Below are 120,000 nucleotides of genomic sequence, written 5' to 3'. Positions count from 1 at the left end.
AATTCCTAATTTGCTATTTACACATTAACTTGTGTAGGTCGAACAATGTAAAATGTTAGAGAAAGAAACCTGTTTCTTGCCATACGTCACCAATGCAGACATCCACAGCCAAAATTCGTTCAGGGATTCTTAAAATGCTATTGTGGACCCTCAGTTATTTTGTAGTGTGAACCCGCAGAAATTTTATACGGGACCCTCAGGGGCCATATAGACCCCGGTTGCTAACCAGTGTTTTAAATCTTAAGAGGGTCTTGCAGATTTTTATAGTCCCAGATATCGTGATTATTTGTAGTGTACGAAAAAAGGATTAGCATTATCTTCCCAAGATCCCCAAGTCCAGCCATACTTTGCTCCAGATGGATTTGTATATATCCTGTTGCTCCAGTAACAATGGGTATGAAGCTGAAAGCATTTCTTGGGTACTGGATTTGCAAATTCCTTATCAATGATTTGTAGATGTTCTCTTCTTTTTCTAGCATGTATGTATGTATGTATGTGTGATGTATGTATGTATGATGGTATGTATGTATGTACGTATGTACGTATGTACGTACGTACGTACGTATGTATGTACGTACGTACGTACGTATGTATGTATGTATGTACAAGTCAGCCTAAAGTTTGGAACATAGGTCTGAAAATTAGAATGTTTATCTTAAATGCCCAAATACATACGTTGTATATATTTGAATCGAATTGTACTTGGGCATAACAATTTTAATTTTCAAAGAACTGCCCCAAACTTTTGGCCACGACCATGTATGTGTGTATGTCTGTATATATATATATATGTGTATGTATGTATTAAATACATACCCTGACCCTAGCCTCATACATCTATTAAGTTTGATATATACGTGTGTGTGTGTGTGTGTGTGTGTGCATTCAGCCAGTCAGTTAACCAGACAGACAAGGAGAAAGGAGAGGAAGACAAAATGACAGACTCTAAAACAGTGGGGGGGGGGGGGCTTGCCAAAACGAAGGAAGGTGTTGGCTGTTGGTGGCGATGGCGACGACGACTACGACGATGACAAAGACGGCGTTGGCGGTGGTGAAAGCCACTGAGATAATCCATCACCACCACCATCTGCCCCCCCACCCCTACTCGTCATCGCCACCGCCATCATATAAATAATAGGCAGTCTTTCGTTTGAAATATATATATGTTGTATGAAAGTTCTGTTAGCCTCGCCTGGTTTTGTGTTCAGGAATCTCTTTCGACGAAGTTAGGCTGTGATGTAGAAAGTTTTTGTCATGACATGAATATTTACTGAGTAAAGAAAATACTTTAGCTGTAGTAATAGTAGTGGTAGTAGTAGTAGTAGTAGTAGTAGTTGTAACAGTATTAGTAGTAGCAGCAGTGGTGGTGGTAGTTGTTAAGCCCAAAGTCAGTTTGTGTTCGAGCAAACCTATGGTCAAACGAAGCATACCAGCCATGACCATCCACTCTACTATCTTCTACCAGTACTAATGTAGGCAGCAATACATTCATCCGACTATCGCTTTTATTTCATTTTGGCTTTTAAAGGCGGCGGGGTGTGATTCGATGGGGATTTCGCCGTTATTTCTAGCAGATAAGGCATCTACGTAGAGGCAGGGATCTGGGAACTTTTAAAGCTAATCATATATTCATTTACGCCGACGTCACCTCCTTGATTTGAAAGGAAGAAAATCGTAGATTCTTTGAATTTAAAAAAAAGTTTATTGATTCTATTTATATGGAGATTACGTTTGTAAATATAAAAAGTATAAAACAAAATGCGATAAAATAAATTAATATCCTCATTATGAAAGAAAAAGATTTTTGTAGAAACTTTTTCACTTCAGGTTTTGGAGAATTAATATTGTTGCAGTCTTGTAAAGGACGATGTTATTGTTGTTTTAACCCCAGGAAAATATCTTTTCCAGTTCTCTATCGACACAGTTTGTGCCCGTATAGCATTCGGAAGAGAGGTCATCGCTCCCATCTCTAGCCTTACTTGGTTTCTGGATGTTATCCGTCGTCAGTGTAAGACAACTACAAGCTAGTAACGAAAGCTCTCTCCACTGGCAAATGCTATATATATTTTGAGTGACTCACACATCACTGAACTTGTATAGAGACAAAAACAACTTGTTTTAAATCTCTGAGCCAGAGATATACAGTAGAAGTACCGGATAGTAAGGTTTATATGCCAACAAAATGTGGCAGTCCTATATAGGACGATGTTACTGTCGTTTTAGCCCCAGGAAAACATCTTTTCCAGCTCGCTGTCGACACACAGTTTGTGTCCGTATAGAATTTGCAAGGGAGGACTTAATATTCCTTTAAAAATTCCGACTGGATGTGAATATAATTATATAAGAACAAAACATTATAAAGAATGAAAGGCAAGGTCCACCTTCGGCAGAATTTGAACTCAGAACGTAAGGGCTTGTAATTTCAGTGATTCCCCGGAAAGGAAAGGCAGAGATTTGAACTGAGGACATAAAATTCCGACGCTAGTTCATAGAAACTGAACTTCACCACCACTACTACAGATTGGCCAAGTCTCACGTTTTTGGCTCACAATCTTTCGCTCTCACGTTTTCACAAGCAATTTCTTACGCGTTCTCTCCCAAGAGAAAGTCCAAAAATGTTTCAGAACGTCTGAAGGCTTATCACAGTCACGAGGTGCGTTTTAAAAAGGTTAATCGCAGATCACTCTGCACGTGGAAGCGGTGGCGGCGTCTACAGTTCGCATCATCGTACAGTTGGGAAATTTTTATTACGTGCACGGCCCGCGATCGCGGTGGAGGGAGATTATGCGCTGGCAAGGAGTCTTAGGCCTCGAGCCTACTCTTTCGCGGTATAGAGGACAGAAAGGCGGCGAGCTGGCAGAAACGTTAGCAAGCCGGGCGAATTACTTAGCAGTTGTTCGTCTGTCTTTATGTTCTGAGTTCAAATTCCGCCGAGGTCGATTTTGCCGTTCATCCTTTCGGGGTCGATTAAATAAGTACCAGTTGCGCACTGGGGTCGATATAATCGACTTAATCGGTTTCTCTATCCTTGTTTGTCCCCTCTGTGTTTAGCCCCTTATAGGGTAGTAAAAGAAATAGGTATAGGGGATAGAAATTGCGAGAATTTCATTTCATTGTTTATTGTTCTACAGTGTCAACTGCCATTGCATCCCAACTGCGCTTACACTAAAACCAATTCTGCTAGGGGAATTCGAGGGTGTTTCAACTACCTTTTCTAGCTTCAGATTCGAATTCTCACGACTTTTGTCAAATCAGCCACTATGAACACACGACCACCAACACCTGAGAAGTTGCTTAAGAATCCAGGGGGAGGGTTTTTTTTACAGGACATGCTTTGAGGATGATGTGGCTGCTATTTCTAACAGATGGGCACTACCAAATTCAGGCTCCCCTCTTTGGTTGATGAAGCGATTTGTTTTTGCTGCTTATTTAGCCCCAGGCAAGCCGCCATCGCGTAGACATGATCAAAGACGTTCCAGCCGTGACCATCGTCTTTTCCTAATATATACGATAACGTCTGTGTAATATTTTGTTGTTGTTTATCTTGAAGACAGTAGAATGTGGCTGGGAGGGATTTGGCTGCTATTTTTTTTAGCATATGGCGATTCCTATGTATAGACTTCGTTCGCCGGCTCCAATTATTTATTAAGCCCTGAGTTAGCTACGACAGAGCAAACCCATCAGAGGTAAATCTGCTGGGGTCATAGTACTTTGGTCTATATTAACTAACGTGTCCTTGTCCTTAATTGAGGGAGACATAACTGCTATTTTTAGTGGCCAAGAAGGGGTCTTCCTTGTCAGCTTCCTGTACAATTCCGCATAAGTCACTTCCGGTTTTGCTCAGCAGTTAATGGCAGAATTTTGAAAAGAAATAAAAAAAGAAGAATGAGTGATGCGAAGATGATGAGAGAATAGGAAAGTTCTAGAAGTCGGAAGGAGAGGAAAGGGAAAGTGGTAGAGATTTTAAAGGAGGAATAGAGAGGGAGAAAGACTAAGGGAGAGGTACAGAGAGAGAGAGAGAAAAGAACGTGTTAGAGATTATGAGAGAGAAAGAGAATGGTAGGAGGAAGGGGAGGAATTAATTTATAGAGAGAGAATGAATGGTGAGAAGAGGAGAAAGTCTATGATAAATAAAGAGAGGTACAAGGAAGAGGGAAAGGTAGAGGGATGAGAAGAAAGTGTAAGAGATGAGAGAGAAAGAAAGAGGGAGCGAAGAAATTACTGGAAGCTCCTCTACAAAAATATTAGAAAAGGGCGAAAAAGACAAAAGAACAAAGTGAGAGAAGGAGGAAATGAATGAGGAAAAAAAGGATGTAAATAGGAAATGAAAGTTCGAGGAAAGAGCAGAGATGTGAGATTTGCCAGAAAGATAAAGAGAGGAGGAAGAGGAAATAAGGCGTGAGAGAGGAGGACAAGTGGGGAAGGAGAAAGAGTGTAAGGAAAGAGAGAGGGAGAGGAGAGATAGTGTAATAAGGAGAGAAGGGGAGAGGGAGGAAGAGAACACAATGGAAGGAAGGGGAGAAGAAAATGTGTGAAAAGAGTAAGAGAGGGTGGAGAAGTGGGAAAGACAGAGAGAGAGAGAGAGAGCAGGGTAGAGAAGACAGAACGGAATGAAGAAAAAGATGAGAAAGCGAGGGAGGAGAGATTAAGGAACGAATAAGATAAATGTGAGGGAGGAGAGTGAGGGAGGAGAAAGCGATAAAAACAAGTGTGAGGGAACGGAGTAGGAGGAGGTCTGCTGAGCGAAATGCTGTGGAGGAGGAGGAGGAGGCGTTGAGTCTATCTCGATGGAAGACGCGCAGACGTTTAATGACTGACTCATCTATCTATCTATCAATCACATAAACTACAGCATCCATACTTCCGTTTGTACAGCTTCCTGCTCCGCTATTAGCAGACCAATGAGCCATTCGCGTCCATACCTTTGTTTCTAATAGATCCAGGGGAGAGGCACTGCTACAGCATGCTAGAAATAGCAACTAGGTTCCCTCAAATCATGGCTAGGCCTTTTTTCTTGTCCCATGCTGGGACAAATCGACCCCCAGTACTTTTTCAAAAGCCTGGGATATATACTATATCGGCATCTTTTTGTCTGAATCGCTAAGTTACGGGTAACATAAACAAACCAAAGTCGGTTGTCAAGCATCGGTGGGAGACAAAACTTCACACACACACGATGGGCTGCTTTCAGGTTTTGTCAATCAAATCTACTCACAACGTTTTAGTTGGCTCAGAGCTAAAAATTAAAGACTCTTGCCCAAGGTGTCACGCAGTGGGACTGAACCCAAAACCACGTCATTGGGAAACAAACGCCAAACGTTTTGCACCACGCAGCCACGCTTTCAGTGCTTCCTCAGCTGTTCGAATTGGTCACACATTTATAGAGATTTTGCGACACATTGAGATTTATTAGTAATCAAATGTTATATCGGGTGTTATTAGTCACATCTCAGATATCTTTCACAAGTAGTTTTGAAAATTAATCACATTCGAAGTAGGATGTAACAACGACCTCGAGTACAAACGGAAGGGACTGACCACATAAAATCGACAGGCTAGAATTTAAATCGTGGTGTTTTGTCGTTTATAAAATTTCCTAAAAATCGAAAATTAAGACGGTTTAATTAGTGCAAGTAAGCACAGGTTTTCTCATTGGTTCCTAAAGTTGTATATACTCTATACGCGTGCAAGTGGCACTGCCAAACGTCTACATTCTAAGATGGGCATACCTATTTCTTTACTACCCTCAAGGGGCTAAACACAGAGAGGACAAACAAGGACAGACAAAGGGATTAAGTCGATTATATCGACTCCAGTGGATAACTGGTACTTATTTAATCGACCCCGAAAGGATGAAAGGCAAAGTCGACCTCGGCGGAATTTGAACTCAGAACGTAGCGGCAGACGAAATACTGTTAAGCATTTTACCCGGCGTGCTAACAATTCTGCCAACTCTTCGCCGCCCTAAGATGGCCATATCGACTCACTTGTATTCACTACCAAATTTATTTCCATATAACTTTCAGAGAAATTGATATTTTTTAACGAAATTTTCTGCAAATACTTTTCAGGTGGTGTAGAATAATATTCTATCGGAAAAAATAATGTGGAAAACAAAATGGAAAAAAGCGCGTGGGTGTGCTTTTTTGCTGGCACACCCTCCTCGGCATAAGAAACATCTCAATGCCCTAACATCTCACTCCTTAGTTAAAAGTGCTTTGAGTCATTCGACTGAAATTCTGTCGTTACGCCATCCAACCAGTTAACCACCCATGATCGGTTATAATCATCTGAGAACGACAGAGACAGACAGGCGGGTGGATAGTGGGGCGTGACGATCGCTGTCAAGTATTTATCGTTATGTTGATCAGCCGGGTGTCTTGTTACCTGAAAGGTTCTGTCACTTCACACCTCTGCAATCATTTAGCATTAATAATTTGGGTACACACACACACATATGTGTGTGTGTATGTATGTATATATATATATATATATATATATATATATATATATATATATATACACACACACACAAACACACATATATGTATCTTTGTGTGTTCTTAAATGGTATACAAACATCTTCCACGCTGTAACTGTTTTTGTTTCAGCACATGATCTCAGATCAAGTCACTTGCTATGCATGCACACCTCCGTAATATATATATATATATATATACATACACACACACACACATATTATACACATACACGCACACACATATATATACACACACATATACACGTGTATATATATATATTTATATATACACATACACATATATGTGTGTATACACACAAACGCACACACATATGTATATATAATGTACACACACTACGGGTTTATTTCAGTTTCTGTCTATTAAATCCACTCTCAGAGATTTGGTGGGTCCGAGCCTATAGTAGGGGCCACCAGCTCAATGTGCCACGCAGTGGAACTGAACCCGAAACTATGTGGTTGGCAAAGAGCGGAAAATTTCGTGATTAAGTATCAGCGTACGGAACTGTCGATCTTTTTTTTAATTACTCTGTAACCTTAGGCAATTGTCAATAATTATTTCTAGTGTACGGGGTTAGTTGATTATATCAACCCCTAGCGTTTGACTAGTAATTTTATTTCATTGACCCCCGAAAGGATAAAAGGTCAAGTCGATCTCGGCGAAATTTGAAATCGGAACGTAGAAAGACGAAGTGCCGCTAAGCATTTTGGCTGACGTGCTAAAGATTTCGTCAGCTTGCCGCCTTGCAGACAATTATTGTGTTGAGTTCGCATCACCAAACCTACGCACACACACACATACACATATATTTAGCAGAAGAGTGACTCAAGGGACAAGTGTTTCGCGTGTCAGCACTTACAAAACTTTTGCTAAGTGCCAACGCACAAAACTCTCTGACGCTTCATCTGCTAAATATTAATACATACTCATATTTCGAGTTCTATTTTTCCAGTTTGCATCGCCATATTCTAGAGAGGCCCGAAGCCAACAGGTTTTGGGATCTTATGATACATTGTAAAGCTGGGCGTTTTATGGACGTGAAACCCAGGGTAATCCCATAAACTGGCCCTAAAAAAACTTAAACTTATATATATATATTAAAGTACAAGTGAGGATATATAAACCTCAGAAGGATAGAAATACACTAGATTATAGACTGGTTGAGATTATATATATATATTATATATATATATATATATAGAGAGAGAGAGAGAGAGAGAGAGAAACATTTGTGAGTTGTTCATTGTATATAGTTCAGCTTGGCACTGTATTGATTGTGGAGTTTTATGTTTCAACATACCGCTGCAGTTATGTACTATTAAATCATTTTGAAGAGCAATTAACAGCTTATTAAGATAGAGTGAAAGGTTGAGTATAAGTTAGAGATGACAGAAGCAAGCGAGTATTAGAGGGGGAACGAAAGTACACAACGTCGAATAGGGAGGAGGGCAATGTTTTTTTTTCTTCATATTTTTTGAATGACTATCGTTTTAGTTCATGATTGATGGCCGTTTCGCTTTGTTTATTGAAGATCAAGGCATGAGCACCTCACGATGTCGTTCGCTTTTAATTAAAATTTCTTTTCAAGAAAACAATGTACTTTAAAGTTGTTCTCATTTGTAAAAATAGAAAAATCCATTGCTTTTCGGTAAAGAGCATGTTTAGTTGAAAGTTTATCAAGTTTGAAGGACGATCTTTCGTTATATGAACATATAATGGTAAACAATAACGTGGAAGGAAAGCAAAATAACTGCTGAACTACGCTACAGATGGGGTTTTAAGAATAGCTATCTTTCGAAGTTCTATACCTCACGGGAAAACGAAAAATGTATTGAAATATCTATCCGGGGAAGGAAATATAAAATAAATGGACATATTTGGAGACATTTCTTCCCGGAATCTCAATTTCTGGTTGAAATATAGGGAAACGAAAAAAAAATAAAGGGAAAAATTTTTTAATCTTTTTCTTTCCGACCCATAACATGATAAATTTAGTACAAATCTCTAGTCTCTATGTTTGTGACAATAACGCCAGATAAACTCTTGTGAGTTGAAAAGAGATTTTCTGACGTTCCACGAAGGCGCCATATTTGTTTTTGGATCTAACTTCTTGTCCCTTTCATTGAGTTCGTATGCGACGTTGCATCGTTCGAGATCTACGAAATGGAGACTGTTAGTTCACTGTGTAAACAATTTGGCACTTTCTTTTTCATTATGTTGGCTGCCATTATGTGTACATAATATGAAAGTTTGCTATACGAAATATAGTTACAAAAAAAACTACAAGACATTATTATGCTGAATTGAATCAAATATAAACCAAGGAACAGACTCAGGTAGGTAACTCATCCATCATTGAGTGTAACAAACTAATCGGTGAATATTGTGGTAATTGTTTTAAATATATACAACTATGGAAGTATCTAATATAATATCCTTTCTGCTAACGGGCGCTAGTCCTGAAATTTTAGTGGAAAGAGGTTAGTGGATTACATCGACTCCAGTGCTCAACTGGTACTTAATTCATCGACCTCGAAAAGATGAAAGGCAAAGTTAACCTCGGCGGAATTTGAATATAGAACGTAAAGTCGGACGAAACATTTTTAAGCATTTTGCCTGGTACGCTAACGATTCTATCAGCCCGCCGCCTTAGCATGTTAATGTGTCATTTCACCCATTGACTGCGAAATTAAATTTCAGTTATTCCAGAAATGATGCTAAATATCTCTTTACTCTCTTTTTACTCTTTTACTCGTTTCAGTCATTTGACTGCGGCCATGCTGGAGCACCGCCTTTAGTCGAGCAAATCGACCCCAGGACTTATTCTTTGTAAGTCTGGTACTTATTCTATCGGTCTCTCTTGCCGAGCCGCTAAGTAACGGGGAAGTAAACACACCAGCATCGGTTGTCAAGCGATGTTGGGGTGGGGGACAAACACAGACACACAAACACACACATATATACGACGGGCTTCATTCAGTTTCCGTTTACCAAATCCACTCACAAGGCTTTGGTCGGCCCGAGTCTATTGTAGAAGAGACTTGCCCAAGGTGCCACGTAGTGGGAATGAACCCAGAACCATGTGGTTGGTAAGCAAGCTACTTACCATGCAGCCACTCCTCTACAAATAAATAGAACTGATATTTTCTGCAGGTCACGTTGCCTTGATAAACTTGACATATCTCAACAGAAAAATGTTTCAAACATTATATTCCTCAACAAAAGAACATTTGGAAATAAATCTGCTTTCGGTTAGAGATAATGAAATTTGGAGTGGATAGATCTGGTTTCCATAGTAAAAGGGTTAACAATAAACGTGTGGGGTAGGAAAGTGAAAGTAGTGTGTGTTTTTGCAACTTTGAGACTCGAAAGAAGATAAAAAGTATGGTTACGGGATCTTTTCGGTTTGACCGGCAGTTTTTTAAAATAATTTCCACGTAACTAAACACTTTTAAACTTCGTATCCTGGTAGAATGTGTTTATAAAACATCGTTTTCTCTTGGCTTTATTGAGAAAATTCTATAGTTTGTAAGATATCTGTTGTTTGTTTTTCTTCAATTTCTGCAATTTCAACCAATCAATGACGTCTGTTGAGGTGAAAACATTCTGTGCCGTATGAATATGTCCCTCATTTAAGAATCAGATTGGGTTTATTTACATTTCTGAAGAAGAAAAAGATACTCTTCCTACCCACCCCTAACCCTAAAACAGATTGAAATGCAATAGATCGATACTAGGGTCGTAATTACGGGTGACAATTTCATTTGACACCGCTAGAAAAAACTGTCGTTCAAACCGAAAAGATCCTGGTTATGATATTATAAAGCATAATAACCCTAGTTATTTTAATGAAAGCAGTGAGATTGTGTAACAATAGTTTAGTGAGTTAAAATTAATCATGTGCAGTGATATAGAAAATAAGTTTGAAAGGAGATTCAAGGAAGCACTATAAATAGATAAAATGAATGGCTTAGGTAAAAAAAGAAAAAAGAAGATGGCTTCATATTTGGGGCGAAAGACGGTGGACCGAAACGAAACAGTTTGTTGAATACCAAAAGTAGAGTAAAATATTGTGTTTTATTGGGGCTGAGAAAATGTCATTCACACACGCGTGCGCTCGAGAGGAAACATGTAGCTTAGTGGTTAGGGTGTTGCCCCCACAATCCTTGTCTGGACTGAGCAAAACACTTCATCTCACGTTGCTCGGCAATCCCTTCGGCACCTGTTCAGGCCACATTGATTTGATGGAGGGAGGGAGTTAATTTACAGCACAGCCATTTGATTGCGGTAAACAAATCATCTGTGAAGGTTATTCAGCAAGGAATTAGCAAAACTTCCATTCGTCGCCTTTGACAAGACAGTCCCTAATGCACACTCACACACATCATATATATATATATAGGCGTAGGAGTGGCTGTATGGTAAGTAGCTTGCTTACCAACCACATGGTTCCGGGTTCAGTCCCACTGCATGGCACGTTGGGCAAGTGTCTTCTACTATAGCCCCGGGCCGACCAAAGCCTTGTGAGTGGTATTCAAGGAGGAAAAAGCTGTGTCAATAATGTTTTCAAGGTCTCATGCCTATCCTACAAAGTGTTCACCACCACCACCTCCCATGTGTGACAGCTTAGTGAATACAACCAAAAACACTGGTTTATGTTATAATATGTATTAGTAATTCAACTGCTGATTCACCCTCATTTAATGTCTACTTTTCCAAGCTTGCACAGATCTTATACATTTTGTTGAGACAGATTTTTCTGTGGCTGGATGTTTTTCCTGTCACTTACTTTCACCTGTTTTCATGCAAGGTAATATTTTCCCATAGCTGGACATGTTTTTCACAGAAGACTGGAAAAACAAACAACACTGCTTGGATGACAGCATTGCTTGTTTCCAACCATCGCCTAATGTCAAGACAAGGATACACACAGACACACATGACAGGCTTCTTTCAGTTTCCACTACAAAATTTACTCACAAGGCTTTGATCAACCTGGAGCTATAGTAAAAGCTCTTACCCAAGGTGCCACATTGTGGAATTGAACCTAGGACTACATAGTTGCAATGCAAGCTTCTCAACCACACAGCCATGCTGGTACCTATTCAAATTACTGACATTGATAAAATATTGTTCAATTTCGAGCGAGGTTGTTGCCAGTGCCGCTGGACTGGCTCCTGTGCAGGTAGCACATAAAATCACCTTTTGAGCGTGGCCGTTGCCAGTACCGCCTGACTAGCCCTCGTGCTGGTGGCATGTAAAAGCACCCACTACACTCTTGGAGTGGTTGGCATTAGGAAGGGCATCCAGCTGTAGAAACACTGCCAGATCAGGTTGAAGTCTCGTTCGCCAGACCTCAGTCAAATCGTCCAACCCATGCTAGCATGGAAAGCAGACGTTAAATGATGATGATGATGATGATATCTACACCAGGCCTGGCCGACTCAAATTACATTGTGGGCCTCTTTGATTACAGAAAGGTTTTTGAGGGCCACTTGTATCCTGACAGAATTGAAAGTGTTTTGTTTCCTCATGCTAATTATTACAATAACGAATGAATCATCGTTGATTCAACATGAAATATTATCGTTGCAAAAACAGTCATATCTCTCTTTTTTACTTTTCATTTACAATCTTTAATTTTTGATAAATGTTTGTTTAAATAAACCCATTTCAAGAAAGTATCAAGCGGGCTGCAAAATAAAGGTCTGTTTCTGGCCTCAGCTTGACCAACCCTGATCCACACCAATCGTTTGTTGAGAATATGAAGACTAAGATTAAAGTTTAAAGACTGATACAACTTTTTTTTCTTTGTTTTGAGCTCTTTAAAAACCTTTTTTTTAAATTAGATTCTTTTACCTTTCACTTGTTTCGGTCATTAAACTAGGCCATGCTGGGGCACCACCTTGAAGAATTTGTAGTGGAATGAATTGACCCCTTTACTTATATTTTTATTTAAGCCTGTTATTTATTCCATTGGTCTCTTTTGCTGAACTGCTGGGTTACATGGACGTAAACACACCAAATAGTGGTTGTCAAGCGGTGAGGGGTTTAGGGTTAGACACAAAAACACATACAATATATAAATATTACTTGACAACCGATGTTGGTGTGTTTATGTCCCTGTAACTTAGTGGTTTGGCAAAAGAAACCAATAGAATAAGAACTGGGTTTACCAAGAATAAGTTCTGGGGTCGAATTGTTCAACTAAAGGTGGAGCTCCAGCATGGCCACAGTCAGATGACTGAAACAAGTAAAAGAATATATATTATATATGCGATGAGCTTCTTTCAGTTTCCGTCCACCAAATCCACTCACAAGGTGTTGGTCAACCCAAACTAGGAGATACTTATGCAGAAATTTTAAGAAATTTAATGTAAGAAATTTTGTTCTTAGGGGTTCACAATCTGTGTGGTGCCCCAACATGTTTGCCCAGTGCACAGTGTGACCTCTGGCAGTGTAATTAAATATTAGCTAAGGATACAAGGAATTTCTGTTTGCCATACATATCTTTAACCTTGACCTTACAACATAATTTGACCTGTCATGTCGCCTAATTCCAGTGGAGTTAAGAGGATATCGTCTTCTTTTAATCCCATCACTTGCACTAAATTTTCATTGTTGTTATGGCAGCCCCATTATCTTAATCCTGTAGTATTCAGATTTGTCTATCCCATGCAATGCTTATTTAGTCACAGTTTTCAATTAATCATGCATTGCCTCATAGCTTTAAAGTTTCAGACGTAATTATTTTTAGAGCAGCATTGTAGCCTAGGTGTAAGAGGCAAGATATGGCCAGTTTGAACATAAACCAGAATATTTGAGCTGGATAGGACCAAGGCCTGAAATTTTGGGGTAGGGCGGCCATTCAATTAGATCAATCTCAGTATGCAACTTGTACTTAATTTATCGACCCCGAAAGGATGAAAGGCAAAGTCGACCTCGGCGGAATTTGAACTCAGAAAGTAAAGACGGACGAAAGACTGCTAAGCATTTCGCCTGGCATCCAATTAGATCAACTCCAGTGCGTAACTGGCAATTAATTTATTGACCCCAAAAGGATGGAAGGCAAAGTTGACCTCGGCGGAATTTGAACTCAGAACGTAATGCCAGACGAAATACTGTTAAGCATTTCTCTTGGTAAATATTGCAGTATTTCTGTGTTCTAATGCAAAATCCACTTTTAAGTGGTGACTATATTATCTGGAAGCAAACAACATTGTGTGAATGACATTTTTGTTTACTAAGATCATGCAACCAGTGCCATCTTAAGACATCAGCACACTGGGCAGCTGCCCAGGGGTCTCACAGGATCTAGGGACCCACATCTGATCTATGTACACTGTGGCTGAGTGGCAAGTAGCTTGCTTTCCAACCACATCATTTTGGGTTCAGTCCCATTGCATGGCACCTTGGGCAAGTGTCTTCTACTGTAGCCTTTGGCCGACCAAAGCCTTGCGAGTGGATTTGGTAGATGGAAACTGAAAGAAGCCTGTCGTATATATATATATATATATATATATATACACACCTTTGTGTCTGTGTTTGTCCCCCGCCTCATTGTTTGACAACCAATGTTGGTGTGTTTATGTCCCCATAACTTAGTGGTTGAGCAAAAGGGTCTGATAGAATAATTACTAGGCTTACAAAGAGTAAGTTTTGGGGTCAGTTTCTTTGAGTAAAAACCCTTTAAGGCGGTGCTCCAGCATGGCCGCAGTTAAATGACTGCAACAAGTAAAAGGACAAAAGAATCTGTAGCATATGAATTAGGAATGTGTATTAGTGGCTGTGTGGTAAGTAGCTTGCTTACCAACCACATGGTTCAGGGTTCATTCCTACTGCGTGGCACCTTAAGCAAGTGTCTTCTACTATAGCCTTGCGCTGACCAAACCTTGTGATTGGATTTAGTAGAAGGAAACTGAAAGAAGCGCATCGTATATATGTATATATATGTGCGTGTGTTTGTGTGTATGTGTTTGTCCCCCCAACATCGCTTGACAACCGATGCTGATGTGTTTACGTCCCCGTAACTTAGTTGTTCGGCAAAAGAGACCAATAGAATAAGTACTAGGCTTACAAAAGAATAAGTCCTGGGGTCAATTTGCTTGACTAAAGGCGGTGCTCCAGCATGGCCACAGGCAAATGACTGAAACAAGTAAAAGAGAAATAGTATGCTGGAGGCTGTGTCAATTTGTATTTATCTTAGTTTCATTTGCTGTTTGTTCAATGGCTTCATTAAGTGTCGTTTACTTACAGTCCCCTCTGAAAGCATGTCTTGATATGTTGCACGCAGAGCCATTTTAGCAAAATTATAAGTCCCTAGGCCAATCCTTACACTGGATTCTATAGTATTTACTCATTGACAGCAAGCCACAACATCCATAGATCAGAATATGGGCCCCCTAGACTCGTGAAGTCCCCGGGAAAATTAATGTAGTGGTCCCTATAGTATTTATCTTTTAATTAGTATCCCATGGCATAATCAGAATTTTAACCCCTAAACCTGTGATGGCCCTGGGCAAATCAATGCAATGGGCCCTTTAGTATTTATTCACAGATCAGAATTAGGACCCTAGGCTTGTGTAGCCCCTGGGCAAATCAATGCTCTGGGCTCTATAGTATTTGTTTATTGATAGAAAACCACAGCATGCATAGATTAAAAGTAGATCCTAGACTCTAAGGCCCCTGTGTAAATCAATGATTTGGGCCCTGTAGTAATTTATTGACAGTAAGCCACAGTGTACATAGATCAGATGTGGGCCCCTGAGTAACTGCCCAGTGTGTCAATGTCTCAAGATGGCACTGGTTGCACGATTTTTGTAAGCAAAAAGCTCATTTATACACTGTTGTTCGTTTCCATTTCTCCACCTTAATCGTGCCTGGACAGTTTGTTGTTTGACTGACAGACCGAGAGATTGTTACCCCTCTTGGGAATAGGCGACGGTTGGCAACCGGAAGTGTGTCCAGCCACAGTAAACACTGCCCCAACACACATTCATCAGACCCCCACTGGACCGTGGAGAAGTAAATGGAAAAGTACAACGGCATCGAAAAAGACGATGATACGAACATTACACAGTCTTTCGTTTGATTTGGATGGAGAAGACTTTTGTTGCTGACAATGTATAAGAAATGTTCCAATGTCAGAGCATCGTAATCTACTTAACTACGAAACAATAGCAACAGGAATCAAATAACAATACCAAGGGCAACTTGACGTTAAGTTTTTGTCACTTCAGATTTCCACACAAAGGGATGAATAATGTCAAGTGAAAGAATTAAAGTGGGATGACTTGAGAGACCATTTTAGAAGATGTGTTTGACAAGGGATGGGGCTGGCTTCTCACATTGTGTGGACGTGAAAATGTGCATAGATTTGTTTTTGATTGTGTACGTGTGTGAGTGTATATCTTTGTCTTACCCATGCATGTGTGGTAAAATGGACATTAAAGTGATGTGTGTACCTGTGTGTGAGTGTATATAATGTATGTACATACGCACACACATATATACACATGCACATATACATGCATACACACATATAAATATACAGATATATATATAAATTTATATACACACACATAAATTTAGAGATACACACACACATATATACACATATACACAAAAAAATATATATATATATACACACACACAAACATATATATACATACACATACAAACATATATATATATATATATACATACACACACGCACACAAACAAACATATATATATATATATGATATCCTGGAAGTACTCAAAATTAAAGGAGTAAAATTTCTGTCAAATAATTAAAGCCCAAGTGCTAAACCAGTTTCTGCCAATATTTCAACAACTAAGACAGATATTTAATACTTAACATACTTGACTCAAGGATTATTGAAATAACAGCCTGAGAGGATTGTAGTCATAACAATCTGGAACCCGGACGCTGATTAGAAAACACCACCACCTCAAAACAACAAAGAAAATCTCTTTCTTTCCATTGTTTGCTTTAAAATTCCCTTTAAATATTGACAAAATTTTTTTCAGATTTCCTTGTTTTATAAGCACAGGCTTAGGCGTGGCTGTGTGGTAAGAAGCTTGCTTTCCAATCACAGGTTTCTAAGTTCAGTCCCACTGCGTGGCACCATGGGCAAGTGTTTTTAACTATAAGCTTCAGGCTAGTCAAAGACTTGTGTGTGGATTTGGTAGATGGAAACTGAAAGAAGCCTATCGTCATCATCATCGTTTAATGTCCACTTTCCATGCTGGCATGGGTTGGACAGTTTGACTAAGGTCTGGAGAGCCAGCGGCTGCCCCAGCCGCCATCTGATCTGGCAATGTTTCTACAGCTGGATGCCCTTCCTGATGCCAACCACTCCGGGAGTGTAATGGGTGCTTTTTACGTGCCACCGGCACAATAGCCGGTCGGGCAGGCCTGGCATCGATCACATTTGGATAGTGCTTCTTACGTGCCAGTAATGGGGTACTGGCATCGGCTATGTTCGGTTGGTGCTTTTTACATGCCATCAGCACGTGGGATCCAGTCAGAATGTGTGTATATATATATGTGTGTGTGTGTCTGTTTCTCCTTCCACCTCCACAATACTTGACAACCGGTGTTGGTGTGTTTACAATCCCTGTAACTTAACAGTTCAAAAGATTGAGAGAATAAGTACCAGGTTTAAAAAAAAAAAGTTCTGGGGTTGACTCATTCAACTAAAAATTCTTGATGGCGGTGCCCCAGCCTGGCCACAGTCTAATGGCTGAAACAAGGAATAGCTGAGCGACAAGACCAGCTTTGATTCAGCAGACTTCAACTCAAAGGAATCTGGTGATGGAGTTGTGACTGTCTCAGTCTTTCATTTCAAACATAGTGTATCTTGGACTATATTGGGCAATGTGCTCTGTGATTTTAATGAGGTTTAACCCTTATTCTTAATTTTTAGTAGGGTAACTAATAATACAGATGCTACCCAACCCCACTGGATTGGTTAATTAGCAGTTAAATACTAGGATGAAGGTAGAAACTAAGTTATGGGAGGGATTGACTGGCCCCCGTGCCGGTGGCACCTAAAAAGCACCCACTGCACTCTTGGAGTGGTTGGCGTTAGGAAGGGCATCCATCTGGTTCGCCTGCCCCCCAGTCAAAATCGTCCAACCCATGCTAGCATGGCAAGCGGATGTTAAACGATGATGATGATGATATATACACACACACACACATATACATATATATATATAACTGCTACTTGATAAAGAAAGATAGGGATTATGGATAGCATATAGAAGAGAGGTAACTCAAAGGAACCCGGCAGTGCTTAAGAGCCTTCTACATGAGAAAACAGAGACACACAGCTGTCGCTCAGTCATATTAATACAGTTATTCTACACAATAATTTTAAGTAATGATATAAGAAGGAAAACTCAGCCACATTTAGCTGGTATCAGGCACTGGACCAGATGTAATTTGCAACTAAAACCGTTTTTTCTCCCCATCATCCTGTTATATACAGATATATATAAGGCTTCTTTCAGTTTCTGTTTACCTGTCAGAAATTGGTGGGCGGCTTTATACTGTGTTGCTAACAAGCTCTGTTATAATACAGGACGGTTTACTTCAATGAGGCAGGATGTATGAATTCCATAGAGACGTACAAGCAGGAAGAATTTAATGGCACGGTGGCGTGGGGGTTGTCTTATAATCCAAACATTGCAACAAGGAAACATGTTTGGAGAGAGAGAGAGAGAGAGAGAGTCTAAAGAACAAACAACCAACAACAAGGAAGAAAAAACGAAACATTGCAGTTTTAATACAGGTTAAATATATACACACAGACATACATTTGCCTTTGTATGTATGTGCAAAAACACACACACACACACAGGTGCAACACGGATCTTCTGGAGACTGACAGTTTGGAACCTCTTATAATTTGCATTAATTAACACTAATGTATGGGTACCTGTATTTTAGTTAATTAAGTAAATTTAATATTTATTTAATTTAGAGTGTGTTGATGAAGGTGACCACCCCTGGATTGAAAAAAATTCAGTTTTCAGGAAAAATCAATGCCGTACCTATGTGTGTGTGTGTGTGTGTGTGTATATATATATATATATGCATATATGTGTTTATATATATATATATATATATATATATATATTATATATATATATATATATATATATATGACCAACTTGAAACAGAAAGGAGTATGGAACTACAAAATGGGTTTCTGGGTTTCTCAGGCAGGCATTAGATGCTTGATTTGAAAGCTGTCCCTGGATGTGAGGTCCTTTCTCTTTCAAATTTGTGTTTACAGTGTCTAATTACTGCATATGTGAAAATCCTAACGGTTCGTTCCTAATCTCTGTCCTGATGCTCACTGTTGGTTTACACCTGTGTCACCTGCTTGGTGACTTAATATTCCTCTCACCTGTCGACACCTTTTTAATTGGTGAGCTTTCAAAGAGAAATGGAACAGCAAGGTCAACAATCTGGCACAGATTCTGTGTGATGGTCCAATCTCTTATTGTGTTCACATGCATTTGGGGAGGGAGGAGGGAAAACTGGGGTGAGGGTTAAATCCTGAGGAGAGGCCTGAAGGACTTGGGATGGTAAATGACTAAAAGATGAAGGAAGCCATCGCATGACAATATCTCCTTGCCATTAGCAGATGTTTGACTAACAATAACAATCAATCACAAAGACACAGCTTCTATTAATCAGGCTGACACACAGACAGACTCCAGTCAGTTAACCAGGAATGTTCATCGTCTCCATGGCAACCAAAACCCAACGACAAAGAGGAGAAAGTGTCTTGTAGGATCTTAGGCCAAGGCTTTTTGTTTCTCTGTTGTCTGTTCTAGACTTTGGATGCTGAGGTTGACTCTGTTGTAGTCCAGTTGTAAACCTTGGGCAGCAGGGCCCAGGAGGAGGGGCTTTTGGTGCAGTGAAGTCTTCATTAATTGTCTCAGGCATTCTCTGGAAGCCATCTCTTCAGCAATTGTGACCGTCTCCCCAGGAGCTGCAGAACAAGAAAAGAAAATGTGAGAGAGAGAGAGAGAGAGAGAGAGAGAGAGAGAAAGAAAGAAAGAGAAAAGGGAACCCCCTCCCCCACTGGGTTTGATTTGTCTGACTAAAACACATCAAGGCAGTGCTCCAGCATGACCACAGTCCAATGATTGAAACAAGTAGAAAATTACCACCACCACCACATCCAGTGCCACCCCCAACCACTGCTGTAGTGTCAAAGATGAACTACAGTACACCCGCTTACCACCCAATTCATTTTACATTGGAGTTTACTCTATTGTAAGCCAACCATTGTGTTCTTACAGTCCTCATTGTTTTAACATCTGTTCTTTGTCAGTGGCACCAGGCAACCTGGGTGTCAATGAACCTGGTTTGCTCTTTCGCTCTTTTGTGGGTGTGTACTTGTTTATAACCTGTGTGTACTTATATATATATCCCAAAAACATCAACAGTGTTAACCTTTGTTTTCTAATACAGCTTGAGGAGAGAGCGAGGGCATGTCATAACTGTAACTGTAGCTCTTTGACCTTTGAGTACTTGACTAATCAAATGTAGGCTGTTAGATTCCAGTGAAAAGAACTTGTAACTTGTTTTACTTGGATAAGGGGGGAGGGGGGGAAAGCAAAACTGTTCCGTTAGACAAAAACCTGAGCAAGAAATGCATGCAAGGAAGAGAGATTGGCTTCCAGGGATTCTACAGGGAGAAGCACCTCTTTCACATGCTAAAAAAAAAACTATTGATTGGCTCATCTTTGAGAGAAAAGGGCTGTGTTTGTGTGTGTATGTGTTTATATGTGGTACCCCAGTTTGATCACATCATGTGGTTACTAGTATGAAGATGCAGCTACCTTAAGCTAGGCAGACTTAAAAGAAAACATGATATACAGCAATCCCTTGCCATATCGTGGTTTATTATTTAAGGTGATGCCGATTCCTTTACTCTGTACTCTTTTTACTCTTTTACTTGTTTCAGTCATTTGACTGTGGCCATACTTTGTGGTGTTGTTTTGCATTTATTCTAAAATAATAAATACAAATTATATAAATAATTAGAAAAAATATACAGTACAGTACTGTTTCTATTTCACGGATTTTCATCTATTGCGGGGTGGTTTTGGGATGTAACACCCATGATAGTTGAGGGACTACTATATATATATATATATATATATATATAGGCACAGGAGTGGCTGTGTGGTAAGTAGTTTGCTTACCAACCACATGGTTCCAGGTTCAATCCCACTGCATGACATCTTGGGCAAGTGTCAACCAAGGCCTTGTGAGTGGATCTGGTAGATGGAAACTGAAAGAAGCTGTTGTGTATATATATATATATGACAGGTTTTTCAGTTTCTAGTATACATGCATGGAACTGAGTATATATTTAATTCCTGTGCAGCAAGGGTTAACTGCACCATGAGCCCCTTTGGGACCCTATTCTCATTATGGCTTACCATACTTTCAAGACACCCTCCTCCATTGCTGATTATGTTGCCAATTGTTTCCCCTCTCCCTTGTTTTCATCTTTGGACTGTAGCCATGGCCAGGCTGGGGCACTCCCTTGAGGGGTTTATGGAAATAAATCAAACCCGGTACTTATTTCGTTTCAATAAGTAAGTATGGTGTAAGAAGCTTTCTTCCTAACCACATGGCTCCGGGTTCAGTCCCACTGCGTGGCACCTTGGGCAAGTGTCTTCTTCTATAGCCTTGGGCTGACCAAAGCCTTGTGAGTGGATTTGGTAGACGGAAACTGAAAGAAGCCCATCATATATATGTATATGTGTGTATATATTTGTGTGCGTGTGTGTATCTTTGTGTCTGTGTTTGTCTCCCCACCACTACTTGACAACCGGTGTTGGTGTGTTTATGTCCTTGTAACTTAGTGGTTTGGCAATAGAGACCGATAGAATATGTGCCTGGCTTAAAAATGATAAAATCCTAGGCTCGAACTGTTCGACTGAAATCCTTCAAAGCGGTGCTCCAGCATGGCCACAGTCAAATGACCGAAACAAATAAAAGAATGAGAGGAGAGAGAGAGAAGGAGATGTGGAGAGAAAGAATAAAAATTAAGAAAAAAAAACCACCATGTTCATTACCTGTGCAAGTTGACCTTTGTTTACCATACAAACAGTTTAATGACCTTTCTACACCACCACCACCATAGCCACTGTTGCTTGCCGTTTGGCATCCCCCTGCCTCCACCTGAGCAATTGGGCAACATTTCAATCACTCCCCCCCCCACTGCATTTCACTCACCACCTGCCGCTTGTATGCAGTGATGTATTTGATAAGGCAGTCATTTGCGTTAAATGATGAGGAAGATAACGATGATGATGATGTTGTTGAGGAGGAAGGTAGCATACAGTTGCCATTTAAAAGCAATTTACAGGTATATATATAGATATATAGACACACACACACATATATATGTATGTATGTTTATGTATATATATATATATATATATGTGTGTGTGTGTGTGTATGAATAATAGACTTGGCCTTTATACAAAATTGCCAGCAGCTCAAAAGGCATTTTCAGACAGAGGAAAGGAGGTGGGGCTGGGGGAAGGAAGAGGAGGAGGAGGAGACTGTGGATGAGGAAGTGAGTTATCTAATCACCACCACCACCACCAACATCATCACCCTCTGTTGCTAGCACCAGCACCACCACCACCATCGCCGCTGCTACTTCTACCACAGCCAATCAACCACCACCACCACCACACAAAAGCTGTTATAGTATTTTCTCCCCTCCTCCACCCCCCCCACTGGTTCAATCATCTAAGATTGCATCACATGATGCCCGTGCCCCCACGTCTCTTACACACACCTACGTTAGATCATCATCATTCCAGCATAGACCACTCATGACCAACATGATGATGATGATGATGTAACGCCAACAACAATGACACCATCATCGACCCAACCTGGTAAACGCCACCCTCGCTCGACCTTCCTTCACTCACTGCACCCCAAAGCCCTACCCCAATGCCAAGATGAAACCCTCTGCATCTACAATCATACTCGTTACACCCACTCTTGCTGCCAACCAAATGTTTTACCTTCTGCTCACAAAGGGGAGGGGGGCAACCCAAAAAACTTCCCCAGAAAAGTAAAACAAGAATCAAGATTAAAAAAATTCGCACAAACCATCCTCATCAGAAAAGTACATCACCAATCCTAACCACCATGGCCACCACCAATGAAATACTACTACTGTTGCTGTTGTTACCACCACCACCACCACCATCTTCTTTCTAAAGTTGTCATTTAACCCCAGGTCATGTCAGATCAAGCAGACCTTTTGGTCAAATTACATTCCATCTCGGCTTTTACTCAAACATAATGCAGGTAGAATTACTTCATTCAATGTAGCCTTTTTTTAAAAAAATTTTTTAGATGTTAGGATATGATTTCAGTAATACTTAGCTGCTATTTCTAGCTGGTTGATTGAATAGAAAATGGTTCTTTCGTTGGTTCATTTTCTCTTCAGTTATCATTTCTCTGTCAAATGTAATGCCTATTTATTCGCACTGATTTGAATTTGTCATGCATCACTTTGTAGCTTTGAGAGTTCAATGACGTGTTTGCTTATATTAAGAATAATATTGTAGAGTAAGTGTGACAGGCCAGATCTGGCGAGGTTGAAGATAAACCAGGATGATTACTTAGGCTGGATATGACTAAAATGTTAAGCTGAGGTCAGCTCTGATCAAACAGGGCACCCTTGTCTTAGCATCACATGATGATTGTAAAGAAGCTTCACTGTTATACAAGCAGTGTTGTTTGTTTCCAGTCTTCAGTGAAAAATGTGCCTGACCAAGGAAGGGGGGGGGATATTACTTCGACTGGAAACAAGTGAGGGCAGGTGATAGGGAGGGCATCCGGCTGTCAAAAGTCTGCCTCAACAAATTCTGTATGATGCATGCAAGCATGGAGTGGGGGCGTGTGGTTTAGTGGTTAGGGTGTCAGACTCATTATCGTGAGATTGTGGTTTCAATTCTTGGACGAGGTGATGCATTGTGTTCTTGAGCAAGACACTTCATTTCATTTTTGCTCAAAAACTAAGTAATCCTGCGATGGACTAGTGTCCCCCACCTGCAGTCAAAGTGGGGAATTAAGGGCCATGAAACTGGCCTTTATGAGTCAACATAAGGTAACTTTATTTTTATGCAAGCATGGGAAAGTGGACAATAAAATGATGATGATGGTGATGATGATGATATACAGACAGACAGAGAAACAATCAGATAGGTAGATAACGAGTTGCTTACCTTTGCCAATCATCTCTTTGTCACTATAGATGGCCACCCAGTAGAGAGACATAATTGTCTGTGAGGCTGACTGGTGGATGAGTCTGAAATAGAAATTCATGAGGTTTTATTTTAACTTAACTGCTTAGCATTTAGATTATTCCATCCAATGTAATGCAATGTAATGCTTATTTATCCACATTGGACTGGTTAGCGTTAGGAAAGGCATCCAGCCATAGAAAACCATGCCGAATCAGACTGGAGTCTGGTGCAGCCCCTCAGCTTACCAGCCCTGGTCAAACCATCCAACCCATGCCAGCACGGACAACAGATGTTGAATGATGATGATGATGATGATACATATGTACATACATACAAACATGCATACATATATCTATTATATAAAACCCGTTCCGTCTGTCTGTGTGTCTTCTAGGATCTTGGGCATCCTCCATCTGATTGCGCTCAAATTTGATATGTAGATACCAACGGTGTCAGGGTGTGTATAAGTCTTGAAAAAATTACAAAAATCGATTCCAGGTGAGAATGCGATCGATAAAGCCATGGGAATGTGCATTTGTATGCGCAAGTACATAAAGCTGTTGCGATCGATACCACGCGTACGCGAGAAAAATGCAAGATGTCTCAAATTTAGGTTAAATCAGTGTTTCTCAAAGGGGAGGCCTATGGGACGGTCGGACAAGTTGCTTTGAGAAAATTTGGTTTAAATGTTTGACAACTCAGCACCGTCCATTGGATGGAGGGCGTTTTGCTCGTATATATATATATATAATGTACATGTTCGAGTAACAGTTGATCTCATGTAAAAGTCAAGCCCCTATTTTGGGGCAAAAAATTGGGTATTTTCCATTGACCCCGTATAGAAGTTGACCCTAGTATTTCCCGAACAACAAGACAACATTTGTGAGTCAAGGTACTCTGTTATCCTGTACATAGAAATAACACTGTTACAAAATTGTGTGGCTGCCTTACTGTAGCTTGCTTTATAGGTGGAATGATTGGTGTTTATAGTAAAACACCATTTAATAGTGAGCACTACACATCTGTTGATGGGTTTTACATCATAGCTTAGTGATTTTCTATGCTTAGTGTGACATTGTAGGGTAGGTGTAAGAGGTCAGATCTGGCCTGAATGAATGCTAAAGGGTTAAGGAAGAAATGAATAAGGGCAACCAATTTGTTTTAAGGAACTGAAGCAGGGAGAAGGTATATTCAATCACCAAACTTGACTCTGAGAGCCTATATTCAGTAGCTAGATTTGCTAGAAATAGCAGCCAAATTCCAGGTCGGTAAGTGTTGTTGATCAAACAATTAGAACACTTATGAATGAAACCAATGAGTATAATTCAGCTGAGTACATTGAAATTACTCATCCATTCAATTACTCAGCAATGGAGAATTGAGTATAAAGGTAAACTCTCCATAACAAAGACAGCAAGCAACTTCATTTTGATATCCAGGTGAGTGTCACAATGAAAATGACCAGACTTAAATATAGTGATTAGGCACAGGTATGGCCGTGGGGTTACAGGTTTGCTTCTCAATCACATGGATCTGGGTTCAGTCTCATTGTGCTGCACCTTGGGCAAGTGTTTTCTACTATAGCTCTGAACTGATCACTGAGTAGATTTGGTAGAAGAAAACTGAAAGAAATCTGCCATGTGTGTGTGTGTGTGTGTATATATATATATATATATATGTATGTATACACACATACACACACACACAGTAATCCATCCCTTGACTATTCCAGGTGTTACATTCCAAAACCCTGCCTGCAACAGGTGAAAATCTGTAAAGTAGAAACAGTACTGTATATTTTAAAAATTATTTTTATAATTTGTATATATTTCTTTTATTGTAAATGCAAATGTTTGTGTCCACAGAAGCTCACTCCTGCCATCATATTGACATTACCTGTACAGGTGCCACATGTCAGATGACGAAATGATCACAGAACAACCTGAAATGAAGTGCTTTGCTCCAGAACACAATGCAATACCTGGTCTGGGAATCGAACCCACAATCGTAAGTGCAATACCTTAACTATTGAGCCATGCGCCTTCACACACACAAACACACAAACTTATTGTTCACAAATGTCGGGATGTGTGGCATTCAGTTACTCAATAAATGAAAAATGCATTAAATACTAAAAAACGTACAGATAGGGCAGACAGAAGGGCCCTAATCCTTCTTCAGTTATCAACCCAAATGTTAATACACAGTTTCATTAAGGGCATGAAACTGAGTATTAATTTTTCGGTTGATAACTGAACAAGAATTAGGGTCCTTCTGGGTCTGTCCTCCATGTATGTTTTTTTTAGTATTTAATGCCTCTTTCATTCATACATACATACATACATATATATATTATTCTTATTCTTTGTAAGCCTAGTACTTATTTTATCGGTCTCTTTTGCTGAAGCACAAAGTTATTGGGATGTAAACACACCAACATTCGTCAAGTGAAGGTAGGGGGAAAAACGCAGACACTCAAAAATATACACACACACACACATATATATATACATATGATGGGCTTCTTCCAGTTTCCGTCTGCCAAATCCACTCACAAGGCTTTGGTCAGCTAGAGGCTATAGTAAAAGACACTTGCCCAAGATACCATAGATTGGGACTGAACCCAGAACCATGTGGTTGGTAAGCAAACTACTTACCACATAGCCACTCCTGTGTCTATATATATATGTCTGTATGCATGTATGTACATACCTGTGTGTGTTACTGTCTCTTTACCTTGACGCGATGTGACGGTTGTAACTGAGTGTCACTCATTCTGTAGAAAGGTGTCAGATCTTGGGGGAAATATTCCATTACTTGGAAACAAAGTGAGGGTTGGCAACAGAGATGGCATCTGGTCCCAGGAAATCTACCCCAGCAATTTCCGCCTAACCCATGCATGGGAAAGTGGTCATTAAACAACGATGACAATGATGATGACGCTCTTTGAAGTTTTGAGTTCAGATATGACCAGAATTGATTTTGCCCTTCATGTACTCAGGGCAACAAGAGATCCAACTCCTGTGAAAATACAGACCCCAGAACCTAGTCAAAAGAAACTATATCTTTCCCATGGTACATGTCTACAGTTGAGTGGACTGGGTCTCTGGGATATTTTCTTGAAATGTCTTTATTATTGTGGAGGTGCAATGGCCCAGTGGTTAGGGCAGCAGACTCGCAGTCAGAGGATTGCGGTTTCGATTCTCAGACCGGGCGTTGTGTGTGTTTATTGAGCAAAAACACCTAAAGCTCCACGAGGCTCTGGCAAGGGGTGGTGGCGACCCCTGTTGTACTCTTTTGCCTTAACTTTCCCTCACTCTTTCTTCCTGTTTCTTGAGTAACGTTGCGATGAACTGGCGTCCTGTCCAGCTGGGGGGGAACACATACGTCACAGAAACTGGGAAACTGGGTCCATGAGCCTGGCTAGGCTTGAAAAAGGGCGCATAAATAAATAAAATCTTTATTATTATTATGGTTTGTTTTTAGAGTGACATTGCAGGGGAGGTATGAGAGGCCAAATCTGATCGGTTTGATCGTAAAATAGAATATTTGGGGTGGATATGGCTGGTTTAAATGCTCAAGGGTACTGTAAATGGGTTGTGAACTATTAATCCTTTGGTTGATGACTTGGGAATAGATAATCCATTAATTTTGAGCTAGCAGGCATTTAGCCCAAATACTCTGAATATTTTACGATCAAACCAACCAGATTTGGCTTCTTATACCTACCCTGCAATGTCACTCTAAAAAAAACAATCGCAACACGGAAATCTCAATATTATCTCATGAGATAATACAGGATTAATTCAAAACAACCGGTGTAATGTGAATGACACCTGTACTGGTCGCATGTAAAAAGCACCTATTATGTTTTTGGAGTGGTTGGTTGGCATCAGGAAGGGCATCCAGCTGTAGAAACCATGCCAAATCAAAGTGGAGTCTGGTGCAGCCTCTCAGCCCTGATCAAACCGTCCAACCCATGCCAGCATGGACAAAAGATGTTAAATGATGATGATGATGATGATACACACACACCCATATATATATATATAGATAATTCTCACTAAATGTGACTAGGGTGTTAGATAACACCTATATTGCTAGAAATAAGAGCTAAACCGCTCTAATCTTGTAGTTAACAGGGACAGTTATGGTCCCTGTTAGTGCATATGTTTTCATTCATGTGCATTAACTGCAGTAGTAGAGTGGTTTAGCTCTTCTTTCTAGCAATGTAGGTGTTTCCTAACACCCTGGTCACATTTAATGACAATTATAATTCTCCTTTTTGGTAAAACATTGCAAACCTAGCTAAAACAGACCCTTCCAGTGCTGGTGCCACATAAAAAGCACCCAGGACACTCTGTCAAGTGGTTGGTGTAGGAAGGGCATGCAGCCATAAAAACCATGGCAAAACAGGCAGTGGTGTTGGGTGCACTCCTCTGCTTGACCAACTGGTGTTGGTGTGTTTACATCCCTGTAACCTATTGGTTCAGCAAAAGTGACTGATAGAATAAGTATTGGGCATTGGTTCACTGGACTGAAATTTTTCAAGGCGGTGCCCCAGCATGGCCGCAGTCTAATGATGGAAATGAGTAAAAGATAAAAGGTATAATATGTGTGCACGCATGTACATGTGAATCTGTGAATATTTTATATTCCACTTACACAAGGTGCTGAGCTGAGGGATTGAACCTGAAAGTACAGGATAGACTTTTGATGTTAAATCAATGCTGAGGTTACTTTTCCAGTCCAGTATCTTAGAGCCCTCCTCCTCCTCCTCCTCCACTATCTCTTCATGTTTTCTGGCAATGGGGGTGGTGGGAGGAGGGATTTGTTTGTACATAAAAATATCCCTGAGTCATTTATTTTCAAAACATTTTTTAACGGTAGTTAACGATGTTTCCGTGTGTTAATTAGACTGTGCTTTAAAAAAGAAATTTACTCTCAATGCTCCAATGATAATGAATAATGCTACGTAAATGACTCGTCTAATTAGTGCAGCTACGGCATTGAGGAGCAGTGGAGTCATGTGGCTTAGTGGTTAGGTTGGTGAACTCATGATTGTAAGATTGTGGGTTCAATTCCTGGATGGAGCAACACGTTGTGTTCTTGAGCAAAACATTTCATTTCACACTGCTCCAGTCCATTCAGCCGAGCATCCCTAATCTTGCAGGCTTGTGAGTGCTGGTGCCACATAAAAAGTGCCAACACCTGTGCCCTGAAAATGCTCTGTTGCTGGTGCTGCATCAAAGCACCCGGTACACTCTGTAGAATAGTTGGCATCTGGAAGGGCATCCGGCTGTAGAAACCATGCTAAAACAAACATGGAGCATGAACAGCCATGCTACATGGCAGTGCAACATGGGCTGTGAATGCAGAGGATACATGATGGCTCGAAAGTAATGAAGCTCGTGTGCACCGTTGGATGTGCAGTGTTAGTGTGCACATATGACATTGTAGCTGTGGTCAATGCTAGTGTTGCACAACTGGCCCAGTTAAAAGTACCCTCCACTCGTCGGGCAATATGCTGTGCTTGAGAAGACCTGTTGAGCCAAGTGGAATCGTAGTCATGGCTGATGTCAGTGCTGCCTGACTGGCACCTGTGCCAGTGGCATGTAAAAAGCACCATTCAAGCATAGCTGATACCAGTGCCACCTGACTGGCACCTGTGCCAGTAGCATGTAAAAAGAACCCACTACACTCACAGAGTGGTTGGTCTTAAGAAGGGCATCTGGCTGTAGAAACTGTGCCAGATCAGGTTGGAGCCTGGTGCAGCCTCCTGGCTCACCAGTCCTCAGTCAAACCATTCAATCCATTACAGCATGGAAAACGGATCTTAAACGATGATGACGCAACAGAAATAAGAATGGAGAAAAACGATACGGACAATTGTTTCCGTTGTGTCAACATATTTAGATACATAAAAATATTAGTCAAATTAATATATCTGAAAATGTTAATTCTACTTCCGTTTATTGGTGTCTGATGGTTGGATACAGTTGACCAAGTTTGTTTAACACTGAGTACTTTATAGATAACTGTCTTGATATTTACATTCCTTTGACTTCTTACAATATATATATATCTATCTATATATATATATATATCACCTTCTCAAGCGTTAAACTAACATACCTATTTGTTGTTTACACACTTGTTTTCATCTTGTTTCTTTGTAAATTCCAACTATATATATATATATATATATGGAGGCAATGAGGAATGACCGAGACCTTTGTTATTATGTCGCGCTTGAGAAGAAGACCAATCAAACCAAGTGAAATTGCAGTCGTCACGCAAATGGCACCTGTGCCAGTAGCATGTAAAAAGCACCCATTACACTCTTGGAGTGGTTGGCATTAGGAAGAGCATCCAGCTGTAGAAACCACGCCAAACCAGACTAGAGTCTGGTGCAGATATATATATATATATATATACACACACACACCACACATACACACATTAGCATAGCTAAGGGGCAGGGTGGTAGGGGCAGTCTTAAAGGAGAAGCACTATTGGGTCTGCTGTAGGCAATGTGTTTTTTTGTGGGGTCCAGGGTTGGCAAACAGAAGGGCTGCTCTGTGCAGCACACACTCTATCCACGCTAGTGCATAAACACACACATACATACATGCATAGGTATATATCATTATCCTAATTGCTTTCGCACAGATCAGACAGAATTGGTTGAGGCAGATGTGAAGCACCATTGCCCAGTGAATCCAGACTCTCTGCCATACAAACAATCCTTTGAGAAGCAGAGGCTGTGTAGCAAGAAAGCTGGTTTCCAACCACAGGTTTCCGACTTCTGTCCCACAGCATGGTACCTTGAAAGGCGGAGACAAGGGGAGGAGTTTGAGAGAATAAGACATGGTATGAGCTGGGGTAGGAGGAGAACAATAAAGGAGGGAAGAGGGGAAGAGCAGAATTGGAGAGGGAGAGCTTCAAAGCAAAGCTAAAAGGAAAGGGGAGGAGTTCAAGGGGGAAGGGAAGGTGAAGTGTATGTGTGGTGGTGGTGGTGGTGGTGGGAGAGGACATAAAACCAAGGGCTCAGGAGACACAAGGATAAGCAGGCTTAGAAATAAGGATTGGCAGAGGTGGAAGGTCATCCGATGAGAAAGGAAGATGTTTTGGCTACAATACCTTGGTTCTGGTGGTCCTCTCTTGTTCTGAAGAAGAATGGACTTCAAGAGACCCATAGGATTATCTATCTGCCACAGGTCATTGATGTCTTTGTCGATAAGGTGAGGAAGAATGAAATGGTTCACAAACCGCTCGGCTCGTCTGACACCCTGCAAAAGAACATTACTTTGATCACCATCGTCACTGACCCACAGGAGCAAGAAAAACCAAACTTCAAAATGAAGTTTCAACTGCATCATCATCATCAATATTGCTTAATAAATATATTCAACCCTTTAGCATTCAGATTATTTTGTCAAACCCTAATTTATTCACATAGTTTTGAATTATTCATGGATTATCTTGTAGCTTTGAGATTTCAATGATGTGATTGTTTATAAAGGGTAGGTGTGAGAAGCCAAATCTGGCTGGTTTAAATATAAGGAAGGATCAAATATTTGGATGGGATATGGTTGGTTTAATCCTTTAGCATTCAGGTTACTCTTATCAAATGTAATCCTTATTTATCCACATTGTTTTGAATTAATCATGCATCATCTTGTGGCACCGAGGTTTCAATGATGTGGATTGCCTGCTTTTAGAATGACATTGTAAGGCAGGTGTGAGAAGCCAGATCTAGTCTGTTTGAACATAAAACAGGGAAAATATTTGGGCCAAATATGGTTGATTCAACTCTTTAGCATTTAGATTACTCTGTCAAATATAATACTTATTCATCTATATTGTTTTCAATTAATTAATCATTGTCTTGTAGCTCTGAGATTTCAATGGTATTGTAGGGTAGGTTGGAGATGTAGGATCTGGCTAGTTTTAACATAAAACAGGTAGAATATTTTGGATGGATATAGCTGGTTTAAATGCTAAAGAGTTAACTGGTTGACTAACAATAAAGAAGTGATTCTTAACCAGTGTGTGTTTATTATTGGAGTAATGACCGTCCCAAGACACTACAAAATTTGTTTCCGCACCCGGATTCACATCAAGAATCTTGCAAACCAAATACAAAAACAAAGTTGTTATATTCTTGTTGTTATTGTTCTTCCTATTGATCGCTGTAACCCTACCACATCTTTTGTATGTCACGGGTCATCTTTTGATGTTGCGGTCAATGAAGATAAAACGATGATGGTTATGATGACGATGGTGGTGATGGCAATGATGACGATGACGGCGATGGTCTTGTGTTACATATCCAGGAATAAGACACCCGATGATAATTTGAGACGAAACTGATTGAAACAGTGTGAATAAATTGATGATGATGATTATGATGATGGTGTTATTTAATCTGTAAAGGTGAGATTAATTACCCACAAAACAACAATCTTATTCAGCTATCCAGGTGTAAATAGTGTAGTTGTGTGTCTGTTTTTGTCTGTTTTTGTCCCCCCTAACATCACTTGGCAACCAATGCTGGTGTGTTTAACTTAGCGGTTCGGCAAAAGAGACCGATAGAATAAGTATTAGGCTTACAAAAAATAAGTCCTGGGGTCGATTTGCTTGACTAAAAGGTGATGCTCCAGCATGGCCACAGTCAAATGACTGAAACAAGTAAAAGAGAGAGTATATTCTACAAAGTCATAATAAAAATAAACCACGCCATCATTGAAGTTTTGACATTGTGACACAACACAGAATTAATTCAAAGCTATGTGAAGTAATAAGCATTACATTTGTCAGAGTGAGACAAATGCTGAAGAGTTAAGAGAGTGTAGAGCGAGAGGTTGTCTGTTGAAAAGCCTCCCCAAAATGAAAGGAATACCTTTGACCCTAGAATCAATTGGATCAGGGATAACCTGGAGCAAAACAACAACAACATCGGCATTGAAATGCTTCTAAAATGTTTTACCCATCTTCTCCGTCCTTGTCTTGCATGCCACTTGACGACCCTGTGGGTCACTGGTGTCATTTAAAAGGCACCTGTATTGGTGCCACATAAGAAACACCTGTGCTGGTGCCATGTAGAAAGCACCTGTGCTATGTAGAAAGGATCTGTGTCAGTGCCTTGGAAATTGTAGTTGTGATACCTGTGCCGGTGGCACGTAGAAAGCACCCACTACACTCACGGAGTGGTTAGCGTTAGGAAGGGCATCCAGCCGTAGAAACTCTGCCAGATCAGACTAGAGCCTGGTGCAGCCTCCTGGCTTCCCAGACCCCGGTCGAACTGTCCAACCCGTGCTAGCATGGAAAACGAATGTTAAACGATGATGATGATGTAAAGTGCAACTATTGAGGCACACGTGAAAAGCACCCAGTCCATTCTGTGAAGTGACATTAGGAAGGGCTTCCAGCCATAGAAACCATAACATAATGGACAACTGGAGCCTGGCACAGACTTCCAACTTGCCAGCTCCTGTCAAAGCATCCAACTCATGCCAGCATGGGAGACGCATGTTAAATGATGATGATGACAATGATGATGGTTACTTACCTGGTCTTGGGCAAGACCTCCAATAGTTGCCAAAAATGAAGTGGCCATTGTTGATGAAAGAACTGGAAACTCCTGGAAGAGAATAAATATGTAACAATTAATTAGTCAGAAACATTAATTAAACAAAATTTTTAGGTTCGTTCAAATTTTGGGGATATATTTGAACTGCAAAATGGCCATTGCAGAGATTACACCTGATGCAGTAAATAAGGTTGGAAGAAGTGCAAGAGAAGGAGTTCCTAATGTGGAGGGTGTGCAGGTTGGGTCCACTGAGGGAGGTAGTGTCAGTGATGAAAGGCCAGGCGTAGTAATGGGATCTGGGGCAAGGGAAGGATCCAGGTTGGGTTAGAATGGAGGGAGGAGGGTGCTATGGACCAGTAGATCATGTGGGTTACAGGTGTGTTGAAAGGAGGGTAAAGGTGGGTTGGGGAAAATAAAGAGGGTGGTAGAATCTAGCTGGAGGTGACAGAAGGCCTGTAGGATCCCCTGACAAAGGGGTGGAAAAGGAGGGGAAAGGGATTCAGTTAGGGAAGGAGAGGGCAGTGGTGCCATTGATTAGACAAGTGTGGGTAAGGGCAATTTGGACAAGGGTGGATGGGTATTCATGATGCATGACCAAGCGGGCCAGGTACTGGGACTGGCTCTCAAAATCCTGGTTCCGGCTGCTCAGGCATTGGAGGGAGAGGAACTGGGAGTAGAGGACGGCCCCTTTGGTGTGGAAAGGATGGGAGGAGAAAAAGTGGGGGATCACCGTATACAGGGATTTGATGGTGAAGGTGAAGTGTTCAGAAGTGAAGGAGAAGGAATTGAAGAGATGAAGGGCGTGGTTGGTGTCATGTATATGGGATGGGAGGGCAACAACTAAAAGGGACAGGATGAGGTCAAGCTATTTTGAGATGAGTTCTGTGGGGCAGTTACAGACGGAAACAATGGGGGGGGGGCAGCGTTGCGGAGTTTGTGTATTTTGGGAAGAAAATAGATGGTGGAGGTGCAGGGTGTTTGGGTAATGAGGGGGGAGGGCAGAAGAGGTGATGAGGTCATGGGTGGTGGAGGGAGTGGGGTCGGAGGGGGGAGGTGATAAAAGAGGGGGGTTTCGAAGCTGACTGAGTGCTTCCTCCCTGTATAGGACTGCACATCACACCACCACTGCCCCACCTTTGTTTGAGAAGGTGTGAGCGTAGGTGTAGGTGTGGGTGACAGTGAAGAAAAGGAAAAGGAAGGAGAACGGAAGAAGAATAGAAGATGGGCTAAGGGAAGACAAGTTCAGAAGGAAGAGTCACGGACAAATTGTAAGGATTCACAATTAAGGGGTAGAAATGGTGAACTCCGAATGAATGAAGTGATGTAATCTAGAATTCTGCAAATTAGGTTCTCCAAAGCCAGGTGATTTATTTTTTGTAAGCCTAGTACTTATTCTATCAATCTCTTTTGCTGAACTGTTAAGTTATAGGGATGTAAACATACCAACATCGGTTGTCAAGCGATGGTTGGGGTGGGGGAAGACAAACAGTGACACACAAACACACACACATATATATAAATATACAACAGGTTTCTTTCAGTTTCTGTCTACCAAATCCACTCACAAGGCCCGAGACTATGGTAGAAGAACTTGCCCAAGGTGCTGCACAGCAGGACTGAACCTGCAACCATGTGGTTGGTAAGCAAGCTACTTACCACAGCCATTCCTGTATATATATATATGTATACACATGCATACACATCATACATATACACTATATATATATATATACATACATCTACATATATATATATATATATATATAATATATATATATATATATATACATCTACATATATATATATATATATATATATATATATATATATCAGAGATGGAGGAAGACGGAAGGCTGAAGAGAGTAGAGGGTCTGTAACCTCATCGTTATGTTGACAGAATTTCAACGACCTGTGTTTCTATAATAATTACTATATACTACTTACAGTTTGGTGAATATGTGCAGTGACCGAGGAAAAGTTGTACTGTGTAAAATAGGTTAGTGAAGCAGCACGAAAATGAGGTAACTTTTTAGTCAGCCATGACACGGTTTTAATACCCCCCTCACCACTGTCAACAAGAGCAATATGTTGTATTGTTCACCATCATCGGCATCACCTTTACCTGCCGTAACATTTCACATCTGTACCTTATAATCAACAAAAGAATATCAAAACCGAAATCGATCAACATCAATTGAAATTGTAGCTGTGATACCAGTGCTGGTGGCACGTAAGCGAACCCTCCGAACGTGGCCGTTGCCAGCACTGCCCCGACGGGCCTCTGTGCCGGTGTCATGTAAAAAGCACCATCTGATCGTGGCCGTTTGCCAGCCTCGTCTGGCACCTGTGCCGGTGGCGTGTAAAAAGAACCCACTACACTCACGGAGTGGTTGGCGTTAGGAAGGGCATCCAGCCGTAGAAACATTGCCAGATCAACCTGGGCCTGGTGCAGCCTTCTGGCTTCCCAGACCCCAGTTGAACCGTCCAACCCATGCTAGCATGGAAAGCGGATGCTAAACGATGATGATGATGATATATATATATATATCATCATCATCATCGTTTAACATCCACTTTCCATGCTATCATGGGTTGGACGATTTGACTAAGGACTGGCGAACCAGATGGCAGCACCAGGCTCCAATCTTGATCTGGCAGAGTTTCTACAGCTGGATGCCCTTTCTAACGCCAACCAATCCAAGAGTGTAGTGGGTGCTTTCACATGTCACTTGCATGAGGGCCAGTCAGGCGGTAGGCTAAGGTGGCGAACTGGCAGAAACGTTAGCACGCCGGGCGTAATGCTTAGCGGTATTTCGTCTGCTGCTACGTTCTGAGTTCAAATTCTGCCGAGGTCGACTTTGCCTTTCATCCTTTCGGGGTCGATTAAATAAGTACTAGTTACGCACTGGGGTCGATATAATCGACTTAATCCGTTTGTCTGTCCTTGTTTGTCCCCTTGTGGGTAGTAAAGAAATAGGTACTAGCAACGGCCACGCACAAATGGTGTTTTTTATGTGCCAACTGCACAGGAGACAGTCCAGTGGCACTGGCAATGACCTCGCTCGAATAAATATATATGTATGTATATATGAAGGAAGACATGGGATGAGGTGGTGAAGCACATGACCTTCAGATGTTGGGCCTCACAGAGGCAATCATAAGAGGCTGAGACCTCTGGAGATATGCTGTGATTGAGAAGACCTGGCCTATACCAGTGTCGCATAACCAGCCAACTTCAAAAGTACCTGTGCTTGAGGAAACCTACTGAGTCGAGTAACATTAAATGTCCATTAAAATCAGAATCTCAATCAAATGGAAATTGTAGTTGTGGTCGATGCCAGTGCCACACAATAAGCACCATTCATGCGTGGGTTGCTGCCAGTGCCAACCCAACTGGCTCCTGTGCCGGTGGCACGTAAAAAGCATCTACTACACTCTTGGAGTGGTTGGGGTTAGGAAGGGCATCCAGCTGTAGAAACAATGCCAGATCAGATTGGAGACTGGTGCAGCCTCCTGGTTTGCCAGTTTCCTGTCAAACCGTCCAACCCATGCCAGCATGGAAAACGGACGTTAAACGGTGATGATGATGATGATATAGGTGCAGGTATGGCTGTGTGGTAAGGTAATTGTTTCCTAACCACGTGGTTCCAGGTTCAGTCCCACTGCATGGCACCTTGGGCAAGTGTCTTCTACTATAGCCTGGGGCTGACCAATGCCTTGTGAGTGGATTTGGTAGACGGAAACTGAAAGAAGCCTGTCATATATATGTATTTCTGTGTGTATTAAGAAATAATTACTACCTTTAAGGCAGCGAGCTGGCAGAAATGTTAGCATGCCAGGCCAAATGCCTAGCAGTATTTTGTCTGCCATTACGTTCTGAGTTCAAATTCTGCTGAGGTTGATTTTATCTTTCATCCTTTCGGGGTTGATAAATTAGTACCAGTTGCGTACTGGTGTCGATGTAATTGAGTATCCCCCTCTCCCAAATTTCATGCCCTGTACCTAATATATTATTATTATTGCGAGCAAGACGCTCCTGTCAAACCATCCAAACCATGCCAATTCCTGTCAAACCGTCCAAACCATGCCATCTTGGAAAATGGACATTAAATGATGATGATGATAAATTAACAGGGCATTTGGTGTTTATCCATTTCAAAAAAAGGTTTGCATTTCATCCTTGTCTCCCCCCCCCCTCCTTGTACTTAGTTTAATTAGTCATTGTATGACAAAGCTTATCTCTCCTCATAACGAATATAACCATAATTAAAGTTACGGTGTTCACTACATTAATTATGCTAATGTTTGTATTACTAAGAGGACACGTTACTTCAGGAATGCAATTACAGCAGAGTCACGTGTCCCATCAATCAACCCGCTCGGCTGTCCCCGGTCTCTTTGCCTCTCTCAAATTACAATTAAGAAACTAAAATCCACTCCTCTTAACAACTTAAACAGTTGATTAATATCTATTTCTTTACTACCCACAAGGGGCTAAACACAGAGAGGACAAACAAGGACAGACAAACGGATCAAGTTGATTATATTGATCCCAGTGCGTAACTGGTACTCATTTAATCGACCCCGAAAGGATGAAAGGCAAAGTCGACCTCGGCGGAATTTGAACTCAGAACATAACGGCAGACGAAATACAGCTACGCATTTCGCCCGGCGTGCTAACGATTCTGCCAGTTTACAGTTGATTAATATCATTTGCTTTTTATACTTTTATTTGCTTCAGTCATTGGACTGTGGCCATGCTGGGGCACTGCTTTGAAGGGTTTACCTAAACAAATCAACCCCAAGACTTAATTTTTTAAAATCTTATTTTTTGAAGCTTGCTACTTATTTTATTGGTCTCTTTTTGCTGAACCAGTAAGTTACAGAGACATAAACAAACCTGCACCAATTGTCAAGCAATGGCGAGACAAATACATGTATATACATGCATATATATACACATACACACACATATATACATATACGCACACATATATCTAATATAATGAATGTGAAAACTAATTTCTGTGTGTCAGTGTGTCACACGTTGACCTCCACCCCCTCTCGTCGACGATTCTACTATTCCACATGCTGGGGTGAGAATAATAGCAGGCATAGAGACAGTGAGGGTGGTGGCGAAGACAGACAGAAAGAGAGAAAGGAAAAGAGAGGGAGAGAAAAAAGGACAAAGAAATTTAGGGAGAGTTGATGATGGTGGCAGTGGGAGTAATAATAAAAGAGAGAAAGGGAAATGATGGACAACTTTGTTTAACCATGTCTCTTTGACAGAAATTCCAGTCGCCAACACCCTATCATTTTTGTTTTATTTTTGTTTTCTTTAATACACACACACAACTAAAGTCCTGGGAGCTGTGCTGTTTTCTGACTTTGTAAATATGTCCACGGGTGTTAGACGGGTGGAGTTTGAAAAGGTGCTCAGAGTTATTGTTTGTAAGATGGTTCATTGTGGGTATGGCCAAAAAATGTGTGCCAAATAATTTAAAATACACATGGCTGTGTGGTTAGGAAGCTTGCTTCCCAGCTACATGGTGGTTTCAGGTTCAATCCCACTGCATAGCACCTTGGGCAAGTGTCTTCTGCCAACCAAAGCTTTGTAATTGAATTTGGTAGGTGGAGGTGACCACCGCACGTGTTCCTGTGTGTGAAAGTGCTTGTGCCTCCTAACAGAGAGGGATGAGACAACATAAAGGAACTCGACAGTAATAAAAAGTAAGGTTTAGTGAGTAAGTGACCTGCCCTGCAACAAGGTCAGCCTCAGGCCAAGCGCTGAAGGCTGATGCAATAAAAAAACAGTGAAACCATAGGAAATCCGGTATAATACCCAGTATTTTACCAGGATGTACAGGTGTGGATGACACAGTAACCAGTCACTGTACAATTGTTCTGTTTTGTCAACAAACAATGATATAAGCTATTCAGACCACACCACCCCTGTGACCTCCACCATGCCCCTTAGCATGTCACTAACCCTTATTTCTTTCTCCTAACACTTATTTTGGCTGTTTGCCTAAGCCTTACTTGGGCTAACCTCCTTTGTGATACTCCACATGTCCATCTGCCCTACAGAAAAAAGCCGGAAATTCCTCCTATGTATAAATTACATTTCCCCTCCGCGTATTTCACATTAATTTTAGGGTGCGTCCTATCTGCTGCAAAATACGGTGTCTAGTTTCGGTATCTGATAAATATAAACACACATGTAAGAAGATAGCCAGCAACAAAGTGCATATTTTATTTATAGAAGACAACGATATACTCAACAAGAGATAGCTTTACTGTTGCCTTCTCACTTTCATAATCGCCCAAGCATATCAAATACTCCAAGCATTGTATTTCCTCTCCTCATTCAGTTTTACATTTACATACAAGCTCATGTCACAAATGACAGCAACAATTGCTGCCACCACCACCACCACAACCATTCTTTTTGCTGCCCTTCCTCATTAACGCCAACCCACTTAGCAGTGTGTACTGGGTGCTTTGTTTTTTGTGTATGACACAACAAAGAATTGCGTGCATGCCTGCCCCAGCCTTACCACCTTGTGGTCATCTGTTGCATGCGCTGGTGCGGACATGTCCTCCCTTTCCTGCTCGATCATCCTACCAGGGCTTTACTCTCATTTGATGCAGCAGCTGCAGGCAGGGAGAGGCCTCGAGGCAGGCCCTGCACCAGATGATTGGATGTAATTGGGGAAGATCTCCAGAGGCTTGACATCGTCGTCTTGGGATCGTCAGTGATGGAGAGCACTATTTGGTTCTATGAAAAGATGTCTCCTGCCCCATCAAGCAAGACTGTGAAGCAGAGCGAAGCAGGCACTTGTAAGATCAAGAAAAATAAAAATAAAGAAAAGGAAAAAGCCACCTTGACTGAATTGGAGGAGTGTAATTGAGAAAGAGGAAGTGGTTTCACTCCAGTTGTTGAGAAGGATAGACACAGGTGTGTTGCTGTAGATGAGATATAGTGCAAATGTGAGAAAAAATACACCACAAAGACAGGTAAAAAAATAAATAGTGAATTAGTATTAATTTGATACTCATGAAGTGAGGAAAACAAAAAAGGAAAAATCGTAGATATTTTGAGTGTGTACTCGTATTCTGAAAGACGGAAAAGATATATGGCTGACCGACATTATATAAAAGTGGGTGGTAGTAGCTGGAAAGCAGGAAGAAATGTTGGTGATGAGGTGTCAGAGGGTAATGTCAAGGTGAGAATAAGAGAGAATATGGAAAGAGAATTAGGAAGGCTTGGTGGATAAGTTCATAAGGGTATGAGAGGAAAGTAACAGATGGTTAGAGATGGGGGTATTGGTGGATGGAGAGAGTAATGAACAAGGATGGGGCTGTGGCCAATGGTAAAAGGTATATTTTAAATATTTTTTTTTGTGGGGGAAAGACTGGAAAAGACTTTCTAACTAGAAAGGGTATGGCCTGGTCATCCTGTAATGACATGCATAAGATCTGGTCATCAAATCTAAGTAGAGACTTCAAACTTGAAATCTTCAAAGCCACAGTCGAACCATTCTACTATATGGCTCAGAAACCTGGACATTATCAAAAAGCTTGAGAGGCGGTTGGATGGAACCTACACTCGCCTCCTTATGAGAGCTCAAATCTCTCGTGGAAGCGCCATCCAACCAAAATGCAAATATATGGGAAACTACCACCTGTGTCATCTCTTGTGAAAGGTAGGAGAGTCCAGTTTGCTGGACATTGTTGTAGAGCTGAAAAAGAAGTAATTTCTACTCTTCTCCTCTGGAAGCCATCTACTCGCAACACCAGAGGGCGCACACTCTCCTACCCTGATGTAATCTCCAGGGATACAGGCATCCAGCAACAGGACCTCCGTAATGCTATGATGGACCGTGAAGTCTGGCGTAGCATGGTAAATTCCATTGTCTCGACCACGGTCGAACAATGATGAATGATGAGAGGTAAAAGAAATAGCTTAGGTAGGAGGGGGTGGTGTTTGTACATAGAGAAAAGGTGGGGAGTAGCTGTATAATAAACCAGTAGACAGATGAGAAAATGATGAGGTGATGTGTAGGGTGTGTGTGTGTGTGTTTGTGGAGAGAGAGAGAGAGAGATGTGTACAAGACAAAGAACCCGAACCTGCAGTGTACGTCATAACAAAGTTGAGTTCTGTATCCACACAACCGTAACTCAGTACTCATACCACACACCATTATGCACATCCCCACACACAAACATGCACTGACACACATGCACACACCACTCAGACAGGCACACATCAACTGCTACACACATAATAGCCTCACACACACACACGTCTATATGCACAAATACATGAAACACATCACTCCACCCAATGCATGCACTTGGTTACTTACACATACACACATAAGCTCCCATACTACTCACACACACACACAGGCCCAAGCATTTTCACATACAGACACACACAAAAGCCTCTCACACATACTATATACAGCCTGACACACATACACACGTCCAAAAGCACACGCACACAACTACACGAAGCGCATATCACTCCACAAAAAGCATACACGGGGTTACTTATACACATAGACACACATACTTCCACACACACACACACACAAAGGCGCACATAATTTTAAGCTTGCCCACACATACATTCACATGCACACTCACATGCTTGTGCACCTTAGTTCAGCTGGATCACCATTATTATCCCCCTTTCACTCAGCCTCTTTCCTTTGGTCATTTCATTATGTTAAACCATTAATCCCTACACATTTTTTTCTTTCTGTTTTTTCTTTTTCATTCTCACCCCATTTTGTACCCTCTCAATCCTTTCTGTTTAAGAGCATAGGCTCGAAACATCAAAGACTTTTCTGTTTTTCCTCAAGTGTCAAACTAATACACCTGCTTGCTGTTCCCTCATCTGTCTTCATCTTTTGTTTTCTGTAAATCTGAACTACATATATATATATATATATCTTATTATAAAAGGCAGATTTTATCTGCCTCCCTTTGTCAGTTATAGAAATCTACAATATAGGATTTCTTCAATTACAATTTACCTAGCATTTTTAAGAGTAGAATGCATCGGGTCATGCCAGGTCCAGTTTTTGAAATTTAAACTCCAATTAAGCAAAATTTACAGAAAACTCACATTCTGGTGTGTATGTCAAATGCTTTTCTTAATGTGGTTTACACCACACGCACACACACAGTGTGCAACGAATAAAATGAAAGTAATTCTGTGTGTGTGTGTTGACAGGTAGACAATAGAATGCGATGGCGATGGCGATGTAATATTTGTTTCTGTCTATCACGCTGATAGATACATGAGTAAAATGTATGGCAAGCTAAGAGATAAGAGTGAGTGAAAATGTTCTTGGAAGAGAGTAAATAGCGAGAGTGATTTGAGGAAGACTTTACATTAAATAACCGTAGTGGCTTGTATATATATATATATACATACATAAGACAGTAAGGTGTGATTTGAGGGAGATTTGGCTGCTATTTCTACCATGTCTAGCTGCCATGTAGGGGTCTCCCTCATAGGCTCATACATACATATATACATAGATAAGACAGTAAGGTGTGATTTGGGGGAAATTTGGCTGCTATTTCTACCAGGTCTAGCTACCATGTAGAGGTCCCCCTCATTGGCTCATATATATATACATACATAAGACAGTAAGGTATGATTTGAGAGAGATTTGGCTGCTGTTTCTACCAGGTCAGTTAGGCCTTCTCATGTAAACTCAAGCTTTCTCATGCCTTGAACATAAGACCAAAGCAGAGAATGTATTCTTTTATTCTTCTGCTTTTTCCAGCCATTGGTCTGTGGCCATGCTGGGGCAATGCCTTGAAGAATTGTAGTTTAATGAATCAACTCCAGTTTTATTTTTGTAAGCATTGTACTTATTCTATCTGTTTCCTTTGTCAAACCACTAGGTGACAGGGATGTAAACAAACCAACATTCGTTGTCAAGCAGTGGTGGAGGACAATCACAAGCACAGACACGCACACACACACACACACACATACATGCATACACATATACACACATACATACATACATATATATATATGTGTGTATATATATATTGCAGCGTGGAAGGTGTTTGTAAGCCATTTAAGAAACACACAAAAACCGTTAGATTCACTTCAACATTTAAATTTAATTTGCCAAAATATTTTCCTCGCTTTGAGACCGCGACCTGTTCACTGACAAAAATATCGTGCTAACAGGTCGCTGCAACTGTTTTCGTTCCAGCACACGATCTCAGATCAAGTCACTTGCTATGCAAGTACATCTCTGTAACTATATATATATTTATATATATATATATATATATGTATATTGGTAAAAACAGTAAGATAACAAAAGAAAGAAAGAGACCTCAATATTATGTAAATAGAGGAAATCTTTATATATAAAAGTGAGGTTGTGTGTCTGTCTCCTACGATTTAGATTCCTAACTACTCCCACATTTTGTGGTGCAGTTTAACCAAAACCGGGTATCTTATAGTCGTGATTCATATCGAGACCGTCTGGGTATTAGCGCGCGTCTACGATGAGTCTACGATTTAAAAAAAAATTTACCATCAATTTTTCCCATTTTTAATCCATTTTTGACATATATAAGGGAAGTAACTCTCTAAAATTTATTATTAAATCTCAGAACGTAAAAAGCTACAGTAACACCCCTCCCCCTTTGTGGTTAGCCATATTGAGATGGCTATTATACTTTACATCTCTAAAAATGCTTATATAATTATTTCCCTTACAAACCCGAGCAATACTGCTAGTATACATATATATATATATATATATATAAGGATGCATGGCTTAGTGGTTAGGGTAGTGGATGCAAAGTTGTTAGTTCATGATTTCAGTTCCTAGACTGGGCGGTGCATTGTGTTTTTGAGCAAAACACTTCATCTCACATTGCTTGGCGATCACTTTGACACCTGATGCAAGGTACACTGTGCATCTGTTCAGACAACGTTGATTCGACGGAAGGACTGAGCTAATGTGTGACACGAACAATTAATTACTATAAACCAATCATTTGAGTCGTTAGGCAAAAACTGAACACTCATATGTCATCTTTGATGGGAGAGTCCATCATATGTATATATATATATATATATATATATATATATATATATATATACCATCATCATCATCATTGTTTAACGTCCTCCTTCCATGCTGGCATGGGTTGGATGGTCTGACAGGAGCTGGCCAGGCAGGGGCCTGCGCCATGCTTCTGAGTGTGTTTTGGTATGGTTTTTACAACTGGATGTCCATCCTAACGGCAACAACTCCGTAGAGTGGGCTGAGTGCTTTTTACGCAGCACTCGCACAGGCGAGGTCAGATTTGGGATGGTTTTTACAGCTGGATGCCCTTCAGTAAATTCCATGTTGAGCACTTTGTGGTCGCTTTCCCCACAAAAATATCAGTTCCCCAGTAGATCTGTCTGCTCTGGGCAGTTTTACATCTGAGCTCACAAAACATGGTAGCTTTATACTGCTGACATCCAAGGGATTCAGTCTGTTATATGCTCCCTGATGTCAAGACAAAGAGGCATTAACACACTGGAACTTTATCGGTTAGGATGACGAGGGCTCCAGCTGATCTGATCAACAGAACAGCCTGCTCAGGGAATTAATGTGCAAGTGCTCTTAATGCAGATTACAGAAAGATTCACTGTGACACAGAATGCGACAAGGCTGGGTCTTTGAATTATAAGTACAACTGATCTTCACCAGCTGAGTGGACTGGAGCGACGAGAAGTAAAGTGTCTTGCTCAAGGTCACAACAATCCACCAAGAATTGAATTCACATCATCAGTCGAACACCCTAACCACTAAGTCACACGTCTTTGCAACCAAACACATACACAAAAGGTTTCTTTCTGACTGTGTCTGTCAAATCCATTCACAAGGTTTTTGGTTGTCTCAGGGCTAAAATAGAAGACATTTGCCTGAGGTGCTGTGCAGTGGAAGCGAACTCCAGCACGTGTGGCTGGGAAGCAAGCTTCTTAACCACACAGCCACGTCTGTACCAATAAATCCTGTTGAGTCCAACGGAAAATACATTCTCACCTTGTCAGAATTAAAAAGAAAACAAAAGAAAAGAAAGCGTTGCAGGTGAGGAAATCAACTGCCTCAAAAGAAAGAAGCGAGCAGAAGAGAAGGGAGGTAACTCACGGCTGTCAAAATGAGATCCTTCATTCCTATGTGTAAACCGGTCGAAGCCAGGATATCCTCAGACATCAAGAAGTCATGGACGGCACTGGAAAAGAAATGGAACAATAAACAAATAAAGAAACAGCTCCAGCATGGACGAAAATAAACCAAAGAACTAACAGGACAGAAAGGTTGTTGTTGATGTTGTCGCTGCATTGGACAAAATTGCTTGGCAGTTTTTCTTCCAACTGTTGTGAGTTCAAATTCTGCTTTCACCATTTAGGGGTCAATAAAATAAGTACGAGTTAAACACTGGGGTTGACAGTGCTGACTTAGACCCCCACCCCATAAAATTGCTGGCTTTGGGCAAAAATTTGAAACTACTATTATTATCTTTATCACATGATTTTTCAATGCATTACCAAGCTCAGCTCTGTGTACCTTGGGTATGTGCTGTGGTTTGTTGTGGTGCTCTTATTTTTACTGTATTGAAAGTGTTTTACTTAGGATGTGCACAGTGCCTAGTAGTACTATTTTCTTTATGTTATATATACTTGGAGTTTTTGTTAGGTATTTGTCTGAATATTTATTATAATTATTATTATTATTATTATTCAGAAGTCTTACTTTTATAACATGCTTCCACTGATAAACAAAGTCGAGAGTGCCTTGGGTATGTGCTGTGATGCTCTTATTTTCGCTGTAGTGAAAGTGTTTTACATAGGATGTGTGCAGGGCCTAGTAGTGCTATTTTCTATATATTTGTTAGCCCTGGTGTTTTTGTTATGTGTTTGTCAAAATATTTATTATTATTACTATAGTGGCAAGCTGGCAGAATTGTTAGTATGCTGATCAAAGTGGTTAGCAGCATTTCATTGGTTTTTACGTTCTGAGTTCAAATTCCGCTGAGATCGACTTTGCCTTCCATCCTTTTGGTGTCAATAAAACGAGTACCAGTTGCATACTGGGGTCAGTGTATTTGACTCATCTCACTACCCTGACATTTCTGGCTTTGTGCCAAAATTTGAAACCATTATTATTATTATTATTATTGAGTGAGAGAGCAGTGCATGCCATCAAAGTGACACTGGGGTAAAATATACGAAGCCCAGTATACCCATCTTGACTACCCGTCTGATAAGAGTACACCAGGCACATGCATCACAACCATATGTGCGCAACATGGTGATCTCATATCAAGATAAACAGCACATGAACTTGCAGGTGGGGCCCTGTTAGAATTTTCTTCAGGTTGAGTAGCCCATCCCGCTCAAAAGGTCCCTAAATAAGGATTGTTTAAGGATGTTGAATGAACCACTCATGTTTCCAAAGGTGAATTATCCAAACCTCCAAGAATCCATTTCAACAGATGGCCATGATGCTCCCCCACTTATTATTATTATTATTATTATTTTCACACCAATAGTATCATTATTAATAGTAGTCCATCGTCACAAAACGTCAAGTCTTTAGATTTGTTTGTTCCACTACTGTATTCATGCCTATTGTTTAATCCTAGGTCAGTCAGTCCTGTGTGAGTAGGCTTGACAACAAAAGCATTCCGGTGCTGACTGGCAGGAATTATGATCAAAAGACATTTCAGTGCTGACTGAGCAGACTTATGATCAAAGACAGAGCAAGATTGATTGAGATTTATGATTAAAGGGCTTCCAGCATATCTATCCAGTCTTTCTTATTTCTTTTACTACCCTATAAGGGGCTACACACAGGGGGGAAAAACAAGGACAGACAAATGGATTAAGTCGATTATATCGACCTCAGTGCGTAACTGGTACTTATTTAATCGACCCCGAAAGGATGAAAGGTAAAAGTCGACCTCGGCGGAATTTGAACTCAGAACGTAGCAGCCGACAAAATACCGCCAAGCATTTCGCCCGGCGTGCTGACGCTTCTGCCTATCCAGTCTTTCTGTTTGGGTTAAGTGTATCTGGGACTACATAATACAATGTGTGTTTCTAAAAAAAGTAAAGCTTGACGGTAGGGTAGGATTTGAAGGAGATTGATTTTTCTATCAAATCTTTCAATCTCTCGAACTGTGGCCAGGTCTCTTTTTTTTCTCAGTTGATTATGTTATCCCTGGGCCTTTTATGCACAGTACACTATACAAGCCTATTGACAAACTGCACTGGCTGAGCATGAAACTTGAAGTAGCTCACGTATAACATTTGCAACCATTAAATTACATTCGTCTCTCACCGGACAGTGAATATGTCTTTTGCTGGTCCCACCAACAAATGAACAGTACACTCATGCACTATATATATATCTTATATGTACGTGGCTGTGTGGTAAGAAGCTTGCTTCCCAACCTCATGGCTCTGGGTTCAGTCCCACTGCATGGTACCTTGGGCAAGTGTCTATAGTCTTGGGCCAACCAAAGCCTTGTGAGTGGATTTTGTTGATGGAAACTGAAAGAAGCCTGTCATACATTTATATGTATATATTTACGTATGTCTTTGTGTCTGTGTCTGTCCATGGTTAAGGTTAGGGGTGACAACTGATGTTGGTGTGTTTACATCCTTGTAACTTAGTAGTTTGGTAAAAGAGGCCGATAGAATAGGTACTAGGCTTACAAAGAATAAGTCCTGGAGTCAATTTCTTCAACTAAAAGGCAGTGCTCCAGCATGTCTGCAGTCAAATGATCGATACAAATAAAACAATAAAAGAATATATATATATATATATATATATACATACACATATATATATGTATGTGTATATGCATGTACACACATACAGAACTCGATCTCTGTAAATTACTACACAACTCTATAATCTGTATAAGTTATTACTATATATCCTTTCCATGAGGAATAACCTAGAAGAATAACAAGGTTGCCCTTACCAGATTCCTTCTTCAAACATTGCTGGATATGAGAATCGTAAGAAGGCCTTGATATATCTGCTTGCAATTAAATTACCTGGAAAGGTAAAGAGATAAAGAATCTTTAGAAAGCATCACAACAACCACACCTATCATCATCGTTGTCATCGTCATCATTCAATTTCTCCAACATGTAATAAATGTTATTGTTCATATACATATATATATATTTATCAGGGACGTTATGCCTAGGTAGGCAAGGTAGGCAGTGCCTACTCTGAATAAAATAGATCAATAGCAACATTTCCCTTTTATGGCAAAATATGCACCTAATTCAATAAAATTATGAAGGTTACACTGATTACTATGCATAAAATGCAAAATATTTAATTTTTTTTATAGGTTAGGAAGGCATAATTTGCCACCTGCCTTTCAATCTCAGTATTTAAGCTAGGCATAGCAATGTTGTAGTACACATGCTGCGTACATTCCTACAACAACGTTTTCTTTGCATGCTATAAAGGCAGAAGTAAATCTGCCTTCAACTCAGTCACAAAGCTGTTTTTCATTTATTTTTTTGCATGTTTTACCGCATAAACGTCACCAACTGCCTACCATGAGTAATTACTGATGGCACGTGCCTAATATATATATAGGATGAGCTAAGAAGCCTGCTTCCCAACCACGTTGTTCTGAGTTCAGTCTCACCGTGTGGCACCTAGCGCAAGTGTTTTCTTGTACAGCCCCATGCCAACCAAAGCTTTGTGAGTGGATCTGTTAGGCGGAAAATGAAAGAAGCTTGTGTATGTGTGTGTGTGTGTGTGTGTAGTTCAAATTTACAGAAAGCAAAAGACCAAGACAGGTGAAAGAAGAACAAGCAGGTGTATTAGTCTGATGTTTGGGAAGAATGGAAAAGCCATCTGGTTTCGCCAGACTTCAGTCAAATCGTCCAACCCATGCCAGCATGGAAAGCGGACGTTAAACGATGATGATGATGATATATACATATACACACATATATATATCATTATATATATAAAACTGAGAATGTGTGTGTGTCTGTCTGTGTGTTTCCCTAAAACTTGAGAACTACACAACCAATTTCATTCAAATTTTACACATGCCTTACTTAGGGTCCATGTAGTTTCATGGGTAAAAAAAAAGTTCAACTTCTTGCCTAGAGCGAGCCCATAGCAATATCATATCTTCTCCACTATTTCACGTGTTAAAAGTAAAACAAAAACATTTCTCTATTTTATGTCAGATAGTTTAACAATAAAAATAATAATAACAATTGAATTATATGTAGTAAGTAATAATTAAAATCAAACTAAAGTATCATATAATCGTAACATAAAAGTAAAAATAGTAATTGGTATAAAATTGCATCAATGACTTGAACTTGAATAAGTGGTTTCACATGAATGGGAATAAATTAAAAATAAAATTAGCGTGCAGAAATGGAATAGTCCAGATGGATAATAAAAAATTAAATTAAAGAAAAGACTATTGTCTATAAAGTATACAATGTAGAGAAAAAAGATTTGAACACAAGGAGGAAAGCACGTTCGAAAAGTGTCTTGGTGCAACTATGAAAAATATCTAATCAGAGGCAGTAAATTCGCCACAATAGAAGCAAGGTTCGAGTCAACGGAGCATGCCAGGGAGTACTCGACTCGAACTTGCAAAGTGGAAATATTTTATTTTACCTTTATATCTAGGACGTAGGACGTCCCAGAAAGAAGTTTTAAATGCCCCCCCCCCCCCCCATCAGAAGTAGAGGTAGGCTGGATTGTAGCCACACTTCTATACAAGAGGGAGGACAAGATCCAATTGATCGAAATTACAAGAGACGGGCTAACAATTCCAGTCTGTTATATATTTTGAGTATTATTATCACTAGCGATATCAAGATATAACTTTGTATTTTGTATTTTATGTGTAGATGTATATATATAGATGTACATGTAATATATACACATATATACATGCACTAGTACTATGACCCGGCAACGACGGGTTTTTAATGGTAGTGTATATATATAGTTAATCCAAACATGAAAACTCAAAGAGAAAACACAACGCGAGGACAAGGGAACAAGTATAGTATTATTAGACGCTCAGGGAAGGAAAGGAAGAAGGAGGGTTTAACGTTTTGAGTGGAACTCTTTGTCAGAAACATAGAAAAAGGAAAGATCCAAGGAAGGGAAGATGGAGAAAGAAAATCGCCAACGACACACACGCGGTCAACGCACACACACATATATATAAATACATATATACACACTCACACACACATATATATACACACATATATACATACACACACATATATATATAAACACTCACACACACATATACATACCTATACATGCGTGTACAAGCATGCACACACACCCACAATGCACTAACCTTCTGCTGCCATTTCTCCATTGTCAACCAATTCAAGAGCAACAACATCTTGGTCAACGCCCAGCTCTTGGCGCCGAGCCTTGTCCTTCTCGATGTAGGACCTGGGAAAGAGAAATTTAAAATAAGAATAATAACAGTTTAGACATGGAAGCTATTGATATACATAGAGGTTGTAAGTTCAAACCTAGCTAAAAGCATGGGCCCTCAGATCCAGGTCAGTGTCCAGCATAAGACCACTGGGAGTGAGGCACCCCTCAGATTTTGTTTTAAAGCATGGGTTGGATGGGTTGACTGAAAACTGGTAAGCTGCACAAGGTTCCAATCTGATTTGGTACAGTTTCTCTGGCTGGATGCCCTTTCTAACATCAACCACTCCAAGAGTGTAGTGGGTGCTTTTTACATGGCACCACCACAGGTGCCAATTACGAAATACTGGCATTGGCCACGATATATATATATATATATATATATATATATATATATATATATATATATATATATATATTAATGTTTGTGCGTGTATTGTCTTCGTGTTTGTCCTACCTGTTGCTTGACAACCAATGTTGGTTTGTTTACATCTCTATAACTTAGCAAAAGACTGATTGAATAAGTAATAGGCTTAGTAGTAAGCACTGCTGTCGATTTGCTGGACTAATTCTTTTCAAAGTGATTACTCCAGCTTGACCACAGTCCAACGAAAGAAACAGATAAAAGAACACACATATATGCAAAACTGCATCAGACTTACAGTTCTATATTTAAGAGATGAGGAATTATGTCCATTATTTACATTTGATGGATATTTGTCCTCATCTTGTTTCTTAACACAACGTTTCGGCTGATATACCCTCCAGCCTTCTTCAGGTGTCTTGGGGAAATTTCAGACCTGGGTTCTCATTCCTAAGGTATTTTTCGATGGTATTACTCCTAAGGCATTTTTTGATATGCCCACGGGCATATGGCGTAGTGGTTAAGAGCACGGGCCACTAACCCCCAAATTACGAGTAGTGACCTGAACAACAACAATAATAACAATGATAACATCAAAAACTACCTTAGGAATGAGAACTCAGGTTCGAAATTTCCCCAAAACACCTGAAGAAGGCTGGAGGGTATATCAGCTGAAACGTATTTACAGACAAGATGAGGACAAATATCTGTCGAATGTAAATAATGTAAATCAGACTTACTTATCTGTGAATATAATCCGCAGTGTGTTTTCACTGAACTCTTCTCCCAGTCTTTTGCCAAAAGCATAAATTTCTGCATCATAATTCCTAAAGGAATAAATGGAATTAAAAAAAAAACATGTTACATTCTATGAAAAGCAAAGGTTTGTAAGTTCTAAGGTCAGATGTCCAAAATTGGATATTTAACCCAATTAAAACCCAAATTGTAAATATACTGGGGAAAAACTATTGATTGGTCCTTTTTAGCTGATTAGGAAGATGCTTGATGGGGAAAACAAAACTTTTGTAGAAACACACAGGTGCAGGAGTGGCTGTGTGGTAAGAAGCTTGCTTCTCAACCACATGGTTCCAGGTTCAGTCACATTGTGTGGCACCTTGGGCAAGTGTCTTCTATATCCTTCGTCTGACCAAAGCCTTGTGAGTGGATTTGGTACAGGGAAACTGAAAGAAGCTCATCGTATATATATATATATATGTATGTACATGCGTTTGTATTTGTCCCCCTACCATCACTCGACAATAAATGTTGGGGTGTTTATGTTCCCCATAACATAAACACCCCAAAGGCAGTGCTCCAGCATGGCCACAGTCAAATGACTGAAACCAGTAAAAGAGCAAAATATAAAAGAATGTCCATATGATGAGCTGAAGCAATAGAGTGACTTAAGAGCCAAGAGTTTCATGTGTTAGCACTTATCAAACATACGGAGCTCTTGGTCCCAGCAGCCACTTTTTGGATACTGTTATGATGATGATGATGATGATGTATTCTTTTATTTGTTTCAGTCATTTGACTGCGGCCATAATGGAGCACCACCTTTAGTTGAATACAATGGTTTTGCTATGGAATGGTAAGACTATTACTTCATTTTCTGAAAAAGAAATGTTTTGCACTTGTGATATTTTTTGCATAATAGCAATGATATATATATATATATATATATATACAAATACACACAATGGGATTCTCTCAGTTTCCGTCTGTGAAATACAATCACAAGGCTCTGGTCGGCCCAAGGTGCTACCCAGTAGGACTGAACCCTAAACCGTGTGGTTGGGCAGCAAGCTCCTTACCACATGTATGTGTGTGTGTGTGTCTGTCCCCTTGTAAATGAGTGTTACCATCATGAAAGTGGTGTCCTGTGAAAAACCTATCTGGATCTGGGGAAACATCACTTTACTTGGAAACAGGTGAGCGTTGGCGACAGGAAGGGCATCCGTCAGTAGAAAATTTGCCACAGCAAATTCCTTCTAACCCATGCAAGCATGGAAAAGTGGACGTTAAAAACAACGGTGCTTGTCCATGCGTGTGTGCATCATCAAGGACAGATTGAGAAAGATAGCAAATGTTTCTATAGCTCAAGGGAAGTAAGTCATACTGTACCATTTATAAGAATCCGTAAAAAATGGTTTGGTTACAGGAAGGGAAAATAAGAGGAAAAAATAAAAGCCATATATATATATATATATATATAGGCGCAGGCGTGGTTGTGTAGTAAGAAACTTGCTTCACAACCACATGGCTCTGAGTTCAGTCCCACTGCGTGGCACCTCTAGCAAGTGTCTTACTATAAGTCTCAGGCTGACCAAAACCTTGTGAGTGGATTTGGTAGATGGAAACTGAAAGAAGCCTGTCATATATATATATATATATATATATATATGTATATATATATACACACACACATATATATACATATGTACATATATATGTATATGTTTGTGTGTCTGTGTTTGTCCCCCCCCATTGCTGGCACATAAAAGCACCCACTACACTCTTGGAGTGGTTGGCATTAGGAAGGGCATCCAGCTGTAGAAACCATGCCAAATCAGACTGGAGTCTGGTGCAGCCCCGCAGCTTATCAGCTCCAGTCAAACCATCCAACCCATGCCAGCGTGGACAATGGGCATTAAATGATGATGACATCATCAAAGTCTCAAAGTTATGAGATAATGCATGATTATTACCAAAGCTGTTGAATTCAATAAATTGACTTAAATTAATTTCTTGAAATAAATTTAAATTTAATTAATAAATTAATGAGTTGTCTACTCATTTTACTAACACACAAAGTTGTGAAAATCATTTTAAATTGAAATTTATTCCATCGTCATCATCATCATCATTGTATTAACATCCACTTTTCCATACTTGCATGGGTCAGATGGAATTCGTTGAAGCAGGTTTTTTATACCTGGAGGCCCTTCCTGTTGTTAAACCTCACCTGTTTCCAGGTAAGGTAAATAGTTTTCTCCATGGTCAGACACGTTTCCACAGCAGACCGAAAACGACTGACATCACCTGCACGACAGCGTCACTTGCTCACAACCACCGCCTCATGTCAAAGCAAGGAGATACTAACACACCCACACAAGTTAGGCGTCTTTCAGTGTCTGTTCACCAAATCCACCCACGTGATCTTGGTTGGCTCAGGTCACTGACAGAAGACGTTTACTCAAGGTGCCATGAAGCAGACGTAAACCTGAAAGCATGCATGTGTGTACGTGTGTGGGATGGATATAATCTAGATATATAGGCATGCCTGGGTGATAAGAAGTTTGTGTTTCAACTACATGGTTTGGGGTTCAGTCCCACTGTGCAAAACCTTGGGTAAGAGTCTTCTACCTAAACCTCCGGCTTGTCAGTAGATTTGGTAGATAGAAACCAAAAGAAGCCCGTTGTGTGTGTGTGCATGCGAGTGTTTGTCCACCACTATCACTGCTTGACAACTGGTGTTGGTGCGTTTACATCCCTATCACTTAGTGGTTTGGCAAAAGGGACCAACAATAAGTACTGAGCATGATTCGTTAGACTAAAATTCTTCTAGACGGTACCCCAGCATGGCCACAGCTGATGACCAAAACAAGTAAAAGATGTGTGTGTGTGTTTGAGCACGTGCATGTTTTTTTGTGATTCCTCCTCCTCCTCATCATCATCATTGTTTAACGTCTGCCTTCCATGCTGGCATGGGTTGGAGGGATTGACTGAGGACTGGCGAACCGGATGACTGCACCAGGCTCCATTCATCTATTAATACTGGTAGAGTCATATGTTTGCTGTCAACGGAGAAAACATGTCTGGGATTTTTGAGATGTGAAGTGATTTTTGTAAACAAAAGAAGCTTGTGGTCTGACCATGGGTGTTCATTGTTCAGTCGAATTGAGGGTAATTTCCCTGCTTGGAAACAGGTTCGGGTTGGTACCAGGAAAAGTATTTGCCCCGTTGGAAAATCTACCTCAGTCAATTCTCTCTGGCGAAGACCCATGGCGAAGTGGTTGTGGTGTTGCACTCACAATTACAAGATCGTGGTTTCAATTCCCTGACCAGGCAGTGCTTTGTATTCTTGAGCAAAACACTCCATTTCATGTTGCTGCAGTCCGCTCAGCTGTATATGAGTAACCATGCAACAGACTGGATTCCCTTTTAGGAGGAATGTTGTGACTTCAGTCACGTATACATCATAGAAAAAGGGTTACTGGGCCCTATGAGTCCTAGGACAATAATATACAGCATAAAAAGTGAATGTCAAACAATGAAGATGATGAGGAGCGGACCCAATGATCAAGGGCATGTACCCCACTCGAGAAAAGAAGTGAGCCCTTCTCAATAGTGTTATTACACCCTTTTGCTCCTGGAACTGTATTCCCTTCTGACCATGTGCCCTCCCTTCAAAAAATTCCTGGGACTACATCTGATGATGAACTTGAACTTGGGGAACTTAATATAGTCGAAGACTCCCAGGACTTTCAGATTCAGTCTTAATTACTTTGATAATTTCCATTCTTGATAAGCTTTTTCCAAGTATTTCAACCAAGTGATCTTGCACAGCTTGTATCCTGCATAATTTTACTTGTTTCAGTCATCTGACTGTGGCCATGCTGGGGCACCGCCTTTAGTCGAGCAAATCGACCCCAGGACGTATTCTTTGTAAGCCAAGTACTTATTCTATCAGTCTCTTTTGCCGAACCGCTAAGTGACGGGGACGTAAACACACCAGCATTGGTTGTCAAGTGATGTTGGGGGAACAAACACATATATCCCTCTCCCTCTTTCGGAGAGGCACAAGCACCTACACGCACACATACACACACGGCAGTAACTTCCGCCTACCGAATTCAATCACAAAGCTCCGGTCAGCTCGGGGCTATAGCGGAAGACATCTACCCAAAGTGCCACACAGTGGGACTGAACCCGAAACAATGTAGCTAGGAAGCAAGCTCCCTAACCACACAGCCATCACACATATATACGATGGGCTTCTTTCAGTTTCCGTCTACGAAATCCACTCACAAGGATTTGGTCGGCCCGAGGCTATAGTAGAAGACGCTTGCCCCACGCAGTGGGACTGAACCCAGAACCATGTGGTTCATAAGCAAGCTACTTACCACACAGCCACTCCTACGCCTATGGTACTCGACAATGATTTATTACCTCTTGTTCCATCATGATGTGACGTTACTCAACTCCTTTGATTACATCTGAACTCGTCAGCACCAGTCTTACAGCCTGACCTGCTTCATCTTCATCATCGCTTTCATTGTTATTATCATAACAAACAACCATATCTAACTGGCGTTCCGATCAATGGAACAGCCTGCTCATGAAATTAATGTGCAAGTGGCTGAGTACTCCACAGACACATGTACCCTTAACGTAGTTCAAGGAGGATCAGCATGACACAGAAGGTGAAAAGGCCGGCCCTTTTGAATTACAGGTACAATTCATTTTTGCCAGCTGAGTAGACTGGAGCTGTGTAAAATAAAGTGTCTTGCTCAAGGACACAATACCCTGCTGAGAATTGAACTCATGCCCTTCCAATCATGAGCTGAATACCTTAAGCACGAAGCCATGCTCCTTCACTAACAACCATATCTATAATGTCAGTCAGTACAATGATAAACAGCAAGTGTTACTGGTGGCTAACAGCTAATCAGCCGGATATTATTGCATTAAGCTTACTTGTTGTGGCGTTTGGCACCAGATTCCATCACACATTGGACAACTTCCAGCAACTCATTAATAATTTCTTCCTCCTTTAACCTTTTAGCATTTAAACAAGCCACATCTGACCCAAATAGTTTACTTGTTTTATCTTCTTCTTCAGCACCACCAAAATCATCATCATCTTTATTATTATTTAACCCTTTAGTGTTCTGATTATTCTATCAAACATAATGCCTATTGATTCCCATTGATTTGAATTAATCATGCATTATCTCATATCTTCAAGATCTTGATGGTGTAATTACTTAATGTAGAATAACATTGTAGGGTAGGTGTGAGAGCCTGGATCTGGTCAGTTTGAACATAAAACAGATTAAATATTTTGGCCAGATATGGCCGGTTTAAATACTAAAGGGTTAACATCTTTTTTTCCATACAGGCATGGGTTGGACAGTTTGATAGGAGCTGGCAAGCTGAAGGGCTGCACCAGGCCCCAATTGTCTATTCTGGCATAGTTTCTATAGCCAGATGCCTTTCCTAACATCAACCACTTTACAGAGTGTAATGGGTGCTTTATATGTGGCACCAGCTTAGGTCAGAATGGACTCAAGAAGTAAAGGCAGTCATAGGCGTAGGAGTGGCTTCTTTCAGTTTCCGTCAACCAAATCCACTCACAAGGCTTTGGTCGGCCTGAGGCTATAGCAGAAGACACTTGCCCAAGGTGCCATGTAGTGGGACTGAACCCAGAACCATGTGGTTGGTAAGCAAGCTACTTACCACACAGCCACACCTACGCCTATGCAAAGTCGACCTCAGCAAAATTTGAACTCAAATCATAGACAGACAAAATACTGCTGAGCACTTCGCCCAGTGTGCTAACGTTTCTGCCAGCTCGCTGCCTTACTCTTACTCTTTTCAGTCATTTGATTGCGTCCATGGTGGAGCACCACCTTTAGTCGAGCAAATCGACCCCGGGACTTATTCTTTGTAAGCCCAGTACTTATTCTATCGGTCTCTTTTCCCGAACCGCTAAGTGATGGGGACATAAACACACCAGCATCAGTTGTCAAGCGATGCTAGGGACACACACTCACACAAACACACACACGCATATATATATACAATATATACGACGGGCTTCTTTCAGTTTCCATCTACCAAATCCACTTTGGTTGGCCCGAGGCTATAGTAGAAGACACTTGCCCAAGGTTCCATGCAGTGGGACTGAACCCGGAACCATGTGGTTGGTAAACAAGCTACTTACCACACAGCCACTCCTGCGCCTTATAAAAAAAATTGTTAAAAATATTTTGTGTATTGTAGAATTATAGCCAATTTATTTCATATAAATTTTAACAACAAAATCTTACATGGTACCCCATTCAAGGGCCATGTGGACCCCAGTTGAGAACCACTGATCTAAAGTCATGATAGGAAATATCTGTGGGATCGAACTCAGAACCTTATGACTATGAAGTAAACATGTTAACCACGCAGCCACTACACAACCCCATCCCTTCTATAAACAACAACAGCCAAGTAACAGAATCTCACCAGTTGATCCATTCTGAGCGATGTCTCTCCTTTTCAGGTCCGACTTTCAGTCTTCTGCGGTACAGTTCACTGAGGTAGGGGTACAAGGCCTTGTTATAACTGCGGCAGCCAATCGTTACACTTGAGGGGATTATGGGTAAAACTGCTTAGAAAGAAAAAAAAAAACACGCATGAAACAAAACAACATAAAATCAGGGAGAAACAATTTAGGATTTAGAATTAATTAAAGAAAGTGTTGAACACTTGTAGATAAAAGGGGCCAAATGTAGGAGGCATGACAACTTAGCCACAGAGAAGTTAACCAGTTCAGGGGTTATATATATATATATGTGGAGGCGCAATGGCCCAGTGGTTAGGGCAGTGGACTTACGGTTGTAGGATCGCAGTTTCGATTCTCAGACCGGGCGTTGTGAGTGTTTATTGAGCGAAAACACCTAAAGCTCCGCAGGGCTCCAGTAGGGGGTGGTGGCGATCCCTGCTGTACTCTTTCGCTGCAACTTTCTCTCAGTCTTTCTTCTGTTGGCCTGCTTGCTTAGCCAGCAGGGTGGCATCATTTGAAGGCTAAAACAATGCAAAGTGCATTGTGACCAGCGATGTGTAACAACATCTGATAGCCTGGTTGGTTACGTGATTGCATGATATATATATATATATATATGTGAAGGTGCATGGCTCAATGGTTAGAGCGTCGAGCTTACGATCGCGAGGTTGTGAGTTCGATTCCTGGACCAGGTTGCGTGTTGTGTTCTTGAGCAAAACACTTTATTTCACGTTGCTCCAGTTCACTCAGCTGTAGAAATGAGTTGCGACATCACTGGTGTCAAGCTGTATTGACCTTTGCCTTTCCCTTGGATAACATCAATGGTGTGGAGAGAGGAGGCTGGTATGCATGGGCGACTGCTGGTCTTCCATAAACAACCTTGCCTGGACATGTACCTTGGAGGGTAACTTTCTAGATGCAATCTTACAGTCATTCATAACCGAAGGTGGTCTCCCATATATCCACACACACACACACACACATGCATACATACATAAATCTGCAGGAGACGCACAATCTAAGTTAATATTCTAGTGGAAGGTTGGTGGTTTATGGGGTTACCCTGGGTTTCTCGCTCATAAGGGGTTTAGCCTTACGGTGTATCTTCAGAACTCAAACACTGCTGGTCTAAGACCTCTTCGAAATATGGAGGAGGAAATGCCTTGCTATAAAGGTAAACATTAGGTGATTATCTCTCTTTGCCATTGGCCATCAAGCTTCAGCCGTGCCACCATCTTGTGGTCACCATCTCTGGTGATGGCCAATGGTGAAGGGAGATAATCACCTAATGTTTACCTTTATAGCAAGGCATTTTGAAGAGGTCTTAGGCCAGCAGTGTTTGGGGTCTGAAGATATGCCATAAGGCTAAACCCCTTATGAGCCTCCTCCATTATAATATATATCATCATCATCATCATTATCATATAACATACATGTTCCATGCTAGCATGGGTGGAATGGTACCATAAGTGCAATCCAGGCCAAGGCCTGCACCGGACTTCTGTGACTGTTTTGGCAGGATTTTAACTCCTGGATGCCCTTCCTAACACCAGCCACTCAGCAGAGTGGACTAAGTGCTTTTTTCATGGCACAAGCACAGGTGAGGTAAGTTTTGGCAAGGTTTTTACAGCTGGATGCCCTTCCTAACACCAACCACTTTACAGTGTGGACTGCATGCTTTCAAGTGGTGCCTGCACTGACAGGTTTACCAAGTACTTGCAAGACAAAAACTTTTAAGAAGGGAGGAGGCATTGGAGTTAGTGGTGATGAAAAGGTTATAGGGAGACAGATACAGGTGTTTTGCTGTAGAGGGAGTACAAGGTTACCTGGCTGGAGAGAAAAAGACCAGGAATGAAAACAGAAACAGGTGTGCTTCCACAAAGGAAATACATGGTTGCTCAACCTGAGGGAAGTGCAGGAGAAGGAAAGAGAGAGTGGGAGACTGCAGGATGGAGATGGTGGTAAAATGCCAGGCATACTCACAAGGAATGAGGATCAGAGTATAAATGAGATGGTTGAGTAAAGGAAGAGAGAGAGAGAGAGAGATGGTGGCAAATGCCAGGGCATAGCCTTGAGGTTCATATGCCTTAATATAAGTAACAGGATATTGCGAAGGGAGTGCGATGAAAGAGTGCAAGTAAGTGGTGAAAGATCTGAGTATATATAGAGTTGGAGGGGCTACTGGATAGCAATGATACAGAGAAACAGGGACGTGAGGACAGGATTGGGGAGTGAGAGCTAGGCATAGTGAATGAAGAAGGAAATGCGAGAAAGAGAAGAGATTGGTTTGTTGGGGGACGGATGATGTGTGTGTGTGTGTGTTTCTTTGTGTCTGTGTTTATCTCCCATCATCATTTGGCAACCAGTGTTAGTGGGTTTCCATCCCTGTAACTTAGCGATTCAGCAAAAGAGACCAACAGAATAAGTACTAGGTTTAAAAAAAAATCCTGGGGTTGAATTGTTCACCATACAATGACGACGAGGATGAAAATTTAACACAAACATGCATGCACGTGCGTACACACACACACAGAGAATGTCAAACTGTTTTTATTTATTTGCATATCTCCACAGTGAAGGTGCACAGCTTAGCAGTTGGGGTATTTGGCTCACAATTGCCAGGTCAGGAGTGTATATGTGTTAGTGTATGTTTATTCAGAAAGACACATGCACATTTACACATACATACATACATATATCATCATCATCGTTTAACGTCCGCTTTCCATGCTAGTATGGGTTGGACGATATATATAATATGTGTATATATATATATATATATATATATATATATATATATATATATAATATATATATATATATTACGGAGATGTACTTGCATAGCAAGTGATTTGATTGTGTGCTGAAACGAAAACAATTGCAGCGTGGAAGGTGTTTGTAAGCCATTTAAGAAACACACAAAAGCCATTCGATTCACTTCAACATTTAAGTTTAATTTGTCAAAATATCTTCATTGCTTTAAGACCGCGACCTCTTCACTGACAAAAATCCGTGCTGCATCAGTGAACAGGTCGTGGTCTTAAAGGGACGAAAATATTTTGACAAATTAAACTTAAATGTTGAAGTGAATCAAACGGCTTTTGTGTGTTTCTTAAATGTCTTACAAACACCTTCCACGCTGCAATTGTTTTCATATATATATATATATATATATATATATATATATATATACACACACACACACACACACACACATATTTTTCTCTCCTTGTTTTTTCTGTGTCCCTTTCTGTAGAAGAGCGTAGGCTCGAAACGTAAAAGACTTTTTCTATTCCTGAGCGTTATACTAATACATCTGTTTGTCTTGTACACCACCTGTCTTCGTCTTTTGTTGTTTTCTTCGTAAATTATCTCGATATATATATATATAAACAGACACACTTAAAAAGTAAAGAAGCAGGCTGTGACAAAGTATAGAAAACTGCGTATGCTACAGACTCTGCTATTTATCCATATAAATGTACACACATGCACAAACACATTCTCACACAGATTTGAAGCATCATTTGATTTTTTTTGCCACCTTTTTGTGGCAAAAAAATTAGCCATCATTTTTGATGGCATGGGGCCAGCTAGTTATTAAGGATAAGTCAAGAAAGCAACATGTCAGCAGAATCATTAGCATGCCGGACAAAATGCTGTGCACCATTTTCTCTGGTTCTCCCTTCACAGTTCAAATTCTGCTGAAGTCAACTTTGCTCTTCATCCTGTCAGGGTCAATAAAATAGGTACCAGCTGAATACTGGGGGAGGGGTCGATGTAATTGACTTGCCCCCTCCCCTAAAACTGCTGTACTTGTAACAACATTTGAAACCAGTATTATTAGAATAATGGAAGGCAGCTGCTGGCAGAATCATTAACATACTATGTAAAATGCTTAGTGGCATTTCGTCTGTCTTTATGTTCTGAGTTCAAATCTTGCTGAGGTCGACTTTGGCTTTCATCCCTTTCAGGGTCAATAAAATAAGCACCAGTTGAACACTGAGAGTGATGTAATCAACTAGATCCAGCCCACAAAATTCCAGGCCTTATACCCAAAGCAGGAAGGATAATTAATTACAGCGAGAACAAATTTTATTTCATGTGGGGCTGAATATATGTCAGACATTATAAACGAGAAACAGGTTCTTGGGTTTATATCTTTTTATATCATCATCATCATCATCATTTAACGTCTGCTTTCCATGCTGGCATGGATTGGACGGTTTGACTGAAAACTGGTAAGCTGGGGAGTTGCACCAGGCTCCAGTCTGATTTGGCAGGATTTCTACGGTTGGATGCCCTTCCTAATGCCAACCACTCCAAGAGTGTAATGGGTGCTTTTTATATGCCAGTTACATGACACTGGCATTGGGCCACAACTAGGATTTCACTTGGCTTACTCAGTTCATTAAATATCTGAGATAAAAATAATTATAATTTAAATATCAAACTGAAAGAAATTTGATGGACAGTTGGCTGTTGTTTCTAAAGGCGCAGGAGTGGCTGTGTGGTAAGTAGCTTGCTAACCAACCACATGGTTCCGGGTTCAGTCCCACTGCGTGGCATCTTGGGCAAGCGTCTTTTACTATAGCCCCGGGCCGACCAAAGCCTTGTGAGTGGATTTGGTAGACGGAAACTGAAAGAAGCCTGTCGTATATATATATATGTGTGTGAGTGTATATGTTTGTGTGTCTGTGTTTGTCCCTCTAGCATTGCTTGACAAACCGATGCTGGTGTGTTTACGTCCCTGTCACTTAGCGGTTCGGCAAAAGAGACCGATAGAATAAGTACTGGGCTTACAAAGAATAAGTCCCGGGGTCGATTTGCTCGACTAAAGGTGGTGCTCCAGCATGGCCGCAGTCAAATGACTGAAACAAGTAAGAGTAAAAAGAGTAAATGCTAAGCATTTTGTCTGATGGGCAAATGGTTCTGCTTTTCTGATTCTTTATATTGATTTCAAATTTTGGTGCAAGGCCTGCAATTTCGGGGGAGGGGTAAGTCGAATACACCGCCCTAAGTATTCAACTGGTACTTATTTGATCAACCCTGAAACGATGAAAGGCAAGGTCGACCTCAGTGGAATTTGAACTCAAAACATAAAAACGAATGAAATGCTGATCAGTTCCAGGTCAACTCTAATGATCTGGCAGACCTATGATCAAAGACTTTCCATCCGAGACCACCCCGAGCTTTCTTTTTCCCCCAAAGTTTATCTGGAATTGCGTCAACTAATTTCTCTGTGCTCTTTTAAAGGTAGAATGTGATTTGATGGACAGTTGGCTGTTGTTTCTAAAAGGTTCGAACGACAGCCAGTAGCTCTTAGCACGTTTACAAGTTGTTTTACCCGCTCTGACTTATACTGGTTCTCCGTCAGTCACGACGATGAGTGTTCCAGTCAATTCGATCAACAGTACAGCCTGCTCGTGAAATTAACGAGCAAGTGGCTGAGCATTCCACAGACACGTGTAACCTTAACGTAGTTCTCAGGGAGAATCGGTGTGACACAGAATGTGACAAGGCCGGCCCTTTTGAGTTACAGGGTACCACTCAGTTTTGCCAGTTGAGCGAACTGGAACAACGTGAAATTAAGTGTTCTTGCTCAAAGACACAATACGTTGCCAGGTATTGAACTCACGACCTACGATCGTGATCCGAACACCCTAACGACTTAGCCACGCGCCTTCACCCTCCCTGACTTACAATATGATTAAAGCAATCTGTGACCATCTTGTCTTTTCAGACACAATTTATCATACACTATATCATCCAAATTCGCTCTCCCCGCTTAAAAAAAAAAAAAAAATGTTGCAAGTTGATATTCGAGAGAGATTTTAACTGTTATTTCTAGCAGGTGGAGTCCAGGATGTTTATATCGAAGCACAAGGTCACGAAATGCCGGAGTAGACGAGAGACTTCTCTGCTAATAAAGAGTTTCAAATGGAAGAAATATTATTGACAAGATAACAGTAAAAGAAATAGGAATCGGTAGAGAATGGAATACATTACTCTGTTGAGTCTTGGTCGTTGCTAATCGAAGCAGCGAAGGCGAAATATTTCGGGTCCAAAACAGAAACATGCGATGCGAAGCCATTTTGAAAAAAAGTAACAACTTTAGTTTCGCATTAACCAATACACATTTGGGTTTTATTTAAGCATTTAAAACATGTCTCATTGTTAAAGCTTATTTAAAATATACAAAAATCTACTTTAGTGTTATTCAGACTTTGAAATTATCATTTTTGTTTTATTTGTAAATCCCCGCTGTTTTGCCGAAACTAAAGATGCTAGTTCTTCTCCCGTGAAATGCCGACCTGACGATCCGACATGAGACTCACGCTTGTTTCTTGTTTCTTCAAGAAACTCCAACATATTCCCGGACACTTGACAAAAGGGTAGGTTTATTAATATATTCCAATGAAATGCTGAAATAATGCATTTAACGACTTTGGTTATTATTCAGCTCACACACATTTTTTCACTTGTTGTTTTGGCTAACCCCGACCCAAGCAAACCTATTATCAAAGGCGCTCCAGTTATGACTACCCCGTCCTTTTTATTTTCTTATCCCTTTCATTTACTATATTTCTGTTGAGATGCTCTAATTTTCTTTCAATTGCTTTAAATATAATGAAGAATTTAGTAAAAAAAACTCAGCTTTCATTTAGAAAGTGTTAGGAACATAAATTGTGACAAAAGTTTTGGTGGAAGATTTTAATTCAAAACTTATGAAAACAAGACATTTGTACTCAGAGCCAGTTTCAGCCAGGTTGGTAATGAAAGGGTTATTAAGGCAGTTATATAGGACTGCATTCTCCTTTGTGTTATTTGAAATACAGTAGAGTATTATGGAAGGTAGTCTGCTGTTTCTAGCATTTTGCGTGACCGTATAAAGGCCTCCTTCGTTTTTGTTTATTCCTAGGTCATTCTTGACAGAACAGCCCTAGTATCTAACCTTTAGTTAGACCCTTTAGTTTGACCCTTTGTGAAGGACATTCCAGCCGTGACTACATCTTTTTTTAGTGGCTCGTAGGACTGTATTACCAAATGCAGTGGTTCCCAACATGGCAGAGGTAAAGAATACGCACACCATCCGTTTTCCACGTAATTCGAACCCTTAACACCGCGTGTTGTGCGCATTCTTTACCGTCGCCCTTCGCTCCGACCTTTTTCTAGCTCGTCTCCAATCTTAATTTTTCTGTGGCCCCAAACTAGACATAGGTAACCTTTCTCGAAAAGCGGGTTGCATGAGACATGACTCGTGAGGTGGGTCGCATCGCAACCCCGCCGCCAAATTCAAGTTATTTTTTTGTGAGGTTTACCATTTCAGGAAGTTCCGCGGCCGTCATTTTGCCCCTGGTCGCCCTCCACCCTCAGAAACTGTCCTAAAGTTCACCGAAGAGACGTAGGCAATTTACTCTTTAGGGATGGTCATTTAAATTCTGGTTTAAGCACTTCATATTACCCACCTTATGAACTTCAAAGCATTAACATAGTATTCATACGAGGCATTTTCAATACCCGTTTGATGCTTCATTCATCGATAATAAATTATTATTGAAGTATCAAACAAATCCTTTCTAGGCCAAAATTCTATATTTAAGCACCCCATATAACTCCTCATGGTAGAATTCTGTTTTAAGCACTCTATATAATGCCTCATAACTTTTAGTTTTTTTGAATTCATTCAATTATGCAGAAAAGAAAAAGGGAAAATATGTGATTTAAAAGAGCGATTTAGCTGTTATTTTTAACCCATCCCACGACTACCAGATACCTTTCTCGTTTCTTAGTAACTCTTTTTTTATGACTGAACTTAAGATACAGAAAATGCATTGCTGCTTTTGCATGCAGCATACCACAGTATCTGCAGTCCACACTGTAAAATGACCTGATCTGGGTTAAAGTTAGACTACAAGCTAAAGTGCAAATGGCCAGGTGGATTACACAGTCAAGTGGCACTGAAAACGCATTGTGTATAGGGAATGTATGTATGTTTTTGTGTATAAATATTAAAGAAATAAAAAAGTAATAGAAACTTTCAGGAAGAAACAGCTAGTTGTGTGGATCCCTTCATCAGGCCTGTGTCCCTGCTCCCTAAATCTGAACTTTGCTATGGGACCAGGTTGGGAAACACAGATGTAATGTATCGTTTTCAAATTTTAAACATTAGGATGTGATTTGAAGTAGATTTCATTCTTGAAAAGTCTTAGAGGAGAAAGCTTAAGACACTTGCTCAAGGAGCCATGCTGTGAGATTGAACCTAAAATTCAATTCACTACCATCATTGTTTTAATGTCCACTTTTCCGTGCTTGCATGGGTCAGACGAATGTCTTTGAGCCGGATGTTTCATGGCTTGACGTGCTTCCTGTCACCAACCCTCATCTGTTTCCAAGTGAGATAATGCTTCCCCTTGGCCAGACATGTTTTCGTGGAAGATTGCAAACAACAGACACTGCTTGCATGATGGCAACACTTGTTCACGACTATCATGTCATGTCAAGGCAAGGAAACGCAAAGACACACATGCTGGGCTTCTTCCAGTTTCTATCTACCGAGTCAGATATTAACCCTTAGCCTATCCAAAGCTTTTTCGTAAGTTTGACCTAAACGTCCATGCTTGTTTCCAGAATTTAGTTAACCCTTCTTTCATACATTCTGAGTAATATGAAGCTTTCCTTCCATAAGTCCCAAGTTACTCTGGTGGTTGAAACAAAAATGCTAATGTGTATCTTATGATGTAGGGACTCCAGGGAAACATGTGAGACACAGGACAAAGGATTAAAGATATCTCGCAGAGATGCTTTTTCTTTCTAAAATTACCTTATAATCTCCTGACAATGTCAGACGTTTATTGACAAACACAGAATCATTCGATTCTGGTAGGTTTTGTTGTTGTTAAGGCCAAGTTTAACCTGTGACCATCCCCTTCTTACCTCAAATTTTGGATCCCTTGGGCTATATTAGTCAGTGTGTCCGTTTCCCTTTCAAGACAGTAGGGTATTATTTGTAGGGAAATTTGGTTACTATTTCTAGTAGGTCGAACGACTAGGTTGAGCCACGTTATTTTTTTCTTTTTTAGCCCCAATTTCACCTTCAATAAGCAGCTGTACCCGTTTCATTTTACCAATGCCACAATATTCAATGTACCTTATTCTGAGACAGTAGAATGTGATTCGAGTGAGATTCGACTGCAACTTCTAGCAGATCGAGCTATCACATAGTGATTCTCTCATTTGTATAGATGAGGTTGAAGCACAAATTTCGCGTCCTTTTTAGACCTTTCTATATTGGAGTTTAAATATTCTTCATGTATAGGCTGTACTTTTTTCTGTTATTGTTTAACCCCAGGTCAGTTCTAATGGACTACCACTATGATCAGAATTATTTCATTCTTTTACCTGGTATAGTGTAACTAGGACAACATATAATCGTGTCCATTTTAAAAATCTGATTAGAAGGGAATTCGCCGGCAATTCTTGCCAATCAATTGAGAACGACGGTGACACGCTCTGTCAGGTGATTGAATGCGAGCTGGCAGAACTGTTAGCGTGTCGGATAAAATGCTTAGCGGCATTTTTCCGGCTTTACATGCCTTTGATCTTTTCAGGTCGATAAAATAAGTACTTTTGTCTAGAGTAGGAAGACTTATTAAATTCTCTAGGTTTTGCGAAGTTACCTCCCCTGTTGCAGAGTTATCTGCTCTTCATTGGAAGGACATCTCTCATTGACAAAGATGCAAAAGGTCAAACCAACAAAGTTCTCTCCCTTCATTGAAGAGCGCATTCAATGATTGCTTCATTGATTCGTTAAATTAGAAAAAATAGAAACAGTAATTATTTTTTCTTCTTAAAACTAATTAATCTGAGAAACAGATTATTTTGTTATAAAAGAAAATAAAAAAAAAATCTGTAGGCGCAGGCGTGGCTGTGGGGTTAAGAAGCTTGCTTCCCAACCACTCTGTTTCGCGTTCAGTCCCACTGCCCGGCACATTGAGCAAGTGTCTTTTATTATGATATTCTATCGTTCTTTTGCCGAACTTCTTAGTTGTAGGGACGTAAACAAACCAACACAAATTGTCAAGCGGTGGTTGGGGACAAACACAGGAAAACACACAAACATACACGTTATGTACAACGGGATTCTTTCAGTTTCCGTCTAAAAAAATCCACTCAAAACTTTAGTCGGCCCGAGGTTATAGAAGACGCTTGCCCATGATGCCACGCAGTAGGACTGAACCCAGAACCACAGTCATTGGGAAGCAAGCTTCTTTATTTCATTTAATTTTCCACAAGGGCAGCACACAGAGAGAAGCTTGTGGGCTGGACATGGACAAGATGAGATGAACTGAAACATAATGATAGGGATGTTGGCGCCCACCGACCGACAAACCCTCGAATACAAAGTTTCTTACAACGATTCTCTTTGTCAAGTCTCCCAAGCTAAGTGACTTGCCGCCTGCAGACAACTCTGCATCAACAAGTCGGGGCCTGCAAAGAGGAAAGCAAATTCTTCCTTGTCAAATATGCCATCAAGATATAGGACAAGATACTGTGATAGCCTGGGCTTCAGAGGCCCCACAGCTCTTCAATATCCTGCCAAAGAACCTGAGAGACCTGCATGGGGTGGATGCAGATGTCTTTAAAATAAAACTGGATCTCTTCCTGTCAGGTGTCCCAGATGAACCAAATTCACGGCAGGAGGTGCAGATGAGGGCAGCTGCATCGAACTCTCTCATGCACCAAATGGCAATTGCTAAAAAGCATTTGTGAAGTAAAATCATGTAGCAACACCAAATGGCGGTGCCCCAGCATGGCCACAGCTCGTAAGCTGAAACTAGATAAAATAAAAAATAAAATAAATAAACTAAAAAAATAAAAAAGGTCACTGTGACCCTTGACAAAATTTATTCAGTTACTACCTCCGCAGCCACCTGCGGAGGCCATAGACTACTTGCGCAGTCCGAGTACACACGTTCTTGTTCACCCAAGCCGTCCAAAAATTTACTCACCATCCCTCCCTTGTGGTAAAGGAGGACAAACACCTCCCCTTCACAGAAAGGGACCTCACACTGCTCCGTCAGTGGCATACTTCCCACTGACGGAGCCCTATCCGCAGGTTACACACATCCCACCTGCGGCTCTGTTGGCGGGCCAGGAACATCCGCCGACCATCCTCTGCTCCTCTTTTTCCTCTTTCTTTTTGAGGTTGCGGGAGCAAGGGGCTGCATTGAGAGACGCGGGGGTTGCTACCCTCCTCCGCCGCCTGAACATTCTTTGGTGAGCAACCATTGTTACCTTTCTTTTTCTTTTCGTGGAGGCAACTTCCTCCATGACTTCCACCGTCTCCCTCTCCAATGAGGGGGCGGCGAGCACCTCTTTCTCATGCTCCAGGGCCCCACCATGGCCCCCTGGACAGTTCCTTTTGATATGGCCAGGGTGGGGCGTCCCTCAAGTATCACCGGGTACCTGTACCCGGCCATTTTTAGGAAATCTGGAAACATCAGGTCTCCCACAGCCACCGAGGTCCACAGGGTCAAAGTTGCCTTTGACCCCTCCCAGTCGATTGCGGCAGTAATCTTCACACTCAATAGCCTGGGCCCGCTATCCCCCAGGCCTTGCCGGATGGTCTTCTCGATCCATCCCGCCTCCGTGCCCGGGGCAGCCCGCACACCCAAGCTCTTCTTATCTTCCTCCCACAATAAGTGGGGAGGAACAAAATTTCTTTTCCCTGAAGGGGCTCGCTGGCAAATCTGCCAGCTTCCTCGGGGGTACAAAACAGCAACCACACCGTTGCAAATTTGGTCCCCGGTGAAATAAATTTTATAGTTGGCAGGAAGTCTGCCAACTCTCTCTCTCTATTACGCTCTTGTCGAAGAGGGCGATGGCACCACATGACCTAGAATAGGTCCGTAGTACCACCGCCCTCTTCTCAAGATCTTTAATCCACTGTTTGGGTGGGACCACCTCCCACTCCAAAACAGTTGCACCGTTTGTTTTTGCCATGTGCAAAAAAGAAAGTCTTAAAAGTTCCAGAAAAAAGTTCAAAGAGAATGTAAAAATACTTATCGGTTCGGCAAAAAGAATCGATAAAATGAGTACCAATGCTTAGTTGAAAAAAAAAAATAAAAGCAAAATAATTGATGTTGATTTGTTCGGCTCAACCTTTCATGGCTGTGCCCCAGCATGACCGCAGTCCAGTGACTAAAACGAGTTAAAGAAAGATTAAATATGAAAGTCCCCTGTTTAAATGTCACGTAGTAATCTTTTTTCAAATAGACAACCCTGTATTGCATTTTCGTTTCCTTTTTTTGTCTCCAATTTTAATGTTAAATTCCTGTGTCATTTTCAAGCTTTCCCGTAGAATTTAAATTACTGGTTATTAGAGAGAAATGCTATTCAAATGTAACGCGCAGTTCACATAACCTTAACGGATGTCGTTTAAAGTATCTGAAATTTCTAATTAAATACTTGTACTTCGCCTTGAACATAATTAGATTTTGTGTTTTCCGTTTTTATTATTTCTAATTTATTTCTATAGGAACCAAATAAATTTTAAAACAAAAATAAATATATTTTATCGATTTATTCCGATCAGGCTCTCCTTTCAAAGGAGACAACTCGGATGAACAAGTGCCTTAATGGAAGGTGTTAAGATAATGTGGTAGAAATGGCCGCTTTATATTCCTCATATCCCATGCTTACTGTCTTACAACGGGGAGGAGTTTCTTGTTGGTAGGCATTCAGACTAGTGTCTAAATGAGTAGTTTTCAGGTATTTTTACCCATGGACTTGATGCCATTCAGTGCATATATATATCTTCTATAATATAAACTAGCATTATGACCCGGTGTTGCCGGGTCATAGTGCTAGTGCATGCATATACAGCTGCGTGTGTACATACATACACACGAGTACTGTCCAAATCTCCGACCAGTCACATACACCTAGCTGCCATTCAATTAACGTTTCAAGTTTCAAGCATTTTGATTGGGTTTGGGATAGAAAATTCACAAAAAAGTCACTTCTATAGACTTTTTAATGGCTTTGCGGGGTGACTGGGGAAATGTAAAGTTATGCACAACCACCCTTGGACGGTTTTGAATGGCCATAGAAAGAGTGAACCCTTTAACTGAAAAATTGTGTGAAACACCAGTATAGTTTTGTATATACCCCCCTCCATGCAGGAGATGAACTTGGAAAAAGTCGTATCACTGCCTGCAAAACTTCAAACACCACAAACCTATTTGTGTTTGTCTCTCCTCTTCACTCACTTGACAACCTCTGTTGACTTGTTTCTGTTCCTATACATTAGCAGTTCAGCAAAAGGAGACTGATAAAATAACTACTGATCTTAAAAAAATATTGCAGTCAATTTATTTGAAGCTCATCAAGGCCCCCCAGCATGGCTGCAGTACAGTGAATGAAACAAGGCAAAAGTAGATATCTCTATATAGACAGGTCGTTGTTGACTTATGACCACAATTGGTTCCAACTGATTGGTCGCAAGTCAATTTGGTCATTAGTCTGCCTATAGGCCTATATAACTTTGTTTTATATTTTTACATTCCCAGGTAAATGTCACACACAGCCTTCTGTATTGTATTACAACAGTGCTATTTGTACATAGAAAAGCACCAAAGAATGCAAATACGAGAAATACACAAATTAGTGTAAGAAAATAGTTGCAAAATTTACATAAAAATTTGTTGTTGACTGGAGCTTGGCTGTGGATCTTTGATGTTGTTTGTTAGCTGACATCACCCGGTCGAAGGATTGCGGGTTCGAATCTCAGACCGGGCGATGTGTGTGTTTATGAGCGAAACACCTAAGCTCCACGCGGCTCCGGTAGAAGGTAATGGCGAACTTCTGCTGACTCTTTCGCCACAACTTTCTCTCACTCTTTCCTCCTGCATCTTGCTGCGTCCCGTCCAGGTGGGGAAGCTATACGCCAAGAAACCGGGAAACCGGCCCTTATGAGCCACACATGGCTTGAGAAGGAACATAATATAAATGTATTTATTCTTAAATTATTGTTTAGAAATATCCTCTTCCTCATTGACAAGACGGGTTCCCTGTATACAAATGAATTAAGATACAGAGAAGGAAATAATTTATTCTCAAGTGCTGAAATGCTGATAGAACAGTTGAATAAAATATCCATATTTTGTGGAAAAATTTTTCAGCAACCAGCCATGAGACTCAAACTGAAATCCCTTTGATTACCGGTCAAGTGCTTTACCAATTAAGCTAAACTGCCCACTGCAATTTTTGAACTTCTAAAGCTAGGATATAAGACGCTGTCGGTTAACTTCAAATTATGATAAATGTAAACAAACAATATTTGCTTTGAGAAGCGTTGAGATGTATTGTAAGATACAGATAAGGAAGTAATTTATTCTCAAATGCTGATAAAGCAGCAGGATAAAGTCTCCATATTTTGCGGAAAAATTTGTCAGCACTTGACTGATAAAGGGATGTGGGTTTGAGTCTCATGTCTGGTTGCTCACAAATTTTGCCACAAAATATGGAGACTTTATCCTGCTATATTATCAGCATTTCTGCGTTTGAGAATAAATTAGTTCCTTATCTGAATCTTGTATATCTCAAAGCTCAAAGCTTCTCAAAGCAAGCATTGTTCGTTTACATTTATTGTAATTTGAATTAAAATACTTCATTACTCTCTCTTTTTACTCTTTTACTTGTTTCAGTCATTTGACTGTGGCCATGCTGGAGCACTGCCTCTAGTTGAGCAAATCGATCCCAGGACTTATTCTTTGTAAGCCTAGTACTTATTTTATTGTACTCTTTTGCCGAACCGCTAAGTTACGGGGATGCAAACACACCAGCATTGGTTGTTAAGCGATGTTGGGGGGACAAACACAGACACACAAACATATTTACATATATACGGCAGGCTTCTTTCAGTTTCCATCTACCAAATTCACTCACAAGGTTTTGGTTGGCCCGAGGCTATAGTAGAAGACATTTGCCAAAGGTGCCACGCTGTGGGACTGAACCTGGAACCATGTTGTTGGTAAGCAAGCTACTTACCACACAGCTGCTCATATGCCTATGGAGTTAATGCTTACAGCACCTAGGTTTCCCAAGTGGTCACCCATCTAAGTACTAACTAGGCTCGATGTTGCTTGACTTTGGTTATCATGCGAGAACTGGTGCTTTCAACGTGATATGGCCGTAAGCATTAGTTTAAAAATCTATCAGTGATGTGTTGGGAAATATTTATTTACAGTTTAATACATTTTATTATTGTATCAAATTTATCCATAGTTTATGAGGAGAGGTTCGCTTTGGTCTAAGCTTGCTAGTAAAATGAGACCAGAGTGAACCTGGTTATAAAAATATTGAAGCAGGTTCCCATTCGAAGAATTCAGTCACATGATTATTTATGCAATCTTATTTATTTGTTCTTCAGGAAAGTCCGTCTCTACCCTTACATTACTGAAAGAATGAAGAAAAAAGCTCTAGAAGATCTTCTACGAGAAAAGAACAACCTGGAAATTCTGTCAAAGTCGTTTCTCTCCCAGGTTTGGTGTTGCTTTTATTTTATTGTTTTTGTTGTTGTTAAACCTGACTAACCTGACTTGTGTTTAAAAATGTTACTAACATGCCCATCCTGTCAGTTTTTCAGGCATTGTTTTAGAAATATATCATTCAATATATATTGTTTTCTTTCATATTTTTAACAAAGCCATGTGACTTGAGTGAGATTGGCAATTTTGGTTTGGTGGCCATGTAGATCTATCCAATGTTACACCAGAAGAGAGAGTGTCAGTATTATTATTATTATTAAGGTGGTAAGCTGGCAAAATTGCTAACACACTAGATGAAATGCTTAAGTAATACTTTGCTTGTTGCTACATTCTGAGTTCAAATTCCACTGAGGTCAACTTCACCTCTCATCCTTTCCAGGGTCAATAAATTAAGTACCAGTGAAACACTGGGGTCAGTGTTATCAACTAGTTCCCTCCCACCAAATTTCAGTCCTTGTGCCTATAGTAGAAAGGATTATTATTAAGGGGACAAGCTGGCTGAATTGTTAGTATGCTGGACTAAATGCTTAGCGGTATTTCAGCTGTTGCTATGTCTGAGGTTGACTTTGCCTTTAATCCTTTCGGAGTTGATAAATTAAGTACCAGTGAAACACTGGGGTCGATATAATCAACCAGTCCCTCTGCTCCAGGCCTTGTCTCTTTAGTAGAAAGGATTATTATTATTATTGTAAGGTTGGAAGCTTCACATTGTGAGTTCAGTGCCACTGGTGTCCATATAGTCCCCTTTCGAAGTTAAGTACCAGCTGAGGACTGGGGTCAATGTAATTGACTTACCCTTTCCTCCATAACTGCTGGCCTTGTGCCAAAATTTGAAACTGTTTTCATTATCGTCGTTAAGGTGGTGAGCTGGCACAATCGTTAGCACGCTAGGCCAAACACTTAGCGGCATTTCGTCCGTCTTTACATTCTGGGTTCAAAATCCACAGAGAATTGTGGTTTCAAATTTTGACACAATTTCAGGGAAGTGAGTAAGTTGATTACATTGACCCCCCCCTGGTATCCAGCTGGTACTTATTTTATTACGCTTTTACTCTTTTACTTGTTTCAGTCATTTGACTGTGGCCATGCTGGAGCACTGCCTTTAGTCGAGCAAATTGACCCCAGGACTTATTCTTTGTAAGCCTAGTACTTATTCTATTGGTCTCTTTTGCCGAACTGCTAAGTTACGGGGACATAAACAGACCAGCATCGGTTGTCACGAGAGACAAACACAGATACACAAACATACACACACACACACACACACACACACATATATATATATACACGATGGGCTTCTTTCAGTTTCCGTCTACCAAATCCACTCACAAGGCTTTGGTTGGCCCGAGGCTATAGTAGAAGACACTTGCCCAAAGTGCCATGTAGTGGGACTGAACCCGGAACCATGTGGCTCGTAAGCAAGCTACTTACCACACAGCCACTCCTACGCCATAAAAGGCAAAGTCGACCTCTGCAGAATTTGAACTCAGAACATAAAGACAGACAAAATGCCACCAAGCATTTTGCCCAGCATGCTAACAATTCTGCCAGCTTTCTACCTTAGCATCTACTATAATAATACTCGTGTTTTTCTCTGTCACAACATGAGGAAGGAAGGGGTGATGGCAAACTGGTAGTGGGAGTGTTTCAACTCTGTGTGAGTACATGTGTATGTAAAAAGGAAGTATGTGAATGTGTGTGTGTGCAAATGGGATAGTGAACATTCAATGCTGAAAAGAAAAACCAGTGTTTCAACACTGTGTGTGTGTGTGTGCTTGTACAAGGGAAGTATGTGAATGTATGTGAACATTGACAAGTGTATTAATTTGATTTACCATCCATATTTATTTATTTATTTATAAAATATTACAATTAGTTGAAATTTTTGACCGCATGGGGCCAGCTAGTTCTTAAATATTACATTGTTTTACATGAATTGTTCAAAGTGTCAACCAGAGACCTCCAGACTCCAAAACCTAGACATTTTATACTATGGCTGTTGTTTATGAGTAACAATGGATTATTTCAAGCAAAGGAGACCAAATTTGAAGCATTCTGACTCCATTAAACGATTATTTCTTCTTAGGATTGGCACTGGGTCCATGAGAATTTTTTTAACAGGGCTAATGGGTGTGTAAAAATTTTAAAAAATCCCTTATTGGTACTCATCCAATCATAGAACTGAGTTAATCCATCCCTATTCACTTGTAAAACCTCTTTTGGACATCTTTGACCCTTCAGTATTCAGATTCCTCTGTCAAATGTAATCCTTGGTTCTTCACATTGTTTTCAATTAATCAGGTATCATCTTGTATCTTGGAGATTTCAGTGATGGAATTCTTTTAGAATGACATTGTTGGGTGGATGTGAGAGGCCAGATCTAACCAGTTTGAGCATAAAACAAGAAGAATATTTGGTTAGGTGTGGTTTGATGTTTTAGCAATCGGATTACTCTGTCAAATGGAATCCTTATCTATTCACATTGTTTTCAATTAATCAGGCATTTTTTGAGATTCTGATGATGTAATTGTTTTACTTTTAGAAAGGCAGTGTAGGGTAAGTGTGAGAGGCCAGATCTGGTCAGCTTGAACGTTAAACTGACAATATTAGATTGGATATGGCCGGTTTAAATGCTAAAAGGTTAAAGATAACGGAGTGCCAAGTGAATAGCTCTGCAAAGAAAGCAATACCAATGTCAGGGCTTCATCACCACCATTTAACGTCTGTTGTCCATGCTGGCATGGGTTGGACAGTTTGGCTGGGCTGGCACGCTGGAAGTCTGCACTAGGCCCCTTTCTTGTTGGGCATGGTTTCTATGGCTGGATGCCCTTCTTGACACCAAGCACCCTGAGAGTGTAATGGGTGATTTTATGTGCCACTGGCATAAGTACCATTTATGTGACACCGGGGTGTGTTTACATGCTACCGGCACATGTGCCAGTTTGTGTGACGCTGGTATCCGTCATGACTGTGATTTTGCTTGGCTTCGTAAATCTTCTTTTCGAGCACAACATAATGCCAAAGGTCCTGGTCATTGCCTCTCTGTGAGGCCCAACACTCGAAAGGAACCCAGCCACCTCTCCTCCGTGAGGCCTAATGCTTGAAAGAAACTCATCCGCTTTGCCACTGTCAGGCCCAATGCCCAAAAAGAACCTCCATGAGGCCCAACCAAGTATAAAAAGGCTCAGCAAATAAGGCAACACCAACTCAACCAGTTCTGTAGCCATAAACAAAGAAACCGGCCTAATTTACAGCAGTAAGTGACCAATTCTAAGATTTCAATAATATTGTCTGTTGTAATGTATTGTGTCTGTAAAGGCACATGGCTCAGTGGTTAGAGTGTTCGGCTCACAATCGTGAGGTAGTGAGTTTGATTCCTGGACCAGGCTATATGTTGTGTTCTTGAGCAAGACACTTTATTTCACGTTGCTCCAGTTCACTCAGCTGTAGAAATGAGTTGTGATGTCATTGATACCAAGCTGTATTGGCCCCTTTGCCTTGGATAACATTGGTGGCACAGAGAGTGGGGAGCTGGTATGCATGGGTGATTGCTGGTCTTCCATAAACAACCTTAACCGGACTTGTGATTCAGAGGGTAACGTTCTAGGTGCAATCCCATGGTCATTCATGACCAAAGGGGGTCTTTGTATGTCACACTTCAATATCTGATCAAAGAAGCGGAAAATACTTTCTTTTCATATACAAAACTAGCCTCTGTCAGGTATGATGAGTGACCCAGTTGATTCGATCAATGGAACAGCTTGCTTGTGAAATTAACGTGCAAGGGTTGAGTACTCCACAGACACATACACACACACGCCCTCAAACCATTAAGTTCCACTGTCCTAGGACACCGAGTATTTCCATTTCTATTTGAAGTAAAGGAGTTTTAATAATTATTTTTTTTCATTTTAACCTATTTTCAATAATCTGTAAAAATTTAAAAGTAATATTCAGAAATTTAAGTACTCTGGGGTTTCATGGGTTCATGTAGTTCTCAGGGAGATTCAGTGTGACAATGCTGGCCCCTTTGAATTACAAGTGAAACTCATCTTTGTCAGGTGATTGGACACTGGAGCAAAATGAAATAAAGTGTCTTACTCAAGGACACAACACACCACTGGGAATTGAACCCTTGACCTTATGATCTTGAACCAGATAACCCAACCACTAAGCCATGTTCCTTCATTATATTTTGTGTAACACGATTTACTTATACTTCACTCCAACCTGTTTTTTATTGAAATATATTGACACAGCAGTCTGTTGAACTGTCACCTATGGGGATTTTGAATTCACTTTTGATAGTCTTTCAAGGTGTGGCTGAGAATTTTTCTTCCCAATCACATGGTTTGGGGTTCAGTCCCGCTGTGCTGCACCTTGGAAAAGTGTTTTTTCTTTAACTGTAGCTCCATGAGAACCAGGGTCCTATGAATCAAATTTGTTCACAGAAACTGAAAATAGCATCATGATTGACCACTAACTCCAAAAGATTTTTTTTTTTCTCTGTTTATTTCCTCAAGTTCCTTTCTGTTGAAGAGTGTAGGCTCGAAAACGTAAAAGACTTTCTCATCTTACTGAGCGTCAACCTAATACACACTTGTTGTTTATACTCCTGTCTTCGTCTTTTATTTTTCTGTAAATTTCAACCATCTAAAATAACAAAGGTGGCTGGATGCAACATAATGCCAAAAAGGAAAAATTCATTTGTCACTGATAGTAACTCAGGGTGCAGGGTAGCACCTACATTGCTAGAAACATGAGTCAAAGACCCTTATAGCCACAAAAAGCACTTTCTATGCACTGACAGGGGAGATAACCGACACGTGTGTGTGTGTGTGTATGTGTGTATATTCTTGTTTCAGTTATTTGACTGTGGCCATGGTGGAGCACCGCCTTTAATCGAACAAATCGACCCCAGGACTCATATTGTGTAAGCCTAGTACTTATTCTATTGGTCTCTTTTGCTAAACTGCTAAGTTACAGGGACATAAACACACCATTGGTTGTCAAGCTAAGTAAAAGTGTGGTTGTCCTTGCACACAGGCTTGTCCCCTGCAACCATCTCCAGCTAACCTTGTGAGCTCCTAGGTGCTGGTGCCACATCAAAAGCACCTGTGCAGGTGCTGCGTAACAGCGTCCAGTACACTATTAAGTGGTTGGTGTCAGGAAGGATATCCAGCCATTGAAGCCATGCCAAAATAGACGGATTCTGAACAGCCCTTCTGCTGGTCAGTGTCTATCAAACCATCCAACCCATGCCAGCATGGAAAATGGACATTAAATGATGATATATATATATATAGGAGTGTTTGTGTGATAAGTAGCTTGTTTACCAACCACACATGGATCTGGGTTCAGTCCCACTGCATGGTACCTTGGGCAAGTGTCTTCTACTATAGCCTTGGGTCAACCAAATCCTTGTGAGTGGATTTGGTAGGTGGAAACTGAAAGAAGCCTGTCGTGTGTGTGTATATATATATATATGTGTGTGTGTGTGTCTGTCTGTCCTGACCACCATCGCTTCACAACCGATGTTGGTTTGTTTACATCCCCGTTACTTAGTGGTTCTGCGAAAAAGACCAACAGAATAAGTACTAGGCTTTCAATGTCTTGGTTCGATTTGTTCAACTAAAAGCGGTGCTCCAGCATGGCTGCAGTCTAATTACTGAAACAAAAGAACAAAGAACAATATATATATACACACACACACACACACACACACACACACACACACACACACATACGTGTGTGTGTATGCATGTTTATGAATGTTTACGCTGTGTTTTTTCTTGCCACGATCCTAGCAATCTGTTTATTTTCGCTGTAAACAATGCATTCTGTAGCTCTCTGCTTTTGAAGACCATTGGAATAAATAAATAAAAGTAATACCCCCTTAACTGTTTTGCAAATAAGGTGGCAGAAAGTTGGGAATAGGAAGGGCAACAAACCTTAAAATACTACCCCAATACATCTCCATCTAACCCATGCCAGCATGGAAATACAGATGTAAAGCAACTGAATGAAGTTTTCAATTATTCACACATAACCAAATTGTGGCTTTCACACTCTTTGAATTTGTCAAAGATAATAATTAGGATCACGGCGGTTAAGAAACATTTAATTAGGTTAATTATAGGTTTATGTAAGTGTGTAATGACAGACAAACAAAATAACATTCATTATCCATTTGATTTTAAAAAAGCTTTTTTTTTCTCTTTTTTTTTTTAATACAAATTTTATCCACAACAGAGAAACAGAATTTAGTGATTGAAGAAGAAAATTTATTACACAATTTAAAATAAAATAAAAAAAAAAAAACTCCCCCAGAATCTGGAGTTTGAGAGTTTTTAATTTATTGAAATGGTAAAATAATTTGGCTACATTTAGATGCAGGCATGTTTGTATGGTAAGAAATTTGCTTCCAAACTGCACGATCTTAGGTTCAGTCCCACTGCGTGGCGCCTTAAGCAGGTCTCTTTTGTCATAGCCTTGAGCCAATTAAAGCCTTGTGAGTGGATTTGGTAGATGGAAATTGAAAGAAAGAAGCTGGTCTCATATATATCTCACCATCATTTAATGTCCACTTTCTATGCAGGCAAGGGTTGGACAGCTTGATAGGAGCTGGCAAGGCCAGGGGCCACATCATGTTCCACAGTCTATTTTGGCCTGGTTTCTACAGCTTGATGCCCTTCCTAATGCCAACCACTTTACAGAGTGTACTGAGCCCAAGATTCTAATGGATGCTTTTTACATGCCAGCAGCATGACACCAGCATTGGCCATGACTATGATCTCACTTGGTTTGACAGGTCTACACAAGTACGATATATCACCAAAGATCTCGGTCACCTGTCACTGCCTCTATGAGGCCCAATGCTCAAACGGTGCTTTTTACATGCCACTAGCACAGGTGCCAGTCAGACAGCACTGGCATCGGTCAGGACTACGATTTTACCTGGTTTGACAGGTCTTCACATGTGTAAGTGCCTGTGCCTCCTAATAGAGGAAATCTGCTTCAACAAATTCCATCTGACCCCTATGAACTTAAGGAAAGTGGATGTTAACCCTTTTGTTACTGTTTTTATTTTGAGATGTTCTGTGTTTTTTTCACTTACGTTAAATATAACAAAGAATTTAGTAAAATAACTTCGTTATCATTCAGCTAGTGTTAGGAACATAAATTGTGACTAAGGTTTGGTGGAAGATTTTAATTTAAAACTTATGAAAACAAGACATTTGTACTCAAATCAAGAGCAAGTTTCAACCGAGTTGGTAACAAAAGAGTTAAACAATGTTGGTGAGAAACATTTATTAACTGAAGAAGAAAATTTGTTGTGCAATTAAAAATAGGATTTAAAAAAAAATCAAACAAGCTGGAATTTGAGAGCTTTTAATTCATTGAAATGGTTAAATAATTTGAGAACCCTTTTAAGTGCAAAATTAAATTTCATGGTATTTTCTGCAAGTCACCTTGCTTTGATAACCTCAACATTTCTCAACACAAAATAATTTCAAACATTCCCCAACAAAAGACAGACTGGTATTTATAACCATTTCCCCCTGTTAAGAAATTTTGAGTGGATTTGTCTGATTTCCACAGTAAAAAGGTTAATCAATGATAGTAACAATGATAAGGATGATTACACTAACGAAGTTGATTACGACATTGATGACATCCTTTATTCTCTTTTATGTTGTAATTAACTAATTTTAACCCTTTCATCATCATCGTTTAACGTCCGTTTTCCATGCTAGCATGGGTTGGACAGTTCGACTGGGGTCTTGGAAGCCAGGAGGCTGCACCAGGCTCCAGTCTGATCTGGCAGTGTTTCAACAGCTGGGTGCCCTTCCTAATGCCAACCACTCCGTGAGTGTAGTGGGTGCTTTTTATGTGCCACCGGAACAGGTACCAGGCGAGGCTGGCAACGGCCACGATCAGTTGGTACTTTTTCAGGCACGGAAGCCAGTCAAGGGCATCGGCCATGTTCGGATGGTGCCTTTTACATGCCACTGGCGCAGGTATCACAACTACAATTTCCATTTGATTTTTGATGTTGATGCTTATTCCAGTAATGATGTTAAATATTTTCCAAAAATTAGAATTGGTATTTCCTGCAAGTCTTGTTGCCTCAAAATAATAATAATAATAATGAAATTATTGTATACAGTGCTCAGGTGCACCACAACTTGTCAAAAGTGCATATAAAGCATATGCAGTAATGTACAAATGTCTGGAAAGTGAACAGTGTATGTGTCAGATACATATTTGCGTGTGTATGGAGGGGAGAAAATCAGGTGTAGCGTTGGTGAATCTCAGGAAGCATGGAAGTTTTGAAGAATGCAGTGCTCTGACAACTAACAACTGATGCCGGCAGTTTGTTCCATGCTTCAGCAACTCTCAGCGTGAAAAAATGTTTCCGAAAGTCATGGGAGCTATGCTGTTTTCTGACTTTGTAAATATGTCCATGGGTGTTAGACAGGTGGAGTTTGAAAAGGTGCTCAGAGTTAATAATTTTATGGGTATCTGCCAAGTCAACTGCCAGACGTCAGAGTTTCAATATCTCATTAGAAAATTGTTTCAAACATGATGTTCCTCAACAAAAGATAGATTCGTATATAAAACTGCACAGTTAAAGGGTAGTAAAATTTTGAGTGAATAGATTTGATTTCTGCAGCAAGAGAGTGAAATCTGTTGATGTTAGCAGTTTTCATGTGTGTGATAAAGACATCCATTGCACTTGTAGCATAAAGCAATGTTTGTGCATGTTTATATAACAGGGTCTGTGAGGTGTAACTTTATAGTGACTAGCTTTCCTTAGAGCCACCATCCATGGCCACTCCTCAATACTAGCACAATTGATGACCGCTAAGTGACTGAGGAATTTAACAGAGCAATTTATATGAAGTAACTTTGCACGGAAGAGTGGAACGTACAGTTGTTAAAATTACTCTTGTAAACAGAAGCTTCCAGAATTGTTATTTTTCACTTCCCCCATCAAATCAAATGTTAAATTTTGTTTTCAATTAGGGAAAAAAAAATTCCCTCTGGAGAAATTATCTAGATACAGTGAACCAAAATGGACAAATTTTGCATATATAGGGTCAGGCATGGCTGTGTGGTATGAAGCTTGCTTCCCAACCACATGGTGCTAAGTTCAGTCCCACTGTAAGGCACTTGTGTGACCTTGAGCTGACCAAAGTCCTGTGAGTGGATTTGGTTGACAGAAAGTAAAGGAAGCCTGTTGTATGTATGTATGTGTTTGTCTCCCCACCTCTACCATTGCTTGACAACCAATGTTGGTGTGTTTATGTCCCTGTAACTTAGCTGTCTGGCAAAACAGACTGATAAAATAAGTACTAGGCTTACAAAGAATAAGTCATGGGGGTTGATTTGTTTGGCTGAAATCCTTTAAGGTGGTGTTCCGTAGACACTGCTTGTATGACAGTGATGCTCATTTACAGCTGTCGCACACTGACAAGGCAAGGAGACCCCAACACACACAGATGACTGAAATGAGTAAAAGAAGAATAAAAGAATATATGCAATTAACCAAAATCGACATGTCCTGCATATGCATTTAACTGAACAATTCTGCATGGATTTGATGCTAAGTAAACAGTAAGCAGTCATGCAATTAACCAAGCTATGCAATTAAAAGGAATTTCCTGAATGTGTCTGTCTTAAATGTTCTTTTGAAATATTGTTTTCTTTTTAGGGAGAAGAAATCAATCACATGAGCGAACGCAGGGCTCAGAGAAAGACTGAATTGTTTCGATCTCGGCCACAAAAAACCTGGTATAAGAATGTTGTTGCTGAAGATTGCTTCAAATCTCTGAATGTTAGTAAAAAATGGGAATAAATATTTATAACTACTTTTCAAATGTTGTTGCTGCTGTTGTTGTTATTGTAGTATTCTCTCTGCTTGCCTCTCTCTCTCTCTTTTTTTTCCAGTTGGGGCAGTCATGTATCTCTTCTACAACAAGAATCCTGTTTCTCTCCCTCCCTCTTACTCTCCCTCCGTCTTACTCTCCCTCCGTCATCACCTGGCACAGTGCCACCTTCCTCTCTACGACTCCCCCAATCATTTGAGGTGGGTGAGGGTTTGTCTTTGTCTTGTGGGTTCCTCGGTGACCTTGCTCATGTTGATGCCACATAGAAAGCATCCAGTGCACTCTGTAAAGTGGTTTGCATTGCATCCAACAGAAGAAACCATGCTGAAACACACAGTATAGTTCGGTGCAGTCCTCTGCATCACCATCATCAATACATAACGTCTGTTTTCCCTGCTGGCATGGGTTGGACAGTTGGACAGGCACTAGCAAGGCTGGGAGCTGCATCAGGTTCCCTAGTCTCTGTTTTAACTTGGTTTCTCTGGCTGGATGCCCTTCCTAGTGCCAACCCCTTTACAGAGTGTATCGGGTGCTTTTTAAGTGGCACCATCACCCACACCAATGCTTTTTATGTTGCACCTTGGATTTAGGATCTCAGTTCTGTTGTGGTGGGCATATCTTGATCTCCTTCATAAGGTTCGGCATTTTGAGATTGGCCTTCAATAATGCTTCATCCCGTGTCTTTGCTGGTCTTCCTCTCCCACAGCTTTTATCCACTTCAGGTGGTCAGCATTTCTTTATGCAACTATCCTCATCCATCTGCATCACAACCCATACCAGCATAGGAAGCAAATGTTAAATGAGGACGATGTTATGTATACAATATGGGTGCTTATTTAGAAAGGTTCTGTTATTGTTATTTTGTCGGCTGTTGGGGTGATCATTCTTTTGTTTCATTCCTTCCATTCAGGTCGGACGACTTTCCAAGGACCAATGTAACTCTTTCACACCAGATGCCTCAATCAAAAGATGAAGCATGAATTCCAGGCAAAGTGGCCGAGCTCCTTTCGAGTATTGGGCCTCATGCATGCAATAACTGAGACCTTTGGCAAAATGTCGTGTTTGAGAAGACGACCCATCAAACCAAGCAAAATTGCAGTCGTGGCAGATACTGGTGTCACGCAAATGGCACGTAAAAGTACCCATGACACTCTCAGAGTGGTTGGCGTCAGGAAGGGCATCTGTAGAAAATCATGGCCAAATCAGACTGGAGTCTGGTGCTGCCTTCCAGCTTACCAGCCCCGGTCAAACCATCCAATCCATGCCAGCATGGAAAACGGATGTTAAATGATGATGATGTTTAGTCACATTGGTTTTTCACGAACTAGATATCTCCTCTGTGCATGCCATGTCCACAGGTGGCAGCAGTAGTTTGCTAACTGAACTGGTTGACCCTGGCCATTGACAGTTTCTTGTCTGTTCGTCTGCTCACCATCTTATGATATTTCACCATTGATTTAATAAATTCATTTGCTCAGATCATTTACATCCTCCATCCTTTCAACACGCCCTTGCTCAGGTAGTCACATGCTCTTTAATCCTTAGCTGGGATCCTGACAGGTGTGACTACTCTGGGTCAGTGTAGCACCTGCAAACAACAGTGGCCAAGATGTGGTCCCATATTCCTCAAAGCCCTGGAATTCCCAAACCAGGGCCCCACTACCAGATGCAGTTTAGTGTTATACAGTTTTTTTTTATTTAGTCACCATCAAGTGAGTGAAGGTACGTGGCTTAGTGATTAGGGTATTTGGCTCACGATTGTGAGGTCGTGGCTTTTATTCTTGGCTGTGCATTTTGTCCTTGAGCAAGAATCATATTTCTCTTTGCTCCGGTCCACTCGGTTGACAAAAATGAGTTGCAACTGTAATTCAGAGGGCTAGCCTTGTCACATTCTGTGTCATGCTGAATCTCCCTGAGAACTAGGTTAAGGGTATGCATGTCTGTGGAGTACTCAGTCACTTGCACATTAATTTCACGAGCAGGCTGTTCCGTAGATCGGATCAACTGGAACCCTCGTCGACGTAACCGACGGAGTGTTAGTTCACCATCAAGTAAAAAGAAAAATACAAACTGGCCCCTGTGAGCCCATGGCATATAAATGACTGCAATCTCAACCCCCACATCACTTCAAGGGGGTGCCAGTCCGTTGGAGGCTTACTCATTCACAGCTGATTGGACAGAAGCAACATGAAATGAAGTGTTTTGTCTTAGAACAGTTCACTACCTGGTCTGGTAATCGAACCCATGACCTTGTGGTTGTGAGTGCAACAGCCGAACCACCAGGCCATGTGCCTTCACAGCCACCACCAAGGCTGCTACAAAATTACAGAGAAACCTCTAAGGAAACCTCACTAATATTAACCTCAGTCAAAGCAGTGAGCTGGCAGAACTGTTAGCATGCCAGGTGAAATGCTTAGTGGTATTTTGTCTGTCATTATGTTCTGAGTTCAAATTCCACCGGGGTTGATTAAATAAGTACCAATTACACACTGGGGACGATGTAATCGACTTAATCCCTTTGTCTGTCCTTGTTTGTCCCCTCTATGTTTAGCCTCCTGAGGGCAATAAAGAAATAAATATTGACCTCAGTATTTCACTGGTATTTTGTCGACCCTGGAAGGATGACAAGCAAAGTTGAATGCGGTGAGATTTGAACTTAGAATGTAAGAAGCAACAATTAAATGCTACAATGTATTTTGTTTTGACCCCCTAATGATTCTGATTCTTCCATTTAACAATAAAAAGGGTTTCTGGGACGGAGTAATATGGCAAGTTGCTGTACTCAAGAAGACATGCCCACCACAACAGAACTGAGATCCTAAAACCATGGGGCCATGTAAAAAGCACTCAGAACACTCTGTAAAGTGATTGGTGTCCAGTCATAGAAACGATGCCGAAACAGATTATGGAACCTGGTGTGACTTCTGTCTTGCCAGATCCTATCAAACTGTCCAACCCGTGCCAGCATGCAAAATAGACATTAACCCTTTCGTTACCAAACCGCCCAAAGCCGCCCGAAAAAAATTTTGGTTTATGAGACCAAACCGCCCAAAGCCGCCCGAATTTACCTATTCATATTTAAATGAGAATATCAGAGCGAATCTCTTCAGTACATTCGTGAAAACACGTATTATACTTCGTAAACAGTTCAACTACAGTTTTGTACAATAATCGAAGTGTAATTTTAATTCCGTGAATTTTGGGAGATTTTTTTCCGAAATTTGTTCCTATTGTGTTTTCAAAATTTGTAATTCTGACAAAAAATGGATACGAATTTCATTATATCAAGCAGCGAGTCAGAATTCGAAGGATTTTCTACTGAAGACCTTCATAAATCTAACTCCATGACTGAAAAAAAAAAGCATGTGGTATTTGATAATGAATCTGATGTTTCATTTTCCGAAAGTGAAAACAGTGAATCTGAGATCTCCGACAGCGATAAAGAAAACGAATTGGCACCTGAATGGAGTGAAAATTTAAAAACTGTTTCTTTCGGTGATTTTTCTGAAGAAACTGGACCAAGCCACAGACTTTCCCAGAAGGGTAAAGCCTTCGACTATTTCTTTTTACTTTTTCGAATGAGCCCATTTGAAATCATTACGACGAAAACGAACCGTTACGCTAAACGTAAACAAAACGAAAGAAAGGATAGCTTGTTATTTCCCACAACCTTAAATGAAATTAAGGCCTATTTTGCCATAAATATTATTATGGGTATCAGAAAGTTACCCAGAATAACAAATTCTATCGTAAAATTTTGTTGTATACCCAACTGAATATTAGCTAATAACCCATTTTCTATAGCGATGTTTGAACAAAATTTTAATAATTTTATATTTTGTGGAATTTACCTGTATCTACCTACAATTAGAGTCACTTTGTGACAAAAATTATAGTATAGAATTGGTTGAGAATATTTCATTAAATTATCTTCCAAAAATCAGATTAATATATCGATAAATTAAAAAGTTATAGTTGTTTAATGAAACCAGACTAAATTTATGATTACGTTAGAAATTAATTGAAACACATAAGGGGTGTATTTTGGTCAGAAATATAGTAACGAAAGGGTTAAATGATGATGGTGGCACAAAGCCAGAAAATACCATTGACCCCCACTCTACTCCCCCCCCCAGTACCTACATTTCTAATTTAGTCACAAAGTCTGCAAGTTCAAGTGGTGGAGGCTGGTTTTTACCACTGGCCATAGTACTTGGTTGATAGTCTTGACCTCCTCCAAACTGATGGGATTTGAACTCAAAAATGTAAAGAGCTGGGACAAATTCTTCAAGGCATCTTATCCTTGCACTTTAACAGATCTGCCATTCTGCTGTCCCCTTTTAAGACTAATAATAATTTCAGATTTTAGCCCAAGCAATTTTGTGGGAGGGGACAAGTTGATTGCATTGACTTCAGTGCACAACTGTTACTTTATCGAACCCCCCCCCCCCCCAAGGATGAAGGGCAAAATTGACCTCAGTGGAATTTGAACTCAGAATGCAAAGACACACAAAATGCTGATATGGTTATGATTTTGCCAGCTGACCACTTTCTTTCAGAAAATTATAAGAATTCTTTCTAATTTTGGCACAAGGCCAATAATTTTGAGGGGAGGGGAAGTTGATTACATCAGTTCCAGTGCTCAACCAGTACTTAATTTATTGAGTCTGACAGGATGAAAGGCAGGATTTGTACTCTGAACATAGAGAGTCAGAAGAAAGGATGATGATGCTAACCATATTGATCACCAGCTTTTCAGGGTCATATTTTATTTTTTAATTTACTCTTTTCATCCCTTAGATGTGGCTAGCAGTACCTTTTGAGGGTTTTTCTTTTTGTGTGTTTTAACCCTTTTGCTAAGAACATGCCTGAAACCAACTCTGGCTCTGAAGTACAAATGTCTTGCTTTCAGCTTAATGATAACCAAATTATTGTCCTAAATTCTTTGTTATATTTAAAATGAATTGAAAGAAACATAAAGCATCTCAACAGAAATATGGTAACAAAAGGGTTGACAGTCAGTCAAACGTGTCTTCAATTTGCACAAGATTTGGCTGCTATTTCTAACACCTCAAACAACTATGAACCAAAATCTGCAAATTAAGTTGATTTTCAGTAATTTTATAAATTCAGTAAATTTACAATATGAGAACAAACTTTAAACTCTGCATATACACTGATTAAAGAATAACAATCTTTAATATAATCCTTTCTACTGTAGGTACAGGGCCTGAGATTGGGGTGGGGTGGGGTGGGGAGTTAATCGGTTACATTGACTCCAGTGTGTAATTGGTACTTATTTTATCAACCCTGAAAGGATGAAAGGCAAAGTTGACCTCAGAGGAATTTGAACTCAGAATGTAGCGACGGGTGAAATACCACTAAGCATTTCGTCCAGCGTGCTAACGATTCTGCCAGCTCACCACCTTAATAATAATAATAATAATAATAATAAAATGCTTAGTGTGTCCTAAAACTAGCTTGATGATAATGAAGTTATTTTACTAAATTCTTTGTTATATTTAAAATTAATTGAAAGACACACAGAGCATCTCAACAGAAGTACGGTAATGAAAAGGTTAATAATCTTTTGAATTAACATTGGTTTTAATAAGTTGACAGTGGATGTACCCGGGTGGATTAAAAGAAAAATATTATGGAGGCTGTGGAAAGGAAATGAAATGCATCACTGTTGTCTCCTTGGCCACGTCCAAAGGAAAGCCTTCTGGTTGATGATCAGTGGGACAGTCCATGCTCCAGTCCATCACAAGTGCTGCGTTTCAGCGTGTTTCCTCTTCCACAATTACTACAACTCTCTCTGCTCCTCAGAACCTGCAAATTACATACCAAAGCAAATCAAATTAAAAAGAAATGAACAACAGAAGTCCGAGGGACATTTGCAGTTAATCTTATTAGGTTGTTGCTCAAAGAAGGTAAAAAGTTATAGAGTGAGAGTATAATAGAGTTGTAAATGAATGTCCCTGTCCTGCAAGTGATGTCCTTTATTTCTTATCTTCTGTGGAAACATTTGCTCCTGGGGAATTATGACCTTACTTGGAAATGGGGAGCGTTGGTGACAGAAAGGACATCCACCTCAACAAGTTCTGTCTGACTTGTGTGAACATGGAAAAGTGGACATCAAAACAACCATTTTATCTATCCATCCATCCATCCATCCATCCATCCATCCATCTCTATCTATCTATCCGTGTGTGTATAGTTCTAGGTAAATGTTTTATCGTAACTTTAATTTTTTTCTATATGGAATGATTTAATTATATCATTGTTGAATTGCTACATGGTGGTTCTTCTCTAATTTATATATATATTGTTTGGCGTTAGGAAGGGCATCCAGCTGTAGAAACACTGCCAGATCTGACTGGGCCTGACGAAGCCTTCCAGCTTCACAGACCCCAGTTGAACCGTCCAACCCATGCTAGCATGGAAAGCGGACGCTAAATGAAAATGATGATGATGAATGATATATACATATATATATATATATATATATATATATACACATACATATTATATATATATATGTATATAAACATCTTGATTATTGACCAACTTTCAATCATAAAGCGACAACAAAAGTAAAAAAAATAAAAATTATGGCAGTGTTCAAACATGGTTGCAGTCTGGCGAGTGAAAGAATCAAAGATGATACACAGACGTAGAGGTACTGAAAAGTTCTTGGCTTGGGTAAAAGAAAATACAGGATCAGTTAATGATTTTATTCAACATATTCCCCTTTCAGATTCACACACTTATTGCAGCAGCCCTTCAATTCTTCTAAGCCCTGTAAAAGAACTCAGAGGGTTGGGAGCTTCCAACCAGGCCTTTTGCAATAGCCTTCAAGCCAGGAACTTTTCAGCAAGTGTATGTATACATATATGAATACATACACTTGCACATACATAGATAAATATATTTTATTATATATTAATTTAGAGATAAAACCACTATTAGGCAAATCAAACAATGAAAAACATAAGCCAATGCATAAAATTAATTTAATACATTTGATATATATTTAAAATAATATAAATTAAATTAATTTTATGCATTGGCTTATGTTTTTCATTGTTTGATTTGCCTAATAGTGGTTTTATCTCTAATTTAATATGATATAATATTTTACTATAAAATTGGATTTAATCCTAAATCTGATTTTTCCCTGTAAGTTTGGATTTATTCCTTAATATTTATTATTAATTTATATATATATAATGTGAGTTATGTATTTGTGAATACACAGATGTGTGTGTGTGTGTAATATTTATCTCAATGACTCATGAAGTAGGCCTTAAAAGTTTTTGAGTGGTAAAGATAGCAGTAGAGGAAACAGTGTTTTGATAAATGAAATAATAAAGAAGAGAGGAGGAGGAGGAAGAATGATGATGGTGGCGAAGATGTTGTCACAGTCACTGAAAGACTTTGTTTCAAACTAGGCAACTGACTCAAAACAAAAGAATGTAGACGGCAGACTCTTAAGTCATATATGTGTGTGTGTGTATGTATATATATATATATACATATATATCTATTATATAAAATCTGTCTGTCTGTCTGTGTGTGTGTCTTCTAGGATCTCGGGCATCCTCCATCTGATTGCGCTCAAATTTGATATGTAGATACCGACGGTATCAGGGCGTGTATAAATCTTGAAAAAATTACAAAAATCAATTCCAGGTGAGAATGCGATCGATAAAGCCGTGGGAACGTGCATTTGTACATGCAAGTACATCAGCTGTTGCGATCGATACAATGCGTACGCGAGAAAAATGCATGTGCAGTTTGCGCAAAAAAAGCTGGCTGGCTTGAAATAATGCCACAAAATGGGACGGTTGGGCAAGTTGTTTTGAGAAAATTTGGGTTAAATGTTTGACAACTCAGCACCGTCCATTGGCCGGGGGTGCGTTTTGCTTGTGTGTATATATATATATATATATATATGGAAAACTGTATGGACACTGGTGTCATTATGTGGTAAGAAGCTTGCTTCCCAACCACATGGTTCTGAGTTCAGTGCCACTGCATGGCATCTTGGGCAACTGTCTTCTACAGTAGCCTTAGGACGATCGAAGCCTTATAAGTAGATTTGGTAGGTGGAAACTGAAAGAAGCCCATCGTATATATATATATATATATATCTATATGTAATGAAAAATTAAAGAGGTAAACTGTTCAAGAAACAACAGCAGAGGACTTAGTTTACTGAGCGATTAGACTAAAGAATTAATGAGTAAGACACAAATTTCAAAGTTGATAATCCTCCTCATCAATGCCAAGATATATCCAAACACACACACACACACACATATGCCCTCCGTGTTTGAATACATGTTGGCTTTGATGAGGAGTATTGTTGACTTTGAAATTTGTCTCTTTCTAATTTATTCTTTAGTTATATATATGTGTGTGGAGGCGCATGGCTTAGTGGTTAGGGCGTCAGCATCATGATCGTAAGATTGTGGTTTCGATTCCTGGACCGGGCGACGCATTGTGTTCTTGAGCAAAACACTTCATTCCACATTGCTCCAGTCCACTCAGCTGACAAAAATGAGAAACGTTGCGATGGACTGGCGCTCTGTCCTGCTAGGAACACATATGCCATAGAAACCGGGAAACCGGGCCCATGAGCCTGGCTAGGCTTTGAAAGGGCGCATTTATTTATTATTTTATATATATGTGTGAGTGTGTGTTTGTCACACATTCCCTACTTCTTGACAAGTGGTGTGTTTATGTCTCTGTAACTTAGCAGTTCAGCAAAAAAATGGTTGGTAGAATAAGTACCAGGCTTAACAAATAAATAAGTACTGGGGTCGATTCATTCGACTAAACTAAATTGTTCAAGGTGTTGTCCCAGCATGGCCGAAGTCTAATGACTGAAACAAGTGAAAGAGTAAAGGTGTCTGGTGATATGCTCTGCTTAAGAAGACTCGTCAAGCCAAATGATATCGTAGTCGTGGCCATTACCAGTGTCATGTAAATGGCACTCGTGCCAGTGGCACGTAAAGAACACCTTTTGAACGTTGGGCCTCACGGAGGCAAAGTGGGTGATGTCGGTTGCACGTAAAGAGCACCTTTCAAGTGTTGGGACTCGTGGAGGCAATGATGAATGATCGAGACCTTTGGCATTATGTCGAGCTTGAGAAGAAGACCCATGAAACCAAGTACAATCACAGTCGTGGCAGATACTGGTGTTGTGCAAATGGCACCTGTGCCAGCAGCATATAAAAAGCACCCGTTACACTCTTGGAGTGGGTGCCATTAGGAAGGGCATTCAGCTGTAGAAACTATGCCAAATCAGACTGGAACCTGGAACAGCTTTCTGGTTTACCAGTTCCAGTGAAACTGTCCAACCCATGCCAGCATGGAAAGTGGATGTTAAAAGATGATGGTGACATCTTTTCCTATATCCCAACCCATACTTGCATGGAAGCTGGATGTTAAATGAACCTGGAATCCAGCCATACCTGTACCATGTAGTTCAGAATTCTCTTCAGCCTCTCCATTTCTGCCCCCCACCTCCTAAATTCTAACAAACAATTATTCACTGTTTTTCTTTTTTTTCTCCTTCTTCTGTATTCCTAAATTTCTACCTTCCTTCCTTTTATTTTTTGTCTCAATAATTTGGGGTACAAGTGGCCAGAATGGGGCTCCTCTGGAGTAATGACAAGATGTAGTAACTCATGGAAACCATTAAACGATCATGATGATGATGATGATATGTATGTGTGTGTATATAAAAAGGTATTTTTTATCTTGAGTCATTAGACTGTGGCCATCTGCACACACACACACACCACACACACACATGATGGGCTTCTTTCAGTTTCCGTCTAACAAGGGCTATATAGTAGAAGACACCTGTCCAAGGTGCTGCACAGGACTGAACTTGAAACCCATTGGTTGTGAAGCAAGCTTTTTAACCATGAAGCAGCCATGTCTGCACCTTACATAGTATTCTTATCTTTTTCATGTACTGACATATCTAAGGTATTTGAAGAGTTGGGGATGTTCATCCCTGTTTCTGCTTTTCATGCCTCAGGCCGATCATCATTTTTTTTCAATCTATAAAGAAACAGGAAAAATTGCTATGTTTGTATGCCTGCCGTATTGGTTCACATGTATTCTAAGCTACCTTGACATTGTGAACTGATGTCCTTCCTGAAGGCCTCTTGTGTCAAACTGTTAACCCTTTAGTATTTAAACCGGCCATATCCGGCCAAAATATTTAATCTGTTTTATGTTCAAACTGACCAGATCCAGGCTCTCACACCTACCCTACAATGTTATTCTACGTTAAGTAATTACACCATCAAGATCTTGAAGATATGAGATAATGCATCTTCCTACTTTCCTCAAATTTCTTCAGGTTTTCTCTGCTTTTGCCTCTGTTTCCATTGTTTATTCTCGAGTACATTTTGTTTTGAAATTTTGATACAAGGCTAGCAATTTGAGGGGAGGGGGCAAGCCGATCACATTGACCCCACTGCTCAACTGGTACTTATTTTATCAACCCTGAAAAAATGAAAAGTAAAGTTGACTTCAGTGGAATTTGAACTCTGAACATAAAGGAGACCAAAATGCTGCTCGACATTTTGCTTGGCAAGCTAACAATTTTGCCAGCTCACTGCCTCAGTCTTGCGTATAATTTAGGCACAGGAGTGGCTGTGTGGTAAGTAGCTTGCTTATCAACCACATGGTTCCGGGTTCAGTCCCACTGTGTGGCACCTTGGGCAAGTGTCTTCTACCATAGCCTCAGGCCAACCAAAGCCTTGTGAGTGGATTTGGTAGACAGAAACTGAAAGAAGCCTGTCGTATGTATATTATGTATATATGTATATGATTGTGTGTCTGTGTTTGTCCCCGCAACATCGCTTGACAACTGATGCTGGTGTGTTTACGTCCTCGTAACTTAGCAGTTCTGCAAAAGAGACTGATAGAATAAGTAGTAGGCTTACAAAGAATAGGTCCTGGGGTCAAGTTGTTTGACTAAAGGCGGTGCTCTAGCATGGCTGCAGTCAAATGACTGAAACAAGTAAAAGAGTAAAGAGAGTTAGCATATTTTCTGGCATACAAGTCATCTTGGTACCCATGCAGTATAAGCATTCAACCATTGTCCCTATCTTTCCAATTCTAGTCATTTCATTTTTAATTCTCCAAAGTCATCTCGGTGTAGAGGATGACCTGCCTCTTTCGACTATACATTTTGGTTTGAAAATTTTAACTTGTATACTGGGAAACATGGTACTTGTGTGTATGTGTGTAGTAGTAGTTAATTGTCTAATAGATATTAAATATCACAGAAAACACCATTTTATATTAGAAATGGTAGGTACAGTTTGTGTGTGTGTTGTATTTTCCAGCATGCAAATCTAGATAGCATTTAGTGTAAACATGTATAAATATTCAAACATTGTCTCTATCTTTCCAAATCCTGCTGCATTTCACATGGAATTCTTGCTCCTTTAACCCTTTCGTGACCAACCCAGCTGAAACCACCTCTGGCTCTGAGTACAAATGTCTTGTTTCCATAAGTTTTGAATTAAAATCTTCCACCAAACCTTAGTCACAATTTATGATCCTAACAGTAGCTTAATGATAACGAAGTTATTTTACTAAATTCTTTGTCATTTTACTAAAATTAATTGAAAGACACACAGAGCATCTCAAAATAAATCCAGCAATGAAAGGGTTAAAGTTGTCTTGGTAAATAGATCAACCTCCTTTTTTATGGCTGTTAATTTTTGTCTCCAAAATTTGATTCCTATAGCAGAAAAGACAGCCCCTCTTTATTGCATCCTTCAACTGCTGCTCAACCATCCAATCACGGGTTCCTTCCTCCGATCAGATTCATTTCCTTAAAGCTTTTTATCAGTGTTTTTTCTTTTTCAATCTACAGAGAAATAAGTAAAAAGTGACATATTCTTTTGCTGAGCTGCTAAATTACAGTGATGTAAACAAACCAATACAGGTTGCCAAGTGGTGAGGGTGAGGGACAGACACAAAAGCACACATGCACACACACAAAAATATATGACAGGCTTTCACAAAGTTTCTGTCTGCTAAGTTCCCTCACAAGGCTATATAGTAGAAGATTTACATATATTATTTATTACACCAAGCCTTGATTCTGTGTGGACTGACATCCCTGTTGACAGGCTGATGATGTTAAATAAGGTGTTAAGCACTTGTAATATGCAAATTAGTTTTTCTTTCTGGGATTGATCACGTGATGTAGATACCTCTAATGAAAATCCAGTAACGATTAAAAATCAACAAAGGCCGATCATCATTTTTTTTCAATCTATAAAGAAACAGGAAAAATTGCTATGTTTGTATGCCTGCCGTATTGGTTCACATGTATTCTAAGCTACCTTGACATTGTGAACTGATGTCCTTCCTGAAGGCCTCTTGTGTCAAACTGTTAAACAAGAATGGTATACAAATTAGCAACTTCAGTTCTCTGAAGTTGTTAGATTCCCTGGGATTGGTTAAGTAATCTAGATACCTTTGATGGGATGCCAGTAAGGGTCAAAAACTACTTCAGGTTTTTCCTCATTTTTTTTACTTTTGATATAGAGAGAAATAACTAAAAGTGACATGTATGTCTACTATGTAGGTATTATGTTGTATATCATGTCATACCTTGACACTGTCAGGTATTAAACAAACTGTTAAACACTAATTGTATGTGAATTAGTAGCTCAGGTTCTCTGGGGCCATTAGGTTTTCTGGGATTGGTCAAGTGATGTAGATACTTCTGATGAGGCACCGATAAGGGCTTAAAATCAATGAAGGCTGTTCCTTGTTTTTTTTTCAATCTACAGAGAATTCCAGTTTTTGGTAAAATCCTCAGGTTTATATATTTAAAAGATTATACCAATGATCTCAGACCCTTTGTAGGGCCTCCAACACCGGTGGGAAGTATCGTTATACTGGAAACTTGGCCTGAATGCTTCCTACAGAGTTGGGTTCTCTGAAGGCACTGAAGTTGCTGTGTGGTGGTGTTAAAATGGGCAACTGATTAAGTCCAGCCTGTGCACAGGCCATACTGGGATTTGAAAACAGAATGCAAAGACTGGGGCCTATACCACAAGACATCTGATCCACCCAGTGCAGTCCTAGCAGTATTATTGGTTTCCTGGGAAAAAAATGCAATGGGCCCTATAGTCTTTATTGATGGCAAGCAACAGCATAAATATGACCAGAATGAGGCCCCTAGATCTGCCAGGTCCCCAAACAAATCAGTGCAATGGGCCGTATAATATTCATCTGTTGACAGCAAGCCACAACATACATATGATCAGAACGAGGCCTCTAGATCTGCCAGGTCCTCAGGCAAATCAGTGCAATGGGCCCTATAGTATTCATTTATTTATTGACAGCAAACCCACAACATACATAGATTAGAACTGGGCCCCCAACACCTGTGGGGCCCCAGGCAACAATTACCTAATCTTACTATGCCTGAAGACAGTGTTGGATGTATGCATTGGTACTTGTTTATCAACCCATCACTTCTATCAGCCAAAGGATGAAAGATGAAGTTAACTTCAATGGGATTTGAATTCAGAAGGCAGACAGTTCAGTGTATTATAATTTGAGAAACCAATAGTGATGAAACTTTGAAGTCACTATCAACTTGGAAAAGTGTTTTGACTCTATATATGCATTGAACTCTCTCTCTGAATATTTAAGTGTATTTTTGATATATTCGTGTGTGTGTGTATCATCATTTAACATCCATTTTCCATGTTGGCATGTGTTGGACAGTTTGACAGAAGCTGATCATCTGAAGGACTGCTCAGGCTCCATGTTTGTTTTGGTATGGTATCTATGGTTGGTTGCCTTTCCTAATGCCTACCACTTTACAGAATGTATTGGGTGCTTTTACACAACACTGGCATGGGTGCTTTTTACGTGGCAGCAGTACCTACGATCCCACAAGATTAGGGATGCTCTCAGCTGGAGAAGGTTGCAAGGGCAATCATGCTTTTACTTAGCTTCACATGTCCTTTCAAGCATAGCAAACCACCAGGAGTCACTATCCCCTGTCATCCCCTCTCTGAGTCCCAATATCTGTAGATCCTTTTTCACACTTTGTCCCATGTCTTCCTTGACCTACCCCTTTCACACGTTCCCTCTACAATTAAAAATCAATACACACACACGCACACACACACAAAACTTTGTAGCTATAAGTATTGAATTTTTTTTCTCATTTGTACACCCAAACACAAAACTTTGTTTTCAACCAATATCAGATGTACTTGGAGATTAATGTAATATTTTCCTTGGGGTGGTCTTTCCATATGTTGTTATAGTCTTCTTTTAAATGAACTTTCAGTCAAGCCAATGCAAGACATACTACTACCACTTTTCCTTTGGTCACTTGTTACACAATGCTTTCATTCATTGGTAATCAAGGAGAGAAAGCTGATAGTTTTAACAATTTCAGTTATCTCCTTTTCGCTTTTGTATTATCTGTATTATGTTGAAGAATTCTAGTGTGATATAAACTTGATGGTTTTCCCCAATGCAAGGGGTTTGGAGAGCAGCTCTCTTTTATATTATTCCTGTTGAATAAATTTTGGGGGGAGTAAAATTGTAATGATAGTTTTGCTGGAAAGTGGTTTGAACCAGATCATATTTAATTCGTTAGAGAAGGTGGGGCAGCACCTATGGCTTTTGTAGGCTTCTCCAAATCAATGAGATTGCTTTCTTTTTTAAGTCAGCCTTGATTGAGCAGACTTAAGATCAAAAGTGATCCAGCTATGACCATCCTGTCTATATCAAGAAATACTACTCTCCAATCTACCCTTCTTTTTTTAGGACAGTAAAGTGTGATGGAGATTTGGTTGTTTTTTCTAGCACGTTGAATGGTCACTACAGATTATGTTAAATTGAAACTTCAGTAGGTCAGTAGTTGGAAGAAGTAGATAGAATAGAGAGGGAATTCCAGGGGATTGTTATTTGTGGGGAGAAAGGATTAGAAGAAGTGTCTAGTTTGGGATTGAGGCTGGTGTTCATCAGATAGGGTACAGGTAACAAGAAGTGGATAAACCTCTTGGGTGGGCTGGGGTAGAAATGGAATGACAGGATCCGATAAGTTGGTGGACTGCTTAATGTCTATGTCTTTGGCTTGGTTTCTATGGCTGGATGCCTTTCCTGACACCAACCATTCCACAGAGTGTATTGGGCACTTTTTTGTTGCATCTGTATTGATATTGTCTTGCAATATGCCGGACTAAGGACCTGAAGTGACCCCTATAACTAAAGGAGGGTGCAGTAATTTTGAGTGGCTTGATGAAGGAAAGTAAAGTAAGGTGAGAGGGATAGATTTGTAGTTGTGAGGGGTAAAAGTAAGCCTTTTGGGGAAAGGAGTATGACTGAGAACAGGGGACAGAAAGGGCATTGTGCTAGGATCTACTAAGAAGGGGAGAGACAAAAAAACAAGGTCATAAGGAGGGTTGTGTGTGGGGGAAGTTTCAGGGCTATCATGTATTATAAGTGTGTGTATAGATGGGAGGTGTGACTGGAAAGGGGTCAAGAAAGGGAGAAATAATTCTTGCTAGTTTTGGGAAAATGCCAGCAGTTTTGAGGGGAGGGGGAAATCCATTCCATTGGTACTGAATTTTATCGATCTCAGAGGGATGAAAGACAAAGTTGACCCTGGTAGAATTAAATGGAGAAATACTGAGAGAGGTGAGGAACCCAGAAAGTCATAGATAGAAAAATACATGTGCATGTGGGCGGTTATGGGGGGGGGCAGGTCAGAGGAAGAGATGAGAGAAGGGTGTCATAGGGGTGGGGATTAAGACACTTCTTTTTGGTCTTTTTCAAGATAGTAAGGTGTGATTTGAGGGAGAGTTGGCTGTTATTTTTAACAGGTTTTTTAGAGGCTGTCACATGGAGGCTCCCCACAAATGACCTCGTGTGATGCTACATGGTCTGTGGCATTTTACAGTTTTATTCAGTGCCACTCTTTTTACATTCGTTAGTGAATTGATCAATTAGGGGCCGGGGGAAAAAACGTGATTAAAGTTAACAAACAGTATAGTCTTATTTCTTTTTATTTTGCGTTTTTTAATTTTTTTTTTTAATTTTTGACTTTATTTTATTATCACAGATTGAGAATTTTCAAGCTATGAAGAGTGGGCAATAATAAAAATAAATAAATAATTAAATTAATAAATGAATAAATACGACCCCCCCCACCTCTCCCCAGCAAAAAAAAACAGCAACAAAACAAACACAAAAAACATCCCCCCTCCACCAATAACCCAGTGCTTGTAGCTATTACATTATACATACACATACATGTATATATATATATATATATATATATATATACACACACACATGCATATATACACACACGTTTTACTACATGACAAAAGCTAGAGAGCAAAAGAAAAATAGTTTGATGTTAATAACAAATTTTGGTGTAGGCGCAGGGGCCACAAATAGGTTTCTGGGGGGTGGGGGATGGGTTGGAGGTAACAGTTGATTATGAATTGACCCACCCTGGAAAGATGAACGGCAAAGTCGACCTTTGTAGGATTTGAACTCGGAACGTAACTAAATACCACGAGGCATTGTCTGATGCTCTACTGATTCTGCCAGTCAACAGCCCTCTAATACTAATAATAATGATTTCAAATTTTGGCACAAGGCCAGCAAGTCTGGGGGAGGTGGGGGCAGTTGATTAAATCGGACCCCAGTGCATAACTGGTACTTATTTTATCAACCCTGAAAGGATGAAAGGCAAAGTCAACCTCAGTAGAATAATAATATAATAATAATAATAATAATAATCCTCTCTGTTATAAGCACAAGGCTTGTTATTTTGGGGGAGGGGGCCAGTCAATCATATCACCCTGCAGTACTTGACTGGTTCTTGTCGACCCTGAAAGGATGAAAGCAGAGTCGACCTTGGCAAAATTTGAACTCAGAATGTAAACAACTGGAAGAGATGCCTCTAAGCATTTTCTCCAGTTCAGTAATAACTGTGCCAGCTCCACTGCCCTTATGGTAATAATAATAATAATAATAATCCTTTCTACTGAAAGCATAAAGCCTTGAAATTTGGGGGGAGGGGACTAGTTGATTACATTGACCCCAATACATAATTGGTACTTAGGATCTTTTCCGTTTGAAGGCCAGATTTCAACACAATTTCTAGTTAACTAAACACTTTTAAACTTCGTATACTGGTAGAATGTGTCAAAATAAAGCATTTTTTTCTCTTGGCTTTCTTGAGAAAATTGTAATTTGTAAGTTTAACGTAGTTTAATTTTTCGAATTTTAACCAATCGATAGCCTCTATTGAGCTAAAATCATTTGCTGTGTCTAGAACTGAGACAACATCCTGTCACTAACCCTAACACTAACCCTAACCCTAAATTTTAGCCTTTCGTTTTTTTTTCTTCTTCTTAATTGTTATCCTTAAATTAATTTAACAATTAAGAAAAAAAAAACAAAAGGCTAAAATTTAGGGTTAGGGTTAGTGACAGGATGTTGTCTCAGTTTTAGACGCAGCAAATGATTTTAGCTCAGTAGAGGCCATCGATTGGTTAAAATTCAAAAAATTAAACTATGTTAAACTTACAAATTACAATTTTCTCAAGAAAGCCAAGAGAAAAAAATGTTTTATTTTGACACATTCTACCAGTATATGTTTTAAAGTGTTTAGTTAACTTGAAATTGTGTTGAAATCTGCCGTTCAAAAGGAAAAGATCTGGTACTTAATTTATCAACCCCAAAAAGATGAAAGGCAAAGTCGACCTTGGTAGAATTTGAACTCAGAATGTAGCGATGGGCAAAGAACTGGTAAGCATTAAACCCAGCATGCTAACGATTCTGCTAGCTCGCTGCCTTAATAATAATAATAATAATAATGGTTTCAAATTTGGGCACAAGGGTAGGTAGTTTGGAGAAGGTGTTAAGTTGATTACATCAACCCCAGTGTACAACTGGTACTTAAATTATCGACCCCATCCCTGAAAGGATGAAAGGCAAAGTCACCGTCGGTGGAATTTGAACTCAGAATGTAGTGATGGGCGAAATACTGCTTAGTATTTCGTCCAGCGTTCTCACAATTCTGCCAGCTCACCGCCTTAATAATAATAATAATAATAATAATAATAATAATAGACAATATGAAGAGTATGATGTGATTGCAATAACAAAACAAAGACAGGCTGTTGAAAAATTGTGCTCTTCGTATTGTCTGTTACCATTTGTGAGGAGTTACGTCAATCCTTTAAAATAGAACAATAATGGTTTCGGATTTTGGTACAAGGCCAGCAGTTTTAGGGGAGGGGGTTAAGTCGATTACATTGACCCCAGGATTCAACTGGTACTTCTTTTATTGACCCCGAAAAGATGAAAGGTAAAGTTGACCTGAGAGGAGTCCAAATGCTACAAAACATTTTTTTCCCGGTGTGCTAATGGTTCTGCTATCTCTCCACCTAAATAATAATAATAATAATAATAATAATCATTTCTACTATAGGTACAAGGCCTGAAATTTTGTGATTACATTGATCCCAGTGTGTAACTGGTACTTTTTTCATCAACCCCCAAAAGGATGAAAGGCAAAGTCAACCTTGGCAGAATTTGAACTCAGAACATAAAACGGACAAAATACTACTAAGCATTTTCACCTGGCATGCTAACGATTCTGTCAGCTCACCACCTTAATAATAATCATCCTTTCTACTGAAGACACAAGGCTTGAAATTTAGCGGGAGGGGAATAGTTGATTAATTCAACCCCCCAAAAAGATGAAAGGCAAAGTCGACCTCAGTAGAATTTGAACTCAGAACATAGTGACAGGCCAAGTACCGCTAAGCATTTTGTTCAGCATGCTAACAATTCTGCCATTTCACCGCCTTGCTTAATAATAATAATAATAATAATAATAATAATAATAATGATGATTTCAAATTTTGGCACAAGGCCAGCAATTTGGGGAGTGGAGTTAGTCGATTACATTGACCCTAGTGCTCTACTGGTGCTTATTTTATTGACCCCCGCTCCAAAAGAAATGAAAAGCAAAGTTGACCTTAGTGGAATTTGAACTCAGAACGTAAAAATGGAACAAACACCGCTAAGCATTTTGCCTGGCATGTTAATGGTTCTGCCAGTTCATAGCAATAATAATAATAATAATAATAAGCTTTTCTACTATAGGCACAAGGCCTAAAATTTGGTGGGGAGGAGGCTAGCTGATTACATTGACCCCAGTATTTGACTGGTACTTATTTTATCAACCCTGAAAGGATGAAAGGCAAAGTCAACCTCGGTGGCATTTGAACCCAGAATGCAAAGACATAAAATGCCCCGAAGCATTTTGCCTGCTGCAGTAATGATTCTGCCAGCTCACTGCTGGCAGAACAACAACAACAACAACAAAAACAATAATAATGATTTTTAAGATCTGCCACAAAACCTCAGACTTGAAGTGGGTAAAGCCAATACTTCAGATCTCAGTATGTGGCTGGCTCTTTACTTTATCAGTCAATCCTGCAGTGCTATAAGGTAAAGCTGGCCTTGGCTAGATTTGAACTCAGGACATAAAGGGCAGAACAAATAGCGCAAAGCATTTTGTCTAGCAATAACTCTACTAATTCTGCCGACCCACCGCCCTTTGATACTAACATCAATCAATCTGATTAGTAAGGTTTATAGAAAGACTAGTTAAATGTCATTTATAGGATATGTACAAAAATGTAAAATTTTAAAACGCCTCTTTTAAGCCCCCCATTCAAAGGAAAACTTTGGTTAAAGGGGTGATCTCTGGTTCTCATGGCCTACAAAATGAAAGGCAAATATATATTCTTATCCAAGATGGAGACAAGTACAAACATCCCACATGGCAAGCTTGATAATTGCTAAGAAATCTCTCAGCATGAAACCAATGGTAGTCTTGTTAACCCACAAATAAAGAATATTTATCCAGCAATGCAGTGCTGAGCATTCATATTCACTGTTCAATATTTGTGTATGTGTGTGTGTGTATATATATATATATATATATTTTTATATACATACATACATACACACACACAAATCATAATATTGAACAGTGAATATGAATCCTCAACTTTGCATTTGGTGGTAAATATTCTTTATTTGTAGATTACCAGTGCCACCAGTGGTTTCATATTGAAAAAAATTTACAATTCTTCAAGTGTTCCAGCGTAGGATGTTGCTAATTGTGTTCATCATAAAATGGAACTCTTGAAGAATTGTGAATTTGTGTCACATGAAACCATTGGTAGCACTATTAATCCACAAATGAAAAAGTGTGTGTGTGTGTGTGTAGTATATATATATATATATATATATGTATATATATATATATACATACACACACACACATATTTGTAGAGAAAACCAGTCAGTATGTATTTGCAGATAACATTTTCCAAGGGATCAAACACTGGGTGCATATTTCTGACAAATATGAACACAGAGCATACCGATGATATACAAAAAGCATACCAGGTCAGTCTCTGGTCAAGTAAATCTATGATCATAGATTTCTCAGCCATGACCATCCCATCCCATCTTTTTTTGGCCATATAGGACATAACGTTATTATCCAATATAACCATGGCTGCTATTTCTAGCAGTTCAACCACCATATACAACTCGCATGTGCTGTTGCTTTCTCGAGAAAAAAAACAATGGGATGCTTGCGAGTAGATTTGGACCTTTGGCTTTGGAGTTGGTAGTTTGATATGGATATCACTTGGCCATCTTGTTTCCAAGATGGGATCATGTTTAAAAAAAAACAACAAAAAAACAAAACAAGAGAAATACAGAAAAATAATGTAAACATCTTGAATATTTCAGAGGCTTTTCAGTGAAGGAGGGCCAATAGCGCTTGGTCCACATACTTAAAAGGATGATTTTATATATATATATATATATATATATATATATATATATATATAAAATGTGTGTGTATACATATATATTGCACACACATTTTTGTGTGTATATATATATGTGTGCATGTGAACATGTATATATGTATACATAAATATGTGTGTACGAATATTTTTGTATATATATGTATGTATATGTGTATATGAATGTTTGTATTTTTGTATGTGTATATGTGTTTAATATATATATATATATATATATATATATATATATATATATATATACACACATACGTACATGCACTTCTGGAGAGGAATCCAATTTTTATGACATGTAGGCCCACCATATTTAATGTGATGAGGGAAAAAACACAAATCTATTTAATCAATAATAATAATAATAATTAGTGAGTAAAAGGACAAATTAGTTCAACGATTAATATCATATTAATCTGATGTCTTTTTTTGGCAAGCAAGGGAGACAACCCCGGACATATTTCGGTCTTTTCAGCTCTCCTCAGTAAAACATTGTCTTCTCTGTACTTGCCAGATTAGTCATAAGAGAATCGATATATTTGATTTATAAAAAATGTACATGAGTAGGTGTAAAAAATATCATATATTGCAGGTAACATTGCCAGAGAATCTGGTACCTGGCCAATAAAATTAATTAAAGCGTGCAGTGTTAATTAAATTTATGTACAACCCAAAACACATGTAAAAATGCCTGCAGTGGATTTGAACTCTAGACTTTCTGAATTGGTAGTCCAGTACCTAATCCACTTGGACACTTTGTTTCTACATCTACAACAGACAGATACACACATACATACATATATTTATATTTATATATAATATATATATATTCTAAAAAATACTTATGTCTTTTTGTTAGCTTTACATTAGGAGAATATTAGTTTCCGTTTGACTGTTTTCGGTTTAAAAGACAAGAAACAGGAGGTTGTGCTGTGTCGTATCATTCCTCTGTCTCCCGACAAAAATCGAGCGTTTGCAGCGTATTATTTGAAATGAAAGGATATGGACCCACTACTAGCTGTGGACTCGGCTCTCTAGTTGCAAACCCCTTACTTTTTTACAGCTCAGTATACACACAAAATCGTAAAGGATTACTACAAACATCAAAACCCTTCCCCACCAAAAACAAAAAATAAACCCCTACCCCCACTCCCTGTCTATATAACCCTTTTATTATCATACATGGCCCGTGAATTTCAATTTAATTTTGTAAAATAATCAAGAATATGTATACAAAACTATTTTTTTTTCGATATTAAGATGGCGTTTGGTGTATAATTGAACAAAATATTCTTAAGAAAATTATGATGGAATGTTTTAATTTCAAATATTAACACTTTATCCCTTGGCATTTAATCCTGCCATTTCTGGCCCAAATATTCTACCTTTTTCGTGTTCAAGCTGGTCAGATCTGGCCCCTTGCCGTCTACCCAACAATGCCATTGTAAAAAATAAACAATCTCATTATTGAAATCTCAGAGCTTGAATAAATAAGCATTATGTTTGACAGAGGATGCTGAGTGTTAAAGGGTTTAATATTAACGATATATATATATATATATATATATATATATATATATATATATATATATATATATATAATATATATATATATATTATATATATATATATATATATATATATATATATATATATATATATATATATATATATACACAGGGTTGACCAAAAGTCACCTGATTGTAAATTAAAAAAACCCCATTTAATTCCAAGATGAAAAAAATTATTTTATGAACACCTTCCACGCTGCAATTGTTTTCGTTCCAACACACGATCTCAGATCAGGTCACTTGCTATGCAAGTACATCTCTGTAATATTTTATGAGACTTCTCTGATAAATAGACAAATGTTGAAAAAAAAAAAACTGATTTTAAACTCATAGCATCCATTATTAACCATTCATAATTGGAATGAATAAATGAAATTGAATATTAAGTATTTTTGGAATTTTGATTTACTGTTGGATGACTTTTGGCCAACCCTGTATATATATCAGTAAGAGATACATATATTAAATTTTCTACTTGTTTTATGTTTAAACCAGCCAGATCTGGCCTCTTGCACCTACCCTGTGATGTCTTTTTAAAAATAAGTAATCACATTATTGAAATCTCAAAGGTATGAGATAATGCAGGATTAATTCATGACAATATGGATAAATAAGGATTACAGTTGACGGAATAATCTGAACAGTAAAGGGGTAAAATGTGGAATTGGAATTACAAAACTAGCAGAGGTGGCCATGGGGTGCAGTGAAACTATATAGGGGGGCAAGGCCTGAAATTTGGGGGAGGGATTGGGCAATTACATCAACCCCAGTACTTTATTTTAATGATGCCCCCCACCCTCGGATGAAAGGCAAAAAAGGACTTTGGCAGGATTTTCATCAGAGAAGATAAAGAAAACAAAAAAAAAACACAGCAGAACATTTTCTGCCAGCTCACTGCCTTCAAATAATAATAATAATAATAATAATAATAACAGCCCTTTCTATTGAAGGCACAAGGCCTGAAATTTGGGGAGATGGGACTAGTTGATTACATTGACTCCAGTGTTTCACTGGTACTTAATTTATGGACCCCAAAAGGATGAAAGGCAAAGTCCATTGCTCTAACGATTTTGCCAGCTTGCTACCCTAATAATAATAATAATAATAATAATAATAATAATGATGATAATTTTCTTATGTAGGCACAAGGCCTGAAATTTTGAGGGAGGGTCTAGTTGATGACCTCAACCTCAGTGCTTGAAATGGTTCTTTGCTTTGTCGACTGAAAGGATGAAGGGAAAAGTCAGTCCCAATGGAATAACACCAATAACATCAATAATGATAAGGATTTCAAATTTTGGCACCAGGCCAGCAATTTTCGGGGGAGGAGGTGAGTCGATTACACTGACCCCAGAACTCAATTGTTACTTACTTTATCGAACCCTGAACGGATGAAAGGCAAAGTTGACCATGGCAGAATTTGAACCCGCAACATGGTGTATGAAATGCTGCTAAGCATTTTGCTTGGCATTCTAATGATTCTGCCAGCTTGCTGCCTTAACAATAACAACACAGGTTTGCACTCTGCCCTAAAAACTGCAGGGCTCATTCCTAAACTAGGCATTGTTCTTCTTATTATTCTGTTTTGTATTCGGCCCTGGTGGCCAATAAAGAAAGTATTATTAGTATTATTATCTCTGGTTTTGTTGGAACTCTTGGAGTCCCACATGCATAGCAAGCTTGCTGCCCGCAGCCTCTGGTGCCATGCAATCTGTTCTCTTCAGCTATCTAATGCATTCCTGATTATTCTGGCTGTGCCAAGGAGGCAAACCTTTTGTAACAGTTCTACTGGACACCCTATTCTGATTTTCTTTATATTCCTCTCAATATGTTTCGAGGCTGTCCCCAAGGAGCCAACAATAATTGGCACTATCTTCACCTTTTTTTGATCATTGACAGTTGAGCTATTTTGGACTCAAGAGGATTGAATATGTCTATTTTTTTCTCACTTTCCTGTTTAAATATTGAGTGAGAGAGCAGCACATGCCATCAAAGTGACACTGGGGGGTACAAATATATAAAGCCCAATATATCCATCAGGATTATCTACCTGACAAGGGCACACCAGACACATGCATCACAACCATATGTGTGTGACATGGTGATCTCATATCAAGATAAAAAGTACATTATTATTATTATTATTATTATTATTAAGGCAGTGAGCTGGCAGAATTGCGAACACGCTGGATGAAATGCTTAGTGGTATTTTGCTTGTCACTATGTTCTAAGTTCAAATTCCGCTGAGGTTGACTTTGCCATTCATCCTGATAAAATAAGTACCAGTTGAACATTGAGCTCTATTAAAACTCAACTCATCCCCACCTTCCCCAAGCTGCCCTTGAGTCAAAAATATGAAATATTATTATTACTATTATTATTTTGAAAGTGGTTGAGGAGGAGTTAAAATCCTTTTAACAGTATTTAGTTTTACTCCTTCATGTTCTGAGTTCAACTCCTACAGTGGGTCAATTGAAGAAAGACAAGATGGTTTACCTTTCACATCTCTTTTTAGTGTTCATGAATTAAGTACCGGCAGTATTCTGGGGGTGGGGTTAATTTTAGATGCCACTTGCCAGCCATCTCTTCACATTAATCTAAAAAGAATCTCCCCCAAACCTCAATCCTATCAATGAGGTATTCTTTTACCAGTTTCCATCATAGAACTTAGCCATGCTGGGACACCATCTTCAAGAGCTTTACCAAATCCTTAACCCTCACCCTGGTCCCAGTATTTCTAGCCTGGTTACTTGTTTTATTATCCACAGAAGAAATGCAAGATCAACCCCCACCTTATATATATATAAAGGGAGATAGCCTAAAACTAAATACTGTAATGGAGGGTTGGGGTTACTGCTATGGTATTTTAAAACTGTCATTAACACACATATATATATATATATTAAAACAGTTTGATTTGATTCCATGCTACTTCAAGTTTTACAGGTCTGTAACAGGAGCCTAACTCACCAGAGGTAGCCAGTCTACCTCTGATGAGTGCAAGGTTACATAAATGAATTGTTACCTAACACTCCGTTGAATCCTGAACATGAAACTAATTAGTAAGACTGGCTGTAATGGATATATAATACTGTACACTTCAATTAATATTTTAATATACCAACTCTATTATCAGATATGAGTGCATTTTTTCCTGACTTAAGCAACTTAAATATATATTTATGTGTGTGTGTGTATTTGTCTATCGCTTACTCATTTGGATGTTAAATTGGTGAGATAGGGGCAATATTTTTGTTATTGTCAGGTCTTTGGGCAATAAACTCATTCAGCCCCTTTTGAAGTGTTGAGGAATAAGATGTTCCTTACTTGAAAATTGGGTAAGGTTGTCTGGTTGTAAAAAGGATACCCCCCAATAATGTATCTATCTAACCCATGCAAGTATGGAAAAGTTGACATAAAAATAAATGGACACATACGTCATATATATATATAATAATAATAATAATAATAATATTAGGGAGTATAAACTTAATTGTAATTCAAATTTAATTGTAGCCATGAAACGTACGTAGTGTTTTTACTCATTATATTATATATTGATCATTCATTTTATACTTTTTGAGATCTAGTTATAAGTTATATGTTTTATAAAAAAATATATATTATTTGTTATTTATGTATTGGTTTATGTTTATCACTGTTTGGTTTGCATAATAGTAGTTTTATCTCTAATTTATATCTTATATATGTATCATCATCATCAACCCTGGACATTAGGGTTTCGAGCCCTTGGATGCATAGGGCTGGTCACCTAGTTTCCATGACATATAAGGGACTGAGATCACAGTGTATCCCTCCAGTCAATTGCAGATTTAGATGTGTATGTGTGTGTATATATGTGCATATAGTTTACTGTTTTGTTAATGTAAGATCAACTAAAAAAAAAAAGCAATCCATCCAGTGAGAGATAAATGTCATTTAATGCACACTATTAAAATAAGAGCTGCTGATAGTTTCATGCCAAGGAGACACCTTAATTAGGCAGGTTTATATAATGTGCCTTGCAATCCTCAGGTTCAGGGCACATGGTTCCATCTGCCTAATCACAGTGTCTCTATTAGTGGATCATGTTTTTAATACTGTGTACATTAAATGATTGTGTGTGTGTGTGTGTGTGTGTGTATATATATATAATGTCCAAATTGACTAGAACTTCATAGTTAGACTAAGCTCTTTGTATTTAATCCCTCCCTGCCCATCACTAAATATTTCATTGTTATTCTTTAACTTGCCTCATTTTAACATTTGAATCCATATAATAATAATAATAAGGCACAAGGCCTGAAATTTGTGGGAGGGGCCTAGTCAGTTACATTGACCCCAGTGCTCAACTGGTACTTATTTTTATTGACCCTGAAAGGATGAAAAGCAAAGTTGACCTTAGTGGAATTTGAACTCAGAATGTAAAGATGGACAAAATGCTGCTAAACATTCTGCCTGGCATGTTAATGGTTCTGCTAGCCCACCACCCTTATAATAATAATAATAATAATCCTTTCTACACTAGGCACAAGGCTTGAATAGTCGATTATGTTGACCTTCGTGTTTCACCAGTACTTAATTTATCGACCCCGAAAGGATGAAAGGCAAAGTCGACCTTGGCAGAATTTGAACTCTGGATGTAGCGGCAGATGAAATACCACCAAGCATTTTGCCTGGCATGTTAACGATTCTGCCAGCTCACTACCATCCATAATAATGATGATGATGATGATATTGATAATCCTTTCTACTAAAAGACACAGGGCCCGAAACTTTGGGGGAGGGGATGTGTTGATTACATCGACCCCCAGTGTTTCACTGGTACTGAAAGGATGAAAGGCAAAGCTAACCTCAGCGAAATTAATAATAATAATAATAATAATAACATCCTCTCATCTAATTGTCATCTCTTAAATTCCATGCACAAAATAATATTGGTCAACTCAAGACTGTTGTAGGAAAGCATTTGCCCCAAGATGCTGCACAGCAGGAATGAACCCAGGACAATTGTGATTAAGAAATGAATTTCTGAACCACATATCCCTGGCTCCTTCCAAATTTAATGTTTTATTGTCATCATCACGTCCATGTTTCCTGTTGGAATGACAGGATTTGACAGGCTGAAGGTTGTCTACTTTGGCATGGTTTCTATAACGGGATGCCCTTTATAATATTGACCCCTTTACAGCCTATATTGGGTGCTTTTTTTTTCTCTCTGGCACCAGCACTAGTGAGGTCGCCATGTAGCATGCAAGGTCGTGAACCCCAAAACAGAAATAGAGATTGATGGCTTTGTACTAAGATAGATGAGGGGTAAAAATATGAGAGCAGAGCAGGTTTCTTGTCCTCTTTTGAAATATAAAATATCACCAAGAGATGTCGACAAGACAACATAAGAAAGATAAGACCAAAATTATAAAATGAAAAAAAAAAACAAAAAAAAGCAAAAAAAAAAAAAAAGGTTTTTTTCAAACAGATCACAAAGAATAGACGTGAAAGCGAAACCCCATTAATTAGGTTTTAATTATTTATTTTAATTTCAAATCATAATTTATGAACAATAGCTTCGTTGGTTTCAGATCCCCAACGGGCCAATCACTGGTTTCACTGCATTTCCAACAAGGGTGGGTCACTGTTCTTGGGTTTTTTTTGTATTTTTTTTGTATTTTTTCTGCTGATATACATTATTAGTAAAAGAAATTATATATATATATATATAAAACTTGTTATCTCTGGCTACTCTGGACCACAAATCCCTCTGGAAGCATATTCTTACTGCCAGATGAACTTTGATACATTTCCAGGGAGATGTGTGTGTGTGTATACATATATATACACACACATATATATACATATATATGTACGTACACACAGTATCTATGTACCAAATTTGTCTCACAATGTATTGTTCAACCTGAGGTGCCAAGTTGTGGGATTGACCCTGGAATCACACTGTTCTGAAGTAAATATTTTAACCACATAGCCATAGCTGACCCCATCACGTGACTGGTATTCATTTTATTTTATCCCAGAAAGATAAATAGGAGATAAGAGTAATAGTAACAACAACAGCAACAGTGTTTTCTAATTTAGGCACAAGGCCAGCAGTATCAAGGAGAGAAGGATTAGTGGATTAAGCAATCCCCCAGTACATGACTGATACTTTATTTCATCAATCCCTGAGGGACGAAAGGCAAAGCTGACTTCAGTAGGGTTTGAACTTAGAATGTAAAGAGCTGGGACAAATACCACAAGGCATTATTTCTGATTTTAATGATTCTGCCAATGAACTAACCTAATAATAATAATAATAGTTTCAAAGTTTGGCTCAAGGCCAGCAGTTTTGGGATAGGGACCAGGTCAATTACATCAACTCCAGTACTCAACTGGTACTTATTTTATCAATCCTGAAAGGCAAAGTCAACCTCGGCACAATTTGCACTCAGAATCCATAGATGGATGAAATGTTGTTGAGCAATTTGCCAGGTGTGCTAACGACTCTGCCAGCTCGTAATGTTCCCGGTGTACCCTTATCAGATGGGTTTATTGGGCTTCACACACTTGTACTCCAGCATCAATTTGATAGCGTGTGATGCTCTCTCTCACCCAATAATGATAATAATGATTTCCAATTTTGACACAAGGCCAGCAGTTTTGGGGGAGAGAACAAGTTGATTACATCAACCCCCACTGCTCAATTGGTTCCTATTTCATCAACCTCGAAAGGGTGAAAAGCAAAATCAACCTTGGTGGGATTTGAACTCAGAACATAAAGCCAGATGAAATGCTGAGCATGTTAATGATTTTGCCAGCTTGCTGTCTCGGATGACGATGATAACACTTTCTACTAAAGGCACAAGGCCAGAAATTTTTTGGGAGGAGACTAATCAATTACATGGCCCCTACTGTTTCACTGGTACTTAATTTATTAACCCTGAAAGGATTAAAGGCTACGTTGACTTTGGTGGAATTTGAACTCGAAATGTAGACAGCCGAAATACCACTAAACATCTTGCCTGGCGTGCAAATGATTCTGCTAATAATAATCCTTTCTAGTATAGGGGACAATGCCTGAAATCTTGGGAGAGGGGTTAAGTCGATTACGTCGACCACAGCACTTAACTGGTACTTAATATATCAGCCCAGAAAAAAATGAAAGGCAAAGTTCACCTCGGTGGAATTTGAACTCAGAACATAAAGACGGACAAAGTGCTGCTAAGCATTTTGTCCAGCAGGCTAACGATTCTGCCTGCTTGCTGCTTTGGAATAATAATAATAATAATAGTAACAATAATTCTTTCTAATATAGGCACAAAGGCCAGAAATTTGGGATGAGAAATGAAGAGGGGGTTTAACCAGTTAAGTGGACCCAAAGTACTTAACGAATCTGGAATAACGGAAGGCAAAGTTGAACTCGACTGTAAAATTTGCACGGAAAATAATACCACAAAGCATTTTGGCCAGCACACTAACAATTGAGCCAGACTACTGTCCACCCTTGAGAGTAGCCAATTATTATTATTATTGTTATTATTATTATTATTATTATTATAAATAATTAGAATTTCCTGGAAGTGGAAGTAATTATTTAGTGAACAGAGAATAGTGATGCTGCTACTGTTGTTGTTGTTATTCCTCTGTGTGTGTGTGTGTGTAGGGAAATAAATAAATAAATAAATATACAAAAATATTTTAAAAAATACAATATAAAAATAAAAACAAAATTGGCAACAAGATCAAATAAATGAAATCATCTTGACCAATCGACTGGACACAACAAATCCCAATGACCAATGGAATAAAGGTAGGGACCACAACTCAATGACCGCTGGTCAAGATAAAATTAAGGATAAAGATGCACACATTATCTTGACCAAATTTTTTATCTCGTTTCAGTCATTGGTCTGTGGCCATGCTGGGGCACCACTTGGAAAGGTTTTAGTCGAATGAATTGACCCCAGTAATTATTCCGTCTGTCTCTTTTGCCAAACTGCTATGTTACAAGGAATGCAAACAAACCAACACCAGTGGTAAAGTAACAGTGCTGGACAAACACAAATACATAAACACACGATGGGCTTCTTTCAATTTCCATCTACCAAATCCCCTTACAAGGCTTTGGTTGGCTCAGAGCTGTGGTAGATGACACTTTGCACAAGGTGCCACACAGTGGGATTGAACCTGAAACCATATGTTTGTATGTAGCTAGCTGGTAGTACATTCTTTTCTACTGTAGGCACTAGGCCTGAAATTTTTGGGGAGGGGGCCAGTTGATTAGATCAACCCCAGTATGCAACTGGTACTTAATTTATCGACCCCAAAAGGATGGAAGGCAAAGTTGACCTCGGTATTTGAACTGAGAACATAAAGACAGACGAAATACCGCTAAGCATTTCACACAGTGTGCTGCCATAAGTTGGTAAGTACAACATAGTGTGTGTGCGTGTGTACACAGTTTCTTTCTACAAAATCTGCTCAGAAAGCTTTGGTCATTCTGAGGTTATAAGTAGAAGACACTTGCCCAAGGTGCCATGCAATGGGACTGAACCCAGAGCCATGCTGTCCGGAAGCAAATTTCTTACCATACAGCCACATCTGCACCTATGAACAAGATTAAAAAAAAAAAAAACACAACAAAGACACACATCCATCTTGACCAATGGTCAAGACGAAATAAATAAAACACCAACAACACCCTCCAGACCACTGGTCAAGATGAAAAAAACCAAACAAAACAAGACAAAAAAACAAAACAAAAACAAGCGTCTCTATTTTTTTTCCTTACTCAGTACAACCAAAGGAAACTTTATTGTTTATAATGAAAGTAGATTGTACAGTGTCAACCTGAATGGGGGCGAGGAGGTTTTGGGTGGGTGGGGGGATTAGAGAGAAAGAGAAGGGGGTCGGGGAGGGCAGTTTTATATAATTCTGGGTCCATTGACCCCCCCTGCCTTTTTTTAACCTTTTATTTAAACCATATACATATTATATAATATACACACACACACATATATATATACATGTTTTATATATATATATATACATGTTTTATATATATACACATATATATATATATATTATATATCTATTATATATTTCTCATTCAAATTACTAGAAGCCATTAATTAATTTTAGAGATAAATAGTGCTGTCCCACTCCCCTAAAAAAATGTGCTTTTTAACTGCTTTAAAAAAAAAATGTTTTAATAAAATTAATGAATTAATTAAAATGTAAAAAAACAAAATCCAGAAAGTTTGGTCTTCAGGAACAAGTAAAAGGAAAAACAAACAAAAAAAACCTGACAACCAAAAGAAAAAAAGAAAAAGCAACAAAAAATACCAGAAGGGAATGAATTAAGGGTGGTGTTGATATATAGAAATACAAATATTGTCTACTTCAACATGACCAGCGGCCAGCGAAGGCCATGAAGGAAGGGGGGGAAATTTACCTTTCATTTTGGTTTTTTTTGGTAATAATTTAAAAAAATTTTGTCATTACATTACATATATATGTGTGTGTGTATACGTACGTATATATATATATATATATATATATATATATAGTAACAACGAGGATATTTTTATCCAAGATACACTGGTTTAAATATATTATGTAAAATATCGTAAAATACCAAATATTATTATTGAGTTAGAAAACAGAGAGATCTATCTAATGTATACAAATTAATTTATTAACGGTGAATATGTAAATTAATTAATAAATTAATTTGTATCAATTAGATTTCTGTTTTCTAACTCAATCAAAATATTGATATTTCATATATATATATATATACATACATACATACATATATATATATAGTAGTTAACAAACACTACAGATGCATAAAATATAATCCTGATAGTGTCTACCTGTATATATATATATATATATATATATATATATATATATATATACATACATATATACACACACACACATATACTTATGTACATTATATATGTGTGTATATGTATGTATTTATATATATATTCATTATAAGACATTTACAGAATAACAAGCATCTGTTGAAAGCCACATGCGTGTGTATATATGTATATACACACACACCATATATATGTACAGTTAATGATAGAAATCAGTGGGGAACGTAATATTAATAGAAATGATGATGATGATGGTGGTGGTTGCAATCATAATAGTAATACCACTGCTGCTGCTGCTGCTACTACTACTACTACTACAGCTATTACTACTACTGTTAGTAATAATGTTATCATTAATATCAAACATAGGCTGAATATGATGAGGTGTGAGAGCGGAATAATATATAAGAGACCAATACCAGATTGGCTTCGTCAGAAAAGAAAATAATAATAATAATAATAATAATAAGAGATTGGGTTTTTGCTGTACCAGCAGCTTGAGTTTATTAGTCATCTATAGAGATCACACCCTAAACAAACATTTAATTAATTAGATAAAATAATAAGGAAAAAAAAAATATTTATATATATATATAAAGCAAATAAGGGGAAAAAAAAACAAATCGCGCGCGCTTGTGTGTAACTGTGTGTGTGGGTTTGGAATTGAAAAATATTTGGGGTTAGTCAAGGTGAGGAAGAAGGGGAAAAAGAGGGGAAAGATTTACCCGAGGTAGAATTAATAATAATAGTTGTTTTTAGCACAGGCACAAGGCCAGCTGTTTTTGAGGAGGAAAGTGGGGGTTAGTTAGTAACATTGATCCCAGCACCTGACTATTTACTTCATTTCATCCATCGACCCCTGGATGGATGAAAGGCAAAGTTGACCGTGGCGGGGTTTGAACTAAGGAACGGGAGATGTAACTAAACAGTCAAGACATTTTTGTTCAACACTCTACCAGTACTGCCAATCCAACACCCTTAATAATAATAATAATAATAATTCTTTCTACTAAAGGCACAAGGCCTGAAATTTTGAAGGAAGGAGACTAGTCGATTGCATTGACCCCAGTATGTAACTGGTACTTATTTCGTCGACCCTGAAAGAATGAAAGGCAAAGTTGACTTAGGCAGAATTTGAACTCAGAATGTAAAGACGGGCAAAATGCTGCCAAACATTTTGTCCAGCTTGCTAATGATTCCGCAGCTCCACTGCCTTAACAGATAATAATAATAAATACATGGTTTGACTTTTGACGGGACTTGAATTCACAACATAAAAAGCCAGACTCTCTCCCCCAAACAAACAAAGAAAGAAAGCCCTGCATTTTGATCAGTGCCCTATCTAATTCTTGCCAAACCTAGTTCAGCTTGGTCCTTAATTATAGTAATTAATGTCCTTTAGTTGCTCTTTAATGAAATGTGAGAGAAGCTAATGATAAAAGGGGGCTGTTTTATTAATAATGCAATAGGAGTGTGGAGGGGTTAGGAGGTAAATTAGGGGTTCATACAGGAGAAGGTGACGAGAGATAGAGAGAAACTGTGGATGAGTGGGTGGGTGGGGGGGACTGTCATTGGAACGATGACTAAAAAAAAAGACAAAAAGAAATGGTGAAAACAGGTTTTTGAAAAAAAGTAGAAAAAAAATATAAAGAAAGCAATTTGGTAAAGGCAAAAATTATGTTCTATAGTTTGGCAACAAATGATATAAGCATTACACATACACACTCACACATGTATATATATATATGCGCACATGTGTGTGTATATATATAGATAGATATGCACACACATATACACATACATGTGCATACATACCATGTACATTATTTATATACATATACGTAAGCAGATATATACACACAAATATATGCACACACACACACACATTTTGCACTTACATATCTACACATACGTATGAAGGGAACAGCTTGATTCGAGTTTCAAATAAGATAAAGCAAAAAAACGGAAAACAAAGCGATTTTTTAAAAATAAAAAATGGCCAACAACAATGTTTATATATTACAGTAAATAAAAAAAAAAGCAATTCACATAACGTTAACAAAATTATAACAAAGCAGGAAAAGAAACAAAACAAAAAAAAAAAAACAACAAAAACATGGAAAAATTACATGACCCCCACTACTAACACAACCAGCAGTAACAACTATAGCACAAGTGTATATACAAATTACTGTTGTCCCCCCTCTTTTTAAGAAAAACCTTAATTTCCCCTCAATCACTTACTGTGCCATACTAGTATCGTTATGGACCTGAAGAGAAATGTGTGATTTTTGCCCCTTTATATGCATTTATTTACATCATTTCACAGTTTGGCTATTAAACTGGCCCAGATCTTCTTGCTGGGTTCTGCTCAAACCATCCAGATTTGGCCTCTCACACCTATCCTACAATGTTATTCTGAAAATAAACAATCACATCATTGAAATCTTGAAGCTACAAGATTAATAATAGAAAAGAATGTAAATAGATAAGCACTTGACGAGAGTCGTCTGACTGCTAACGAGTTTGATCAGATTGAAAATGAACTATCTGGGAATTTACATTATCAGGTGATAATAATAATAATAATAATAATGGTTCTTTTTAATTTTGGCACAAGACCAGCCTTTTGAGGGAAGGAGTTTTAGTCACAACACAAGTACTTCATTTTACCAATCCTTGCGGGATTTGAACTCAGATGCTGCTAAGCATTTTGTCTTGTGTTAATGATTCAGTCAGCTTGTTGCTTTAATAATGAAAATATTTCTTTCTAATGTAGGCACACACGCACACACACAAACCCCCAAAACCAAACAGTCCAAATGACCACCACCATTTGCTTTCATAAGTTGGATTGGTTGATGGTTTGAAAGACATTCTTTTTCCCTAATTTGCTCTAAAATAAAATCTTTAACAAGCTGGAGTGAAAGTGGTGACAGTTTCATATATGCATACATATATACACATAATACACACACACAGGTGTGGGCAAAAGTAGGTCTACAGTTGCTTGAAAATATCAATGGAATGTTCTTTTCACTTCTCTATTTCTTTTTTAGAATAAGAAGGCAAAGAACATCCCACTCCAATTAAGCAACTGTATGCTTACTTTTGCCCACCCTTGTATATATATATAGAACAGAACTGCATATACACATACATCCATATATACAAAAGGGTGATGATAGTTTAAGTTTGATTAAACACGGCAGATGAAAGCAAAATAAAAACAACAACAGAAATAAACGTTTATCATAATAATAATAATAATAATCATATTTTGTTTTACAAAGATAAGAAACTTCAGATTTATGTTGAGCGGAAGGAAAATTGTGTAGTTTACGTTTACACTGCCCTACCCCACCACCATCAGGGCCCCGGGGGCATTAGAATTTGTGACACAGAAGAATTAGTTCCATAATGAAGTGGAAACAATCCCTTCCCTTATAGTTTTTCTATACATAAACTTTTATATTTATACATTATATATATAATACACACACACACAAAATATATACATTACATAATTTATACTTTTGTGTGTAAGCAGGTATAATATATATATATA

General features: G+C 39.4%; 2 protein-coding genes, 1 long non-coding RNA gene and 1 pseudogene across 3 annotated transcripts; 2 read left to right on the top strand and 2 right to left on the bottom strand.

Annotated features, from left to right (window-relative positions):
- Window positions 1-18,268: 18,268 nt before the first annotated feature.
- Window positions 18,269-64,683, bottom strand: LOC115224879 (39S ribosomal protein L44, mitochondrial). Its single transcript, XM_029795832.2, has 10 exons — window positions 64,583-64,683; window positions 58,534-58,675; window positions 52,035-52,121; window positions 50,845-50,945; window positions 48,454-48,529; window positions 45,609-45,693; window positions 33,394-33,465; window positions 30,963-31,111; window positions 23,799-23,881; window positions 18,269-19,513 (listed from the first exon to the last, which is right to left on the bottom strand). The coding sequence occupies exons 1-10, from the start codon at window positions 64,665-64,667 to the stop codon at window positions 19,317-19,319; spliced, it is 1,077 nt and encodes a 358-aa protein (XP_029651692.2). The 5' UTR covers window positions 64,668-64,683; the 3' UTR covers window positions 18,269-19,316.
- Window positions 44,692-60,303, top strand: LOC118767975. The gene is made up of 2 exons (XR_005003896.1): window positions 44,692-44,783; window positions 60,194-60,303. It is a non-coding gene; the product is annotated as an uncharacterized LOC118767975 (long non-coding RNA).
- Window positions 64,684-64,817: 134 nt separating the features above from the next.
- On the top strand, window positions 64,818-84,011 carry LOC115224878. The gene is made up of 3 exons (XM_029795831.2): window positions 64,818-64,968; window positions 74,010-74,121; window positions 83,846-84,011. The coding sequence occupies exons 1-3, from the start codon at window positions 64,901-64,903 to the stop codon at window positions 83,987-83,989; spliced, it is 324 nt and encodes a 107-aa protein (XP_029651691.1). The 5' UTR covers window positions 64,818-64,900; the 3' UTR covers window positions 83,990-84,011.
- LOC115224917 lies at window positions 73,659-73,777 on the bottom strand (annotated as a pseudogene).
- Window positions 84,012-120,000: the final 35,989 nt, after the last annotated feature.

This window comes from Octopus sinensis, linkage group LG26, assembly GCF_006345805.1.
Source record: "Octopus sinensis linkage group LG26, ASM634580v1, whole genome shotgun sequence".
In the NCBI taxonomy this organism is placed as follows: Eukaryota; Metazoa; Mollusca; class Cephalopoda; order Octopoda; family Octopodidae; genus Octopus; species Octopus sinensis.
The sequence above is the reverse complement of the archived record's forward strand: the minus strand, read 5'-3'. Positions and strand labels throughout refer to the sequence as shown.

Coding starts and splice junctions, on each gene's coding strand:
- LOC115224879 (XM_029795832.2), bottom strand. CDS start 64,667: ATGGCTTCGCATCGCATGTTTCTGTTTTGGACCCGAAATATTTCGCCT. Junction 58,676..64,582: donor AACGACCAAGACTCAACAGA/GTAATGTATTCC, acceptor CTTTCTAAGCAG/TTTTACCCATAATCCCCTCA. Junction 52,122..58,533: donor CGCTCAGAATGGATCAACTG/GTGAGATTCTGT, acceptor TTATTCCTTTAG/GAATTATGATGCAGAAATTT.
- LOC115224878 (XM_029795831.2), top strand. CDS start 64,901: ATGAGACTCACGCTTGTTTCTTGTTTCTTCAAGAAACTCCAACATATT. Junction 64,969..74,009: donor CCCGGACACTTGACAAAAGG/GTAGGTTTATTA, acceptor TTTGTTCTTCAG/GAAAGTCCGTCTCTACCCTT. Junction 74,122..83,845: donor CAAAGTCGTTTCTCTCCCAG/GTTTGGTGTTGC, acceptor TTTTCTTTTTAG/GGAGAAGAAATCAATCACAT.